The sequence below is a fragment of the Oenanthe melanoleuca genome, chromosome 10 (assembly GCF_029582105.1).
Source record: "Oenanthe melanoleuca isolate GR-GAL-2019-014 chromosome 10, OMel1.0, whole genome shotgun sequence".
In the NCBI taxonomy this organism is placed as follows: domain Eukaryota; kingdom Metazoa; phylum Chordata; class Aves; order Passeriformes; family Muscicapidae; genus Oenanthe; species Oenanthe melanoleuca.
Window position 1 is genome coordinate 19,065,756 of NC_079344.1, and position 128,389 is coordinate 19,194,144.

The window sequence follows — 128,389 nt, forward strand, 5'->3', positions numbered from 1 at the left end:
CACACGAACTAAGGCTAATAAATGCACTTCATGGAACCTCGTGGTGCCTTGTTAGGCCCTAAAAGATCACTCCCCTCCTGACCTCAGAAGTTTAGGGGTCAGTGTGTAACCGTTTTCATGCAGGATCAGCTCTGGCTAGGTGTCATTACAGAGATGTGCATGAGTTCCCTCCATCAGGCAGCACCAAAGGCTGTAGCTAAGTGGGTCACAGATATGAATAGAGCTCAGTGCAGCTGCTTCAGTTCGTTGTTCTCTTTTAGCTGAGCACAGAAAGCACTGACTCCTGGGCACCAAAAAAGCCACGTCATTAGCACTTGTCAAAAATCATATGGTGAACACATTTAGGGGTTCCTCACCCTTAGTACCTCAGAGTCTACCCTCAAGGGCCAAGACGCCCCAGGGAAAATTGCCCTCTCTGTATTTTCAACACGTCAGTTTCTGCAAGCAAACCTTCCCTCTGCAGTTTCCCAACATGGTTTTTGAGAATTTGCAACTCCAGTTTGGAAGGGGCACTCGCATTTCAGACAGCATTCCCAAACCACCAAACCTGAAAAATCAAAAAAGCACAGGGCTCCAGGTGTTATTTAATGAATTAACTCAAATGTCAAAAGTGTCAAAGGAAAGGTTTTCTTGCTACATAAAACACAAAGAACTGAAGATTTCCTGGTATCACAGCATCAAAATTCCAGTATAGGCTTATATGATCTCAGCAACAATCCTCCAGCCACAGCAATTGATCTGAAGTTCACAGAAATCAGGAATTGTTTTTCCTCTCTCTTTTTTTTTTTTTTGGTTCTATGTCTGACTTAAAAAGCTCGAAACCCAGAAGAACTTATACAAAATGTCTCACTTCCTCATGCCACGTTTCTCTAATGTCAGTAACACATCACTAAACATAGGTGGACCAAAGCAGTCAATCACCTCATTACGTCTGAATTTTTTTTCATTATATGAAACACCCATCACTGATACAATGTCAAACATGAATGAAGTACTTCTGATGGAACCTCACAAAAGCGTCCAGCATTTTATATGAGGTATTTATGGAACCGATTCAGTAGAGACTTGAGCATGTGTTCAGTACCCGGTAAAATCCATGGGACATGAACACATGGTCTTGATGCAAAGGAATGGGAAGCTGAATCAGCACAGTGAAATGGGCTTTCACAGCCAGCAATGACACACTGATTTAACCAGCTTGTATGCTTTGAGTAAAGCATCTCATGCAGAGGTAGCTGAACATAATGTTTTATGATGTGCCATACTTGGTCCTCCACTCTCTGGCTTCCATGGGAGCCAGAGCCTGCAGAGCACTGGCATTTATTTATTTTTTTATTTTATTTACTGGCACAGCTCCTCTGTGTAAGGTTAATACCGTCAGTTTGATTCACTGGGGTTGGTGAACCAGCCAGGCAAACTGAGGAAGAAAAAGCCTTTCTCACAAGGAGACAAGGACACCAAAGAGGTTGCCCAGCAAAGTCATCAAAGCAAACAGCATGAATGAGACAGTGTTGATGAAGACAGAAGTGGCATTGAGGGCTGCAATAACAAAGCAGGGCAGTGACATGAAGATAAGTGGCAAAGTAATTGTCTGGTTGAGCCAAGTGTATCCATACAGACCGTCTGCCAGCAGCCCATGCAAACGGACACCAGACACCAGAGATCTAAGTACCTATTTATGTAAATATATTCCAAATGGTGTCACAGAAATACATAGGAACAAATACTTGGTAAACATAGCTACAAGATTTTGAGAGTGTCTGTGCTAATTATTATGAACATCCTTAGCACCTACTGTCAACGAACAAAGGGTTTTCTTCCTGGTTTTTCTTACTAATTATTCTGAAAAGCCAGAGTTATGTCCTCTACATTTGATCCTGTAAAAGTTTATCATACAAAAAAGACTCTTCATATTACAAAGGTGCCACATTGCCAGGCCACTTTTTGGATCCCCACTCCAGCAAAAACATTGTCTAAAAGCCAGTTTTAGCAGCTAAGTGTATTATCAATTTAGAAAGAATCTCTAAGAAGAATAAAGTTGATAACATTTTACAGTGGAGCAAATAACATACCCAGAGACTGGGTCCACAGCGCCTTCACTTCATCCTTAGTGAATTGTAAATAGCTTGGTGAGGCAGAGAATGTCACATAGCAGGTGAAGGAAACCCTTTCCCTCCTCTCTGTCTCCCACTTCAGCAGCCTATTCAAGCCTTTGTCTGTATGGATCAGAAAAAGGAGGGGAAAAAAAAAAGGTGCTTTCTCTTGTCTTCTTTACAAGGTAGGTAGAGCCAGCATTCTGGTTAGAGCAGTGCAGGGCATCCTTCCTCCTCCTGCTTTGTGAGGGCAGCCAGCACTTGGCTGAGGATCTCACAAAAGAGCCTTCCACTGCACATTACCAAAGTAAAAAGGATACAACCCGGCTTAGAAGGGCGCCTTAGATTATGTGGTCAACATAATAGCTCACAACTACATAGCCAGTTATTAATTGACAGCCAAAAGTGTTTTCCTCGAGCTGAAGTGGTGCATTTTTGGTGTATAAGGTCATCAAGTCACCCACAATAGCAAGGGACATACATTAATTTTGGTAAAACATGTGAAATTCATCATCCTGGAGAGAAAAGTTTTATTGCTAGGCTTGATGTATGGGTTGAAACTTTGTGTTCTCTATAAGTCAGACCCAACTACATACAGGATGTTTTAAAGGGCCTTATTTCAATCCTGACAAATGAGCACCAGATGTTTCTTTTATCGTGGTTGCATTCTATATGGTCATTCCACATTTCAGGTTCATGTTAAGGTCTGAGAAACTCTCTCTGATTCACCTCTTGCTCCTTAAAAAAAGAAAGCTGTGAGAGAGAATAAAATACGATAATTCTGATTAAGTAAATAAATGAAGGAAAATCTGAAATATTTTCATGGAAGAAAGAGAAGAAAGGCAGAAAATAATATAATATAATATAATATAATATAATATAATATAATATAATATAATATAATATAATATAATATAATATAATATAATATAATATAATATAATATAATATAATATAATATAATATAATATAATATAATATAATATAATATAATATAATATAATATAATATAATATAATATAATATAATATAATATAATATGTTATAATCATGTTATAATTAATTATCATCAAGCACAGACCATTTTTGCTATAAAGTCTCCCATGAAGAACAATGACTTTTGCTCTTTTTTTGCTTATTTTGTTATTCCTTTCAAAACAACTGTGCTCTGAAAGGTTGTCTCTGACCTGTATATGCCATAAGCAGGAGGTTCAAAGGTCTGTAATTATACCTGATCATTCTGGCTTCTCTTCAGTTGACAGTGGGGATGAGCTTCCTTCCATGGGGAAGCGAGTCTAGTTTCTAGGATTTATTTGTTTAATTAACTGCTTTATTTTCTGCTTTTCTCCCTAAAAGTAGCTGCTCATTCACTCCAGTCTCATGGCCACCTCATCCATTCCAAAGGAACCTGATCCACTCTGAAAGAAAGCCCTTTCCAGGACAAGCTTTCCCCTGACAAGAAGCCCTGCAGGACACCTCAGACTAGAACTGCATAGTGTCAGCCAGAGGAAGATCTTTTTCCTGCAAGTGCTAAGAACTATTTTCATCCCTGTTAGGCCCAATCTCCGGCAGTTCTGATTTTCCTTTCCATTTTCGTCTGTCCCAAGTACTTTTCCTTGTTGAATAAATACATTGAAATATTTCCTTTCTGGTCAGCAAAACAATTTAGTACTTGAATGTAAAGTTAAAGCAGTGTCAGTGTGTAGGCACACACTGAGCTAGAGCACATATCAAGAGGCTGAGAAACAGGTTCCATCCCTCGATCTACCACTGCCTAAATTCATCACCTTGCTTCAAATTTCACCCATCTGTGAAACAGGATAATGATCCTTCCTTAACTCATAGGGCAAGAATGTCATTAATATTTGGACTTGGTTTCAGATTCTTGAAGAAGAGCTTTTCCATTATACAATTTCCCTGTTTGGGCCAGCCCTTGGGCTACAGATGTGACTGTGGTTCCAGCTCTATATCCTGTAAGGTGTGATGGCTGGGTTTGGTGCCACCACTTGCAACATGCAGTGCCTTTACAATGGATGGCTTTGGAAATGAGACAGGAGCTTTTTTTAAGCAAAGGTTTTATTTGAAACTCTTCTAACAGAAAGGTTTATACTTGACTCCAGATCCCCAGTCAGGTGCTTGGGATCATCAAAGAGAAACCTATCAGTGAAAAAGCACATGAAGTTGCAAGAAAAGGGAAGAAAGGGCACAGCAGTTGACAAAAAGATATAACAAAGAAAAAAGCGAGCAGAGGGAAACGAACAAAAGCTGAAAATTCATCAAATCTGCATGCAAGGAACTGGACTTGTTTCAAAAGTGAAACAAGTGGAAGTGGAAGACTCTATTAGAACTCGATTTTGTGTGGCTCTTGTCTTTTGCCTCAACTGCCCCAATGCTAATGCACTAGAGTGCTGACATACGCCATACGTACTGTAAGTGACTTGAGGGAGCAGACAGAGATCTGGAATGAATGAGCAAACAATGCAAATGCCATTCCAACTCACCCCCAGGAACATAGTCCCTTAATGATTTCCCAAAGACACAGCAAGCCACAGAAACAGAGGATTCTTTGCTCCTGCCACAACTGTTCAGAGTGGCTGGACACAGAAGGATGTGAAATGATTAATGTTTCATTGTGAATGCCAACCTCCTGGAAAGAGGACAGATATGCTTTTGCTGCTGCTGCCCCACAACGGGCAGATGGTAGATATATACATATACATATATATATAAATAAAAATCTGCACACAGATTTATATACAAAATCTATGCCACAAGTCACCCTTTGTTTCTGCAGCTCTAAGATGGAAAAACAAACCCCAAACTGATGGATCAGTCCTGAAAGGAGCCTGGAATTGAATCCAGCTCTCTGCACGTACAGTTGTAATACACAGTCTCTTTTCTTAACTGACATGGCCTGACACTAGTAACCACAAAAATACACATTCCTGTATTACTCACTTTGGCAAACACCACCACATAATTTAAATACCATTCTCATCTTCCTCAAACCCACTAGCAAATGAATTTTTTAGTGTGGAGCAAGGAGAGGAGTTGATATGTCTGGTATTTGAACACTGCAGTGTTCATGCACCTGCAGAGCTGGAGCTCCCAGTTCATTATCTAGCCTTCCTGTTTTATGGAAGTTCATGTGTTTTCAGGACCTAAATGAATCAAGGCTTCCTTGGCATTTGTCTTGTGTGTCAGGCTGGTGTGGAACTGTGAATGCTGAAGTGAGCAGGGACAGGCCACAGTGGTGCTCAGCTCGTGTGTTTCAGTTGTCAATTCTCTTGCTCTCAGTGTGCTCCCTGCAACTGAACTTTGGGCTGGGCAGTGCCTTTTGCAATGCTTATGTGGCATCCCAAGTCACTTCTACGTGTAAGCACAATTTGAGGGTTTTTTAACGCATCAGGTTTCTTCCCTGTAACACTGTTTTAAAATTTGAACCCAGATGCACTGCCAAAGCATTGTTGGGCTTAGGGCTAGAATACTCATACTGACATAGTGCTCTAGAACAAGGACAGACATATAGAAATCTGCTCTCAGTCCTTATTCCACAGAGGCCATTTATCTGTAAATCAAACATGTGGCACACTTTGCTTCAGATTATCCTCTTGATGCACCAAAGCAGCATCTAATCAGCTTTCACTCTAACAAATACAGATTTGTGTCATAAGGGATGCAGGAAACAACCCACAATCCGACTCTGCCCTCTCACAGGAACAATCTTTTCCCATGAAGGCCTAAGGTGTTCACTGTACAGAGTAAACACCAGTGCACAGAGAGAACTTTGCATGATATGAAACCTCTGGAGGGATTAGAAACTCTTCATCTGCCAAAGATTATGTTACAGTCCTGCACTACTCTGCACAGAACTGCAGGACCAAGCTTGAGTATTTGAACATAAGGTGAAAGTAGTACATTTCAAGAGCACTTTTAAATGAAGGAACACTTAGAAGAACCCTGGCAAGAAACAGAATAACTTCTTTTACTTTTGGAGAATGTTTACCATTGCATCATTACTAATGAGAAAATGAGGATTTTTGAAATTCAAGACATTAAAGCCGTATGCCTTAAAATCTTCTCAAAGCTCAGCCTAATCAGAGAACTAAGGATTCTGTAATTATATGTAAAAGTCTGTAATTATGTGTAAGAGTTTTACCCAGATTTTCATTCTTGACTGCAGAACTGTGCTAAGACACATTCAGAATTCCTGTTTTGGTTGTTACTCTGCTTACTCAGACAAGTTCTATTGATCTCAAAGAGCTTTGGGTACACATAAAAACTGAATAAGAGCTGTGAAAGACCACTGATCCTTTGTCTTTAATTTTAAGCCTCAGGGAATCTGATTTATTTTCCTGAACTTTAATTCTGACATTTTTTTCCACTGTTAATCAAGCAGAAGCAGCAACCTGAAAAACTTCAGCTTCCAAAACAAAAATCATACCTTTTCTTTTTAGTCTGACAGAGATGATTAGCAGGTAAACTTCCTTTCTGGAGCACCAGGAGTGGCTGAGGGCTCTGTGGGACTCAGCCTGGGGAGGCTCCGGGGGCCTTGCTCTCTGTAACTCCCTGACACGAGGGCGCAGCCAGATGAGGATCAGGCTCTTCTCCCAGGAAACAGGTGACAGCACCAGAGGAAACAGCCTCAAGTTGTGTCAAAGGAGGTTCAGGCTGGACATCAGGAAGAATTTCTTCAGGGAAAGGGCGGTCAGGCGCTGGAACGAGCCACCCAGGGAGGTGCTGGAGTCACCATTCCTGAAGTGTTCAAGAAATGATCGGGTGTGGCACTCTGTGCTCTGGTCTAGTTCGAAAATTGGTCAACCTAGGTTGGACTCGATGGTCTCGCAGGTCCATGATTCAGTGATTCTGTGAAGTTAAAGCCTTCTGTGCTGTGGTGGGAGCCAAGGGCAGTACTGCAGCCCAGGTGCGAGGGGTCAGTCAGTGTGTGCCCAGCCTGCCCCTTGCCTCTCCACACCTCGCACCATGGGTGGCCAGCTCAGCCTTCCCTGCAGGCCGGGTCAGACTGGAACGCACCTCACTATGTCCGTGCCGTGTCCCACACCTCACACCATGGGCTCAGCCTTCCCTCAGGAGCTTCCCACACGGCTGGGGACTGCGACGCACCTCACTCGGTCTGTACCGTGTCCCACACCTCACACCATGGGCTCAGACTTCCCTCAGGAGCTTCCCACACGGCTGGGTACTGGAACGCACCTCACTCGGTCCGTGCCGTGTCCCACAGCTCATAGCACCGCTACCATGGCAGCACCGCAGGCACCGCTGGCACGGTACCACACACCGCAGATCCTGAGAGCTTCTGACGGGCCCGGCCCGGGCTCCGGTGGGTGAGCGGGACGGGAGAAGTGAGAGGCAGCCATGAAGAAGTAAACTGTGGGACACAACTGCGGGACAAGCGGCCGGGGGCTCAGCCCCGCTGTCCCTGAGGGTCAGAACCCGGTCCCGGCTCAGCCCCGCTGTCCCGGAGGGTCAGGGCCCGCTCCCGGCTCAGCCCCGCGGTCCCGGAGGGTTCTGCGGGCGGCACGCGCCGTTCCCGCCGGCGGGAGATGTCTTCCGGGACCTCCCGGCCACAGGAGGGCGGCAAAAGGCGCGGAGCCAGAGGGCACCGAGGAGCGGCGCTCTCGGTGGTACTTTACGTCATCAAGGCGCGCTGGCGGCAGGAGCTGTGAGGGCGGTTTGCCGAGCGCTGCTGTCGGGATTGCTTTCGGAAAGACATGACCACACAGGTAATTAAAAACACAGCGTTACCTAAGCTGACTGCTGGCTTGAGGTGTGTATGTATATATATAGGCTGCTCATGTGTAATATTAATTATTTTTTCTTTTTAGTACGGTATTCTCTTCAAGCAAGAGCAAGGTGAGCAAACGCTAACGGGTATTGAGCAATGTCGGTGTTCTGGGATGATGTAAAGTTTATAATGATATAAAGTTTATAATGGCAGGTATCTGTGTGAGGAGACCTGGTGATGTTTATATTAGGCATGAATCTGTGTAACTCAGAAGCAGCTTTGCTGCTTTTTCAACACTGACGCTGGTAACACAACACATTGCATATTTCGGAACAAAGAAAACAGTGACAAGGCTCTTGGAGCACTCAATAGACATGAGGAACGAGGTGGGGGGGGTCCTATTGCCAACATTGCAGCCAGCAATTTCAGCATTACCAAAACTGGTTGAGGTCTTCTATCAGAAGAAAATACTTAATTTTTCATTCCTCTGCTTATATTCTCTTTTAGCTCACGATGATGCCATTTGGTCAGTTGCCTGGGGAAAAAATAAAAATGATGGTTCTGAAACAGTGATCTCTGGCTCTCTGGATGATCTGGTAAAGGTCTGGAAGTGGTGAGTGCTCCATGTTAACCTGTGTTAGGCCTTGGAAGTAGTCAGTGTGGAGCAGCCTTGAATTCCCAGTCTGCAGGGATGGTAGCAGTTACCTCAGGGAAGGGGTAGCCTGGCACACAGAGCTGCCACTTTGAGCAAGCTTATCTCCACTGGTGTGTGCTTTCTGTTGGAGTAGTAGCATGCTGGTGTGCTTTCATTTCTAAAGAATGAGAATCCTTTTGAAAATGCATGTCAGAGGATACTTCATGCACTTCTTAACCAAAAAATGAGCAATTCATCTTTTGATGAGACAAGGTGTTTGGAGATGAGTATTGTGAAAGCAGTAATGGGAATAGTGGGAAAGAGGAAATTATGTCTTCCTTTTTTATTGAGAAAAAGTCCTGATAATCCTTATGGAAGTGTGCTTTTGCAAATAAGTTATTGTGTATCTTAGGCAGGCAGAGCAGTGTGAGGATGTGCTTCACTTCAGTGGCAGGTTTAGCTTGTGAAAATGTCGGTGATGGCTTGTTGTGCTGAGCTCACAGGTGAACACCAGCTCTGTGAGCACCCCCAGACTGGTGTGTGCTGGATGTCTTTTGATGGGATGGCTTCCAGACTTAGGATGAAGTACCTGCTTTGGAGGAATTTGCTAAATTATTGATCTGTCAGTTCTTTAAGTCCAGAGAGTTTGTGTGTAGCCCTTGGCATTTGTGGGAGGATTGGATTGCCCTGTGTTGGACAAGCAGAGGAATGTGGATTGATTGTTTGGTGTGAGGCTGGGGATCGTTCCAGCTGTTTCCAGCCAGGCTCTCCTTCCCTTGCACTGCAGGAATGATGAGAAGCTGGACCTGCAGTGGACTTTGGAGGGTCACCAGCTGGGGGTGGTGTCAGTGGACATCAGCCACACGGGGGCCATTGCAGCATCCAGCTCCCTGGACGCCCACATCCGCCTCTGGGACCTGGACACTGGCAAACAGATCAAATCCATAGATGCTGGTCCTGGTGAGTCACCAGTGCTGAGCTGGCTCTGCAGAGAGCACTGTCACTCTTCTGGCAAACACTGAGCACTGGGGCATTGGGGTGTACCAGGGGATTGAGGTCTCTGGGGGGGGTTTAATCTTTTCTGTATTTGCAGAAGTCTTAAATGTTTTATGAACTCAACACAAAGCAGCATCAGACAATTTCACATTTATTTTTACACACTACTTGTGCTTTCTCTGGTACGCATACTTGGCTTTTTGCTGCATGCATAAAGCAGAATGGAAAGCAGCTTGCTCTTACATATTGGTAAAGAGGTATTTGGAAGAAAGAATTCAAGTGCTTATTCAGATGGATTTACAAAGGAGCTCTGACCATTCTTCATAACACTGCAGTGAACTTGATCCTTTTTTATCCATCATGTCCAGTCCTGAGAAAGCAAGTCACAACAGTTATCAAAGTCAACAATGCTAATGTTCTCCAAGCTAGAATTCAGGGCCTAAGGTCTTATTCCAAGTGTTCCATGAGTCCACTGGAACTCATGAATTTAAGAACAGTCTTGCAGTGTTTTAGGGAACTAATATTAAGCTTTTAGGTTAAAAAAAGTGAATTACATTGTGCCAGATAAATACATTGCAGTGCTGTGAAAAATGATGGGTTTTGACATTCAGTCACAAGAATGTCATCTGTGTTATGTTTGTATATCTGCATTTCTCCTGCATCTTCTATGCTTTGCTATGTACTAGTGTTTTCAGTAGTTTCAGTCTTTTGCTACCAGGAAAAAATTAAGAATTTAGACTTAACTGATACAGTCTTAAATTCTAAATTTATTGTTACACGAGGGTCTCATAAGATCAGACTTTTACTAGAAATGTCATATTTTACTGAATGTTAGTAAGGGGCTCAAGATAAGCTCCATTAATTACATAGAAGGGGCAACTTGATGAGCTTGTGCAGTCTTAGAAGGTTGACCATCTAAACAGATGCATACAGAGCTGAGACTTTTGAATAAGAACCAGGTACAGGATCCAGCTAACTGGTTTTTATTTTTTAATGCAGTTGATGCTTGGTCCCTGGCTTTTTCACCTGATTCCCAGTACCTTGCAACAGGAAGTCATGTGGGGAAAGTAAATATTTTCGGTGTTGAAACTGGAAAAAAAGAATATTCTCTGGACACCAGAGGGAAGTTCATCCTTAGCATTGCATATGTAAGAAGCACAGTTGATAATTCCTTATGAGAAATTGCTTTTGCTGTAATATGTTGTAAAAAGTTATTTTTATTTCCATCTATGACTTTATCTCTACAATGATACTAAGTGACAGCCATAGTTCCAAATACAAATTGTGTGACATTTGCCCCTACACATCTGGAAAATATATTTGGGTTCTTGCTTATAGTCTTGGGGATTTTTGGAGCCCAGGTATCTTGCATAGATCATTATTTGTGAAAAGTTGCCAAGGGAATGTCAGGGCTTGCACAGCATAAAAGCACACAGATTTTGAATCATACTTTTTGTGTTTTATTGCAGAGTCCAGATGGAAAATACTTGGCCAGTGGAGCAATAGATGGCATTATCAATATTTTTGATATTGCGACTGGAAAACTTCTGCATACGCTAGAAGGTATGGTTTGGTTATTTACAGTGCCCAAATTCTGGCCTCATATCTGACAAAATTAAAGGATATGATGCAAGTCAGAATTCTATCAACAGCCATGGCTAAAGTGAGTTGGCATTTTTTGTCCAGTAGACAGTACTTAGTTATTTAGTGTGCTCTAACCTGAGCCATTTAAAATATTAGAGGCAAACCGTAAACTCAGGCTTGCATCATAAATGCCTTTTTAAAAGGTACAGTCAGTAATGCTTAGCTAAATTCCTAAATTGTAGCACCTTGTATTGCAGAGAAGTGCAAGGGAGTGAAGCCAAGGCAAATGCTGCCATGCATATGCTTTTTCTTTTCCTTAACGTATTTGTTCTGAAGGAATTTTTTGCTGTTCTTAAAAATAAATGAACATTTTATAGTATAGAAGACATGCATTTTTTCTAACAGATAAGTGGGCTTTTAATCTTCATTCAGTTTCTGCCCAAACCCCAAGTGCTTAAATATGCATACTATAAAATATGACATGATTTCTAATACAGACCTAGAGCTGGAAGAACCAAGATGATCTGTGTGGCAGACATGCCTTAACATTCACAGCTGGGAATTGCTGTCCCTTTCTCTTCTCTGGTGTGGGGAGAGCCTCTGGAGCAAGAGAGGCTCCTGCTCTGTGTGTGTGAGAGCAGTGCCAGCCCTGCCCTGTGTGTGTGAGAGCAGTGCCAGCCCTGCCCTGTGTGTGTGAGAGCAGTGCCAGCCCTGCCCTGTATCCCTGTGCCCACAGGCCATGCCATGCCCATCCGCTCGCTGACCTTCTCCCCTGACTCCCAGCTCCTGGTCACTGCCTCCGACGACGGCTACATCAAAATCTATGATGTGTGAGTGGGGACTGCAACTGCTTAGTGAGGCTGATACTGTGAAACACATATCAAACCCTCGGCTCTCCAGAACTCTTTCAGCTTTTGGTGACTTTTTATGTAATAAGTAATCGGTGATCATTATATACTACATTCTTAGATGCTGTTTTTAAAAGTGTAGAGGTAGAAGAAAGTTGGAACTTGAAAACAAATTACTTTCATCATATTTGCCTGTAGGCAATAAGCTAATTCTTCAGTTTATCTGTACTGTGAGCTTGTTCACCCTTCCTAAACACCTGTTCAGTATACAAGAAATTATATTTGTGACCTATATTTATGACCTATTTCTGTTGCATCATGCAATACCTTTGAATACCCTGGGGAGGATAAACCTGCATTGCTTTGGCTTTGGTGAAACTATTTGTCCTCCAGTGTATCTTCCTAGTGACTTTTTTTAGTAACTATTTGAAATGGAAAAACAGAATCTGCTGTAACACCAGTTCAGCTTGGATGAACAAACGTCCAGAAGTCACCTTCCATTCAGCCATTCCTGATTGCACTAGCTAGAGTATATTCCTGTTGCTTTTTCCCTGGAATTCACAAACAAATGTTAACATGTTCTTTCCACAGGCAACATGCAAACCTGGCTGGCACATTAAGTGGTCATGGATCCTGGGTTTTGAATGTAGCATTTTGTCCTGATGATACCCATTTTGTTTCCAGGTATTAAATTTTTATGATTACTGAAAAGAAAAAAAAATATAAGGGGAAATGGATCATAAAAATTAAATTTGTACAACTTGCAGTGGGATCTAATGAAATAACATAAAATTTAAAGACTTGAGCCAGTCTGTGATGTGAGAGCATTTTACAGGGTAAGTCACCACTGCAGTGTAGGTCCTGACAAGTAAAAAACACCTAACCTAAGAGAAGGGTACTTTGATTCTAAATAGCTTAAAAATTGCTGTTTAATCAATAATTGCAACCTAAACTAGTAGTACATTAATCTACTTGAACTTTAGTATTAATTTTGAAAACAGCTGAGGCAGCTTGGGGACCAAGTACATGTAACAGGAATTTCCCTATCCAGAGAACTTGCCTGAAATAATTTTTTGGCCAAAATGAGTCTTCATTTTCACACTGCAGATGTTGAAACAGTAAATTTATTAAAGGTAATGAAACCTGGCAGAAGATGCAGTCCTTTGGTAGCTCATCCCTGTATTTGATGGGTGAAAGAGGGTTTCATATGTCTACCATATTAATGGTACCCTTTAATGTTTGCATTAAACTTTAGGTAATCTATTAATGTAAACATTGATCAGTATTATTTGTCTTTCAGTTCATCTGATAAAAGTGTAAAAGTTTGGGATGCTGGAACAAGGACCTGTGTCCATACTTTCTTTGACCACCAAGATCAGGTATGGCTGCTATTCCTTCAGTTCCCAAGCTCCCAGCAGAGCTTGTTTGGTTGTGCATATTTGTGCTTCACCTTGGTGCTGCAGCTCCAGGATTGCAGTGATGCAACTTCAGCTTGTAAAATTTCATTAAGCAAGTTGTGGTTATATAGCACTTAATATTGAACTAGTACTCCCAAGTAATTAACATTCTTCAGGCCCAAATAAAGGCAATCCTGAGTGGCCAAAGTCTCACCAGACTCTTTAGTTGTTACCTTTGATTCTAGCCTTACTTATTTCTGTGACTTACACAGCATGTGCTGTGGAAGGGTGGAAATAATTTAAAAGGATGGAACTACCTAAACAGATGCCTGAAAGCAGCCTGGAAACTGGGGAGTTTTTCCTTCTCCAGTGTCTGTAATACTGTGGGTTTTAAATTTGCTGCTCAGTGATAGCTACCTGTGAGGGAAGGAGTTAGCTTTCTACCCCTTTCTCTGCGCAAGTGTCAGGTGATAAATGAACAATGTTATGTTTTAATGGATCACTGAGCAAGAAACAAAGAATATTCTGCCAGATTTTGTTACAATGTTTTCAGCGGTTTTAGTTTTGCAGTACCAAGCGGGAGTTGATTCACACTGTTGCTGTAGCTGTTGTGCATAATTTCATTCAGTCTGTGGCCAGCAGAGATATGTCAGGGTTACATCTCAGTTATTGGGAGTGCTGGGTTTGGTATTAATGCAAAGTAGCGTTAGTAGTACAAGAGTGCCCAAACATTCTGTGGTCAGCACACCCACCCTGCATTTCACATTCAGCAGCCTTCCTGATGTCATTCTGATGGAGAGGGGGCACTTGACAGCTTGTGTAACTCTCAAACCATAGGACTGAGATGCATTTTTCTATGTAAGTTTTGCACTGGTAGGGAAATGGTTCTCTGGAAGAGCTCAAGGATAAACCAGATCATTTTTCAGTCTGCCATGACATGTCAGTCTGCATGACAAATACTTCCTCGCTTGCTTTCCTGCACTGTAAAATGCTGTTTTCAGAAAGGGCTGCAGGATGGGCATGAGTGAAAATGCTTGTGCTATTGGTGCAAACTGGGGCAAGCAGTTTGGAGTAGCTGTGGCTGCTGTAACCCCCTGGCCACAGGTGTGGCTCCTGCAGGGCAGTGTCCTGCACCAGTTCTGATCTGGTGACTTCAATAACCCTTCCTCTACTGCTTATAATAAATGTGAGTGCCACAACAATGCTTTTTTGTTGTCCTCTCTTGCTAAATTTGCATATGTCTTTATTTACAGGTTTGGGGAGTGAAATACAATGGAAGTGGGTCCAAAATTGTGTCTGTTGGTGATGACCAAGAAATTCATATTTATGACTGCCCAGTTTAAATGTCTTGACTCAGATGCTTCAGTAAATCTCCTGTAGCAGTTTCAAGGGACTATGTAATTTTATATATGATAAAAGCATTTCATAACAATCTGCAAAATCAGGTATGTTTATATCTAATTTGGATTTTGTTTAGCATGAAAGCTTTACTTTTTTAAAATAAAAGCTACAGCTCCAAGTCCTCATGTCTAATTCTTGGAAAAAAATTCATTTTGGAAAAACATAGTCATAGGTGAAGTACTCAGTTAATCGCCCCTGCCTTTAAACAGAAATAGAGTAGAGCTGGATGGCATGGGCTGAGTGTCACAGCAGCTTATTTTAGCAGAAGGAAAAGGACTGAGGCTGTGTTACAGACATGGGAAATGACAGCCTCAGCTTAAGCTGAACACCTGTTTCAATAATTGTGTGGTAAATGGACATAGATCATTCAGCATGGTTTAATTTCACTTAAGGGGATCGATCACTTGTTTCTAACCGTCACTTACCACAAACACTACCAGTAAATAGATAAAAGGGAAAAAAGCTTTAATGGGATCACTCTACTGTGCTATCATGTATGTTATCAAACAGCAGCACTATACCAAATGCAGCTGGTTTTGGTTTATTCATTTTAGTTAAGGCACAAGTATACAATGCCTATGAAGTAAAAACCCTTTCTAGGAAGGCTGAAATACAAACCTTGAGCTTCTGGAAGGTCAAACTTTTATTTGGAAGTATTTGCTTGTATGTAACACATTAAAGGAGAGCTTGTAACCTCAGGTCACACAGAGAAGCACGGGAAGGAATGCTACTGTAAACCCACAGAACACAGGAAGAGAGGGCTATGAGGCAGAGGAGGGCATGCACAAAATGCTTCTGGAAATACAAAATGAGACAGGTATGAGTGGTGGTACAGCTAATACAAAGTTGAATATTGAGGATAATCTAGACAAGATGACAGGAGTCTGAGCTTAGAAGAACTTGTTTAAATAAAGGTGGTTCTAGAGTGGCTTAGAGAGTACAAGAGAAGCATGAAAAAAAGGTGAAGTACTATTTATTAGAAGTCATTCTGATATGTTTTATTCTATGAAATTAATTTTCCAGTATGAAAGTATTTACATAAGACACTCCACTTAGCCTCTATCAATATTGCCCAAGTCATATAGAAACAGCACAGGTGAAATAATTTGAGAACCTTCACAGCAAGGAAAATGCATTACCAACTCAGTTGGTTCTCAGCTGTATGACATTGGCTTATATAGAAAGACTGCAAGAACACAATATAAATTAGTTAAAAAAAGGTGATACTGACAGCGCAGCAACTCAATTTGCTGAACACAAAAATCACAAGCAGTGGCTATTACAGCCATGCAGTTTTCATTGTGAAAATTTACATCTTAGATGACATCCACTCCACCTTGCTTTAAGATGCCTGACATTGTACTCCTGTTCTTGGACCTTCCTCATCTTCCTCATATGCTTCTCCAGCACTGTTGCGGTAGGTTTGCTCGTTGGGATCAAAATCTTCCAGGTCTACCTGATCCATCTCATCTGTAACCATAACATCTTCTCGCTGAGGAAGCAGAGCCTCCAGCAGAGACAGCTTCTCCCTTGGCAGCCAGTAGTGCTCTGGAAACTGGACCTGCAATTTTACACATTTTTAAAAATGAGTGTTTATTCTCTGTGAACACAAGTATGCTGGCTACAGAAAAGCATGCAGCTTACCAGAAACTGTATGATCAGGCTGCCTTTGTCCATTGGGGATTTGTAGACAGGCATCCCTTCGTTGTAGATGCACTTTAGGTCACCATGTTTTATCACTTCACCTATGAAGCAAGAGGTATAAGTGGGCTGCTGAGATGGGACAGGCATTTTGCAGCCACACCGGGCAGGGCTGTACACAAGCAATGTGTACACAAGTATGGCTCCTCAGGGAGATCATAACCAATTCACAACAGAGAACTCAAGCTGTACAGAACTTAAGGCCATTTAAGTATTTCCCTTGCTGTAATAGAAATCAGCTTTTCTTGGCACAGCCTTCAAGCTGAATAAACTGAAAATTTAGTAGAATTTAAGATTCTTGCCTCTTAAATATTTTCCTGGCTATCCACCAACTGGGGCTGAGGTTTATGAAGAAGTATTTGACAGCTTTAGCTATAACTCTGCATGTTTTAGAAAGAGCCACAACAGAGAGCCAACTAAATTAAGTGACTGCCTCGGGAACCTGCTGCATCATCTGTTTAGAAAAATAAATCCCAAATAGAACAATCTCCAAAAACTCCAGTCCAGGTACAATTAAACAGGCAAGCAGCTGACAGTTGACATAGTATTAGAACTCTTAAAGACCTACCTGGCCTAGTAGATATGACAAGAACTCTGTTGTCCAGAGTTTCAATTGTCTTTCTGAAACCACATAAGGCCTCCGAGAGTTGAATTCTCATTTTTGTGATTAAGTCATGCCCTCGTCTCTGAAAGACACTGTGATCCTTTTGATCAAGCACAATTATAACATCACCAGGCTCCAAATCAGGCTCTTGGTCACCTTCTCCATGAAATACTATCTTCTGACCATCTTTCATACCTGAGGAGAAGAAACCCATTTATTCTCTGCAAAACCACAGACTATTACAGACAATTATTAGGGAACCAGTACAAACACACATTTCTTACCTTTATCAACATGAACTTCTATGATCTTTTTTTCTCTTACAACCTTACAGCCATTGCAGTTGTCACACCTGTCCTTCGGGTTTATTCTTTCACCTTGGCCTTTGCATTCTGGGCACACAGTTTGGATTTGCTGCACCATGCCAGGTCCAATCTGCTGAACTATAACTTGCATCCCTCTTCCTTTACACACAGGACATTTTTCTACTGCCCCTCTCTTTCCGCCATAACCTTTGACAAAAGAGTTAAATTGGATCTCAGTCTCAAAAATTTACAGAAATCAGGCTGGAACTCAGTGACTTCAAGAGCCTACTAGGTAACTTAAGAGTAGTTCAGTAATGGAATTAAGTTGCCATCACAAAACATGCCCCACAAGCTGGAAGATTCTACAATCAAAATGCTTATACAGTTTACTGTATTAGCCTCTGCCCCAGCCCCCAGCAAATCCTGGTGTCCAAGGAACTGTCAGCATACCAAACTCAAGACATAAACATTCCATTAATACTTGGAAAAGAATCTGCTTACTAAATATTTATCAGACTACTAAGATACAAGACCTTATTAAAATTTACCTCAAAGAGCACCAGTCATTAGGGAGTACTTAACTATAAAATTAGTAGCATAACACGAGCTAGACTTCCACCCACAACAATTAATGAAGTTTTACAGAATAGACATTTACATCTAAGATAATTTTAATTTAGTTACCCCTAACTGCCTGCAACTCACAGGAAGTTTTAGTTTGTGATTAGAACAATCACTTAGTAACACTGTGGTTGAGAGACTTATTCTTGGTTAAGTGTAAGTAAGAATTAAATACCCTGGCAGACTTTCAGGGATCAGGCAAAGAAAAAAGAGAGAAAAGTAAGGAAGTCTTCAGACTTTTTTCTCAGCCCCAGACAATCCACACAAACACACACACAAAAAAAACTTGAAGAGGGGTTTGAAACCACTGCTTGGTTGTTTTTTTTTTTTTTTTTTTTTTTACCTTCACACTTTGCACAAATAACGTTCTTTTGCAGTGCCAGCTTCCTTGTAATACCATTATATAGGTCTTCAAGAGATACACCTAACTGGTGCACCACATTTTTGCCTTTAGAAAAACAAAAGGAAAATATTAATACTTGTTCAGCTCCTCTGAAGACAAATGTTCATGCACAGTCTCACTGAGGAAATGCAGAGTTCAGTCCAAACTTTGAACACAACTCAGCCCCCTTAAAAGCATGTGCAGTTCCATCAGCTTCCACTAAGCTCCACCCATTTATGTCCGAACATAAAAGTTGAGCTGTAATTAAGCAAAGCATCATTAAAGCCACCCTATCCCTCCTTCTACTCCTAATTTTGTAAGCTTAACTGAAACAGCAAGATGCAAGGACACTACCAGCTTCAGATCTGCCAACTTAAAAGTTGCTATTAAGCCTGCCTATGAATTTCCATGCCACTTCACAGCATAATCTCAATGATTTTACAGCAAGTTACCACTTGATCCTTTAACAGGCATTGGGCATGGAGGAGACAAAAATCATACTGTGCTTTTGGCAGCATACTGTACTCAGTTTCATGTAATTTCTCCCAAATATTTTCATGAGTTTTAAAATTACTGAAGTTTAAGTTGATGGTGTCCTTTGAAGCAAGTTGCCCAAAAGCATATGAGCAAGTGAGGCACAAATTTGGAAAAAAAGGTAACTTAAACAGCTCGAAGTCAACTGCTGACTTACGAATGTTTCCCCCTCCCCTACAGACTACCCATTCCCCCTTCAACAAAAAATAAACAGAACTTAGCAGAAAGATGGCTATGGCTAAGCCATGTTATCTACTTTATTAGAATCTTAGTGCTAGAGTAACTGGAAAAACCATAGTTTACTTATTCTATTGTTGCAACAAGTAATATCCACACTATGTGCACTCAGCAGAACAGCAGTACCATAGCACAGGTGTTTTATGCTTAAGTGCATGGTTAGAGTTTCTAGAACTTGTTTAGAACTGTGTACCTCTTCTCTCTCTATTCATTCGGCCTCCACCACCAAAGAACATGTCAAAGATGTCCATGGGTGAAGAGAAGCTGCCGCCACTCAGGCCTCCTTCTTTAATAGCCTGCTCCCCACCCTGGTCATAGAGGTCCCTTTTCTTTGGGTCCGACAGAACTTCATATGCCTGGGATATAAGTTTAAACTAAAAAGAAAAAAGAAGCTCTGAACAACTATGACCAAGAGGAAAAGTAGCCCTCTCATACCCAGCTCCATCTACAGATGGAGCCACTACAGCACCCTCTCGGAGCACGTTTCCAAAAGGAAACTCCCTGGGTAACAGACTATAATAGCACGCTTCTGTCCAGGAAAACCACCCCTTTCCTCCCTCTCCCCCCTCCTCCCGTGTTTTAAGTGGGCTCAACTCAGTCCCATCCACCTTACCAAAATATGCCAACTACGTTTTGTTGATTGTGGCAGTTGCAACAACCACAACCTCTAACAGATCCATTTAGAAAGGAATATGGGACTAGCCCTGAAATCCTACAGGTGCCTAGCTCTCGTGGCCACAGCAGTGCCAGTCAGCCTAGAGCTACACGGGGATCCTCCACGCCTGCTGAGCCGGTACATCCAGCTACCTCACAGATTTATGTCACCAGACACTGCTGTTGCTTACTCATCACAAACACAAGGACTTAGATACATATCAAAACACCCACTTTAACAAAACAATTACGGAATTTTCTGAAATAGCCATGAAGAATTTCCTATTACTAAGACTACCATCTAAATCTTTAAATAAAATTTGCTATTACTGGAATGACCATTTTCATTTTAAACTTCATTTACTCATGGCCATGTAAAGTGGTTTAAACACAAAAAGCAGGCCCAAAATAAATGCAGAAAAGGTTACCTTTGACTAGGCTACTGCTTGAGTTCTTTAAATTAATATTCTAGGCATGTAAATATGGACCTTCTATTCCTATATTAAGGTATTAACAGACAGCTTTTAGATAAACAACCCCATAATTTGTGTTTTCCATGGCTCTCCGTTGTAGTGCTCGTTTATCACCCAAGCTAACACGGGCAGCTGAGCGGGTCTGTGCTGATAGCATGTAAAAGAATTCACTTTTAAGCAGTCCACCCATGTGCACCCAGTGATTCTGTGGGGATAGTTACCTTGGACATCTGCATTAGAATTTTTCTCTGAAAAAAACTCATCCTGTTCAGGAACACAAATCCATCCAGCACAACAGTGCTAGCAGCTGGATGCACCTACCAGCCTCTTCAACATCCGAAATCACACTGGCCACTGGCACACCAGAAATCCTTCCAGCTTTGCCGGTTTTAACCGGCTCCTCTAAGGATGATCACCCTAACTATGAGGAAACTGGTACGCGCCACATCCAAAAGCAAGAAATGCCGCATCCCCTTTGCCACAGCTGGGCCGCCAGACCTGCTGCCAGGCCCACAGCTCCGAAAAGAGACCTGGAATAGGGGAGCCCTCACGTTCTGGCACTACGCTGCAGAATTTAATTGAGCTCACACTGGATGTAACAACGGCGTTGTTACTGTGGGAACCCGCGGTAACCGAGCCTCGGGCTCTCCCTGAAGAGCCGCCCACGCCGCGGTGAGCCCGGCCCAGTCCGGCCCGCCGGACGGGGCCTACCCCGCGCAGGGGCCGCAGGCGCCGCCGGAGCGCGGCGCACGGGCCTCAGCCCAGCCCCGGCCTAGCCCTGGCCCCGGCCCCCGGCCCCGCGTACCCGCTCGCCCTCGCTGGGGTTCTTGTCGGGATGGTACTTCAGCGCCAGCTTGCGGTAGGCGCGCTTGATCTCCTCGGAGGAGGCATTAGGCTTCACCTGCAGGATGTCGTAGTATTCCGTCTCCTTCACCATGGTGGGTGCCTGTGGGAGGACGCGCCGCGTTACCCTGGGCTCACCCCACGTTACCCCGCCCGGCACCCCGCCGAGGCCCCACGGGCCGCGCTCACCGCTGCGGCCGCTCCGCTGCACGCAACACAGCTACTACTGCCGCTGCCCAACCCCGGCGGCCCCGCCTCTTCCGCGGCCTTTATACAAGCCCCGGCCGAATCTTCTGGAATGACGCCGCGAGTGACGTCACGGGGCTGGAACGGTCTAGAACGCGTGACTGACGTCACCAGCGGTGCGCGCGGGGGCGGAGCCTCGGGGCGGGGCGGATTGGAGCTCAGTGTTTGACTCGGATCCCGCGGTACAGCGGGGTGGTGGTTCCTGAGCTCCGCGCGCACAAACCCGTGCTCGGGCAGTGGAGTACCGGGGAGCTGTAAATTGTTGTCTGTGCTAATGTGGTAACGCACGTCTATTCTTACCTCTTCTATATTGTTTTTCGATTTATACGTAATACCATTTCTCAGTAAAAGTTCCAAAAGAATATCTTTATTACATGGTTGCGCTTTCCATTAGGGTTAAGATGTGACTATTCTCTGGAGTTAAAAATAGATAAAAGACCACCCCGTATTTTGTATCTTTGAGTGTAACTTAGAAAGCTTCCCCGTGTCAGCTTTAGACGGATCTGGAATGCCGTGCGCCCGGCAGGCGCGAGGATCCTTCCTGGGGGGGGTCCCTCCTGAGGGTCCTTCGTAAGGGGTCTCTCCTGAGGAGTTCCTCCTGAGAGTCCTTCCTGAGGGGCCCCTCATTGTCGCCGCCTCCCGTGGCGTCGGTTTCACTCCCTGGTCTGTGAAATCCATAAATTGCACCGTACGATCTGCCCCACACGGTGTGTTAGATCTTGTTCTGGTTAATTAGCATATGGCTTTTTTGGTGCCTTGTTCCTTGGTATTTTGGGGCCTTTAACGTTGTACCCCTGCTCTGTATCTGTTTGTTACTTGCCCTTTCCTCAAGCCGGGCTGCCTGGAGCAGACTTGGAAGCTGGGCTAGTTTTCACCTTTCTCCAGATAACCGAAGGTCCTCAATTAATTATTTTCTGCTCAGGGGAAAGGAGATAACTGGTACTTGGGTGGACCTGAGCAAAAGCATATTTACATAGAAGATGGCAACTTAACGCTGAAAAATCTCAAGTGAAAAATACATAAAAGCTTCATGAACTGAGAGCAGATTTTGCTCAAATTTGAATAGAAAAGCTTACAAGCTGCATTTCTATTCCAGGGAGCAGTTCCTTATTCCTTGGAATGGTTTTATGGAAGCAGAGCATCTCCTGTGATTATGATAATCCAAAGGTTCCAGCTCCCTGCCCTGCCAAGTGCAGCCCAGGTAAAGAGTCAGGATGACTCTGAAGGACAGGGCCCTGCTGTGTTGTCTGGCAAAAAAGAAAAAGGGGGAGGAAAAACAGTAGTGTGGGATACGAATGAAAATTTGCCATGATTTAGAGCTCTGGTGATACTCTAATGAACTTCCTACTGTATTTCAGGTAAATACTATTAAAAGACTGAATTATTACAATCTGCTTATATTAAGCATGTAAATTTACTGAAGGAGGGGGAGATAATTACAGGAAATCAACAGAAAAGAGCAGTTCAAAACCACAAGAAAGAAATTTGTGTTGGTAACTTATTTTATCTAAGCATAATTATCAGCAGCTGAGCATGTAAATCTGTGTTTTGCAATTGTGAAATTATATTGACAAGTAAATACAGAAACTATTTTCTAAAAATATTTATGGTAAGTTACTCTGTAAATTTGTAGGCCAAGAACTAAATATCTCCTTTTTAGCACAAAAAAAAGGTTTATTCTCATAATGGTCTTCACCTTAAAGATAAATTAGCTAAAATTTGAAGTTCTGAACATAATATTTCCATTTAAGAAGAAACAATAAATCTGTTTATGGCTTTGTAGTAGCTGAATGCTTCAGTAGATGAGAAGCTTTCACAGCACATAATGAATTTTAGAGATCCATTTTTAGTATGTCACAAAAAGAGTGTATAATTTCTGTGAGCAGGAATCCTTATGTAGGTGTGTGTAGATACTGGTAAATATAATAAGAACTGACATTGGTGGATGGTTTCTTGCTGGTAACATTTGTTACTTGTAATAACTGCCAAAAACATGGCTGGTTTGGATCTTTGCTTAAGAGGATTGAGCCTCATTTGCTTAATTTACTTTCATTTTATTAGGGACACCTACCAGGTTATATTTACTTTAATATGCAGCGTTTGTTTCCTCCATCTTTGGTTCCAGCTGGTACAATCAAATCATCATTTATTCAAAGAATTAGTGGGAAAAGTATTCAGGGTTGATGTTTGAGGTGATGAAACCAGGAGAGATACCCCTCCATGAATATTGTTTGCATCACCATGTACATCTCCTGCATCCCTCTGGTGTGAGTGATGCACTCATTCAGATACCTGAGGGGCATGCAGTCCTGCAGCTGTCTGAAGCAAGACATTTCCTATTTATCAGTGCTGTATTTACAGAACAGACTTAGAATCCTCAGCAGCTTCTTTTGTCATGGTTAGTAATAAAGGTGACACAGCCTCTACACATGCAGTGTCATGAGTGTAATTTCTCAGCAGTTACAGTATTGATTCCTGTGTTCATCTAGCCTGGTGATCAAGGGTGTACATGCCCAGCTCTGCTTTGTGCTGCACACCTTGCCTCCCTAAGTCTGTGGTTGCTGCTAACCTGCACTTGCTTACCCATTTTTTAGATTAACTGCTAATTTCTTTTACTGTTCTTTCCCTTTCTTCCCTCTTGCCACAGGTAACATGTATCACCTTGTTCCTTTTTACTTGCACACTTTCCAATTTGTGTGTGAGTGTCAACAGGAAAACCAGCAGAGAATTTCAGTTCTTTTCAAGAAGGCAGGACTGGGCTGGGAATGGGGAGCTTCTTTCATTTAACCAGCAGAGGACTCTGGTTCTGAAACAGGTTAGCACTAATCTAAAAAAAAAAATTGTTAAAACTGATTCCCCCTGATCTTGGGACCATGCAGCATCTTCATATGCTACAAGAGTTGTGCATATATCTTTTAATCCCATTATATAAACCACTGCTAGAATCTGCTTGTTTGCATTTCTTTTATCCAGCTGTATTACTATTTCTCGTTCTTGTTGAAAGCAGTATTCTGGAGACACAGGTAAGAGAACAATCTGCTGACCTGCAGCTTCTTGCAGCACCTTTGATTTTTGTAAAGAAGTGTCAAAAATAACTTTCATTACAAACACTGGGAAAACAAGTCAGGAGTCTGAGGGATTGTGCCTCTCTTCAGTCACACTAAATTTGCATAAAGAGCTTCAGTATTTCTTCTGTAGGGTGAAATTAGAATCCCAGCAGACTTTCCTTTGTGCTGAGCTGGATTCTTTCAAGCATCCAGATCTCAAAAGTTACCACAATTCCTACAAACTTCTGTGGAAAATATATTTTAAATAATATTTTTAAGCTATGATTTTTAGTCTTATTAAAAGTATATGTAAAACAGTAAAATGTGACAATTTCATTTAATGAACCTTTAATGGTCCTGGGCCCATAATTAGTGTATAAAAAGGATATTTTGTGCAAAAACACTCTTAGGAAAATCTTTTAGCTTCGGATGGAAAATAAAATATCTTTATCTGCAAGAAAAATATAATTGATGGCATTTGTTTTGAGCTGTTTTAGGTTAGTATGTAGTGAGTGACTAGCAGTCACGGCTTTCTCTAATCTGAATTCCTCCATTAGAAATGAATTAGTATTAAAAGCATAGGTGAGTTTAAAAAGTCATTGCTTGCCTGGAGCTTTTCCTTCTGGAATCTGCCCTCAGCATCATCTCCTTGGCCCAGGGTAGCATAAATTGGTTGATCCTTGAGGTATGTGTTGAGACTCACTTGTTTAATAAGACTTAATGGAGGCTTTGCCACAGTAATATTTGAATATTTTGAATATCTGAAATTTGATTTAGAATTTTGCATAAACCCCGATACCTACTCTCGTTTAGTAGATCTGTGGAGTTCAGTTACTTTTTTTTATCTTTAGCTAAAATGTTTTAGCCACCAAGTGAAATTTTTAATGTTATGAGAAAGTGGGAAAAGGAGAGAGCTGTATATAATCACAGTAAATGTAGTTAACAGAACATAGCAGGCTGCAATTAGTAGCAAGTTGAAAACGTGACAGACTCTAAAAAAACTGATTTGAAATAATGAAAAAAGATTAGAAGTGGTGCCATTTATGTAAAGAAGTGTAACAGAACTTTTGAAACTGGAAAAATAGAGGTTATTAGATGTTTTGCCAGTGGTTGTTATGAGGTAAGGCTTTTTTTTTATTTGGTTTGAATTCAGTGCTGGAAGATTAGAGTAACAATAGGACTACCAGTTTAATAACATGTTTCCATCAAAAAGTATTGTTTTACATTGTTTGTTACCAGTTACATGACTGAAAAAAGGAGGAAAAAAAAGGGGCACTGTCTTACAGTTGCTTAAACTAACTGGGATGAGTAAAAGGAGCGCGCAGACTTAGTCCAGCCCTCTGTTAATTTTAAGTAAATACAAGTTTTATGGTGAAATATTCACTTTCTTACCTTACAAGTAAATTGATGGGGGAGTACACAGCCCTGGCTGTTTCACGTTTCCATCATCTTACTGTGAATTAAACCTGAAACATCCTGTCTCGTACATGCTCCACCCACACCGAGACAGCTCTACTTTGCTGTGCTCTTGGGCACTGACCTGAGTAACAACATGACTTTGGTTTGGCCTCTCTGACGTTTCTGTTTGGGATCATGTGACAGTGCAAATTTGTAGTGACAGTGTCTTCAGCTCTGAGGTATCAGTTGCAAATTTCTGAAAGAGACCAGTCCTAATTGCTGAGCAAAGGATGTGAACAGTATGTGAGTTTTATTTGGCTTTTATATTCCTTTGCAGCTTAGTGAGCCTGTCAACACCCAGAAATCTTAACCAATAGCTGCAAAAAGCTGCCTATCCCACCACAAAAATTCTGTCTGGTGCAGTCAGTGCAACTTGCAGGCAGGTAGATCTTTTATGCAGGCATAAAAGAAAAGGATCATAGCGTCTTGTGAGGTTGAACTCTGTCTAAGTTGTTGTCCTCGTTAGGATTTATTTCTTGAAACTTGAAGACAATCTGTAAATGTACCAGAACTGCAAAGGCAGGTTCTGTATAGAACTATTACAACTTGATGTTCTTGAGCCTATTGTTCAAGTGGCAAGACTGTGGCTGGCAGCTGCAGGAAACACGGTTTATCACAATCACTTGAGTTTTCTGTTACAGTCACACAATAGAGTCCAAAAGTAACTCTTCTCCCCCAGTTCCTATTGATAAATTCCCCCTCCTTCACAGCCTGGCTTCCCTTCAGCTGCCTTTATTACTGGGGGAGTAATTTAACTCTGGAGAATGCTTGATCGTGTCAAAATAATTTGCTGACCGTCAGCAAGTTTAAGAGAATTATAAGAAAAGCAAAACAAAAAAACTCTTCATAAACACAGTGTGTACAGAAGACACGTGTATTTGAGGTATTCTGTTTATTCACTGGAAGTACAAGCCTTTGAGAGTGAGCAGCCATTTCCGTCCATGAGACCAGCCTCTTGTCCAGCCACTAAACACCCAAGGTGCAACTCCAGCAGTTCTCTAATTGGATTCCTTCATATAGCATCTAAAACATTTTAGATGATCTAAAGAAGAAAAATAAAAATAAGAATTTTCTTGCAGCAGAGTTTTCTGTATTATGTTACTGGAAAGTTGGTTGCAAGGAAGAGACCTTGTAGCTTTGTGCAGAGAATTGTTAGAACAAAGTGTTTGGAGAATTATCCCAAAATGAAGGAACTAAATCAATCCTGACAAATACAGAGTTTGCTGCATATGGTGACACATTTTTATTGTTGAAATATTCCCCATTTTGTGTTCAAATATTTACAAATCAAGTTCCTGATGTTGAGAATCTTGCTTCAAAGTTTTCCTTTATTTCAAATTGCATTGTGTATGATTATATGTTTGGATATGGTACAAGACCACTCTGGAATTAAATCCACACTTTGTATAAAGTTAATTCCTACTCGCCTGTCTTTGTACCATTAAGTAAAACATTTTAGATTATGTTCTCTGGCTTTGAAGGCCATGGCTTGCATCTCTCCTCCTCCTCCAGACAGGGTAGTCATTAATATAATTTCCAGTGGCAGCCTGTGCCCTGCGTTGTCCCAGGGAAGTGCCATCTCATACAGCTCTATACACTGCCAGGGAAGGTGCTCACGGTGGGTGGCTTGAGCCATTCGCTGGATTTTGTTTTGTTTACCAGTACAGAAGTAGCCTAAATAGCTGAATTGTATTCCCTTACATCCTGGGAAGTAATTTGTTCAGTCATGTGTAGAAACTTCCACATTCTACCATAGGTCTGCTCTGGTGAGGTCCAGGAAGTGCTGCTGGAGTTGTGCTGGAGGAGGTGCTTGGCTGTTGCAGTACTGGGTTTCATAGGTAGAATTGACTTGAAGACATTTCCTAATGTAATTAATCTGCATTTTCTTTAAGAAAATAGCTTCATTGAATGTACTTTTTTGAAACTAGACTTGGTAAAATTAGAATTGCTTCAACTTGTGTGAAGGAATTTGGGGAAATCTTGGCAAAAGAAAAGATTTGCATCTTAAAGCATTGTAAACTCATTAAAATTCTTCTCATGGATAATTAAAGAAAAGTGTATTAAAAGGAAAGTTTAACAGTAAGCAGCTCACAGGCACTGTGACATTTCAAGCATGTTAAAATCAGAAAGAAGTAGCTTTTGTAGCAGTAGTCTCCTCCTCTCGTATTACGTGTTGTTTTTTCTAACAAATAACCAGTTACTGTTGGTTTCTTTGGTTCTCCAAGCAGCTCATTTATGCCTGATCTGCACAGTGCTTTGGCATACTTGTGACCAGCTTTGCAGGGTTTGCCAGCATGCCTAACAGTGGAGAGGCTCTCAGGAAACAATTACAGGATGAAAATGCAAGGAATGTTTCAGGAAGCTGTGAAAATGGGTAAAGTAGCTTGAGCATTTATTTAACAAACTGATCTACCAATTTTTCCCAGCTTAAGTTTCTCTTGTACTACTGTGCAGATCCACAAGAATTTTGTCTGGTGTCTCTATTACCTAATGAAGGTGTATCTTTTGAGGCTAGAATGAGAGAAAATTGTTAATGAAGTTTATAAATAGGTTTATTCTCCTGTGCTAAATCCTACTTTGACTTTAAACCTAACAGTATCATTGAGAAGGGACTATGTTGTTTGTATCTTATTGGCATATAGGATACACCTGTATAATGCTAATTTATAGCATGGAGGTGATTTAACCTCTTCTCTTCTGGACTTGGGGGAGTAATCCTCAGGTAATTATTGATCCTTGCGATAGACCATCTTCTTCCTGTCAAAGGCAACAGAACTTAACCAGGTAACCCATTTCTAGAGGTGGGAATGGGGAATGGAATTTTAGAAGAGTGTATTTGAATGTTTATGTTACCTTTCACATGTAAAATAGTCCTGCTGGGTCCTGTCTCCTTTCTGCCCTAGGCAGCACAAAAAGAACACCTTGTTTCTTCTATCTGTTGATCTGTCACTGGAATTGTATCTTCTAAAAGAGAAATCTCCCCATCTCTAGAGTTTTTGCAAGTACTTAAGGTTAGAACAGGACATCTCACAGGAAATATTTTAGCTTCTGATTTTTAGAGGTTTGTCAGTATTTCTAAGTACAAATATCCATTTCCAGAGACTGAAATGGTGTATGATATTTAGTCTACTGTTAAGCTAAATATAACTTCACATTTGTTTAGGGAATAACTTGCATGTTATGTCTCTTGGAAGATTTGTTTGATCATTTCAGGTAAAGGATTGGTTGGGATAATTTCTGCCATAATGGTTTCTGGGCTTTGTAATACTGGATAAGAATCATGAGGAGCAACCCAAAGACTTACGGTTTACACAACAGGAAGAAGTTTAAGAAATCTTTCAAAACTTTTGAATGCATTGTTTTGCTTCTGGAATCCTAATGTAGTTAGTAGTAGAATTGCCTTTTTTTTTTTTTGTTTAATCTGTCCAAAGATCATAAACCACTATTTGACTTGTGATCAGCATAGGTATATGTATACTCTGACTCATGAAAGTTAGGATTTTGCTAAGTTAGTAATAATGCCTCTATTTTAGTCCATGCATTCTTCTATTTGTGACGTGCTTAAGAAAAATACAAGGCAAAAACCCCCCAAAAAGCATGTTTTCTTTATTAAAGAAAAAAGTTAAAGGAGAGTTTAATAGTACATTGCTTTGCATCCACTGCAAACAGGAAGTTAAAACTTGTATTAGAAAGATGTTTAGCATTTGGGCTTTTTTCTGAATTTCTAATGAAAGAATATCAGACCCTAGAATTTGAAATACTTTTCATGCATTCAAAGCCTTTGGCATAAAACTTCTGTGTTTTGTTTGTGTTTGAAGATGCCCAATGCATGTTGCCACATTAAATACTGCTGTTTACCTGGTGTGGTTTGAAGTTAGGTAACAAACTTCTGTCCCTTTTTTAGTATACTGGAAGTAGGATTCCAAGTAGAAAGGACTAGACAAAGAAAATAAAATTGTTTCAAATAGAAATAGGAAAGAAAGACCTTATAAAAGGCTGAAATGTGACCTAAAAAATAAGGCAGAGATGAAATAATGAGTTCTGTGTGACCTAACTTTCTGCATTCCCTGCAAATAGCCATCCAGACACAGCTACGGGAAGATTTCTGCTTCAGGTCTGGGATTTTGCTGTGCATGGGAGAACAGAGCCAGCAAATCTGTACCAAGGTCAGGGCAGGGTTGTAGTACTCTCCCAACTGCTGAATAGAGCCTTTTTGGGGGAGAATAAAAAAGGCTCGTTACATTGTTCATTTCTTCCCATTCAGCCATGAAGTTCTCAGCTAGCTGTAAAACTGGTCTGCTCACCAAAATAAATGACCTGATTTTTGAAGATGCTTATTCTTAAAATGAGAAGAAAATGCTTCAGTTCTGTTTTTGCAAGTAAAGAGAAGGTGTGTGCCAACTGTGTTATATGGTAAAATAGATCTCAGCCGTTAACTTTATCACTAGTACTTTGTTCTTTATTAAGCATTTGTTTAGCTTTTAAGTAGATCTTTGTGAGAGAAGTTGTGTGAGTAATTTGACAAAGACTGGTTTCTTGTGTGCTATGAAAATCAAAGCGGCTGTCAAATCAGCTGAGCCTTTTGCAAGAGTAGGAACATATCTGGGCTGATCTGTGGCCCTGTTTTTAAGTCTCACGAGGGCATGGAAACCAATTAACAGCTAAATCTAACCTGTTCTTCAAGGGCAAAGGGGAACATTTAAATAGAATTAATAAGGAATGTATTATAGTATTGCCCTCATTTGAATAGAGGAGCAATTAGTAAATAAGATGACCAGTCATAATAGACAGCAGTGTGCTGTAAAGGGCCATGGAGACCTCCTCTGACTCTTTACTCATTAGAGGAAAAATATTACATTACAGAAAATGAGGGTTTAGAGAACTAATGTGGTGTGTCATTACTGTGGATTTTTTTTCTTTATGTCATAAAAAAATGGGAAAACATCTTCAGAGCATCTTAGGTAACAGTTGACAGCACCTCAGAGTCTGGAGGTACAGTGTTTGCTTTGCTATTTCTGTGCCCGTCACAGGTTTCTCTGCAGCTGCTGAGTGACCAAAGCTGTGGTGCTATGTTGATTTAAATCAGTGTGACTTTATTGTCTTTGTCTAGAACTCTAGGTCAGATCTGTGATTCTAAATTTATTGGCTTGTGCTCCTTCCTACAATCTGTCCCTAGAGTTCTTTTTTAAAATACTGGATTTGGCTATTGTAGGATATGTAGGGATTTGGGAAAGGATTTCTTATGAATGGGATCCAGATGAAGATATTTAGTTTCTGAAGTCTCTAGGCAAAATGCCAGAATCATTACAGTTTTCAGAGGTTACCCATAGGTAATTTAAGCCATTGCTTTTTGCTGCCAGAAGAGTTGTCAGATGAATATTTAATAATTCCATCTTGAATTCAAATACCCCAATGAGCTGTTGGAAACGCCCAATGAAAAGTTTTTGAGAATGTGCAGATGTAGACCCAAAGCACTCCCCAAAGCATCTCTAATGGAGAGTGAGGCTGGTGGAATGTACATAGCTGGATTGGCATGGAGAACATGCACCAAAAGCTTGAAGGGGGGAATTTCTCAGTGTTGAAGCAGAGATCAATATTTAGGATACTTGTCACCAAGGCTGAAAGAGCGAAAGATGGACACTTGATTGGAAGAAGGATGTTTTAGCATCCACTTTATAATGGATTCCTTAAATAATCAAACCACCAAGCTGTAGGAGTTTAGAGGAGGAATTCACTAAGTTGTCCTCACAAGAAGCAAGCAGTGAAACATAAAAACAAAATTTATGAAGAAGTTCCATCTTGGAAAAATGCATATTTTCCACTTCAGCCTATTTTTTGTGTGTATTAAATAGAATTAATATTTAATAATTAGGAAAGTCAGTTCAACAAGGAAGTGTTTGAGAAAAAAATACTTGTGCAAGTGGGGATCTGCACATACTGCTCCCTAAGATAAACACCTGTGTCTTACAAAATATTTCTTTGAGCAAGGCAAGCAGAGCAAGGAATTTAATTAAAAGGTGGGGACTGTGTTGTAAGAAGTATGAAGTCACATGTCCACTGCGCATGAATGCAGCCTCTGGTGGTGGGTGAGCTTGTAGGGATCTGCTTGGAGGAGCAGGGCAGAGGAAGGAGCTGCACTGCTGGGATCTTCACAGTGAGGGCAGAGAAGCAGAGAGCCTTCCTGAGAGCCCCTGAGGCTGCTGTGGATCATTCATCCAGTGAGGGCAGAACAGCAGAGAGCCTTCCTGAGAGCCCCTGAGGCTGCTGCAGATCTCACAGTGAGGGCAGAACAGCAGAGAGCCTTCCTGAGAGCTCCTGGCTAGGAGCAGAGCCAGGAGAGCACTCCCAGGGGAGGCTGGATGGGATTGCTTTTTGGAAAAAATCATGTAAGGGACAGAGAAACTGCATGCTCTGTGCAGACACTGACTGAGCAGTCCCTACTTTCTGGCTGTGTTCTCTGGTGCAGACAGTCTGCAAGATCTTTTATTTCGAAAGGACAAAAGCAGAAAAATGGTGCAAGTTTTATAATACAAGCTTTGGAAGTTAAATGGACCTGAACTGCAGTAACATGGTTAACCACAGCCAGAGCTTTTTCACCTTGAACATACTGTTCCCCTAAACTTAGGCGTGACGTCGCCTCAGCTTACCCAATCATGTGGTTATGAATGCAGTATCTTCAGCAGTGAATATGTCTCATCCATTAAACTAGAATAAAAATGATCCATTAATAAAAATACTTTGCTGGTTAGTGATCTCACACATGGTAAAGCAGTACCCGGGAGCAGGGTGGGAGTGGAGAAGCTGTGTAATGGAGAAGCCTCTGCAACAGGAATACCCGGAAAGGGAGGAGGAGATGGTATCTTCATTGTGAATCTGACAGCAGGGCTCTGGAAGCTCAGAATATGGCTCTGGATGGATATGTGGTGTGAACTACCCACTGGTTTCATAGTAAAAAAAAAGTGTGTTTGAGTCTTCTTTGTGAGCAGATTTCCAGACCTTGCTGTATGTGTGTAGGGGGTTATAAGTAAATATTCTGAAGCCTAAAGGAATACCTTGTCCTGAATAATATATTAACAATTTATGTATGTAATTATTTGTTAAACAGCTTATTTTTGCAACTTTATAGAAAGGTTGATCTTCTGAAATTTTGATAACCCCTGTGGAGAGCTGACTGGTAAAAACTTAACATTGACAAGGTTACAGGAGTTGAACAACAGGAACAGGAATACCAAAAGAAAGAGATGTCTTTTTATTTGCTCCCATACATAAACTGTTTAATGGATAAGTTCCCCTTAAATTTCAAATTTATTGCAATTTAACAATAAATTGCATAACAGTGTTCTTGTTCTCTTGGTGCAGTTTGTGACGGTAGAAATCACTTTGCAGAAATAAGGCCAAAATGTATCCTAGAACATAATTGTCATAGTTTTTAAATTTGAGAGAAAAGCTACAACCTAATTACACAGGACACTCAGTGTAGCCTGTAAGGCTTATTCAAGGGAGAATTTCTATAAAATGTTTTTCCCAAAGAAAAGAAGAAAATGGTTTTTTATCGTATTAAAGACTGACTTCATAGATTCTGTTTAGTTTTATTGTTTGTATCTTCACTATATTTTACTATGAGGAAACAATTTAGAGGACAGTAAATATCTGACTGTATTTGGCCTAGAACATGAGGTGTAAGCAGAAATCTAATTCCCAGAGCAGGAAACAGAGCCTGTGGAAGGAAAAAAGCTAATTCCAAAGTCCCTTAAAACAACAACAACAAAAAATTATGAAAATTAGTATCACAGTAAGTAGTGCCATTAATCACTAAGCATCATTACGGTAAGAGAACAAACAGTTTTTCTAGTGTGCAATTAGCAAAAGAGCACTGTCATTTTGTAATGATAAAAGTGGGGAGATTGAGCTTTTGGTGGCATTTGATTTCTGCAGTTACCATAAGAAGTGATACTGTATTCAGTGGTGCTATCAAATACACTTAGATAAAACCAGTAATTGCTCTGCCAGCAGATCCAGATTGCTGCTTGTCCTCTGGTGAGTCACGCCCAGCAGGAAGGGCTCTCAGGTACGTCAGTATTTCACCTCACACACACATTGCTTCCACTGGCTTGCAAAGATAATCTCACGCAAGCTCACAGTCATGGAAACACAGAGGGAAAGGAAGCTCTCCCTTTCTTAATCCGGTGTAGAGAACGTTCTTGCTTTTTCTTGCTTTTCAGTTTGGCCTGGTGTGTGAGAATTGCTTCAGTGTGGAATAGCATCCAAGGGGCCCAGAGCAGTGCTGGGAGCTGTGGGTGGCTTGGGCAGTGTTGGGCTTTGCCCCAGACCTCTGGATAAGCCAGCCAGCCTAAGCTGAGCTTTCGTCTCAGGTGAGGGCAGCGTGTTGAATTCAGGCAGCAGATGAGGTCATGTTTGCTAGGGTGGTACCTTGAAATTGAAGCCCAAATTACAGCAGGAAATACTGTCATTCAGAAATTCACCCATGCTAATGGAGTTGTACAGAAATATGGTTTGGTTAGTTCTAGCTGATCAGCGTTTTGGAAGATGATCTCAGTTTGTCCTAATTAACTTGTTCGGGTTACCTCTACTGTTAAATTCTCACTGTGTGTGATTTTTAGAGGTTTTTGCATATTACCTTTGGAACTGTAAACTTGCAGATCAGATGTAGAAAGTCCACCATTAAACTGATAGTTGGATTTTGGGAGATGCTGGCCCTGCACTTATAACACTGAATAATTTATGCAGAACCTCAGTCTTAATAAAAAATTTAAGAGCTAAAATCCAGCTCTCCGAAGCATTTTGGTTTTGCTGGGGCATCTTGGCACCACGCCATGGTTCTGCAGTGCCTTTTCTCCTTGCTGCAGTTTATGGTCAGTAAGCTCTTGGTCAGGCAGCCCCACCAAATTCTGCTCAGTTCAGTCTTGAACTACTCCAGATACCATAACCATTCTTGGATATTTACCTAATTTTTAAAGGAATAGTTCCTAATACAAGGTGAAAGTAAGGTCATCAAAGCTACATTCTTTCAGAAGTGATGGTTCTGAATATACACAGAAATTGTTGTTGGAAGAGAAAATATCTTAATTGTACTTTCAGGTCAAAAAGCCTCATTCTCAACCGAGCTGCCTGATTCATGGGGACAGGTCAGAACTATTTTGCATGGAGTGTCACCAACTCTACCACTCACAAAGGTACTGAACATGTAGGGATCCTCATCAAACTTTTGGACATTGAAGCATGACTAGACAAAGTCCAGAAGTTCAGATGTTAGTTGGCTGTTTTTCTATAAAGAGAATATAATGTAAACTGAACCAGTATCCTGTAACAGATAAGAACAAAGCAAACTACACAGATATTAATCTGTGAAAAGTCATTAATGATGTTTATTAAAGTTTTGAGTATCTTCAAATGAGGCTTTTCTGATACATCACTAATCAGACTTGTTTTATTCAGAAGACTTTTCTGCTCTTTGTTTTCATCAAAAGGGATGTTCAGTTATCATTGGACCAAGATTTCGGTTTATTTTGTAAAATAGTAAAAAACTTTATTATTCTCAAGATACTTAATGGAGAAGTTTCCACTAGATTGCTTAACATCAAATATAGTTTTTCTTTAAAATAGGATAAGAATCAAGAATTATATCAAGTTCTTTGACATGGCAGACAAACATATGTTTTTAAGTTATTTCAGATGCTTTGTTTTGGTTTTATTCCCAAATAAGTTTTCCTGATCTGTCATTCTGTCTTTGAAATCCCATTTCATTAAGTCACCATTTCTTCCACATATCAAACACAGTTACTTTTCAAAATGCAGCATAGTCCCCTTCTGTATTTAAATTACTCAGTTTCTCATCAGCATCCACCTTTGCCAAGCCAGTGACTATTTTCAGAGCCTCACTTTGCTTATCAGACAAGCCCTTTCATGTTTTATGCCATTATGCCATTAACAAGAGAGGAAATATCCTCACAGGCAGGGTTAGTGATGACTACTTGTTTTCCCTTAGCTGCTTTTGTGACCTGTGCACTGCTCTTGTGTGGAGCAGCGAGGCAGGAAGAGAACTGTGGGTGTCACTTCTGAGGGTGAGGAATTACACAGGCTGTTTCATTCTTGGAAAGGGGATACAGCTGGATTAAGGCCTTTTTATAGTTTAATTTCACTGTGACTAGCAAGAATAAATTCTAGGAGTGTCCCACATACAGAAGTATTTTACAAGTGTGGTTGTTAGTATGAAATGGGAAGTAGTGCCTGGTGTAGTGTTTGTTCCTGCTGTTTACTCCCTGGCCCCACTGAGTAAAAACTGCTTTCGAGGTTGTTGTTTATTTGAAAGCTGTGAAGGGCATTGTTGCAACTTTCTTTTTCTACATTTTGAGTTAATTTATTACACTGTGGAAGGGAAGGACTTCCTGAGCTTCACTCCGGACTTCTCTGTTGTACCTATGGGGAAGGAATGAAGGAAATCCTAGCTTCTTCTTAGCCTCTAACAGGTGCTGATTCCCACCACTTGTTCTATGAAATGAAATTAGTTAAATTAAAAATATTTATGCTGCTATTCATGTATAATCTGCAGTGCATTGCTATATTCAGTAATTTCTAAATGCTTATTGTTTAGATATTTTGCTAATGAAATTCTTAGCAATATGTCACCTTACAGACTTTTTGGGTTAGAGTTTGTATTTGTGCTTTAAGCTTGGTATGTTTACTTTTAGGAGAAGTTAGTTTCATCCATGTTTTAATGATAAGTTGTTGTGTTGGTGAAATTTTTGAGAAACTTAATCATTATTATTATTACTATTATTAACCAAATTGCCTTCTCATTCTGGCCTAAAAAACCCCCTGACTTCAGAGCTTCAATAGATATCAACAGTGACAATTTACAAGGTGTAGTGATGTTAGCAGTGCCAGATTCATTAGGGTTAAGATTGGTAACTCGTTCCTCATACTGGTATGGTTCATAACCTCTTTGTAGATCTTCAAAGTTAGTGTCTTTGGTATATTCATGATGTTGAAACCAAAAGCATGAAATAAAGAATGCCATTCTTAGGGTGAAGGCATTTCTTTTTAACTAGGTCGTAGTAGAGTTTACAACAGGGTCAAAATGTATTTGATAGCTCTGAGCTTTCTAATTCCTTCTTGAGTTTCAAAGTGCTTGCAAGCTGTGTTTTTTTTTACCTTTTAATACCTATATTACATATTTGTAAGTTCATTGTAGTAGATCCCACTAGTGCTCCTGGATAACATCTTAATAGTTCAATTTGCTTTTAGAACCTTTACAGATGCACAGACTGTCTGCAGGGATCTGCTGCCTCATTCAGAGGAGACCCAGGGTGAAGGCATAGAGCCAACAGGTAAGCATGTAAAAGATGGTCCTTGGAAATTTGAGCTCTTCTCAGATTTTTTTTTAAATGTAATTTTTATGTCTATTCTAGCAGGTCTTGACTGACAATTTCTCAAGGCTCAGATAATGAAAGACAAAATTAAAATAAAATTGAAGTGAGCCAGGGCAGCTGACAAATTTTCAGGAGTTGTCTGTAAATTTGCATGGATTTAATGGTTTCTGCCAGTGTTTGTCTGTATTTGAGATGATGACTAGATAAAAATGAAAAATAGCTTGATCCCATTGAGAATAATGCAAATTGTTGGGTTCCCTTTGGCATGCCAGCCTACTCACCAGCTGTCACCTGGGGAGGATTTGGTGTGCAGTGTGATGACTGGAGCTGAATGGAATATTGGTCAGTTCTGTGCTGCATCAGAGCATGTGTACACGAGTGGCATTTAATGCAGCTGCAGTGCTGAGTGCCTTGCCTGAGTGTGCTGCCATGTGGCTCAAAGCAGCTTTGCTACCAGAACTTTCTGAGATGCTTTCAAGGTTTGCAGCCCTAGGAGAGCTCCCTGGTACCTTGGTGAGGCTGCTACTGGTATCTAAATGTGCTCATTGAAACAGAGTATTTGTTCTCGGAGAAAAATGAAGCAGTGAGCACATAGCTATCTGATCCATGTAGGAACCCTGCATGCAGACTTTATACATGTGTATAAATACATATCTGTATGAATATGTACTACTTCTCAACAGGCAGCTCTTTGATACACAGTAGGGTTCTTTCCAAGAACTGAACTGCCAGCTGTAGCTTTCAGTGAGGAGGAAATAGATGTGGATGAATAAAGGCAATAGCAAACTCCTGTTTTTAAATGTACAGGGTGTCTTATTGAACTGTTTGAGCCACACGTTCTGTGTACATTGTCACTGGGACTCTGCATAGTGCTTGCTTTTGTGCTCATGAAGGCTCTGACCTATTTTCCTTAGGATTTTTCTGAGACAGTGGTTAATGCTACCAGCTCCCTATCTGCTTCTCTCCCAGAGGCTGCTGCTGGCTGCAGTTAGAGAAGTCAGCTGGGCTGTAAAGCAGGGCTCAGGCAGGAATGCACATGTCATTTAGCCGCTCCTGCAGAGGTGACCACAGCCTCTGCTACAAAGGTGAGGTGAACAGCTAAGGTTAGAAGCCATTCCAGCTGTTCCATCCTAATTTTCTTGCAAACACAAGTCACGCCTCATCCATTTTAATTAACCAGTTCCTTTATTGGTGTTTAGATATGTTTCTAGTTGATGAATCAGGTGCTTACAATTAATGAGACTTTGTCTTCTATTTGACTTTGGGAATCTGTGGCACTACTTGTTATCCATTTAAATGGAAAGCAGAGTTTAACTTGGAAACACCACACTGCTATGCAGATGCTGAGGATGAAGTGAGGGCTGAATTTCAAAAACTCTTCCCAAAAGATCTTTCATGAGAAGGAAGTCCAGTGTCTGGTTACAGAGGGTCTTCTTAGTATGTAAAGAGGAAAGGAGGAGATTCTGGTATTTTCTAGTTTTTTGGAACTGACTTCCTTGCTTTATAATTGATACATTCTGCAACCTCGGGAATAAATTTATCTGATGAGGACCACAGGTTGTTCTGGAATTTTTCCCCATTCCTTTCTTCATTCCTGTGTAAGCAGGCCAGATTTGGGGTTTTCTAATGCATATGTAAATCCAGAGTACCCTTACTATTGGCAGCAGGTACTTTATTGACTTAAAACCTGTCTGAAGTAAGAAGAGAACTCATCCATGCTGGTTTTATGCTGATGGAATCAACATAATTTATGTTGGAAAAGAGCACTGGAGGGCAACTAGGACATCTTTCTGTTCATAGGAAGCCTTGTGTCTTTGTTCAGCTGAGCTTTGAAAACCTCCAGGGGTGGAAATTGTGCAGCTTCTCAGTCCCTCTTCTTAGGCTGAGTCATCTACATTGTGAAGTTCTTGATCCAGCAAGAATTTTCCTTGCTGAAGCTCATGTCTATTGCCTCTTGTCCTTCTGCTGTGTGCCTCTAAGAAGAATCCATTTTCCTTCTAGTACCTGCTTCAGTCTTTAACAAACTGCAGGTAGATTCATTTTTTATCTTCTCCAAACTAAAGAAACAGTTCCTGCAGGGATTGCTGTACATGGTGTGCTCCAGGCCCCTGACTGCCTGGGTGTCTCTCTTTTGGGCTTGTGCCAGTTTGCTTGTCAAGATATCTCTCTTGCACACTGTCTGAGGGGCAGCCTCAAGGAAAAGAATCCCTTTCCTTGGTATGCTGGCTGCGATCTTGCCAGTGTAGCCAGGGCTGTAGTTAGCCTTCATCTCCGTTGGGCACAAAACTGACTGGCAGCCATCCTGTCCACCGGAACCAAGGGGTTCTCCTGTGAGCCAGCTGACATCCAGCCCATGCTGTGCCATGTCCTCCCCAGAGTGCAAGGCTTGGCTTCACCCTGCTGAGCTTTCAGGTTGTGTCAGCCTGTTCTTCCAGTGTGCTGGGGTCCATCCGGGTGGCTGCCCTGCCTTTTGTCCTGTCGGTCACTACTCAAATTTCTGTCACCACTGAAGCTGCTGAGGGTGCACTATTGGCCAGGACACCAGTGCCATCATTGAACAGTTCATTCTCACAAGAATCCCCTGAAGAATGTCACTTGGAATTGACTGCTAACAAGATTTAGAATTGCTGACCACTGTTCTTAAAAACTACTTATCTAGCCAAAATTTGTATCAACCTATTCCTCCAATTGCAGCTAGTTAAAACCTTCCAAGGATGCCGGGCTATGTAGAAGTTGTCAAAGACCTTGTTAAAGGTAGAGTAAGCAGAGTGCCACTGCTCTCCACATGTCAGAGCCAGTCAACTCATCTTGGAAGGCAAGATGTCAAGGGCCAAGTCAAAGGTGGCCGTTCTGGCTGGTGTCAGTCACAATTTTATAGCTCAAAATGATTTCTAGGAGAGTTTGTTCTAGAGCATTTCCATGGACTAAGATGAGGCTGACTGGCCCTCAGTTTTCCGAATCCCCTTTCTTCTGCTTTTTGAAGACAGGTGTGGCATTTGCCTTTTTTCTTGTGCTGGGACCTTCCCACATTGCTGTGCTTTCTCAAAGATGGCAGAGAGCAGCCTTGCCATGGCTTTGGCCTAGTTTCTCAGTGTCCACTCTGAAGGATCCCATCTGGCCCCATCAACTCTTTTGTTGTGTCCAGTTTGTGTGAGTGGTCCCTACTTTGATGTTCTGCTGCTGTAGGTGAAACATCTCACCTCTCACTAGGTATGGAAGCTCAGGAAGCCTGACCTTGCAGTAAATACTGAGGTGAAGAGGACACTGAGAGCATCAGCCCTTTGCATGTCCTGTGTTAGTGAGCTGCCCACAATATCACTGCTTCTCCCTTTGGTTTCCACTGTACCTGTAAAAGCCCTTCTTGGCACTTTTTACATTACTCACCAATTTCAATTCTGAGTTTTGACTTTCCATTGCTGCATGCCTGGGCAATGTTTCTGTGGTGTTGTTTGCTCCTGATTATACCCTACACAAGCTTTAATTTTGGTGCATGGTAATCAGTTTTAGAAGCGTCAGTACTGTCATGAAGCTTATTTTGTACTTGTTCTGGTGCACCACTCCCTCCCCGTCAGCTCATGGAGGCATTCTTTGGAGGATATCTTATTTCTCTGATCCACACTGCAGGGGTTTACTGATGAGAAGAGCAGTATATTTTATTGTAATTAATAATTGTTCCCTTTTCCTCCAGTGGAAAAATTAGAAGTTTCCATTACTTTAAATATTTTTGTCTATTTCTGCTAATTTAAAAATATTTCCTCTATTCATTGTCTTTTCTGTTAGAGAAGGTAAAATAATTTGTTTATTGTGGAAAACTGGTAACATAGCAGAAAACCCTTTTCCTCCCGCAGCCATGGCAAGGCAAATCACAGGAGCTGGTTTGTGTGTTTTATTAGAAGAATCACTATGTGTTTAGGTTGGCTGAGACTTTCAGGTTTACTTGAAATTCCAAAGTTCTGTACCTTTGTTTAATCTGATTATTAAGGAGAAGTTTGACACAGATACAAAGCTCTCAAACTCTAAATTGTGTGTTCTCCACTCCAGCTTTTACTAAAATGAAGTTAGTCTACCAGGGTCACAGACATCTTGAAGTAAAGTAAGAAATAGTGTGTGAGAGGAGGAATGGTGTATTTCTGTTGTCAGCAGAATGTGATGGCATCATAGCTGTGGAATCCTGGATGATGACTGACAAGAATGCCTCCAGTACAGAGCTGAATTCCTTCTCTCGTCATTAGGGCAGAGTGATGTTTTGCACCATCTGGCATATAATCAAGACCCTGTTTTGTGAGTTAAATCTGATTAATTTTCAAGCAGAAGTTAAATTACTGGTTTAGTTCTTGCTTCACAGGGCACATTTATGGAATATCACTTGGAGTTGCTCAGATCATGCAGCAGGGCCATTCCACAATCACCCTGTCTGTTTATCTGTCTGAAAGGTGACCTTGGGTCTTTTGCATTTTATATGACTCTCAGAGCTGTTCTTCCATAAACACCTGAATTCATTTACATTCTCAAATCCTTTCTGGCAGTCACCAGAATGCTTGCAGGTCAGGTAGTGAACAGAGAGAAGGTTTCACTAAAGATATTAGCTTTAAGCTGCAGGATTAGTGTATTTCTCTTGTCTTTGTTTTTTAATTAATGCACAATCTCCTTCATGTATCCCACAGGTCCAGCAATTTCAGCCAGGCTGATTATTCATGCAAAAAAAAGAAAATAAAAGGGAAAAAAACCCACAGATTTGTTATTTGTTTGTCTGTTTAAGGTAATTTTTGATATCTGGGCTTGTGCCATGTCAGAACTTCCCACTGTACATGATGGAAGGAATAAACTGGCTGTTAAAAAATACAAAATGTGTAATGTGTTCTATGTTGTGTATAATTTCAAACTTGGTAGAAAATATTTGAGTAACAAATGTACTTTTATAACACAGTATTCACATGTAAACTGCTCATAAGTTTAGGATTGTATTGTAAAAGATCAGTTGAAAATTGCAAGTGTGTCTTTTAAGTGGTTCTTAACTGCTTTTTTCCTCCTGTTAAGTTGCTTGTTGAAAATTTTCACTTTATTTTCCATCTTAGTGGGAAAACTGCCCACCTAAACCCCCGGGTATTTAGATCAGCTTTTCTTAGAGCAGCTCCCAGGACAGGCTGCAGTACAATATCCTGTTATAACTTATGAGACTGCCCCAAGCCGTCTCTTCCTTAGCAAGGAAGACAGTGAAACATGGAAAATTAATCTGATCATGGAATTCTTGGCCTTGGAGGAGAATGACATAGGGAAAAAAATGTCCTTCCAGAGTGTCAAACAGTGACAGTCCAGATTTTATTGCCTGAATAAAAACTCTGCTGTTTTTGTTTTATCTGACAATATAATCTTCTTTAAGCAGAAATCTTTTTGCAGCACCTCTGACCTTCAGAATTCATATGAAGGACATGAGCCAAGGTCACATAGTGGTGGATGGAAAAGCATTTTGATGTGAAGTATAATGCAGGTAGCAGGGGATAGTGGCAGAAAGAGGAAAGGAACAATTACTCTGCTTGCATACAGAAAACTTTGGGTGGCATCAAGTGCTTTGAGCTGGTTTTTTCCTTGTACTCTGGAGATGCACTTTTATAATGTACCAATGCTAGTAGTGTTCATTGCAGGGTTTTATTCTGATCTCCACTTTGGTTTCAGGAGGTGCTCAACTGATTTCCAGCCTGGACATTGCAGTTTAACTTTCAGAGCTACTGAGGCAGAACACCTGTTTGGCTTCTCCCAGCGTTTGTAATTGATGCATTTAGTGTTTAGCCAGGCATTCCTTCTCAGGCACTTTCTACAAAGAGTGAGCCCTCTGCTCAAAATCCCTCTGCAAACTGACAGAGGAATATATTGCCCATGTTCTGTTGTTTTCACTAACTCCGGGACAGACTAATTTGGTTTTTAGAAGTATTTGGCTTATCGAGATTTCAGAACTGCTTTGAGATTTAATTCTACCTGCAAATACAAATGCAAAAGCAAACATTTAAGGGGCATTCAAGTTTATATTTGTTTGTGCTGTACCTTGAGTATGATTAGGGTGATGCAGAGTCTCTGAAAGTGATTGTATTATTTGTCTTTGATATGAACCAAAGATGCATTTTTAACACCAGAAAAACCTGCATAAGGAAAACAGAAGGAAACGCAGTTTTCAAGTACATTTTTGGTTTCTATGTATAGATATTTCAGGAATTTGATTGATTTTCATCAATCTCTGGGAACTGTGCTGTTATCTGCTGCACATCTGAAGTAAAATGACACTGTTAATGCAACTTTTGTAATGTTATTGTAGGAATGTTGCTAATATGTTCAGTTTCCTTCAAGAGGAGTACTCCTTATTCAGGAATTCAAAAGTATTCATTATTCTGTTTTTAATGCAGAGACCAGAATGTTGTATTTAACTCTGTTTGGTATGGTGCCCTTTCTGCACTGACCTAAGCTCAGCTCCATCTATGTCTTGAAATTCATTATGTGCAATTTGCACATGAGAAAATGAATGTGCATGGAAATGAAGCAGCTTTGTTTGTACTTCTTGTTGTCATTAGCACCTTCTGTTTGTCAAGAGAGCAATGCAAATCTGCCAGCCAGGAGCAGGAATGGAATGAAATGTTTGTGAGCTTACAGCAGTTTGCTGTGCCTCTGGCTCTTGGTGCAGACTGCAAATCTGACTTGAGGAAGGCTGCAGGTGTGTTCTAAAGCAGTGGTGTGGATCCAGCTATGGCTGATTTGTTCCTGTACTGCCACAAGTGCTCAGAGTCCCCAGACCTCTGAACCAACTGGAATAGCATTGGAGAGGGATGTGATGCATGTTGTACTTTCAAACACTCCAAAACTGCTTTTTTTCATCCACTAGGGTGGCAAGAAACAGCATAGATACTAACTGAGCTTGCTTTAGAGTTTACTTTCCATAGGTGTAGTAAAATGCAATTATTCTTCTTAACTTGTGTTAGGAATTAGAAGAAGTACTGTTTTCTGTTGCTCTTTATTTTGACAAACCCAAGCACTTTGGTCTGAAATTTTTTCACCAGCTCACTGTAGAATATGTCCATTTTTTATGCCTATGCTAAAAATATTGCTTTATTTATGAAAGTAAGTCTAAGGAAAAAAATGTTCTTAAAATGTTCTTGTACGGCTTTGTTCATAAGTATGGGAACTGTTTGACAGGGCAGTCGTGGGAGGGTTTGTGCTTTCCTTGTGAGAATTCACCTGAATTTTGCCAATTTACAAGCCCTAGATCCTCTAAGGAGTGTATTAATACTCTTGCAGGGTTTGCAAGAGCCAAGAAGAGTCTAGGCAAACATTCCTTGTGAATGCCAGGGACTGTCCCAGTCCTTGGCACCACTGGTGAGAGCCAAGTGACATTTGCTGGGCTCTGCATCTTTGTCCTTCAAATAAGGGGAGAAAGAAATAGAGGGAAAATAAACTGGATGATATAAAGACAGGGTCAGGAAGATGAGAGCAAAAGATGAAAAATGAAATCATGGAACCAGGGTGGGACAGGAGCGAGTGGAATGGACTCTTAAGAACATGGGGCAGATGACCAAGGGAGAAACTATGGGAAGTACTGAGGAACAGGGACAGGATGAGGGGGAGTAGCTGGAGAAGCAGGAGGGAAGGAAGAGTTTTAACATGCAAAAGGAACTTGGATATTGAACTGTGGCAGAGGTTTAATCTCTTTTGAGGAAGAGTTTTAACATGCAAAAGGAACTTGGATATTGAACTGGGGCAGAGGTTTAATCTCTTTTAAATCTCTGATTCATTGGCACAAGGGGGAGTGCAGAGCTGAGCACAGGCAAACAGATCCTTCTGGAACTGGGGATGTGCCTGCAACACAGATCATCAACATAATTCTGTATGACACTTCTGTTCAAGATAGAACAAAGTATAAGAAATAAAGATTTCTCTTTCTGCATGGTATATTTCATAATAAGAAAATTGGAAAGCCATTCTCTCAAGAGCTGGAAGTGCCAGAGTTGTGCTTAGTCCTGTGGTCTTTATTCAATCCTCTAGTCTTCTGGTACACAGTCACATGGTATTTTTCAATTACAGATTACCTTGACAATGGTGCTTTACCTTCCAGAGTCCCTGTGGACTTCTTTTGCTGATGGCAGAGTCAGATTGAGAATAGATAACTCATGCCCACAGACTCCCATAACAGTTCATCAGATGTTCAAGGAGAGCCTGGAAAAATATGGATCCCTGAATGCTTTGGCCTGCAAAAGGAATGGAAAATGGGAGAAAATAACTTTTTCAGAATATTATTGCCTCTCTAGGAAAGTGGCCAAGAGTTTCTTGAAGGTAGGTACAGGAAACCAAACTAATGCCTTTAATCCTTTTGTCTCCTTTAAAAGCCCAAGAAAACAAATTAAGGAAAAAAACCACAACCTCAGACCCCACAATATATAAGAGGTTTTTTGCATTACTTGAGATCAGTAGTCACATTCTTTATTGAAATGATAATGGTGAAAATGAGTTTTGGTCAGAGGTAACACTGCTATCAGGGAGCCTTGGCTGCAAGAGAGGAGCTGCTGAGTTGCACTGTGTCCATGGGGCATGGCTGCAGGGCTCAGTATGAGGCCTTAAGATCAAAAAAGAGAAACGGGGGGAAACTACTGTCATGAATTTGGTGAAATAAAGACAATCTTTAAAACATTCTAATGATAGGGTAATCGTAGTACTCATTATGCTCTTATTAATTTTGAAATATTATGGGTCTTGGGTCTTTCTGGGCAGGCAAAGTCCAACCAGCCAGGGGAAAGTACTGGAAAATTCACATCCTGTTGATTGCTGATAAAAACCTGGTTTGCTATGGATACCAAATGTACCTTCACATGTCTTATCAATACTGAAAATACAGTAAATTAAAAGTTGTATTTGTGTATATGTTTCTCTCCAGTGGCCTACATTATATAATCTTATGTATATTATTTTTAAGCTTGGTCTTGAACGATTCCATAGTGTAGCAATCCTTGGATTTAATTCTCCAGAATGGTTCATCTCAGCTGTTGGAGCTGTTTTTGCTGGGTAAGATATTTTTGGGGGGTTAATTTTTCAGGGGGATTTGAGGATTTCTGTTTTGCTAAGTCTGGAAATGTATCAAGTCAGTATTTTGTGTCATATCTTGGAAGTTGTATTGCTATTGATTAACATGTTCAGCAGCCTGCTGGAGTCTCATATCCCAGATAGTCCAGACATTCAAAAATGGATCCTGTTTGCCATGGGCTTAACCATGACAGTCACATGGGAGCTTATCAATGGAAGATGTGGGAAACAGAGGAGAGTTTTTTATTAATTATATTAATATAATATTAATAATATCTACAGTAAGATATATTCAAGCAGATGAAGTAACATATGAATATTAACTACTCTGATTACTTCTGTTCTGATATCTGTTAATTTGGATTTTACTTCTTAAGCTGTTCTGTACAAATTAAATCCAAATTGGTATCTTTGCACAGCTTGAACGAAAAGAGGACATAAGTGGAGATTTTTTTACCACTTCCTGAGCTAACTCCTGTGTAACCTTAAGTGGGTTAAAACACTGAGTCTTAGCCTACAGCAACTTCTGCTGAATAGTTCAGAGGTTAGTTTTTGCAATGTGCATAAATGGGAGATTCATGTATATCTGAGTATGTGAAACAAGCATTAGAGCTGTTCTGCTGTTTGCTTCCACATCTTCATCCCCTTCAGGTTTCATCTGATCTTTGATTAATATTCTCTTTGGATACCACATTCATGCATATGTGTGTGTATGCATATAAATGTGTGTTCTTATATATATAAATTTTTTGATGTAGAGGAATTGTCACAGGAATATATGCAACCAATTCTCCAGAGGCCTGTTACTACATGGTTCATGACAGCAAGACTGATATCATGGTTGTGGAAAATCAGAAACAGCTGGACAAAATCATGCAGGTACAAGGCGGCTAAATGATGACTGAAATGACTCAGAAATCTGGTATCTGGTGTTGGAGCTCGTGGGTGGCTCTGACCCTCTGCAGTGTCTGTGGCTCCAGCAGAAAGCTCACTGGATGATTCACTGCAGGCTTACCTGAAAAAACTCACATTTTGGTCCCATGTTTTTACTGTCACCATCTGATTCTGTTTGGAAAAGCACAGCACACTTGAATGGAAGAGATTATGCTGATGGAGGTTTGTCAAGGTCTGCCATTTAAATATGAATGTTGAGAATTTCCTCTTTCCATAGTATCATCTTTTCCTGTTGTAACATCAGCCATTAAGACTCCTGAGTTTACTGCCCTTTGGTAGCACCATGGTTAACATGAGACACACCTTAGTGAGAAAGCAGGAGCCTCCTGAAGTGAGCAGCCTCAATTTGGACAGAATCTTAGGCAGCTGGGCGTGTCTTTCAGCAGCAGTGCCAGATGGAAAGACCAATTTCATGGCAAGGTGACTTAGGTGGGGAGCACAGGCAGCTCCTGGGAAGGGCTTGTCTGTCTGTCAGGTACTGAGGGAGGCCTGTGGTCTCATCAAACTGACACCAAATTGTAGCTGTTTTTGGGGGGCTGGATGCCTTCCAACCCCCGAGGTAGCTACACAAAGTCCAAATAGCTCAGAACTTGGGTAGCAGAACCATTCAGCTACTCGCTAGCTAAGGATGAAGGCTTGAGGCTGTGTTGCAACAGTTCTGAAGATAACTTTATTTCTCCGAAGGGAAATTGCTAACAACGGTCTAATTACATCAGACAACAAAAGGTATTTATAGGTTTCTAAAGGATTGAATTTCTAACCAATACGATTTACACATTACAAAGTAACCAATTATCTTCAAATCCTAAGAAAAGGACCAATTATTGTAACACTTGAAGAACCAATAGAAATCCTAAGAGATAACAGGAGTTTTGATAAGGGAAAGAGGCCCCTGTTCTTCAGGAATTTCTTTGTTTTAAGGGATAAAATCCCAGGGGCCTTTTTTAGGGGAAGTAGAATCTTCTACACCAAATGGCACCATTTGCCGAATTGGTCCCTCCATGATGGAGCCTTCTGCCAAAACATACCTGCAAGAGAGAAGACATGCAGTGGTTATTATATATAAGTTGTTCATTAATTGCTTTGTATTTTGTAGTTGTGTTTTATATGCAGTATGGAGGAAGAGAGGTTCTTGTAAGTATTCTGTAAAAACACACAGTCAGACAAGCTTTCTTGCAGTGTAATTTTTGCATTTGTGGCTATAGGAGAACAGCAAAAAGGATAATGCAACAGTCATTGACACAATACCAGGCTATGCTGCTGTGAACATAGAGAGAAGAATCCTCGTGGAACAGCTCCAGGGGTTTGGTTAATACACATTATGTAAAAATAGAGAGCTATGGCCAGTACTGCTTTATTCAGCAGGGGGTTTTTTGAAACTTTTTTTCTGGAACCCAAGACTGAAATAATAACATCTCAATTGCTGTCCTTCTAATAATGTTTACATACTGGCTACCTTCAAGCCACTGCTTTTGTATTGGCAAAATTCAGTTCAAAATGTGGTTAATTGAAAGGCGTCTGTGAGTCATGGGGTCCCACAGAATTCAGTGAAGTCAGTGTTTCTCTGCAGGCCATGACAGCACACTAAGCTGCTGAAAGCAGCAGCCACTGCTGTCTGCCTGTAAGCCTGCAGCTTTATGTTTTTATTTATCCTTGCAATGTGCATACAGCTTCCTTTGCTTTTTTCTTTAAGGAAATAGAACTTTTATTTAGCATTTGAATGTCAATTTTTGCTGAGGGACTTTATCTCTATTGGCAATCACAGGCCAGGGTCAGGTTCTAGCTTGACCTGCACTGTTCCTTTGTGTCCTCTTTTGTGCATTATGAGAAGGATGCTGAGGAGCCATTTCTGGTGTATTTTTCATTTTTTAAACCTTTTAACTGAAATCAGATTTCCTGGAGCAGACTGTGTAGTCTTTGTAGTTCTATCCTCCTTCCCCCCACCTCTAGTTGAGCTAGTTGGGGATGAGTTTAGGGGAGAACATTTGGAGGTGGAGGGAAATGGGAGGTTTTAGTGCCTGTCAAGCCATTACAGTTTTGGCAGCATTAGAGTGGATAAAAGTCCACACAAGATATGAATAATAAATAATAACTTTTTTTTTTTTACTAAATGCAACAGATCTGGAATCGCTTGCCACACTTGAAGGCTGTGGTGCTGTATAAGGACTCCATTGCAGAGAGACATCCAAATTTGTACACGGTGAGTGAAGGCTAGAACAAAGGCACAACCAAATAATGCATGGGGTTATACCCATGTACCCATGTATTACCAGTTAATACATGAGCTATTATTTATTTGATACATTTCTGCTGTGATTATCTACCATTTAGAATGCATTGCTGTGTTCCAGCAAACACATTCAAAAGCTTTATCAGCTGATCCTGATTAATTTACCTTTGATAATTCACATTTAAGAAAAGAGCTACCTTGCTTTACTGTCTGTCTCATGTCTTCCTGATCTTTAACTACACTGGGTTATTAAAACACCTGCAGGTTTTAGGGGGGAATGTGTACTCTCAAATGGTTAAAAAAAAAAGTTGCTCCCTGGTGCCTGTGAGTTCAGTAATGTTTTAAAAATCCAGTATTTTAACTGCACTACGGATCATAAGATTTTAGGCTGAAAAACTTCAACTGCAGAAAAAATATATTGAAGAGAAATATAATTTATTCAGTATATAAAAATAAGATTAACAGTAAACAGCATGGAAATATTTTCTAAATACTCACAATTTTGATAATCTGATAAGAAAAAAAGCCTTCTGTGCATTTTTTTGTCTTGCATATAACTTTATTATTATTATTATTATTATTATTATTATTATTATTATTATTATTATTATTATTATATTAAAAATAAACTGCTACTGTTCCAATACTGTACATACTGGTAAAGAGCATGCCTTGCATCTTGTACAATAAAAATGTTAATACAAAGATGATCTTACTATTAAAAAATATTAGGTGCTAGCATTTAATTCTTGAACAACTTGCACTTACTGAAATCTAAACGAGTGAGAATTACTGTATTTTTAAACAGTGGTTCAGTGTTTCAGGTGTCATGTTGGACATTTTCTCAGGAGCAGGGTGTCTCTGAGTGTCTGACAGTTCCCATAGCTCCTATCATCTAAAGGAGGAACTAGAGATCAGATCACCAAGGCAGAAATGATTGTTGCTGAGGTGTGAGCAATCAGCAGCCCACGTGGCATTTATGAAAGGGATTTATACCGTTTGCTGAGCATGGCAGGGCAGAGCAGGCTGAGCACTGGTGTTTCCAGAAGGCAAATGCAGAGTCAGGAGTGTGCTGTGACTGTTTGTGTACCTTCCACACTGGCTGGAATGCCAGCACCATCTGCTGCAGGTGCTGTAAACAAAGCCTGGGCTTCCGATTCTCAGTGACCAATGCATTCCACCATGGGAATATGTTAAGGTCAGGAAAGCAGGAGCAGCTGCTTAGTGACATACAAACAATTACATCCTTCACACCACCAGGCTTCCCAGGAGCTTGTGGAGCTGCTGCAGCCAGGTTCTGTGGGAGGGATAGAATATGACAAACCCCTGCCTTGCTGCAGAGCCTGCAGTGCCTCTCTTTTCAGAGATGTGGTTTGTTGGAACAAAGTACAAAACTGATGAATACTCCTTAGGACAGCCTTACCACCCAAGAAAAGAAGGCTAAAGAAAAGAGGCTGACTATTATAATTTTAGTAGCCCAGTGGCAATGCCAGAGATCTGAAAGAATAAATTAGCTACCCTCAAGTAGAGGCTCTCCTTTTTTTCCTCTGTTTTTCCCATCATCCCTGTTACTGCTTTGTGGTCCTAGACACAGCTCCAAGAAATTGCTGAAAAAGGAAGGTGCTGCACCTTGCATTTAAATAACACACTGCTGTAGCACAGTATGAATCACTATTGCAATGGGAAACGAACAGTTTGGTTATCCATTTTCTTAAAAAATACTGTGATACTCTAGTTTCCAATTAGCTTTGCAATCAATGTTACACTAAACAGCACATCGGGATGTACAGCAGAAGTATCAGGGAGCAGCAATATAATACAGAGGAGCAGGCCCAGGAGTCTTCTAGGCAAATTTGTGTGGCACAAAAGCCCAGTGTAATAAAAGTTTTATCTCACTCTAGAATGACCAAATTTGAACGGAAGTTGTGACCAGCATCATATGCTGTTTCCTATAAAAGAGCATAATTTAGGCATTCACTCATCTAGATAATGATGCTTTTGGAAAGGAGCTTTCATTCAATTGCTTTATAGTTATATTTATATAGTGTACAATGAATTATAAATGAGCTGTCACAAGTGTACTCTTAGAAATGATGTATCCAGATTCCTTTAAATAATACTCAAAATCATTCTTACAGTGTGAGAGCGTAACAGAGTTTTAGCCTCTGTGACTTATCCATAGTATCCACGTTGGAGGAGGAGCAGTATCACTATTCCTTCTTAGACACTGAAAAGACTCAGGGCAGCACAAATTTAGATAGTCTGGTTGCAGTTCACACATTAAAGTCTAAGACAGACTCATCATATTTCTTCCATAACCAAGGTCTGGGGAAACTTGCCTTGGACACGTGTTCAGAACAAGGCACTGAAGTGTTCTGACATTTTTGAGACAGGAAAGATGCAGTACTGTGTCAGTTTGTAAAAAGCCATTTGGTATGCTGTATTTTCTGTTCCATGTTGTAGATGGAAGAGTTTCTGGAGCTGGGAGGTGATGTGTCTGACAGCACTTTGGATGACATTATTAACTCCCAAAGACCGAATCAGTGCTGTGTTCTTATATACACCTCCGGGACAACTGGGAAGCCAAAAGGAGCCATGCTGAGTCATGACAATGTAGGTACTTTGGGCTCTTCCTGTAGCAGAGAAACAGCAAAGTGTGAAGATATTTATTCCTGTGGTTTGAAATGGCTGGTACATCCCTGAGCCCTGAAATGCTTCTGCTTTTACAGCATGGATAGTGTATTGCAAAGCAATGTCCAAAATGCAGTGAGCTGCTTCTGGTGAAGTACAAGCAAGGTGAAGAATGAAACTCCGTTCAAAAGCACTTCATAAAGTAGAATAGTTCTTTATGAACTTGAAGTTTTTATTCACTATATTTCTTGTGAGATCTAATGAATGAATTCATAAATACAATTCACAGATTGCCATAAAGCCTCTCAAGCGATGTTGTAGGTCACTGTGAAGTGAACAAACCATACACATCAGCCAGCTGCTATCAAAACAGTCTGATGGTCTATTTTTGCAGATTTTAGCAAAATTGGGGGTGAATGTGTGGGTTTTTTACTTCAGTGTTTTTTGTTCCTGGATTTATGTGCAGGTTTCTGTGTCTGTCACTGGAGGATAATACAGCTCCAGTGCTCAGTGCTGGTGCTGACAGTTGCCCTACCTGCATTGTTGCAAACAGAAATTTCCAGTTATACACAAAAGCAAAGTTGTTTGCTAAAAGAAGTTTCCACAGAGGTTTGCTTGGAAAGATACGTGGTTGGTGGCTGAGCAGGAATAGAAGATGGTAGGGAGCCTTTCTGAATACACAGAGGATCTGTGAAAAGGGATGGTCTAAGCTGAGGCCTCACCCCTTAAAATAAAGCAGAAATTATTGCAGACATGCATAATGTGAAAACAGCAATTCACCCAAATATGGGGAATTAGTGCAGTAGTTCCTGGAAGCAGAACATAATGAACTTGGGAGACAAAAAGACTGATTTGATGTTGCAAATCTATGCTCTTCTATCTCAAAGGAGTCTGGTGTCATTTCCGTGCCAGCTGCCAACTATTCTTGGCTGCTGATCACAAACAGGCTATTTTTATGTTGACAAATAGTGGAAAGCATGCCATGCCTGTAGCTCAGCTGCTGCCTTCTTTAGGCAAAGATGTTTGCCACTGTTCATGTGCAAACCCAGTGCTGAATCAGTCCTGCATGACCCTCACAGATCTGCTGTGAGTGTGCCTGTGTGCTGTGAGGCCGGGAGTAAAAGCAGTGACTACAGACACATCTCAAAGACATCCTGTTCTTCCTACTGTATGAGTCCTCCATAGCTGCTTGTCTAGTGCTGCCACCTAAACTTGGATGGCCTGGCCTGACAGCACTCTGCTCCATAAAGCCCTCTCTGAGAATCTCTATTTCCTCAGGCCAAGCCTATACATGGACCTTCTCATTTATTACAAAGGAGCTGGCAGCAGCATGCTGTGATAACGAATACATTTTGTTGTGGTTTGTATCTGTCCTCTGCCATCTTGAATACTCTCATTCCTGTATCCTGCCTTACCCAGTTTAGATTACAGACTCCTCTGAGAAAGAAAGCTGGTTCTTTTTGTTACTTGGGGTTTTCTGGTTTGCTTAGGTTTATTTGGGGGTTGTTCATTTTGGTTTTTGTTTTTGTGCACATATATCTTCTCCACTGTCTCTCACACGATCACATATCTTTTATGGGTCTTCCATATGCTGTCTGTGTTCTGATGAATATCTGCATATTTAATATCCTTGAACTGCAACTTCTGAGATAAAGTGGGAAATGGGAAGAAGAAGGGGGAAACATCATCCAGGTTCACTAAGAAGTCAAGCAACATAGCTTCAAAACTATTCATGTGTGTGCTACCTCTCATGAGAGGGGTGGGTGTGTATGTGTCACTTGGGAAGCACTGCAGTGAATATGCCAGAGCCTTCCAGAGGAGCAGAATACCGCTGCTATCTTCCTCCTGAGTGCTGAGCCAGGGGATGATCATTACCAGGCAATGAGCTTGTTCCTGATGTAGTAATGCTAGACAAGTTTAAACCACAGTGGACATGTCTGTACAAATCTAAGCCTAGTTCTGTATTGTGTGCACCAGCCAAAAACTATATTTAGTTGCTTTTCTCTATGTTTTGCTGCCTAGCTGTTTTTCTGCATATTTCACTGTTCTTTCACACGCTAGCTGTGTTTTGTGTATTTCTTAGTTTAGACCAGTATTTATAACAAGTGCACAGCGTAAGCCAGTTTTAAGTGTTTTTTGACAACTTGTTGAGACCCCTCAAGGCCGCTGGAACATAAACTCTACTAAATCAAGAGAGAAGAAGTTAAAAACACAAAATGTCAAGATTAAAAAACCCAAGATAACAGGGGGCAGCGAAGCTGCAGACTACTACCAGTCATTGACTTTGGTGGGCTTGGACAAGGCGAGTAAATACCCTGGAATCACCAATCACAAAATGTGTGACCAGGTGGACAGTAGTTCTAAAATGTATAATTCGAGTTAAATTATAAACAGTAAATCGGCTTCTGCCTAATCATATTGATTTACTGTCCAGAAGTCCTGTTTTTCCTGCAGCCTGATACCAAATTGTCCTTTGAGTTCACTGGTCACTGAGTATTTATTGTTCTTTTCCTAACTTGTAGATACAGCACTGGTGGAAGGTGCCAGTTTAATAGAAAGCCTGCAGAGCTGGAGAGTTGCAAAGGAAGGGACAGATCAATTTGTTTTCCATCCATCCAGCCCATGGCTGCCTGGCTCAGTGTGTCACTAGAGCATGGGGAGCTGCTAGTGTTCACAGCCCAGCCAAGCAGCACAAAGGCTGTATTTACTTATCTGCTCGTCTGTATTGCTGCAAAGGTCATCAGGTGTTTGGCAGTGTCCCCAGGGAGCTGGCAGTCTGGTGTGTGGTCAATATTGCAATGTCTTGCTGTGAGCACAGATTTTTCAGTTTCATCAGCATAGCAAGAGGATCCTTAGTTGTCTTAAGAGGAAAAAAGAAAAAAAAAAAACCCAAACTAAAATCCCCACCATACCTAATGTGTTTTACTGTTTATTTAAACAGATAACTTGGACATCAGCCCATTGCAGCAGAGCAGGAGGTATGCAACCTGCAGAGGTCCAGCAGGAGTCTATAGTCAGTTATCTCCCCCTCAGCCATGTAGCTGCACAGATGTATGACCTGTGGACTGGAATCAAATGGGGAGAGCAAGTTTACTTTGCTGAGCCAGATGCTCTGAAGGTATCTTTTCTTGCATTACATCTAAATAAGATTGCACTTCTTTCTCTTAGAAAACATCCCAAAGAGAGAATAAGATGTTTGAAAAGTTGTAGAGGATGAAGACTGAGAGTCCATTATTGTAAGAGTTATAGAAAAATAAAGCTCATTATATTTGTGCTCTAGATTCTAATTAAAATATATAATTCATATCTTTAAGGTTCTTATAAGGCAAAAGAAATACAAGCAGTTTTTGGAGAAAATGGAGGCAGGAGGAACTAATCCCTGTGTGTTTTTCCTCCCTGTGTAGAAACCTCCCCCAGTGTGTCAGACCTGACATGTTAGTGCATATGGCTGACTGAAGTGGGCTCAGCAGCCCTTCTTTATGCCCTACATATTTAGTGATGTTCTACAGAGCTAAACATTCAGGTTTTACTTCATCAAACCTCTTTATCTCTGCTGTGTGACTTTTGTTGAAATTATTTAATAATTATAACAGGGCAGCTTGATCAACACACTAAAAGAAGTGCAGCCAACATCTCACATGGGAGTTCCCCGAGTATGGGAGAAAATCATGGAGAAGTTGCAGGATGCTTCTGCTCAGTCAGGATTTATGAAGAAGAAAATGCTGTCCTGGGCTATGTCACTTAGCTTAGAGAGGCACCTGATGGGCTCAAATAGGTATGTATGTAGTACAATGAGTGAGATTTCTAGAAACCTAGAACCGGCAATTTTTAAACCATGAAGCCTCAGTGAAACTCTTTATAAAAAAGTGGGTAAAATTTGGCTTGGCAGGACAGCAAATATAGTGCAAGGGGTAGGGTGTAGTTATCAATTATTATTGGTGTCAATTATTTCACAATGAAGTGTGAAATTTCTTGTGCAGAATGGTATTTCAAAAGATCATTCCATGATATTCCTTTGCTCGTCTTATCATTCAGCTTCTCAGATACCTTGCAAATTTCAGATTTCAATGGTGTAGGTTCTCAGAGACACATTTAACTGATAAAAAATCAGGAATACAAGAGCTGTGTTGTATATGATATGTTTTTATAGATTCTTTATGTATTTGTTGAACTCAGATACCTCAAGAGTTGGAGGCAGGAAAGCTCCAAGAGTAGGAGAAATTAAGGACACTGAATAAATGAAAGAAGGAAGAATGTGTCACCTTACTTATGTTCTAACTTCTGTCAAAACCCAAAACCAAATGACAGATACATCTCCAAACAAAATCTGTTCCTGATTTTGTTTTGAAAAATTCCTAGGTTGCTCTGACTTGTGTATTTTGTACCCAGCAGTGGTCTCCAGCAGCTCTGGACAAGACTAGCAGACTACTTAGTGCTGGCAAAAATCCGCAATGCCCTGGGGCTCTCTTCCTGTCAGAAACACTTTTGTGGTGCTGCTCCCCTCAACAGAGAAACACTGGATTTCTTCTTGGGTCTGAACATCACTCTGTATGAGGCCTATGGGATGAGTGAGACCACAGGCCCACATTGCCTGTCTGGGCCTTGTGTCTACAGGCAGCACAGGTAATTTTGCTTTTATTACTGTTTTTTTTAAATATGATCTGTTTCATTTTATCTATGAAAGGAGTATTTACTAAAGTCAGCAAAAATATTACAGCTTATTTTCCCTGAGTGCATTGCCACTCTCCTGTGACTTTGGGAGTCAGAATAATTTCCAGGTCAGATTTTGAACATGCTGACTCCATAGCACACTGTGCCAAGAGCACAGAAACTGAGTTACAGCATTATTGCCAAACGCAGTGACTACATCTGACATATACCCTAGCCCTGCCCCAGGGGAGGAATGCAAGACCTCAAAACCAAGCATGGTTTTATGCCTGAAGATACAGGGGGGGAAAGCAGCAAGCACAGGCCAAGACAGACTGTGAGGAAGTGCTCAGCCACCCTGACAAATCTGCCCTAATGAGGGAGTATTCCATGGCTGCCAGACAGTTACAGCACGGTGGTATTTGCAGTCATGAATACTTTGACAGTTTCAGGGATTTGGCACATTGGCCAGCTTATCAATATTGTGTTTGATGTTTCTGTGATGCTTGTGGGGTTTTTCTGCTCTTCTCTGGTAGCTGTGGTAAACCACCACCTGGATGCAGAGTGAAACTGGTGGACAAAGATGCAGAAGGCAATGGAGAAATCTGTTTCTGGGGAAGGACTGTTTTCATGGGTTATTTAAATATGGAAGACAGAACAAAAGAAACCTTTGATGAGGAGGGGTGGCTGCATTCTGGAGATTTAGGAAAGCTAGACAAGGATGGCTTTCTCTATGTCACTGGAAGAATTAAAGGTAATAGGCAAAATCTTGCTCTCTGTTCCTGGTAAATGTTCAGCACTATTCAGTCATCTCTCAGATGTGGTGTATCTAATGAAGTGTCTTTCCTCTAATGCCGGCAGCAGTGCCCTAACAGGAAGGTAAAATAAGCTTTCCTCTGAGAAAACCACAGTGTGCTCTATGTTAGGGGAGGTTTCCCTCTAGTCTCTAGTAGGTGGAGATGATTCAGTTCCTACAACGAGGCTTTTCAACTCCCAGACCTTTACTCAGTATTAATTACAATTAGCAATATAAACTGCTAACACAGGTTTAAGGTGTTGTCTTTGATCTGAATGATACCATTAAGCTGTCCAGTCTCCCTTTGAGTCTTGCCAAAGTGTCTGAACTGCAAAAGAGAACGTTCAGGCAGAAGGAGAGGCACCCTCTGCTATACTGCAGGTGTTGCTGTGGGTCAGAGTTCAGTTCCTCTGGTGCCTTAGGTAAAGTGTTTGCAGAGAGCAACAGCGAAAGCTGAAGTACTTGGGTGTCATTACAGACACTGGCTGAAGGCTCACCAGACACACTGCTCACTGACTGACATGAAGATTTTCTTCACAAGATGTATTCAGGCTGTGGGTCTGGTCACAGGCAAAAGTAACTGAGGAAGATTGAAGAATTCAGTTAGTATCATCTTAGAACATAAGATTAATCACTAGGGGATAACACAGATGAGTGAATTTGTCACAAGTGGCATCATGTCTTGCTAGAAATCAGGTCTGAAGTTGGTATTATTAATAGCCTGCACCAAATGCAGCTGTCTTGATTTTAACTTGTTTTCTTGTCTGATTAATTTTCCTTTAGCACAGCAGTAACAACCCCTTGTCTCAATCCATAACATTTGGGTTTCTCCAATATCTGTCTTGATTGCTGAACTTTTAGCAGTTACTCTAAATTACAGGATAGGTAGACAATCTGGGATAAAATAACCATATGTCCAGTTTCATTGAAGTTTTAAATTCAAGTCCAAATCAGGACAATGAAAAACTAAGGGCCAGAGAGATTGGTAGAGGATCTGAGAAAAGACAGGACTATTGCAAAAGGAGGGTGGAATGAAAGGAAGTTAGACCTAGAAAAGTGTGACTATGTTATTTGTTGAAGCATGTTCTGAACTGCTGCAAAGACAATTCTTTGAGGACAATGAGAAGTCACTAATATAACAAAAGCAAAGAATGGAATTTATTTAGAGAATACTCAAATTTGTAATAATTTCATGGAATATATGTATTTACGCTTCAGAACAAATGTTGCTTTTATCAAGCCTGCCTCCAGTAGTAACTTATTTTTGTCTGACCCCTCTTGGTGGATTCAAGAATTGGTTTTAATCATGATGTTAACAAGAACTTGCTTTTTGGTGAGATAGCAACAATAGAATAGAGGGTGAATTCTATGCTAATTTGGAAGAGATGACCTGTCACAGAAAAATTCCAGTTATGTAATGGTCCCTTGAGAATAAACTGTTACTGGATTATGTAAAAAATATCTAGAGCAAATATACCGAGGGAGATCTGAGCACTTGAGCACGTATTTGAAAAATAGTAGCATTTTTGTTTTGAAGATAATTAATAGGATTGTGGTATTTGGAAAATATTATCTTGCGAAAAAAATCTCTTATTTTTAATGCCAGAATAAGAAAAGCAGGTTGAGCCAGACATTAACCTGATCCTTGGAATTTATTTGAATTCAACTAATTGCCTTTCTTTTTTTGCCTAGATTTAATTATTACAGCTGGAGGTGAAAATGTACCTCCAATTCCAATCGAAGATGCTGTTAAAAAGGAACTCCCAATTGTTAGTAATGCTATGGTGATTGGAGATAAGAAGAAATTTTTGTCAATGTTCCTGACACTAAAGGTAAACCAGTTTTAATATTGCCTTCAGTGAAGTTATACATCTGCACCTAACAAAAGAATAATTTTGAACTATTTGTAAAAATACCTAAAATTAGATAGGAGGATGTTAGCGGGGGAAAAACACGAAGCAACGACAGACAAATCCTGCTGGGTCTAAGCTTAGGGTTACCTGATCTGCTAAACACCCAAATATTAACTGCTGTTTCTCCTACATATACAATAAGAGCTATTTTCTATTTAAATGCAGACTTTTATATAAGAAATGCTGGAAGATTGAGAAGTCTCTGTAACAGAACACAACTATACCTTTTATGCTTACAGATGGGCAAAATCAAGAAATGTTTCTGTTATAGGTAAACACGGAAACTTTCCAACAGAAACATTTCTCTACAATTTGTTAGTTTTATAACACAAGAATGATGGCCATGGAACAAAATAATTAACAGCCTTGCTGTGGTATAAGCTTCAATTGAGAAATCACTGTTTTCCTAAAACATTTGCACTTCAGTTCTGTGGCCATACCTAGTGATTGCCACTTAGGAGTTTTCACGTTGTGTACCTTTGTGACTGATACTATCTTCAGGTACAATAGAAATACTAATTTAAGAAGTCTAGGAACACTTCTAAATCAAGCTGTTTACATTACACCATAGTAATTCCACTGAATGATGAGCTAAATGTTTCCCTGTAACAATGGAGTCATGTGGAAAATGGCAGAAATTCAAGGTCAGAGATGGACTCTATGGCCTAATTCATTCACACGTTTTAAGTCTGTTCAAAGCATCTGCATATAAGCTGAAAATATTTGCATTTGGTAGCCAAGTGGAAAGAAAAGCCCTTTATGATCTGTAGGTGTTTCTGCTTTTTAAGGCTTACAGCATGTTTGTGTGTTTACACTGAGCCTTCTTCCCAAGAGAGACAGCCTGGTCAGAGAAGTTGTTAATGCCTCTGGAGAGTGAACATTTGATGATTCACTTCATTTGATATTTTAGAGTGTGCTGGACCCAGATACATCTGATCCTACTGACATTCTCACAGAGCAAGCCAGAGATTTCTGCCAGAGGAGTGGCAGTAAAGCCACCAGAGTGTCTGAGATTGTAGCCACGAGAGACCAGGCGATCTACAGGGCCATCCAGGAGGGCATCGACAGAGTCAACAGCACTGCTACCAACAGGGTTCATTGCATTCACAAATGGATCGTCCTGCCAAGGGATTTCTCCATTGCTGGCGGGGAACTAGGTAAGACTTACTGATTTATCTTCAGGTACACAAAGTTAGGAGGCTGCTGATCTAAGAATATTCAGTACAGGGAAAGGAAAAATGGTTATGCAGTGTGTGGTAAGAAATACAAAAATTGGAGTTGTTGCTACACATGGATGAATCTGTACTCGTTTGCAAGTAGAGTTCTAAAATTTCAGATTGCTTTGGGTAATTAAGAAATTTTGGTTAACTCCTTGTGCATTAAACTGTTAATAACTTCCAGTAATAATAGTGAAAGTGACGCCTGGAATGGCAACCTAGAACAAAGGCTAGACAGAGTTAAAGGAGAAAGGGCAGGTGTTTATTGAAAGGTGTCACAAGGTGCAACTTGAGCAGGAGTCTCACACACCCTACACCCAAGCAGGATGTCACACCTGTGAAAATAAGGTGACCTTGAGTTTCTGGCCTAGAGAGAAATGGTTTTGTCTGAATAAAATGGGAGAACAGTAGCTGACAGGCTATGGAGTTTGAGTTATGCAAGAAAGCAGTACTTATCTGGAATATATAAAAGCTGAAACTTAAGACATCAGAAGTTTCTCTTTAGAAGAAAACAAAAGCAGCAAGATAGAGAAAGCCTGATAATGGAGCCCAAAGCACACTACCAGGCTTTTTGAAAACTGGGAATTGTTTAAAGCTTTCAAAAAACGTGTTTTTATGGAAAAAGCAGTAGCCAGACACCACCCTCTTACTTGCAGCTCTCTTGGAAGTCCTCATGCTTATGTGGAGGCAATCTCACACATCACACTTGCTTCTCACTTTTAGCATTTACTGTGCTTAGAGGGGGGGCATGTTCTTCCCAACAGGCTCTTCAATAAAAAACTTAGGCACCAAAGCTGAGACTGAGTAGGAATTTCTGTTCCTATCTCTGGAATTGATTCTTCCTCTTTCAAGGTCCCACAATGAAGCTGAAGCGGCTTGCTGTGCTCGAGAAATACCGAAATGAAGTCGACTCCTTCTATAAAGAATAAAAAGTGTTTCCTCCAAGTATTAAGAAAGATTGGTGAGCAAAAGGAGGTATTTTCTCATCAAAAGCATTAACAAAGATTTTTGCTTTGAGTTTGTAGTCTATTGAACCAAACCCCTAGAAAGTTGCTGTGAATTTAGCTGTTCCTGATACTCACCTGATCGTTTGTCCTCTTTTTACAGAAGCATCTACAGTGCATCCATTCTCTAATACTGCTTTTACTTTATGACCTAAATGATTAAAACATCCTACTATGTTGTATAAAGCAGATATAACTAATTCCTCTAGATTGAAACAAAAAGTTTTTTATACAATCTTCCATTTTTGTTCCTTTTCTTTTGTTCTACAGGAAGTTTCCTGTAGCTTATGATACATTTTGCTAGATAGCAGTACTGCTTAATGAAACTGTCATACCACTCCAATGATAATTATTTTTAAAAAAATTTAAAAATCAGAAGGGCTGGGATTTTTTTCCCCTCCCAGAGAACACTTTGTTGTTCACTAACACATTTCAGAACCTGAATACACTCCTGTTTCTGTGAATTCTAGAATTCAGACTTCTGTGAACACAGCAGTTTGCTTCTTAGGTCCACATTCGAATAAGCATTACTATTTCTCACAAAAACAAATAATCAGAAAAAGCAGGGCAATATCTGCCTAAGACTGAAAGACACAAAGTAGTAATTACAGGAGCTTTCACATTAAAATGCTATTCCAGAAACTTCTTTAAAATTGCTTACAGTGCTTTTCTTTGAGCAGTGCTTGTCAGCATGTATCTGCAAGTTTCACATTCACATTGCACTAACTCTGACTAATGTGGGCTGCATTTCTTCTTACCTATATGCAAAATAAATCATGAGAAGGAAATGCTTGACACAAAGTTTTCTAAAGGGTGTGCTGTAAGTGATCTCAGGCAGACAGCTCCAGTAGTTCACACAGGCAGGCAGGCCACAGCCCATTATTGAGACAAATAAATGATGCACAACAGGATAAGGTTTCCATAAAAGTTCCATCACAAGTCTCACACATCTTACAGACGTCAGATTTGTTGCAAGGACAAATAATCAGCTGAATACATAAGACAAAGCAGCAGCCAAGGATTATAAAAACAAAACGAGCAATAGGACTTTGAAAAGTTTATTCTTCCCCATTTTGTGCGCAATGGTAATTCAGAATTTTTTAACAATATTAATCTGAAGAAAACAAGGAAGCAGCAGCTTGTAAAACACAAAGAAATGTTGCCCCATTCACGAAAAGCAGAGTATGGGAGGAATAAAGCTCCTCCAGCACGTTGTTAGACTGTATAAAAAAGCTGGATGCTTTCTTTAGAGAGTGACACGAGAAGTTGTTACTCCAAAAGTTGTTTTACTTCTGAAACAACCAGCGTAAAACAGTGGCATTAGATATTACTGCACTTAGTTACTTTCTAGGAATAGAAGGAGCCTGTAAGCCTGCTTCTGGCAGGAGGGATAATCCTGTGCCACACTAAGGAGTTTGACGATACCGATTTCCTTGTCAGGCACAGGAATGGAAGCAATACCTTGATAGCTCCAGATCAGAAGGACTTGAGTGATGATCTGCACCTGATGGGAAGGGCAACCAGTTGCTTTTGCACTCATTAAGCTTAGTAAGCAAGGAAAAAATAGATTCAGATCCCCTTGAATAGGGATGAAATGTATTTCTGGAATATAGGCACCAGAGCCAAACCGCTGATCTGTCTTAATCCATTTAGTTCTAGATTAGTCTCTTACATTCAGAGTTTCTAGAATAAAATTACTAGTCAATACACAGGAAGACACACTGAGCAGACTGTGCAGAAACTACAACACAAACAGCATTCTAGCCGAAGTCATGAAATACTGAGTGTAAATTTGCAAAGTTAATACTTTCCCCTCACAATATATGGCAGAAGTAATTTTGTATAGTTTGCCCTCATTAGAACTCGAGTGTAAAGTGTATTTCAGAGAGGAAAACTTGTAAGAATTATTTTGGTATATAGATTAAAAAAAAAACAAAACAAAACAAAACAAAAAAACTTTGCTTCAGCATTTATTTTCACCCCTTGTTAATGGCTGTAAGTTTCTTTTTAAAATACAGAAATAGATTAAATCTCTAGAATTTTGTATTTCTTAATTCATGCCTTTGGTGGGCAGGGCTGTATTTCACGAATCACCAGAGTACTAAAGTGGTTTTCTCATTGTTTCTAACACAAAATTGCTATTTTAAGTTATTTTATACCCATTTCTGTGTATGAAGATCATCTTGTGCTACTCTTAGGCTGAAAACCTATCTTTTTAAATTCAACAAGATCAATAAAGTAGGTTTTAAACATTAAGGTGCTTTTATATTTCACTAATTCTGTTACTGGTTTGTTTGTTTGCATAATTTTTCTAAACCCTCTAATTGAAATGGAAAATATTAAACAGTTAGAGTGCCAATAAAAGAATTCACTTACATAAAAATGTTCACCAGATAGAAAAAAATAAATAAGACAAAGCACTTGGAAAAGTCCACCGAAAGCAGGCACAAGCAATGTTTGTAGCCATTTGGACTAGGTTTATTAATGGAGAGGCCTCAGCTAAAAAGTCTGCCCTCAAGAGAGAAGCAAACTCTATGCATGTGGATATCAGGTTACATATATTGTACTCTGTGATGTGTCCTTCCAGTCACAAGCAGCAGCAGCAGGAGGTTTAGTCTTTGTCCCGTACTCGGCGGCAGATCTCCTCTGTGAATTCCGAGCACTTGGCATTGCCTCCCAAGTCCTTTGTCAAGACCTGAAAGAAAGAAAGAGAAAAAATATTACTGAAATGTATTATGGGGCCACTGATGTCTCTGAACAGTTTTGGATGTTCTCATGATCTGTTGTGTATGGATCGTAAATGAGGTGAGCAGGAACATGTCAGGTTTGAGTTCTGCATCCCATAGAGACTTCATCAATAAGGACTGTGCAGGGAGAGAAAACCTGAGCATACATGAAGTACTTATAATGTTATCAGATTTGAACGTGATTTTAATATGATTTTATCCCCACTACAGGAAGAAAGTGTGTGTGGTCAAAGGTCTACAAAGTCCTTTAATTAATGACTAAGTATTTACATCTTCAGTATGAAGTTAGTCCTTTGGAAGTAAAATTCATATATGAAGGCTCAGCACAAAGACAACTAATTGAGAGTAATTCAGAAAGATTGGGTCTTTTTTTAAGGAAACCCATACAGAACAAGCACATGTAACTCTTAATACTGCATGTTAACAATTCTCAAAGTTTTCTTAATTTATTTAAGAGAGAGGAAATGTAGTTAAAATCCTCTTTCATGAAGTACAACTCCTGTCCGGCATCATGAAGACAGTATAATAAAAAAGTGGGCAATATTGCTTGTCCAATCTAGCTAGATTAAAGCACTCTAGGAGATAATTATAATTATTAGGTCCCCCCCCCCTCCATGGCACACACAGACATATCTTAATTAACTGGTTGACGGGAAGGGAGAAATAACAAGCCAGAGAAGCATTCACGGTTACTATTTTAGGATCTTGTAATTTAAATTGCATTATGGGGTATTTAAATTTAAAAGATTCTCTCCATTGTGACATATAATCATAACATTATAAGTAACTAGTGAACAAAAGGCCGTGTCAGGAAACTTGCACTGTTATCTTCCATGGAATTACTAACCTGCAGATGGAGGATTTAATTTCCAGAGCAGTAAGTGGGAACTTTACAGGAGCACCTCTATTCAGTTGTAAGTTTAGATTTTTTTAAAACTGACTCCTACACATAGCAAGATAGATGCAAACTTACAAAATGATGACAACTTTTGGTTTCAGCATTCTTGTTACTTTTGATTACAAAGCAGCTTCTCATGGTCCTGCCTAAGATAAATGAAGCAGCATGACTAGCTGCTAATCCCCTTTAACTGCAATCTTCAAGATATTTCCAACTATGTTTTTAAGAGATGGACATCAATGTAGAGGAGTGAACCAACAATGGTAAGACCACAAATTTGTCGAGTTTCAGAGCATAAGCCCCCTCTCTCCCCAATATCCCATTTGAGTAATGAATCTGAAGACACTCACTTCCAAAGAGAAACATATATAATCCTCAGAAAAAAGAAGTTAACACTGGATAAAAACTGTTCTTTTGTAGTCAAAAATGAGTGAAAGCAGTAAGAATGAAAGAAGAAAATAACTGAAATGAAAACACGAACAGAAGTATTACAGTCAGGACTGAAATGCTATTAACAAAAGTGGATGATGAAGCCTGTGAAAGATCCCTTCAGGATCCAGATTTCAATATATAAGCTTTGTACGTTTCATAAACTTCTTACGTGAAGTGCTAAGAGTTACTTAAAACTCTGATTCCCTTCCTAAAAACCAGACATCCAGTTCCCCATTCTGGAGTTCATAAAGCTGTGGAAATGTAAGATGAGCATTGCTGAGACAAAAGGAATGCTACAGCCTGTCCCCTTGTTGCTGTGCTGGGCAGATTTAGTATAACGTAACGTAACGTAACTATAATATAATATAATATAATATAATATAATATAATATAATATAATATAATATAATATAATATAATATAATATAATATAATATAATATAATATAATATAATATAATATAATATAATATGAGAAGGACAGTGGCACAGCTCATGCAACAGGCCAGTTCAGCAGCCCATCTCCACAGGCCATCCCCACCTCTGGTGTGGATGTTCCATGTTAATTCTTGCTTTGACACGACATGATTTTAATTCACTGCATCAATTTGCACACCCTGGTGTTACCTTTCCATCTTTAATGGTATCGAAGCAGGCTGACTCAATCTTGGAGGCGTGTTTGTGCATTCCCATGTGGCGCAGCATCATCACAGCACTCAGCAGGAGGGCAGTGGGATTGGCCATGTCTTTTCCTGCAATGTCTGGTGCTGTTCCATGAACCTAGAAATGAGAGCAATGCCTGTTACCATGGCATTAGGCTGATTAAAATGTCCTAGGCGATTGTGCGAGCAGCCTGAGCCATAGGCCTTCCTTGCTTTGCTGGGATACAGTCAGTGGAAAGGACATGCCAAGGACCAAAACAATTCCATTCAGAAAGGGAAAACTAAGTCACCTAATATCTTTAAATTGTGCCCATCGAGTTCTATTTCATAAAGGGTATTTATCATATGAAAAAGTGGGAAAAGAAAGTATCAGTCAAAAAACGGATGTGTGAAAAACCTACATGGAATATTAACTTTAACCTCTCAGGGTAAAGTACATTTCCTCTTAAGGTAAAGCTCCAGCATCTTCACAGTAAAAATGAGTTTTAGGAAGAACTTACTTAGATAAGTATCAGCCATGTTGTATGGCATGGAAAAGTTTAGGTTGACAAGTTGAGACAAAGGTATTACTGCTCTGCCATGTGTAAGGAGACTTACGGATTCAAAAATGGCCACGCCATTGGCACCAATGTTTCCACTGGGTGTTACTCCAAGACCCCCGATGAGTCCAGCACACAAGTCACTGAAAAAAACCCAACCACAAAATTAAACAATCCACGAGTTTTTCCACATACACTTGCCTCTCTGCAAGGTATTAAAATATTTTTGTTTATCAATCAACTGCAACTATAACTTAATTTATACACCCGCACAGTCTGAGAATAATGTGGAGAAAGAACAGATGCTGGTAAGCCACATGTACCCCATCACAACATTGGAAAATTCTTAGAACTACTAGCAGAAGACCATGTAATAACGAAAAACTAAAATGAAATTCCAAATACTAGAATAAAGCTGATAAGACACAGGCACAATGAGAAGTACTAGAAGCACAGAATATGTGTAGAAATCTCAAAAACTACTTGTTATGTACAGTTCCCTGTAACTATCCAAAAATCTTCCTCTGAAGGGGCCCAGAACTACTTTTCATATGTAAATTCCTTCTAAAAAATGTGGAAGAATTCTACTCAGGTAGGTGAGTTACTGGTGGTTTTGTAGTGTATTGTGTGCAGCTTAAAGAACATTTTCCAAGTGACACCAGACTAGCTTTCCCTCTCTCTTTACTCAGCAGCCTGCAGGTCTCAAGTCTGACATTAGCAGATCATCAGATATAAGCAATTTGCATTTGGTTTCTACCAAAATTAACATGGCAAAGGACAAACCAGCTGTGCCTATTGTCATCATACCGTACCCTTGAGCTGAACACACTAATGAACAAAGACTTAAAACTGTTCTTTTCACGTCCATACATAATTATTGGCTACAACTTGGCTCATACTAAGCTAAGTTAGTCCTCAGCTTAGGAATCAAAAAGAGAAAAGTTTGGATGACTTTGCAGAACAGTATTTTAAGCTAAAATAAACCACCTATCTTACGCAGCATAGAACCTGGGAAAAACTGAATACAGTCTGCATTTGCCATTCTAAATACTTAATGCTTAAAGAGAAGAGATTGTATTCTGCCTATTCTATTCAGACCTATTCAGTCTAAGGAACCTGCTTAGCATTCAGTTCATACTTTCAGAGCTGCAGGTGAGACCTCACCCAGTGATGACAGTACCCTCTCCAAGAACAGACTCAAATTTATGGAAAAGTTTTAGAATTATGAAATTTTTAATGGAATTTCTATGAGGACTTTAAAGTGGGTGATAGTGAACTCTGTGAACGGTACTGATGATAAGGCTCCTTTGATTTGATCTCTCTTAGTTAACAGTCTAAGAGCTGCTGTGAGTGCCCTGTGCAGGCCTTCACTAATTCTTAAAGGAAGAAGCTTTAGTTCCAATCTGATTTTTCATGTGCACAGCCTTATCACAGAGAGAGTGATAAGAGAAGCTTAAGAACCATTTCTTCTTATACATAAGCTACCTTTACATTTATTATCTGTACACAAAAAGGGGATGGATTCTAAGATGTGAGTAATCAAACATGCAAGTAAAAATTCCATTTCAGGCTCTTTTCTTCAATCTCTCCTTAGAAGTGTGAGAAGAAACTATGTTACATAATACACTTAATAGTTCCAATTCAAACACTTCATTATACAGGTGTTTAATGGAATTTACACTCTACCTAATAATTATACAGAATGGAAAATGTTTTCTGATGGGTTTTGCCTTCAAGACACAAAGAATCTCTGGTATTAATGTTATTCAAGTAAAAAATTTACTTTGAAGGAAAAGTAATAAACCAAGAGCTGGCAGAATATGAAGAGGCCCCACATGTAGTTCTTCAGTGACTGTGCAGACTGATTGAACTGTGATGAGCTCCCTGTGTCCCACAGTCACCCTACACAACATGTTTTAGTGCTGAGAATGAGAAAGTTTTTCTTTAATATCTAACCAGGCATTCATTCTCTATTAAAATGTAAGCCATTATATTCTTCACATATTTAGAGAAACTTCTCTGTCTCATCTGAGCAATATTCATAGCCTCCATAAGCAGAAGGAGATTTTTTTAAATAAAAAGTACATTCTCATCATATAGCCTGCCATCAGCATATGAGTAACTGAAGCAGTGAATGTGTGTTAAGAAGTCTGAGTGCATAAGACAATTCCCCATCAGACTTGCATGTGACCTCAGTGACTGTGGGAAAAGTATCAGTATTTTACATGGTGGGAGTTGAAATTAAAATCTCCATACCTGAGGATGTCACCGTACAAGTTTGGCATAACAAGCACATCAAATTGAGATGGATCTTGAACCATCTAGAAGGAAGTATATTTTCATTAGGGTCAAGAATTTAAACTAAAAAAAAAAATAATCACAACTAAAACATAAATACTCACATTCAGACATACAGTATCCAGGTACATTTCATTGAATTTAATATCTTTACAGTTTTCTGCTGCCTCCCTGCATTTTCTCAAGAAAAGTCCATCAGACATTCTCCTGCAATTAGATAAGCAAGAGAATATTGCAGTTGTTGTAAGGAAGCAGTACTACAGATAAAGAAAACTGCATGCAACAGGGGTGTTTAATTAGAATTCAGAAACTTCATTTGTGACTATTTATTCCTCATAAAATATTTCTGTATCAATAGTTTAATCAGCATACATTCATTCTTAGAATGACTTCTATTAATTTATGAAAGGCTTAGTGAATTTGTGCAGGTGATGCCACATAATATCACACGTGTTACAACTCAGTTCAGAGTAAAGTGGTGTGGAAACTGCAAAAGACACCAGCCACTTTCATCCTCAGATTTTATATTAATTTTCCTTGTTTAAAAGTTTCTAGAATAGGAGCTTTGGAAGGAAGGATTACTACAAACTTGCTAGTAAGAACATTGGTACAAGAACAATTATCTCAGCCTTGTCAATACTGGGTCGGTACTGCCTATTTTACTTAGGAGGCATTTACTTGACATTTTTTCCTATTTTATTGACTCCCAGTGCCATCAACGGAAGTTTTGCACCTGAATAAGACTTAAGCAGTTATTTTTAAGTAAATGAATGGAGATTTTTTTGTTTTGTTTGTCTCAAAAGAAGTGTCAACATACATAATATTTGCCTTGTGCACTGCAGTCACGTGGCTTCTCTGATTGTTTCTGGCATATTCAAAAGCAAACTCTGCAATGCGCTTGCTGGCTTCCTCTGTGATCAGCTTGATGCTCTGCACAACCCCATCAACAATCTGAAAGACAGGAATCATCAGCAGGGCAAGTTCATTCCTCCCACTGGGAACCAAGCAGCAGAATTGAGAGTGAGGCAGAAAGCATTTTACAAGAGAGGAACATTTCATGGGTGCCAGAGGTAAAAGATTCCCTGAACCCCAGTGAGACACAAGGTGAGCAGTGCTGAGCAGAGGGCAGCACTGGCACATTTCATGGGTGCAAAGGTAAAAGACAGCCAGGTGAGCAGTGCAGAGCAGAGGGCAGAGGAGCCCCTCTGGCACCCACCACGTGCTCAATGCCGCTGTACTCGCCCTCGGTGTTCTCACGGATGGTGACGATGTTCACGTCCGTGTAGGGAGTCTTGTAGCCCTCAATGGACACGCACGGACGCACATTGGCATACAGGTCAAAGGTTTTACGCAGCAGCAGATTCATGGACGGGTGCCCTGCAGCAATCGGGGTCTTCAGGGGCCCTGGAGAAAGCCAGATACACAAGGATGAACGAGGAGATAAACCTCTCCATGGATCCAAGAGCTCAAACTCTAGGTAAAGTGGGACTCCTACAGAGGATCTCCAAACTCCTGTCTAATCCTCATGCTGGAATGCTATTGGAATTCTCTGTTCTATCAATTACTGCACAGGCACATTAATCAGCTGGGTAAAGGCCAAATGGAAAGCCTTACATGGAACAGATTTTACAAAATGTGTTCATTAAAACATATAAAGATATTGCTCATTAGTAATGTGGTTATTGAATGCTATTGTGTATCTTAGAAATGCCTTCTGCAGAGAATCCAATGGCTGGTATCAACAACTAGCAAACATATGTCTTGGCAATGAAGGACTGTTCCAAGTACAGACAACTACCCTGTAATTACCCATTTTACTGTGCTACAGAGGAAGACCTTTGGCTTTACATCAAACTCAAGTACTTAATATCTGTGTATTAACCCCTAAAATACCTTTTAATCCCATTTTGTTTTTATCCATGGATTCTTTGGCTTCTGGGGGTATCATCCACTTCCCTCCTGGTCCTTGGATAGCCGAAACATTCCTCTCTTCCCACTGAATAGGTGCCTAAACATACACACGCTGTGTTAACTTTAATGTCATGACTTTGCTTCAAGTTTTAGCTTTCACAAGAAGGTGTGTAAGGAATTTTATCCAGGCTTTCCGAACAGTATTTTCTCTGGTGAGTGAGGATAAGCATGAGATGTTTGAACTACAGTACTTTTTGAAAAATGTAATTAAGTGGAACTGAAATAGTGTGAGCAGCAAATCATCATACACATGAATACCACAACGCTGCCCTATATGTCATGCATGCAAGTGCTATTTCTTTAAAGGTTTTAGAGCTGTTGGGTTCTTTGTATACAAGAGACAATATTTTAAAGCTGAATTCATTGGGAACTCATCATCCCCACTGACTGGAAGACTATGTATGACATAGATGAGTATCTGCTATCTCTACACACTGAAAATCTGCACATGCTCCACAATGCTGTCTGAATTTGCATTCACCACAGGACTGTAATTGGAGACAGCCTGCCACCCATTCATTTCATCAGGATGATTCCACAAAGGAAAAGATACAAGAGAATTAAAGAAACTTCATGTTTTCAAATCCACGTTGGATAGTTGTAATAAAAAGGGAATATGCCTGGGTGCTGTTTCTAATGTGGAACAATTTAACAGGCATCTTGCCTGAAGAGCAGTATTTCCTTTCAAGGGAACTTGACAAGTTCTGGTGAAGTTTCTCAGAGGGGTAAGAGAACAGTTCTTGGACACAGTCAGTTTTCAGATCACTGCAGTTAATGTGTTTGGCAGAACGGCAGGTGGATTGCTGAAATGAGCCAGTCCTTTCACACATGCTTTTGACCTGCACTTGAAGTCATAATAAATGAAAGAACATCCTGTGTCAGTTGCTCAGGATTACTACATCAACAAGGTGATTTCACATGACATTGAGTTTGTATTTCCAAAAATTAAACACAGCATTTGCTCTCAATCTGTCAGCTAACAGTTTCAAGCCATGCCTTGGTATCACATTCCTGTCTTCTATTAGTTGAAGCTTCAAAGTCTTTATACTGGAAAGAACTTTTAATAGCTTAAATATGACTTTATCTCTTAAAAGAGATTTTAAGGTTTTTTTTATATGCCTAATTCATATTTGTTGTTGACTTACTTTGGCAGCATCAAAGATCTTCATAACAGCAGCAGAAATCTCGGGTCCAATGCCATCTCCTGGGATTAAAGTTACTGTTTGTACCTAGGTAAAAAAATATCAGTAGTACAACAAATGAATGTTTGTTTTCTACATAAAAAACATCTTCATGTGTTGTAGGAACCAAATAGCTACTAGAAAACAAAATACATTTTCCTCTACCAAATATTCACTATGAAGAACAGCAGTCCTGGACAGAAGTGAGAAGGACTGGCTTGCTTTATAAGGGAGTGTGCAGATGTTTTGAGAGAATTGTTTAAAAATTCACATACTACCTATTCCTATTTCAAAACAGAGGCTGAATGTGAAAGGCAGATTCCTGCTTAGTACTCCTTGAAATTAATGAATGCAGCACACTTTCCTCTGGAAATGTGGAGAGCAAGTTATATTACCTAGTTATGGCTCTGTTCCACATGTATCTTCAATATTACCAACATGCTGCATAATACTGACATGTGCTAGAAGTGATTATGTGTATGAAAAGCCACATTCACCTTAAAAAAAAGGTCATGCCAAGCTAAACTTCTCAAGTGACCTCCTAAAAGTCTCAGACTCATTTTTAGCAATACCATCTTACTTTTATATCATAATGTCCTCAGTCGTGTTTCTTTTATAATAATCAAACAAGAAAAAAATTGCACAGCCCAGAATCAACAAATAACAGGGGAAGAATATATTCTGCTTTGAAGAAAAAAATTGATTATGGCCACTGTTCTAAGGGTACATGCTCCAGCTCATTTTGTTTTATTTAAAGAGAGCAAACAGCTTTTATAAGCTCATTATTGCCTCCAAAAAAGGCAGCACATGTACATTATTTGAAAAACCCCCAACAGAATCAACTCTCAAGGCAGAACTTCAATATATATTGACTGATTTTTGAAGTTTTGAGCCAAAGAAATTCACCGTGCACAACAAAAAAAAGAGTTTCAGATAAAAGAGCCCTGCTGCTAAGCAAGCTGCTGCTGATGAAATGCCTTGAGAGTACTGTTGTGCTGTCTGACTGCACTGCAGGGCCTGACTGCACCAGAGCCTGAAACTGTTGGGTTTCAATAGAACCAGGGTACCTCACCTCCTGATTTTTATACTCTATAAGTAACCCTTCTATTTCTTTTCTGACTGTTGTACCTGCTGTTCTACAAAACTTCTCATGAAAAGCCACAGTTCCCCTTTAGGATGAAGTCCTGCTTAGGAGTGCTGAGCCCTGCTCCTGCCTTCATTCAAAAGAAGGCCCATGGGCACTTCAAACACATAGACATAAAGAAGGTAAAATATCTACAGAGAAATACACAACGTCTAAGATGGTTTAAAGAGGACCTTGAAAAGGAAGAAATTTAGATGCAAGGAATTCTAAAAGCAGCAGTAAAGTAAATTGAATGCTTAGAGGGAAGTGTGCAGAAGAAAGAAAATGAGAAGCTTCTCAACAATCTTTTTTACTTTGTGCAATATTTATTTGCCCATTCCTAGATCAATTCCAGAAGACTGGCTTATGCCCGTATTTTGTGAAAACTTTCCACGCCACTTCTATTTTTTACTTAGAGCCTTTTGTAGTCTCACATTGATAAGTAATTTCCAATAACAGTGATCAAGTGATGTAAATCCAGGATGGCATTAAGAGCAAGCATGCTCACTTGTCTGGCCCTTATTTTTTTGGAATGTAAGAACAACAAGTGATCTTATACATTTCCAAACCCCCTCATTGAGAAACTTCTTAAAATAAAAGAATGGGACTATTATACTCACAGCATTACCAAAACTTCTGGTCACCTTTTTTTGGCTTTTGAAAGCACCTAGCAACCGAGAAACCTGCAAAAATCCAAAACAAAAATATGCTCTTTTACTGTACAAGTGGGATTTTACAAGTTTAACAATACTCCAGCAAATCTGCTTTTTCAAGTCATATTGCTTTAAATCTCCTATCTCAAACTGGTGTAAAAATCCAAATGAAACCAGAGTAGCCAGTGCTTTGCCAAGCTGCAGCCTACCCCTCGGAGCAGCCTCGCCTCGTGCATATTCTTAGCACAAGGTGAGCCCAGGACACACTCCCGTCTTGCCTGGGGGCCACTGCCCCGCCTGCAGTCCTCACACACACATCTTGCTGGAAGCAAGGCTGCAGGAACTCTACTGAAATACATCATGTGACAAGGATGAAGACGTGTGGAAAGCAAAGTGAAAAATCAACCATTTCATTGGTAGCAGTTGGGTGGACAACATCTTTACACACTTCAGGTGATGTTTCCAAAACTACTTTACATTAGTGCCACTTCTTCCATTCAAAGTGTGATGAATTTTATATCTGTAGGTGTTGTACTGTTGCCTTCTGCAAGCCTGACAGTTTTTTAAAAGTGGAACTGAAATGCAGATTAAAGACAAAATTCACCATAGCAACAAATCTACACATCACAGTCAAAGAATTGCATTTTCTCAGTATTCTGAACTGGCATTAAGCTTCAAAACTGGGATGGTATCTAAGCTTGGACTCTTGGCCAGCTGAGCACTATGGACGAAATCCCTAATATGCAGAAAAATCATGGCCTCCCAGTCTTAACCTCCTCTCTAGGACTATTGATGCCTCTGGGACTTAAGAGCCAGAAGACTTCTAACTGCAGAGACTTACACTTACACTTACTGCTTCAATTCTGCCATACTCACATATGCAGGCTGTCTGCAGCTATCAGGCTAGAAATTACTTTGAGAATTCATATTCCTCTCCTGTCCACTTGTAGTTGTTATTTCTTTACTGACAGAATGATGTATGGTAAAAGGAACAACCTATGTTGGCACCAACAGCAACAATCAGAAACAATATAATTCTCATGTATATTGTTATGAACACTGGGGGAGAAGTAATCTAAGCAAGACCTATTTTTACTTGTAGCCCCACATGAGATATATAAGGCAAGCAGTGTTTACCAAAACAGGCCACATGGTTGAGGATGAAGGCAGAGCAATGAAATGAAAATGTGAAGTTGACTGCGCAGTGTAAGTGTTCTCATGGTACAGATCCTTCATGTAGAATCAGGATTCACATTCCAGAGTAGGCCTGGAAAGGGCACAGTCTGTCTTGGCAGAAATCATGGACCTAGTACATTATACTGAAGTTCAACCTTAGAAACACCAACAAAGAATCTGCCCAAGGAAAACTGATCCATTCTGACCTTAAAGTCACGTGTCATTTGATTAGCTCTTGACAGTTCTTCCTTATTTTAGCAGATAGGTTGAATGGGGCAGCCTCAATGACTTTGCCTCTAGCAGGCTGTTATTCAAAGATACAAAAGAAATTTCATTTACTCAAGGCAAAACCCAGCATCTACGTGACAGCCTCGGGATAAGGCCTGCGTTTCGGAATGGTTCAGAGCTGTAAATCCCAGAGGACTGGTGTGGGGGGGCCAGAAAGCAGCCAGAGCCCGGCAGCCGGAGCCCGGCTACAGCTCTCCGCAGCCAGCTCTGCGGTGCCGGGCACCGCGGGCTCTTTGCGGGCATGGTGCTCCCAGGCTGTGCTGTGTGCCACCCCGCACCTGCAGCTGCCCGCGGCCGCGGTGCTCCCGCCGCTGCCGTGACCTCTACGGCGCGACCTCTCCGCAGGCCGCTCCCAGGGATGGCGCGGCCTCCCCCGGCCCGGCCCCGCCGGCCCCCGCGGCCCCTTCCCGCCGCCGTCCCGGGGAGGAGCAAGGACAAAATCCCCGAGCGCCCGGGGCCGCCATTCGGCCCCGAGCACCGCGACCCTTCGCCCTCAGAGCGCTGCCAGGGTCCGGCGGCACCGCGACCTTGCGGCTAGGCGGCCGCGCCTCAGGCGCCACCACGCTCCGGGGCGCGTTAGGGGCGCCGTGGGGCAGGGCCCGGCCCGTCCCGCTGCCTACCGTGGGCATCCACGCGGTCGCGGCCATGACGCCCCCGGCACCGCGGCTGCCGAGGCCTGAGCTCCGCGCCCGCCGCTAAACCGGAACCGGCGCGCGGAGAGCGGCGGCCCCGCCCCGCCCGCGAGGCTCCGCCCCGGCACCGTCGCTGCGGCAGCTCCCCCGGCGCCTCAGTTCCCGTCCGCCGTTCCCTGAGGCGGACCGAGTCTCCTTCCCCGGCCCTCAGCTGCCGCCCGCGGCTCCCTCAGGCGGTCCGAGCCTCCTTCCCCGGCCCTCAGCTGCTGCCCGCGGCTCCCTCAGGCGGTCCGAGCCTCCTTCCCCGGCCCTCAGCTGCTGCCCGCGGCTCCCTCAGGCGGTCCGAGCATCCTTCCCCGGCGCTCCGCTCCCTGCCCGGTCCAAGCCCCCTCCCCGGTGCTTGGCCCGGCCCGCGGAGGTGCTGCCGGGGCGCTGCCGCTGTCCCTGCCGGCGGGACAGTGCACGGTGCAGCTGGAGGATGCGGAGCCCCAGGTGTGGTATCTAAGTAGGGACTGTTGTGGCATCTCTGTGGAGACGAACAACCGGTTTTCAGTGAGGCCTCAGTTATGAAGCGTTTGATGGCTGTATAAAATACCAGCCTCTAGAATTGGGTCGTTTATGGGAAAAAAAAAAAAAAAGTTGTTAAGAAAGACTCCAGATTTTTGTTGAAGTAGGTAAGAAGTCTCTTAAGCCCATGTACTTTAAAGTGTTAAAAACAAAACTGTTGAAATTGGAACAATCTAAAAGTTCTTTTTGCCCTAATTTCTGAGGTGCTCGTGTCATTATTTTGTCAGTTGGAACGGGACAGCCCCTCTTCTGCAGAGAAACAACCCTGCTGGAACTGAGGCAGTTCTGGGAATGCCTGCCTTTAAAAACTTCTGCCTTCCTTACACTTGGCAACATTAACATTTGGGGTTTGTCTCAGAGTAATTTCGTGCCAGTTTTTGGTGACAGAGTTAGCAGATTACTGGCAGCCTTTCCAGTTACTTACCAAAGTCTGTGCTTGAAAGCTGAGGACTAAGACAATATTTAGTTTCCTCTTCTCTTAAATGTGTGAGTAGAAAGAGAAAATATCACTTAGAAGATATATTGGACAATATACAGCACTAGTAGCCTGCATTTTCTGAGAATCACTTCCTTTTTTTTTTATGACATTTCCTCTGTTGATGTTTTATCTTGGTTTTGATGTTGCTTTGAATTGAGAATTGCCATTCAGATATCTGTAATGGCAGGTGTGAAGAACTCTCTTGATACTGACTTTCTTCTGGTAACTATGTACATAGTTAACAGATATATTTATGTTGCTTTCTTTTGTTTGAGACTGTATCTGCATCTACATTGTTACGTTGCACCTGGATTGTAAATTGGGGGAGGGGAGATGTTGTGGAGAATTATTTTTACACGTTTTCAACACCCATTAGTCTGTGTCTTGTGGGTGTTACTATAATAATGCTTCAGTAATGTGCATTCAGTGGCTGGTTTGGATCTATTCTGAGAGAGGCTGCACAAGGTAGTAGTAAACCCATGAGTAGTTATTTTGCCTAAGAAAATGATGCCTGTGTGTAGACAGCAATACTGTTTTTCCCCTAGTGATCGCTGTATTGAGAATCTCTGTAGGGAAATTAATTATATTACATTTAACCTGCTAAGGCAACCATTTCTCTGTTGTTGTTGTTGTTATTATTATTATTTTGTCCCTAAGGCAAGACATTATCTTTTGTAAAACACCCTTAAAAAAAAAAAAAAAAAAAAAGAAAAAAAGTAAAAAAGTAATTCCTATTTATTATGGATAAATTAGATTTAATAAAATGCACTCAGAAGCCTACCTTTTCTAACATAGTGTGGTTTTTAAGCTAGATAGATAAGTTTTTAAACCCAATACATTTCCATGCAAGGTTTTCCTTTCTGTTTATTTTCTTTAGCATTAAAACTCCCTAGAAAGTTCCTGCTCCTCATATCAAAGCAGGCAGCTTTACCTGGTTTGACAGGCATGAGTCCTGCATGTTTCTCAAGCTGTTTATTCACCCCTCAGGCAGGACTCAGGCCCATGAAGCCTTCTCTCACAGGATATCACTTCCAGACAAATTTAGTGGTGTCTGAGCATCCTCCTATCCACCTTGTGTTGGAGAAACGTTTTAAAGTGCTACAGTAGCAAAACATGATATTTTTCACATATTTTAGGTTTTCAAACTGTGTGTTTACAGTTCATTTTTATTTATAGTTTGTGCAATTGTAATGTTTTGTAGCTCTGTTGCACCTTAAGGATTTTTTTTTTTTTTTAGCTCCACAGCAGCTGTTTTAGGTGAATGTTATTATTTCTTCTTTATCTGTATGCAAACAGAATTTTGAATAGCTTTCCAGTAAATGAAACAAGTCCCAAAATCTTAGGGGGAATTTTTACAGCATCAGTGGAGGATAGAATTATTCCATTTCACACAATTACTCCTGCAGTAGCACTGGGCCCTAAGGACTCGTGCAAGGTTACAAAAGTATAAACGTACAGGCAGTCCCTCTGAAACAGAGCTGGTTTTTTGCTAACAGAATAACTCTTCTTGAACAGTTATTCTGCAAGGAAACATCTGTGTGAGAGGGAAGTTGTTGGAATACGTGGTGTCATGGGCGTGACATTTCTCAGGTTCTTTTTTTCCCTACTAAAAGCTGTAGCAAACCAAATGTGGAAGCGGCAGATGTGTGTTGTGATTGTTGAAGCTCTGTGTGGATCCTCTTGAAGTGGTATGTTCAAAGTGGCTTGATCCTCCTTTGGTGAGGGCGGAGAGTTTGTACATAAATCACCTTTGCATTCATGATTAGGAAAACAGTTTTCAGAAACTGAAATGCAGTGAAATGTGGTGGTAATGGTAGCATTTAAGGTCAGGGCTTGCTGTGTACATTGAAAAGTATCGATTTGTTGCAGCAACATACTAGCAGTAAGTTTGCTTAACACACAATTGGCATATAAGCTAATCTTTGATAAATATGAACAGATAGAAGTGCAGAAGGGTAAACCGGAAGATCAGCTGATCTTTGACATGTACAAATAGGAGTGAAAAAGATTTTGTGCATTATAGTGTCTTTAAATCGTATCCAATTAACAGAGCTCTGGCCTACACTGCAAACCGCAAGTAACCTTACCTGGTTAATGCTTTCCACTGAGCTCTGTTGCTGCTTCACTGCTGTTCTTTGGATCCAAAAGATGGAGACTTCCTTATGTGTGTGTTATCCAGGGTACAGGGCAAGCAGCCAGGGGTACAAAAGCAGGTGGAAAATGAAAAGAGTATGTCAGCTTTTCACTGTAGGAGTGCTGTTAAGCGTACAGAATCACAAGATTAAAAGATAGGGAGCCAAATCCACCCCTGCTGTCAATTAACTCTGTATAATTATGTTAGAGGTAATTTGGCCATTTGTATTTAATCTGATTTGCATAGATGGGCAACTTGAAGTAGGTGGCTGGGAATGGAATGCCATTTCATGCAAATCACCTTCCTAAGTATTAGCCTGGTCTGATTGAGAGCAGTTGTTATCTCTTGCATTTCAGTAGCACCAGATCAGAGATATTAACCATGCTTAATTGTACATATAACCACTAAAGCAAATGATGGAGCTCATTCAGAATTGAGGACAGGTAAGAACTGTCATAACAGTGCAAGTTCTTAGTCTCAAGTGGCCCTTATAGGCTATTGGTTTTTTTTTATTTTAAAAAAATATTTAAATACCATATTTTGCAGATTTAAGAAAAAAATTATTTTTAATGTTCTGACTTACTTGTGGAGAACTTTTTGGAATGTCATAGGAATCCAATGCCACTACACACCAGAGAAAAGGAAAAAAAAAAAAAAAGCACTAGTGACTGGGAAAACAGATTGGTTTGGCCATGTAACAGTTAGTACAGCTGCATGATATTTGAACAGATGCTTGCTGCACTCTTGGTTTGATGGGAAATCATTTTGTTTGTATTTTCCTTACTACTGTAACTTCTTGCCTCTTATTCTGAAACTGTGCTGCAATATGCTGTACTGCTAGAATGCATTTCTTTGATGTTACAATTCTGATGTTTGCTTATTGCTAATAAGCCTTGTTGCCTACATTCTCATCCCAAGGCAATTATTTTGTGTATGGGATATACTTTGTAATTTTTGTAGCTCAGGGAAGTGCTGGTTGCAGCTAATCAAATCTGCATGTCTAAATGTTATAATTTGAATAAGCCATCTCTTACAACACTCTGTGGTTCAGCACTTTGTGGAATGTTTTTACTACATATCCAACACACTTCGCAGGATATTTTTACTATGTCTACACTATATTTGTTTTCACTATTACTTTTAAATGTTTGGTCTTTGTTGTTGCATGCCAAGGTAAAGTGAATTTCTATTAGCCAACCCTGCTATCAGGCCAGGATCATTAGAAGCTATAGGGAAAAGCACAAGATAATTCTCCAAGTGTTTTTATTAAACTTGCTATATTGATGAGGAAATAATTACCATTGGCAGACTGCAAATGAGGAAGTTGGGAATTTTACACTCCTCTGTCGCCATGTGCCTGAATGGAAAGTGAGCTTATAAAAGGTCCTTCTTCCCCTTTGCCGTTCTTTCTCACTCAGACTCCTTCCTACTGTTGTTGTAAGAGCGGACCCTTCTGCAGATGGTGGATAATATGATTTTGTCTGTCTGCTTCTCGTGAATGCTCTTTTGTTTTATTTTCCCATCAGTAGGGCTGTGGTGTGCTAAAGCGCCCCGTGAGCCCTCTACTGACAATTTGTGCTTTTGCTTTGGGCTGCGGAAGTGGCTTTTCCTTCCCAGCTGTGCTTGCTCGAGCCTAAGGAAGCAGGTTAGCGTCTGTCAAACTGCTTTCACCTTGCTGACTTTTGAAAATTGGGTTAATGTGCGAAGGAGTCCTTGCGTTCACTTCTGTACCCGGCAGCTTGGTGGTGAACTGGCACCCTCGCTCGGCACGGTGCGGACACGGTGGAGAAACAAGCTATTCCTGCGGAGCTCCTGGTGCCGGAGCAGCGGCACCAGCGGGGCAGCCCGGGGCAGGACAGGACAGGGCAGAGCAGGGCAGCCCGGGACAGGACCAGACAGGGCAAGGCAGCCTGGGGCAGGAAGGACAGCCCGGGGCCAGAGACGGCAGAGCTCCGTGCTTGGTGCCCGTGCTCTCCCTGCTCGCGGGATGTCTGGAATACGGCTGGGTTTTGTGCTTGGTCCCCCTGCTCTCCCTGCTCTCCCTGCTCCCGGGATGTCTGGAATACGACCGGGCTCTGTTCTTGGTGCCCGTGCTCTCCCTGCTCCCGGGATGTCTGGAATGCGACCGGGCTCTGTGCTTGGTGCCCGTGCTCTCCCTGCTCTCCCTGCTCTCCCTGCTCGCGGGATGTTTGGAATACGGCTGCGCTGCCCAGCGCCGCCGCCTGACGCAGAGCTGCTGCCAAAGCTGCAGGTGCCGTGAGGAGCGCCCTGAGCGAGACCCCGAGGCGAGGGAGAGCTGAGGTGTGCGCGGAGCGCCTGCTCGGGGTTTGGTTCTAAAAGCTCCGCATGCCTCTTAGAAAAGCTTCTGAAAAGAAGGGGCACATTGGTATCTCTGCTTCTGCACAACACCTGCCTGTGATTTTAACACTTTCCTTCCTAGCACACTCCAGTGAAGCCTTTGCAAAGGTTTCCCGGGCTGTGTCTTTCCTCAGTGGGCAGGTGCAATCCAAACCAGTTCGATGCGGGCTTTGGGATTTTTTCAGCACACTCACGGAGTATACGTGCTCTAAATGCCTACAATACAGAGGAATCCAGCTACTTCTAATGGGATGCATTTGCAGAGAGGAAGAATTCCTAATTTAAGATGGGTAATAAGCAAACAATATTTACTGATGAACAGCTAGATGCCTACCAGGTAAGATATGTTGATTTGCATTAGGGAATGGAAGGGATTAATCTACATATGTTTGTGATTTGGATGTTTGTTTGGTTTGGGGAATGGTTTTTTTTCTAATATAATTGAAAACTTTCTTTGTAACCTGCATGTATACATTCTACTGTTCCTTCCAGCAGCTGTAATAATATTCTAAGTCTCGGTTGTTGAATATACTCATTTAATTCCTACTCTGTATAGACGGAGAAGAGTCACATCCTCAGTGTCAGAATAAAGATTGTGACTAGCTTGACAAAACTGTAGCACTTTCTCTCCCTGATGCCTTTGCTGACAATAGAGCAGAAAGGGAAAAAAACAGATCCTGTCTAAATTCACTTCTCCAAGGATAAGTCAGAGAAATATGCTTAATGTAATTCCTGAATAGGTGTCATTATGCTTGCATCCACTCCTGGTGGAAAGCAGTTTCTCACTTCATCAAGAAAGTGTGCATTTTATGTCAGAGAGAACTTGGTATTTCTTTATTTACTTCCCATTGTATCAACTGCTTTTAAATAGGGCAAAAGAAAAAATCCCAGTTTTTAGTCATGTTTCAGCACACTGCAAATCTCACTGAAATGGATGGCAGGAAGCTGTCTGCACAGTGGGCATCTTGAACAAGTTGCTGAAAATACAGTGAGGCAAAGCATTGAGTAGAAGTGTGCTAAAGAGGGAGGCAACTGACTGCTTATTGAGAGGCAGCCAGGGCTGGCTGCATTGCTCTGTTCTCCTACATGAAGTGACAAACATTGAATTGGCAGCATAAGAAATCAAGATTTAGTTTTTGTGATAACCAAGAGACAGATGCAGGCCCTTAAATGTCTGGGTAACTTAATAGAATTTTACCTTTGTGATCTTTGATTAAACCTATTGAAGTAGAAACTGTTGTTTTGGTTACAAATTTTATTTCAAATCACTGCTAACATGGACTTGTTACAGTGTAAATACTGAGCCCCAGAATGGGGCCAGGTGTATATGCTAAAATTATTTCAACTGTTATCACACGCTGAAATAAAGGATAAATTAAATGCTTTTACAAATATCTAGTGGGTTTTTTTGCTATTGTAGGAAATGTGACAATGAACCTTCTTAATTTCTACTTTGTCATACTTCTCACCAGCTGTGTGTAATGTATCAATCTAAGTTAATGATCTTAGACATAGCAGTCCAAGATCCAAAAAAGCTTTTTCACATCCCTGCTGGATAGGTGAAAGAGAAATCAAAGATCTGTAAAGCACCAATGTCTGTCTTCCTACTAACAATAAAAGTGAACACAGAACAGAGCACAACTGCAGCGAAACAAAACAAAATCCAAATGTAATTAATGCTATCTTCTTGACATAACTGGCTAATGCAAGAGCTGAAATGTCATCCCTAATTCAGTGCTCTTCATGCAGAAATGGCCTCTCTCTAATGGCTTTTGCAGCCCCGCCTTTCATAATGCTGGGTAATTGATCTCGAAGCCTGCCAGGGTTGGGCCCAGTGCATTGAGTTGCCTTTGGGATTTCTCATGCAGACTTGCAGTTCATTAGTGCAGAGCTGGACAGTTTTTGACTAGCAGTGCTTATGTTTGCAAGTACCACAAAGTAACAAGTTTCAGGGCAATAACTAGCCTGTAGAATTTGTCAGGAAGGAGCATTAGCCTCGTGCTGTGAAGAATAAGATAAAGTTGCAATTTTGATGGTGATTTGCCTCTTATCCATTAGTTTTGCATCCTCTTGAGTCCTTTAAACACAAAGATCCTGTGCTGTCCCACCCACAAGGAGCTCTTGCCGCTCCACAGCATCCTGGGGGAGAAGGCACTTGGTGTAATACAAGTGGGGCTGTTTGACTTGGAGTTTGCTGTCTTACCTGCCTGCTTCTCTTTTGTGGGATTTCTTCAGAATAGAAAAGAGAAGAATGGGGCAATGTTTCCATAGTTTTTTTAGTGCAGGTTTTTCATGTCTTTAGCCAGCAGCTGAGTTACCAGGGCCTCTAAACCGGAGGCCAAAGTAACACACTATGTATCACAGTCCATTTTGCAATAATATGTTGTGCACATCTGTACCCTAGGAGGGCATCTATATATAAATTGCTTTTATAAATCCATCATTGAGTCTTTTTTTTTTTTCTTCCTAAAGCAGTTCCTTGTGCATTTCTGTGAGTTAGTACTGTACTCCTTACAACAGCAGTCCAGGGTACGGTATGCATAGTATCAGCATTCAGAAGCAAAAGTGTCAATCTATTTTGTAAAATGTATCTTGGTTGTCTTGTTTTTGGTTTTTTTTTACTTCCTCCCAGTTCCTATTCGAAGACTGTTCAAAACCTCACTCACCTCATGGTTAGACTCATCATTTCCTTATTGAAATATATTTCTGGACATTGTATTATCTGGTTGTAACTTTTATTATTTCTGTCTTTTGTACAAATTGCTTTGAGCTTATAGCACCTAATATTGTTTCAGGAGGAATATTTTTATAATTTTTTTAAAATTCATTGTGTTTTACATGCTTGTTGCATAAAAAACAATGTGAGATGAAAAAGTGAGATGATCATCTACTTAAAGTATGGTAAAACCCCTATGCAAGTGGCTTTGGCTTTAGAGAGTGAAGATTAAGCTGCAGAAAAATCACCTGATTGAAGAGCTAGCATTCATAAATCTCAAATCATTAGTGTCACATTAATGAAATAAAATAAATCAAATTGCTTGATTTATCTAAAACTTTCTGGAAAAGCCTATGTATGCACGTTTTTTGCACATAAGTTCATATTGAAGAGCCAGTTTTGAGCAGAACTTTTAACTTTGGTTGAAAGAATTGTAAATGTGGTCACCCATGGGATGACCTCAATGTTTTCAATGGACAGGTATTTAAAATGCATTTCATTAAGACTGGTGATAGATAGCAAGTTGGAACTGTTTGTACAAGAGACCTGTAATATAACTTGATAATACTAAACCATTCAGCTTTTTTTTTTTTTTTTTTTTTTTTTTTTTTAATTTAAGTAGGTACAGGCAAAGTAAAGGAAGGAGATTTACAGTTTTTCAGTCTAACACCTTGTCCTAACACCTGCTGTTAAATCACATCACCTGCTGTTGTGATAGTGTTCTTCTTGGTAGCTTTTCACATTTTCAAAAGGTCAGTGATATGTTTTGCAGATGAGAGTTTTGCTAGCCTGGGTTGCTTGTAGAGATTCACATAACTTAAAATACTGGCCTCATAAGAAAAGGAATTTTACTGGGCATTTATGATTCCTGTGCCCTTAGAGTTCTGGTTGTGGTTTTTAGTTTTGTTTTTTTTGTGAATGGTTGTTTTGGTTGTTGAGGGGTTTTTTGTACAGAGAATGTGAAATCTAACCAAGGTCTGGTGAAGGAAAAGGTAAGTATTGATAGGCAAGAAAGATGACTTTCATTGCAATAACAGAACATTTTAAAATCAAGGTTTTAAAAGCTGCCTATAGATTTTGGAGGTCAAGTCTCATACTGAGAAAAGAAAATGAAGTGAAATTTTAGGGTGTTTTGAGTGATGCTGTGCACAGCAGGTGCTTAAATCAATGGAAAATACTGATATGCAGTAAAGCAACATCAGAGCCATTTATTCACCTCGGTGCACTGCATTTCCAACAATAAAGCAATTGTACTGAGTAGGACATGCAGAGAATCTGCACTTGGGCTGTGGACAAACTCCTGCACTGTTCAGTCAATCTCATTCCCTTTTATGGGACTACTTGAATTAAGAGTTCTGAATTCAATAAAATCGAGTGATTTTTTTTTTTTTCTTTAAAAAATAATACTTCCCTTCTAGAACCTAGAGATTATAGGGCATATTACTGGTTTTACTGAAAGGCATTTGTATGTGTTCATTAATGGTATTATTTACTCTGCATTATTTAATGCAGTCTCAAAACAAACTGATGTTTACCCTGGCAGTCTTACAGGCAATATTGCAATACAATGAAGTATGATAAAGTAATGACTGTTACAGAGCTCACTTTTTTCTTTAATCAAAATTAAAGTCAAAATGCAATTCAACTGTATTTCATGAGAATTATGTGAAACCAGATTAAACAAGTTATGTTATGATCTGTCAAGAAACACCATTTGTAAAGTAAAACAGGTTCATCAAGCTGTCTTTTAAAAAGCCATGCTTGACTTCATCCAGGGTCTTGGAAAATTAACCCTTTGAAGGAACGCAAAAAGTGCATTAATTGCTCCCCAGGATCTTCTTTAAAAAGTACTTTCAATTTGATACAGTATTGCTGTTATTGTGCAAGTAAAAGTAGCATAATAATGAAGCAAGGTTTTAGTGAAAATATCCTTTGGTCAAGTTTCACATTACCATTTGGTGCATCTATAGATTGAGCAAAATTACTTTTGTTGGCAGTTTACTTCTTTTCAGTACTTGCTAATGTTTGACTTGTTTTTAGTCCCCTGTTGCCGTGTGAATACATAAACAGGTTCTTAGAGATACAGATGTTTTCCTTCTGAGACTCAGTGGCTGTTTTAGTTTGTTTGGGTGTAATTGTAAAGTATGTATCATGACAAGTAAGGATGAGGTAAAATTTTCATTGGTATTTTGATGCAAACAGCATTTTTAACTCATTGACTCTGTTAACTCTTTATATACTAACCATGATGAAAATACATTAAGATCTTGCTGACTTGGTCTTGCACAGCTCTATGCTAGAGAGTTGGATGGACTGTAGAAAAGTATTGCATTTGTAAAACATTGCCAGAACAAAATTAATAATAGATCTTATATAAAAGTTCAATTGCTTCTGTCTGGTACCAGATTCTTGATTGCTTCGCAGGATGCTGTTTTGTTGGTATTTGATTAAATGCTTTTACAAATATTTAGTACTTTAGCAAAGTACAAAATGTCATTTGTGATTTTAAAAATGAAGCCTCTGAAGTAATTTGCTTGAAATATTACCTTTTAAAGTGCTGCAGCATCCAATAGTTAGCATTTTTAAGAGCTGCTCTCTCAGATAGCTGTATGGTTCACAGTATCTGCAATATATGTAGTTTGCTAGCTTTTGTTTGAGGCTTTTGTTTTGAGTTTCTTTTTTAATTTGTAGTGATTTTGTAAGACTGATTTATATAATTTTATTTATAAAAGTTTCCAATGAAGCTGTTGTAGAGTCAAAGTAAACTTGATCTTATGAAACTATACATATACAAAGTAGAATATATATGTATTGTCTTAGAAGAGAACTACATGTAATGGCTTTCAGAAATACTGTTTCCCAGCATATGTGAGTATTTCTATTCTTTCATTTTGTTCATTTCTCCAGTTTTGTTCTGTAGAGGAGTCTTGCATGTTGCCATGCAGTTAGCTTTGTTTCAGAGCTGTGCTTTCTGCCCAGTGCTTGTCTCTGGGAGCAGTGGTTGGTGACTCCCATTTACAGGGCTCTGCTGCCATTCATAAAGCTGCGCTGCCTTTGGGAGCTGCCAATCCATCCCAGAGCAGCTGCTGGGGCCACACCTCCTGTGTTGATGTGCTGTGCTGGATGGACACTCACAGACAGCTGGGTACCAGCATTGGCACAACATCTCTCCCTTCTTTTTTGTTTCGTTCAAATCTCTCCAGAACTCAACACAAAGCAGAACCAACCAAGGAGTTTGCAGTCAAATCCTGCAGATGAGTGCACGGGGTGGTGCACCACCATATTTCAGTCTCTTCTCTCCTAAGTCTGCATTCATCTGACATAGGAAATAAGAGTATAAAACTAACAGTGCGTGCATGCTGCTCTGCTACAGAAATAAGCTTTAAGAGCAGGGACTGTTGTCTGTGCTTTACAAGCAATGCTGAGTGACTTGCAGAAAGTCCAATTACCAGCCATGAGCCAAGCTACCTGTGGGACCTAAATGCACCAGTTGTTTGCCTCTTCTCTCTGCAAAGTATTTTAAGAAGCAGTTAAGCCATCTAAATGTTTTGAATTAATTTGAGAATTAAGTTCCATTGTGCAAGGTCTTGATCTCATGGAAATCAATGGGAGATTTATTTTTTGTTTGCTTGATTGTATTCAATTTGTTACAAGATGTTAAGTAGATGATTGCAGATTTTGTTGAGTGGTATTGTGCCTCCAGACAACCATGGGTGTTCCCATGCTGGGCTTCTAATTAACTTGGTTTTTAAGGGCACAAGGACAGACAGTGGGAGAGATGACCCTGGAAAGGTGCATGTTTGTTCTCAGGGCTGGAGTAGGTGACCTGCCAAGGCCAAGCCTCTGTTCTGAAGGTAAAACCCCCAAGGGCCTGTGGTAGTAGGCCATTGTATAGCACTAGAAATAAAGGCAGTAATTCCCAGGATCAATTCTTGCCAGTAATGTTGAACTGATAAGAAATATGAAAACTCTGGTAATGTTTATTTGTTCAGTATTCTGCTTTTCTAGCACGACTCCCAGTTATTTTACTGTCCGGACAGAACAGGTTGCTTTTTATGCTCTTAATAAACTCAAATACAGTCCACAAAATAGCAAATTATTTCCATGATGCCTCTAGCTTGCAGGAAAATCAAAGTTATCATGTGCATAAATGACAAATGCTTTCCAGAGCCCACTTCACCTTTCCTTATGAGAGAATGAATTTAACAAGTTAATTTACTATTTATTATCCTTCATTGTGTATTTTTCTGTATGAACAAAGTAGCCAGAAGAAAATTGGATGATTCACCTCCGTGGTTCTTTGGCCAAAAGTCTTCAATTAAATTGGAATTAAATTGCTGAAGTTCCAGCATCTATAAAATGTAATTATGTTATTCAGACCTTTCTTCCATCATTATTGTAATCTAACTGAAGGCTGTGCTTTCAAAGAAAAAAAAAATTAGGCAAAAGAAATCGATCCTGCACCCCTTTCCTGCTATCAATAGACACTTGTTTCACCTTCATCTCTTGTACCAGCATTGCTAATGCTGTATTCTAAGTCACTAAAAGGAAGTTACCGAAGCTGGAAATGCATCCATTATTGCTAGGTTCATTTACAAACTCAAGTTCCTTCCTTCAGAGTTCTCTGATCTGTTATTCTGCTCATCAAGGCGAAGTCTGCATAGAGGAACAGGCAGAAATAAGGTGGGAGAAGCAAGAGGGATAGCTGGACTTCCCTGTCAGAGGTGATGTGGAGCTGTGGTTTTGCATTTGCCATTTGACAGGATTTTTAATGGTTGTTTCATAAGTGGTACCATCTGGCTGGATCAAAACATAAGCCAGGTCAGAATGACTCTGTGGTGCTTCGACCCTGAGTACTTTTAAGCTCTCTTGGAAGAGTGAGACCATTCTTAATTTTTTTTTTTTTTTTTACACCCTTCATCCCTGACAATTCTGTGCAATTGGCAGGTATAACTGAAATAGAGCTGTCAGTAACAGTGGTCAGGCAGATAGTTGCAACTACTTCTGCCATAGAGGTTTTCAGAGTTAGTGGGGTTTAGATTGCATTAGTAAAAATTTTGTTGATTAAAAAACAGGCAGGCAGCAGTGTTTGTTGTCAATGTCACGAAGCAACTCAGAATAAAATATAAAAAATGTGTGGACTGTAAGCAAAAATGGTTTATTATCTGACCTCCTGATTTGTCTTCCAGTAGCATTTTTGCAGGACTTTCTGCCAGGTAAAGGGTAACTTTTCCTTTTAATCTTTGTCTCCGTTGTTGTATAACTTCCCTGTCAGCTTTGCAGTTTAGTGGCTGCTGTTTTCCCCAGCCTGTATAATCACAGCTGATTGCTGCTGAGGGCATTGCAATTATTTGTGAGATTACACCTGCCCTTTCTTAATAAATGAAGCATCCTTAAGTACCAGTTTGCCTGTGTTGATTGTGTGGGATTAAGGAAGACTTGAGCAGCTGGCTCGGATGTCACTTTGTGCAGTTGCAGACAATGTGACGTCAGTGGCAGCTACACATCAGTGTCAGCAGCTCCCAGGCAATTCCTCTTGGGCCTGGTATTGCACAATCCCCTGAAGGAAGAGCTACTGCTCCAGGCACCTGTGAGAGAAGTGGGTAATCAGGAAGAATTTTGTGTTGGTATTATCCCCTATCTATGCACAATCAGGAGCTGGCTCTAAGATCAAGGTACATATTAAATTGATTAATGAAGTTCTCAACTGATAAGGAAATATTTCATTACCACTAGTGTTCCTAGTCTTGGATGCAGGGCAGAATTCCCATTGAATCCATACTAGGTAGGAGTGGAGATTAGGGGATTGCTTTTGAATGGGATGGGACTGACTATTGTTTCCTCACAGCACTTGAAATTATAACTATTTTTGTGACTGACGTAGAAATGCGTGAAATCCAAACTCTTCCACTGCTCATATTCTGGGTCTTTGCTGAAGTGTTTGAATTCTAGTATAACACAGGTGTTTATGAAGTGAATTAAACCCATGTCAATTCAGTCACATCACAGAGTCATTTAGAGTGCAAGTGAATACTTGTGTGCTCCTCTCTCATGTTCAGCAAGCTCTATTTTTGGATTTCAGTAAGTTATTTCTAGTTCTGTGATAGCACAGGGAGGGCTGGATGGTTTGCTGCTGTTCAGGGCATGGGCTGTCCATTTATCTATGCTCCTAAAATAGAGGAGTTTGCAGCCTTCAGCAAAGTGACCACAATGCAAACTGATTGTTAGCAAAAAGGGTTAATAACTAATAAATAACCACATCATTTAATTATTAAACTAGTTGTCTCCAGCAGGGGTATACTTCAAGTTAGAAGACAGTTTTTGTCATCAGTTTGTTGTTTATGGTTTTCCATACTCATTTATTAAATACTTTTGGCATATACCTTCTTTTTTGGTTTTAATTTTTTTCTGGTCTGGTCATTCCACATTGGAGAAGTATCTCAGCATCCTGTGTTTTTTTCATTCTGAACTGTCCCATTATCAGTATCTTTCTTTTTGCTGATAGGCCAGTCCTTGGAATATTTCTTTATTTTATAGTGTATATTGCTTTCTGAGTCAAAAGTAGATGAACCTAAATGGCAACTGTAATATTTCTCTGTCAGATCTGGGTTTCCTTCCAAAAGGTTGAGAAATAATTCTTTTCAGTAGTTTTCAATAGTGTTTTCTATAGTACAATGACACATGTTGTTTCTTTAACAGGATTGCACATTCTTCACTCGGAAGGAAATTCTCCGGTAAGTAAATTGTTTTGAATTTCTTCTTCATGATCCACGTGGAAGGGGCTAAATCTATTTATCTGACTTGTGAGGGAACCAGATAAAGGTAATTATTCTGCAGTAATTAATAGGACTAGGATTGGATTTAAGATAGACTTAAGATTTTAAGATAGACATATTCACACTATATTATGCACTAATAATTGTCATAAGGTGGTGATTAGCTTAAGGTGAATATTACAAACTATCTTAGGGTTGAGCCAGTGACTTGTATGAAAGGGATTTGCTGCATTTGTGCCCAGTGATACCAGTGAGGGCACATCCTGCAGTCAGTGTAGAATCCATGTCTGAGGTGAAGTTTCAGTGAGCAGGAATGAAATGGGTTCTGACCCCCTGGTTAATTAGCACTTACTTATTTCTCATCTCCCTGTCTCAGTGAAGGGCAGCCAGATACTGCTGGGCACTCATTTACACTGTAGGATGCTCACAGGGGTGCTATGGAGGAAGTGCAGGTCCAGTAAATGAGCTGAACTTCTTGTGCAGTTGCTGGCTTCAGGGAGATGATCCAGCAAGTAACAACCTTACAAAATCAAAAGAAACCCAAAAAAACCCCAAAGCATGCCCCATCTGGCTTCCCATCCATTTGCATGGCTGTTAATGATTGTTGTGTATGTGGGGAGGAAGGAATTAATATGGCAGCTTCAATTTAGATTGTTGTAAAGTGATGTAAACCAGCATGAGATTGCAATTAGGTGAAATGGGCTAAGTGTTTTTATGTGTCCCTGCAGGGAAAGTAGCCCATCAAAATCCCAAACAACAGTAAATCTATTTTCTGCTGGTTTAATAAGCTGAGTCAGCTCTCTGAGGGATCAGATAAGTGCCAAAGCTGGCATAAGAGCCAGAGCAGCAAATGCAGCTGAAAATGAGGAGAGCATTTCCCTACCAGTAAGGTGTTAGATTGACTTACACAGACCTTAGTGGGAATGGCTTTGGTGCCAGCATGAGCTTAAGTCTGGTTTAATGCAGTCTGTGGTCAGAGGGCTTGAAGACACATTTTTCATTGGATAATTTGCAAACTATTAGAACATAGTATATCTTATGAATTTAAAGTGAAGAAAAAATTGACACAAAATGCTGAAAATGGATCCAGGAAAAAAAAAAATAAAGTAAGACAGCAGTAGAGGTAAATGCGCTTGGTGAAAGAGACAAATAGAAACCATGGCTCACTACTGGTGTTTGATAGCTGTTTATCACCAGGCTTTTACATATTCCAGTTTGTGTTAGTCCTTTTCTACTTTTGTAAGGGCACTGAACTCTTGGTCAAAGTACCCCTGAACATAGAAAATTGGTGAGAATGTATCCTGGTTTGAAGGACAGGTGTCTGCCGATAAAGGCAGAAGTTTTCCATTGAAATAGAGACTTCAATTCCACTCCCCCAAGTATTATAAATGTTTGAATCAAGGACTCTGAGGCAGAGATAAGGGGATAGGAATAACAGCTCTTTTACTAATATATCTAACCGTACAAGCAGAAACAACAGCAGTTGTTAAAATTACCAGCAAGACAGAACAGATAACTCTGTTCCAGTCCTTTCTTTAGCTGCAGGCACACTCTCTCTCGGCAGGAGCGGAGGCGGGAGTGGGCGGCTGCGGCCGCGCCGGTCTCGGGTGGGAGCGGCTGGAGCGGGCAGCTCCTCGCTCACCGTTGGTGTCCGGGTGATTCGCTGTGTCCGCAGAGGCAGGAGGCTGTAGCGGGGGCAGGTGATCGCAGAGGGTCTGGCTCTCCTGCCTTTGGCCGTGTGGCTGCAGACGGGGGTCCTCCTCCGAGCTCCCTGGAAACACGAGTAGACCCTCGGAAGCACGGGAGCCTCTCCTGAAGCCCAGCTCCCACCTACCCCTTTGTCTAGAGTCGTCAAAGGTCTTGGGTGTGACCCGGCCAGCTCCACTGGCATGATAATGGAAAAAATTCTTTAAATTGACATAGTAATAGAAAAACACTCAACTCCCAATAGAATGGTAGGAAACATTGAGGTGAAGAGAGCTGCAGATGCTATGAAGCTCAAGATTAGCTTCTTATGTTAGAGAAATTACTAGAACCAAACTGAGCAAAAGGAAATTCACAAACTCAAGTCCTAAGAACTGAGAAAAAATTTGCAAGTGCAGAATGCAGTGTATCAAAAAATGGGCTGGGATGTTACTGATCTGAGCATAATTTTAACAACAGCACACCCATAATGCTCTTGCAAAAAAGAGAAAAGCATTTCTACAATGCATTAGCCTCAGCAGTGTTTATAAAATGGGAGAATTCCAGTCAGCAGTACTGTCAGCTCAGTAGGAATAGACTGTCCAGTTTTGGGCATCACCATTTGAAAAATATTTGTTATCCTAGAAAATGTTCTGTAGAGAGAAACAGGAATGTAAAGAAAAAATTGCGTGAAGAAAAGTTGGAAAACCACTTTAGTTACAACAATGAATCCATTTGTATAACGTGCCTCTCTTGTGATTGGGAACAAATGGTTGAGCTGTCTCTTAGATGGCATTATTTCTCATACTCTGTTTTACAAATCTGATTTTCTGGCAGACAAGCTTTCATTCCAGCAGTAATGCTTATCTGCTCTTGAGCCCATCTGTTCGTGCTTTTCCCTGCAGACTGTACTATTGGGCACCCAAACAAGCACTCAGAGGTGCTCTTGGATGTCTGTTCAAGCCAAAAAGCACAGAGGGTGTAAACTCAAGACTCAAGACTGACTTAACCTAGTCAGACAACTGCAGGGAAATATGGCACTAAATGACCAAGATGGGCACCATTTGGGACTTCAGCAAACATTTGAACCTTTTTGTAGAAGAAAAATAATTTTGCTGTTGCTTGTCTGCTGGTTTCATGGCTTGTTCTTGATGGGTGAAAGGTGAGGTGACAGGAGCCCTTCTAGACAATGGAGCTGAATGTTGGATTTTAAATCTGAAATCTGCCAGAGAATTAAGCAGTGATTTCCTTCAAGTCTCTGGAAAGCTTCCTTATAAGGGAGCAGATCCACAAAGTGCTTGGGAGGCGAGGCAGCTCCCTGTGGAACAAGCTGCTACACAAATAGAGGGAGGAGTTAGAACACAGCTCCTGCTTTTTTTTTTTTTTTTTTTAAGAGTTTGAACCTTTGTATGGAGAAAGGAGAATTGCCCTATTGTCAGCTTTGGGGGGGAAAACACCAGGCAATAGAATGAAATTGAGGGAAACTCTATACTCTTGGGAATGTTCCTGAGTTTTAGGAAGAAACTACAGTATACATATTGAAGCTACTGTTGATCTTCTGATTAATTATGTTACTATTCTTGTTAAAAATGTTCCTGTATCCTCTATGAATGAAAAAGAAAAAGAAGGGTTTTAGGCAGTTCCTGCACTTCTGTACCATTAACTTTTCCTGTGTTGTATTTTAGTCAGGTTGTACCTGTTTTGCTAAGGCTTGTGAGAGGAGGGGATCCCTGGCAGTGTTCATCTGTGTGGAGTCTGGAGTGCTGCTGTGCTGTGTCCAGGAGAGATAAGGAGCTGTTTCAGGCTCTGGCAAAGGGCTGGTGAGATGCACAAGGGACTGAGAACTTTCTGATGTGAGGAAGGGCTGGGAGAGCTGAGATCTGGAGGGTGCAGAGGAGATAGAGGCCCGTGCCAGGAAAAGGGCAGTGGATACAGACAGAAACACAGGGGGTACATGTATTGAAAGTCAGAACTTTGTTATCTATGACTAGATTTAGAATAAAAATTTCTTGCAATTTCTTTTTGATTTCACTGCAGATTATTTGGGAGGATATTTGTCTAGTATTATCTTAGATTAATTTGTGTTGCTTCATTTTGCATTGCAAAGGTGAATAAATACTTTAGATGCTAACTAAAAACTAGCAGAAGAGTCATCTATCTGCCTTTCTTATCTTATTATGCTGCCTTTTTATAAATCAGATTTCTGTGCCCAGTTTTTTTATTTTATTGATACAATGAAAATAATTTCAACTGGAAAGCATAAAAGGGACAAGGCATATCAGTAACAGAATTTCTTCAACTTTCAACTCTTCCTGCTTGTGTTTCTCAGTGTTCTTTGTTCTTTATCTGTTTGTCCAACTGTGGCAATTTAGTGAGTGGTGGTTTCAGTTTCTGGCTGAATTTCCTCGTATCATGTTTCCTGTCCTTTTGGTTTCAGCTTCACGTGGTAGACCCCCTTCTCTAACAGACTGTTCTAACCTCTTGCAATTCTTGGAAGCAGTAATTTAGCAAAGAATCGGTGCAGCACAGAGATTTATGCCTCCCTTTCCATGTGTAACATTTAATATTTATTGTTGCAAAAACAGTTTGTGCAAGTATGGCATAAATCTGAGACCCTGCAAGTACTTTCTTTTTCAGCAAATTTCAGTTGCTGACAGCCCCGAAGGCCCCTCCTTGCTCAGTTTCCCAGCCCCAGATTAAAGAACCTCCTTCTCTTTGAGCTATACAGCCTTTTCTCCGTGTGTGGCAGACTTGCAGATGTTGGTGTGCCTGGCCTTGTTCCCCAGCTGTCCATTAAAGGACTGCAGGAAAAGAGAGCACGTGCAGTTCACTGATTTGCATCAGCGTTTACAGGGCTGCAGCCTCTGTACAAGGGCTGTAAACCAGTTCCCATCAGTGCATTCTGTCCTGCACTCTGCAATCCCATCTTCAATGCTGTTGCGGGTGCTTTTACTACCAGGGTGCTTGGAAGGGCTGATTGTTGAGACCTGGCTCTTTCCAGGGCTTTCTGTGGATTTGTCAGTTCTCCTGCTGGTCTCTGGAGTGGTGAATTCTTTGTGAGTCACACAAAGTCCTTCTCCAGCTATTCAGTTCAGCTCTGGCATCTGGGCAGGAGCCTGTGGCTCTGATTGTGGTGAATAAGCAAAAGTGGAGCTGAACAGCAGCTGTGCACTTCTGTTCCTACTGCTTGCACATGTTTTTCCATCCTGTACAGCCCGTGTGTGGTCAGGTCATGGCACAGCTCCTGTGACCCCCTGCAGGAGCTGTCCCTCAGCTCACACTGCCTGCTTTCAGTGCTCTAGTTAAGCCATTTGCTAACATGCAGAAGAATGCAGAGTAATCTAGAATTTACTCTTTGAGATGGTCTTGAGTGTAATGTGCAAGCCTTTGAATGCATCCCTTTTACTTAGGAATAAATAGGATATATATTGCTGAATAAAAATATTTAAAGCATAAATCAAGTGACTTTTGCTGTGGGACCCATACTGGGGATATGTTTCTTTGTTTCTAAAGACCACTTTAAAGCCATTACTTATTTATAATCAATGAGCCCTTGCAAGCTTTTATCTTTTGTTTTCAGACTCCTTCAGTGCAGAGTTGCTGTTAAAAGGCAGCTCAGGCAGCTGTAATGTGTTGTCACTACATTTAATGGTGGAGATGAATGTAGCCCAGGCCAAGGAAGAGCTGCTCTGTGTTTTAACAGGCCACTGGTGACCTTGGTTACAGTCTGACTGCCTCCCAAATCTCAATAGTGAATTGAAATGGTCACTGCAGGGTGTAAACTTAGAAATCTTTTTTTTTTTTTTCAGATCTATCCAGGTAGAGCTGGAGGCTCTGTTGTAAGTTTGGAGACATCCCAAACTGTGTCCAACAAATATCCACAATGTTACCCTTGCTGACACTGACTCTAGGATTCCTCACCCTTGAGAAGTGGGAACAGACTCTGACCTACTTTTCTGCCATGTAGAATGAAAGTTATCAATCAAAAGTAGGCTGTCAGGACAAAACTATGTTGTGAGGTTTTTTCTGAACATAGCATTTTTGATTTTCACTGGTTGATGGGCAGTTGAGTTGATTTTAAAACTACTGCTGTCTAAGTAAGTCTTGTTCTGCCTTTACTTTATTGATTAATTTAATAGAAAAATTAAACCCCCATTTTCTTCCACTGCTGTTGCAATTGATTCAGTAACCTGAAGGAGCTGACCGTGAAAACTTCTTTTTTTCAGACTTATCAGTCTCTGAACCTCACTGCACATTCTTAAGTGTTAGTGCTTATACAAGGCATATGAGTAGCTGGTGGGCTTCAAATTTCTTCAAGGGCAGATCAGCAATCTGGGTTTAGACTGGATTAAAATGATACAGAATCACAGCCTTAATCCTTGAAGGTTGTACATGAAGCATAAATATATACCAGTACCTGTGGGGACATCATCAATTAATGACATTTGCCATTCAATTTAGCACCACATTCCTTCCCACTCTCACTTGTGGCAGGGAAGAGACTGCCAGTTTTTCATTTCCTACTTTCATGAAAAGTAAATGAGAAATTTACTGCTGACAAAGAGAGCACATCTAGGAATAGGAAAATGCTTCTGCATGCATTCAGAGAATCTTTTCAAGGAAATACAGCTTTAGGATCTGTAGTAGTTACTGCTACAAAGACTGTGAGGTGGTCTTGGGCTTCTGAATATACATGATGGTCTTTGTATGATAATGGCAGCTTTTCCAAATCTCTGTGTGTTCAGACAGCACTGCAAAACCCTGCATTGCCTCCCCGACAAGGCATTAATGTTCCTGTGTCAAGGACAAATAAAGAGACCTTAGGTGTTTTCAGACATGCTTCTTGTGAAGGGCATGCTGAGTAAAAGGACAGAAAGTCTTTCCTCTAAGTCCCAACTGCTCTGATGTGTTCAGGTCACCTGAAGAGTCTTCTGCTTCTCCAAAACGGGAAATATCAGAGCCTTTATCAGAGCTTTGTTTCCTCTCTATTTGCAGTTGGGAATTAATGTTATTGAAAGATGTAAGAGAACACTCAGTAATGGTAGCGACATTTGGGAAGTGATTACTGAGTCTGACTCACAGGATTTATCCTAGTGCACAGCACTACGAGGTGTAGTGAGGAATTGCATGCAGGCAGGAGGATTATAGGAGTGAATAACCCCAAAGCCTGCTGAGCTTTACATCGTGTTACAAAGTGTTCGATCAGACAGCTGTTGATTGTTTCCTTACCAAAAAGGAAGTACTCTCCCACTCTAGCATAAGTTACTCGACTAAATGGGAGTTGTGGTGGAGCTCCTGCAAAAAGGACTATATTCCTTGTGGTGGAACCCGTGCAAAAAGGACTATGTTACTTGTGATAGCTGGTTTTCTTGGCACCCTGTTAAGAGGCTGAAGCAGGCCTGTTATTTTTTTCTACAAAATCCAGCATTTGATACTGGCAATCCAGTGTATTATAAAACAGTACTCAGTATCCCTGAAGAACTTGCCAGCATCAAGATCTTACAGAAGGAAAAGGTGTTACTGTCTCGTGTGGTTGTTCAGTTGGTTGAGGTTTTTGGTTTTTATTTTGAAGGGTAAGGGAGTAAGTGCAAGATACTATATGTTTGGTATAGGGAAATCTTATGGGCCTTTTCATTGTCATAAATGCTTATCATGCCATGTGATAAAGCTATTACAAATAAGAGTTGCTGGATCCTTGCAGATAAAAGCATGTGGAAGATGTATTTTATTGCTGTAATTTAGTTTGGAGGAGTTAGATCAGAGCCACTTCCTCCAGACTCATTTGGACGCTGTAGTGTGAAATGCACTCAGGCAGAAAGCTCTCACCTCCACAGAGCTTGGACCAATTTGAGGAATTAACAGCAGAGTTAGCTGGGAGGAAAACAGGATGTGAGAGCTGCCCTCAAATCTGCAGTTAGTTACCTGCAGGTTTCTGTGTCCAGCACCTGCCTTCCAGGCAGTTTTGGCAGTATAGTCTGGAGTTGGGAGGCACATCCTTCTTTCAGCTGCTGAAGGGCATGGATGACCTTGATTGCAATTTCTGTGGGCAAGAAAATTCTGTCAGCAGGAAGTGGCAGGTTTATCAGTGCACTGATATTGCATGTTATAGAGAGACAAGTCCAATATTAGATAAAGTACAGAAGGAAATCATGGCAGTTAAAAAAAGCCGGGATTGTCAGCTCCTGAATTTTCTGGTGTTGTCCACAGTGGTCAAGCTTTGCCAATAATGAGTGCTTCATTTTCTTGAAGACTAGAACACCATTTCAGTATTCTAGCTTTTTAAAAAGTAGGTAGTCCATAGATGGATACTAGACTTGCAAGTTTTGTTTTCTTTTAAGTTTTCAAGTCCTTTAAGCTGCTTTTTCTGTTGTATTTAGGAACATCTTTTTAACTGCTATTTACAATGGAGAAATCTGTTGCTAGAGAGGGAAATGGCTATGGCATCTTGAATTACACAGTATTTATGAAATGTCAGGGTGAGCTGTGGTGAGCATCTGAAATGTGCTGAGATCAATGGATATCCAGTTTCTGGTATGGCACAGCATATTGCTGGCCAGGATGAAGGCATCAGTTTCCTACAATGCAGAAAAATATGTTTCTGTGTTTCATACCTGTAGATGATTTTGCCCTAGTTTTTGAGTTTATTTAAACACAGGAGTCTGTAGTGGTTCATTTTGGTGTGGGGCTGCTGCAGCTAAAGCTGGGGAAATGAAGGGGCTGCTGTGGAATTGCTTCCTATATTACTGCTTTATGTTCTGCTGTTAAAACATGGCAATGTCTATGTGTAGTTGTTAGTATGCCTAGTGAGTAGGCAGGATTTTTTATTAAAAGGAAAATAAGTCACAAGATAGAGCTTTATAATTTTACAAGTAGTACATGTTCTCTCCTGAGAGATCAGAAGACAGTGTTAGGATATGAAAAAGGGGAACTTTCTGTCCTCAGCAGTTTATGAATCAGGTGTGCGACTGAACTTGCACATATGAGAAGAATTGCATTTTACAGTGCATGCCTTAGTTCAGGCCTTGTGTACACAGACAGTGCCTCAATGTTCCATGCACAGAGTGTGAACCTCGGCTCAGTTATGGACCTTGAGAAACACGTGGCTGCTGGTAGCAGTTGTGCTGGATACTGCATCAAAGCCCTCTTTTTTCAGAAAGATGGCTATTTGATGGGCTCAGACTTGTGGACTAAAACCAATGATTAGAGCTGCAGGACAAATTTGTACCTGATTACTGACTGAATGTAATCGGTTATTTCAAATTGGTTATTGGCTGTTTGTTTCTGCTTGTTTACAGGTTGCACGGCCGATACCATGAAATGGCACCAAACGTTGTGCCCATGGACTATACAAAGGACCCAGATGTTAAACTACCTATGCAGCTTATAATAAACATGCCTGAGCTAAAGGTATCACTTCTGACTGCTTGCAAACTCTCTCTTAACTCTGTAGCTCCTCTGCCAGACTTTTTGCCAAGACTGGTAACCAGAAGCGCTGTGGCATGCTGAGGTTTTCCCCTTCCTGTTATTGTTCAAGGGCAAAACCAGCCCCAGAAACTGGAAAATATTTAGGTGAATGTCTTTCTTGCAGAGATACTTGAGGTAGATGTCAAAGGAAATGAATAGGAAATGAAATGAAATGAAATATAGCAATTTTTGCCCTTTGTGTATATCCCCCACAGGGATCTCTGTGTGAAGAGCTGGTTAGAAATCTGAAGTTCTTCTCTCAGCCTGTTCATAGGAAATTTGCCAGCTGTGTGCAGAATATTGCTAATAAAAAAGTAAAGGTTTTCCCCTTTTTTCTCAGCTACCTGAGCACAATAAGTATTATTTTCTTAATTATCAGGAACTTTAATTTTCATGGGGGCACTGTATGATAGGAAGTGGAGAAATTGTCCATGTAACTGCAAATGAGAGAAGCAGTAGGTATAAGGCAATCAATGCAAAAAAACCTGAGACACCATTTGTTTTTGTTCAACAGTTTAATAGCTTATGGTTTTAACAGGACAAATTAAACAGTTCATTGAATTATGTTGTGTTTTGTCACAGTCTATTTTTTATATATGGTAGCCAATTCATGTCTGTAAATTACTATAATGTGGAAACAATTATGTGTTCAATCTGATAGCTATGTGAAACATTATTAAGCTTTTTAAGAACAATGTTATAAAAAACTTGTAATTGATGGCTTTCCACTTAATTTTAATGATCTAGAAATTCTTCCTTAGTGTTGTTTTTTTTTTTTTTCAAATATCTGATATTTTTCAAGCAGAAGCCATGCTTTAGAAATTCAGTTGTGGAGGATGCAAAGTCAACATGAAATGACAAACATTTGAATTAGATTTTAAGTTGAAGTTCACAGAACTCTTTGTTCCTTAAATTCCCCACTTGCTGTAAGTTTGATTCTGGGATAATATAATTTCTTGAACAAGTGGCATATTTTGTTAAAGTATGTGTGTTAAAAAGTGTTCGACCACCATTTCATGGAAATGGAAATATTAAACGCATCAAGCACTTAGTTCAACAGAAAACCTTGAAAATTTTTATCCTTCAGGTTCTGATTTAGCTTTTGGACATCTTGGGTTTCTGAAGAAGCTGAGAAATAATTTAGAATTCTTTTTTACAGTAAGCATGGGCTTCTTCAGCAAAATCTGTTCATGCTTTTTCTAATGGCATCAGTATTCCTTAGGGTTTGTGTTATTATCTCTGGGATCTTGATAGCACGACATGAAATCATTTAGCACATTTCTTTGACTCCTCAGAGTTTAACTGCCAGACAGCTGAGAGTTGCTTTGTGACAAATCAAGTCTAAGGTTAGAAAGGAAAGTGAGAAATTGTGATCACACAGTCTTTTTGGCTTCAGTGATAGATTGAACCCCTAAAGAACAGCTCATTCCATGAGAACTTGTGAGATGGAAGGCCTAGTACTGAAGCTGAGGTACAAACCAGAAATTTTATACAGGATCATATTTAGATTGAGATACAGGAGCATATCTTGCTAGCTTAGCAAACTTAGGTGGTAATGATAGATTTCCTAAGAGGCTTCCATGTATGAATGGATCATAATCAATTTTCTGGCACCACAAGTCTCTGACCCTGCTTTAGAAGATGTCTCCAGGTCAAGGAACTTGACTTTATGAAAGTAACAGGACAAACTTGGTGTTGAATTTTCTACAAATTCTCTCTTGGGTCTCATAAGTCTGTGGAAGAACGTTAGAAATATTGGTGTCAAACCACTTATTTTATTTCAGGAATTCTAGGACCTCACAGAGAAAAGTGCTTCAATAGCTGCTGAGCTTGTCTCCAGTAAAACCCCAGAATGAGGAGATTAGGTCTTATGCCATAACTCTTTCAGAGCATTGACACTAAAAATGTGAAAACACCTGGGATCTTTGTTATAAATTGGTGTCCATGTTGCTCATGAGGGCACCTGTGCAGACAGGGTGAGGGGACAGAGGCTTTCCTCAAGAGTTTGTTTTTGAAGCAACCTAGGTACTAACTTCAGCTCATACACTAAGAAAAAAAATAAATCTTTAACCTTTGCAACTTGACCAGACTGCCTAACAAATCATTATGGTGTTTTCTTTCTTCAGTGAATTTTCATCAAGGTGAAGATAAAGACAACATTTACATCTTAAAATAGAAATAAATGTCTATTGAATTCTAATAAAATTAGTGCTAATTTCAAAGCACCTGGCTTTTTTCATATACACATTACATTTCTAGTTACTGGCAATGTTGAGCTGAATACCACTGAAGGTTCTGACAAACAGATAGAATCAATAATGCACTTTTCTAAATTAGATTCTGCTAATATAAAGATCTTTACTTCATGCATTAAAGTTCTGAGCTAGGTTTTCTGTGTTTCAAGAAAAAAATAATGGTGATGGTCGTTCACTTCAATTGGTAATGAATTATTCACTAACTCCTGATTCTTAAAAGTTGAAAGTCGGGACAAGAAATAAATAAGTAAAGAAGGGGAAGGTACTTTAAGCTCATTAGGTCTACCATTACACTGAAGTTAACAGAGCTACTTTACTCCATCAGTTTCATTGCAGTTTCTGTTCTCTAATTTTCACAATCTTGTTTACACAGGCACCAGTCTAATAAATTAACTTTGGGGCATCTGGACACCTGTGATACTGAAGTAATTAATATTGCAAAAGTGTAGCCATGATATGGACTGCTCAGTGCGGGAGCAGGGAGAAAGTAAAAGTGTTATTTTTTCAAGTTAAGGCTGATTTCAGCTACTTTATCGCTGTCGTTGCCCCTGAGCTGCAGGTGGGGATGTAAGAGCAGGGTGATCTTCCCAAGCCCCAGCTCTGCTCTGACTGATCTTTGCCTCCAGCTCACCTCAACAGCCTTGCTGCGTTCTGTTAGCTGTTTCTAGTTATGATGGGATGCTTTCCTCACTTCTCTGAAGTCTGTTAATCTGAGTATGACTGCTGTGTGTGCTCCAAGTGCTGTTTTCTCTGCATGGAGCCCAGACCTGCAGCATTGTCTGTGCCCCCTGGCTCAGCTGGGCACCAGTTCTTGTCCCAGTGCCTTACCTCCCCTTGAGGTACTGCTAGGCACTGTGGGTAGGTTCTGGGAATGGTTAAATAGTTCTGTATACAGCCTGAGCCTTTGGGGTTTTGGCTGATGTGGCTTCAGTAAAGAGCCATTGCTGAATGTGTGCTTCTGCTCTCTGACAGAACAAAATCCTCTTTTCTATTAAGACCTAAACTTATCAATCTAGCCTTGGTTTCTGCAGGAATTTCTTAAACAGTACCCTGCAGGCACCACAGAGAAGTTTGATGAAATTAATATAATCATAGACACATAAACCCCAAGTTATTGATTTTGAGGAAGAAGAAGATTAAGAAAAAAATCCCTGCAAAGAAACTCGCTTTTTTTCCGCTCCAGGGACAATTTGCTGTTGCACTCATGCTTCCCTTCTGAGGCACCAGTCTTTTCTATGGAGCTTTGGTAATGAACAATTTAGCCACTTTTATATTAATGTTTATTTGATAGCAATTTTTTTTTTTTTAATAACTCCGGAAATTTGAGGAAGGTTAGTTTTTCCCATTGCTGAAAAAGTCCTGATTAAAGCATCCAAAAGGATTCTGATTTGCAATAGTCTGCAAAACAGCCTGCTTTGTGCTTTTAAATATATTGTCTAAAGTCAGTGGGGACTTATGTTCAAATACAAAAGGGAAAATCATCATTGTGTTTCTGTGGAAGTGAAAGTTAAGTAGCATTTTGTAAAGGCTCTCCAGTATCTCCAAGTTCATTATCTTGACCTGTCTTTGAACTTCACTTGCAACCCCTTATTTCAAAAATGTAGTCAGCTTGTGGAAATATGATTGGATGCTTGAAATTAATTTCTCCAGCTGCAAAACAGATAAGGCAAAAGGCCACCAGAGTGCTTTCCTAGTCTGGCATGGAAACTAGAGGACAGGGGAATATAACAGCAGGTTTGGCTGCAATGCCAGGAATTAACCCTCTAACTGTTGGTTACAGAACTAATGGCTGTGTTTTACTGTAAGGTGTTATAGATCTGTATGTTGAGATGGATGCTGTGTGAGATTTTAAGAAGTGTGGAAACACAATAATCTGAGTAAAAGAAGTGTTCCTTACAAAGATGGATGGCACATTAAGGGTTCTCTCAGGCCACTACAGCAACAACATCGATCTGCAAAACAGCAGAATTGTTTTCCAGTTGTAGCAATTCCTTATTGTTTCTGTCTCCCCTCTTATTTTTATCATGAGAGTACAGAAAAAGCTCTTTAAGACAAGTGTAAGTTTCTACTTTTAAAAGGAATCTTTTTTCAACAACTAGTGCTTATGGGAAAGCAACCTAGGAAAGAATAATATCATTTTCCCCTTTGCTCCCTTCCCCCATGGCTCTTCCTTTAAATATGATGGAACCCTAATCTGTGCTCTTTAGAGTAGAGGTAATGAAATTACAGAAAGGATGTGAAAAGTATCTGTGAAGGTAAGCTAATACTTTCCATTGTGTAAGCCACAGATATACTGCCTGAAGACACATAATATGAGAAAGTTAAAGGAAAGAAATCAATATGAGGAAAGATTTTGTTTTTCATTTTGGTTTTAGAGATCCATTTGGCAAAGAGTTACTTAAGAAGTATGCTTAGGTTCATTTAATTCTTTCTTAATTCATCTGTGTTTTCAAGATTTCTGACATTTCAAATAAATAACTCATCTTATGCAACTGCAATATTCTTATTGGGTCAGTGAGATCCTGCACCAGCCTTTCTAAAGCACAAAGTCCTGGGCTTGATATTCACAGCTGATAGGGATATTTGCATCTGTGTGCTCCTGGTTTGTTACCCAATGCTGCCTCTAAGATGTCAGCTTACTACTGTTACCATGACACTTCTGATCAGGTTTGTTCCAGAGAAAGCTATACAGCATTTTAGAAATGAAAAATAAGTTTCTAGTATGTTCTGATGTCCATTCTGATGTTTGATATCCTCAAACATGAAACATGTAGCACACCATTTTTTGGTGTGCTTTTAGGAAGAAAGTGGGCCTTTTTGTGTATTTCAGCCCAAATGAATCTTACTTTGGCTTATTTATAAACTGGCAGTTTGGAACAATAGAATCAATTGTTCTTCCCTGCCTGCCTGTATGTGCATATCCCATGAACAAGTGTATGTGCAGAACCACAGGTAAACCCACAAACAAATGTGTATTCTACAAACATTTCCAGGCACATTTGCAGGCATTTCAGTGAGATGCTTTACCCTGGGCAGTAGCACAGATGCTCACCTGCTGTACCTGCACATCATTCACAAGACATGAGTAATAACTACCTATCCTTTTACAGTAAGGTTCTCTCAGCCACCTGCTGGCTCTGGGGTGTTGTTTTTCATTCTCAGACTCTGAAGAGATGTGACCCTGCTGCTTTTTGAGGCTGCTTTTTATTTTCAGGAGTTCCTCTTTCCTGCTCTATGTAAATTGGTTTGATCTAGCCTGTTTTTGTCTTCATTGGAACAATGAGCGTGTTAATCTCCTATGCTTTGAAACCTGTAGGCCTGTTCCCTCTTGGGTATTCCTTCAGTCTTCAAACCCTGCAGAAGAGTTTGTATTTAGTATGGACTACTTTAATGGGCTGTCATTTGAGCCTCAGGCTCTGTCGTTCCTACTTCACCTGTCCATTAAAACAGCCTTCTTTCAGGTCTCCACAATTATGCCTAAAATGTATTCTATGGATGCTTTTGTTCTATGTGTGAATTATCAAAAAATAATTCAAGTAAACCGAAAAATAACATTTTCTGGTCACTTATCTCTCAAATATGGCTGGTTTTTGAAATTTCATTTAAAATAATTGGATCATTTATGAATACCTGTTAGGTATTATTAGATTATTAAATTTACAGAAACAAAAAAGAAATTAAACGAATATATGATTGAACTTTTGAGCTTTCACAGTACTGCTTCTTTAAAAGCCAAAAAAAAAGGTTCCTGCATATAAAAAATGTGAATCTGATATGCCACCACCACAAGTATGTTAATCAGTGTCTTGGCTTCAGATAAGATCTGTAGCACAGCTTTAATGAGATGCTGCTCCCAGCCCAAGTGATGTTTGTGTTCTGCTCATATTCAGCTGAATTGAATTGGTTTTCCAAGTTTTATCCATGCTGCTACAAATTAGTGTTGGGGTTTTGTATAGCTCTGAGAAAGATGATTGGTTTTTATAGCAAAACATTTGTTTTGGATTTCATAGTCATAAAGCGGTTTTCTCATGCTTGCTTGTGTGTTTATGCTATATTGTCCTATTCTAAGGTGTTAAAAATTATTTCCTGTGGAGATTAAATTTAATTTAAATCTCTGGAATTTTTAGTCAGTCCAACCACAGGTTGGACATTGACATGCATCAGTGAAAATAAAAGGTCAGAAGTGGTATTTTGCAGTAGCAAGGACTGCTGAAACTTCCTGCTAAATGTACGTTTTTGGATGCATTTTTTTGGGGGGGGGAAAAAAAAAAAACCAAAAAGGAAGAAGACATTTTATTTAAAGAACCAAGCATGCAATTAAATATTCATTATCCGGGAGTCTGCAGGTTGTTTCAAGTCCCAAATACCAATCTGTATGTGTCTTTCACAGGAGAATCCCTTCAAAGAAAGGATTGTGGCATCCTTCTCAGAAGATGGAGAGGGGAGCCTGAGCTTCAATGACTTTGTGGACATGTTCTCCGTGCTCAGTGAAATGGCTCCCCGGGAGCTCAAAGCAATCTATGCCTTTAAGATATATGGTACTGGGGGAGGCTCGATGGGCTTCTTGTGTTTGGAGTCTGTGAGAGGGATACTTGGTGATCTTTGGTTCTTTTGTTGTTTAGATTTTAACACAGATAACTTCATTTGTAAAGCAGACTTGGAAAAAACCCTCAATAAGCTGACCCGGGAAGAGCTGACAGAAGAGGAAATCACTCTGGTTTGTGAGAAAGTCATAGAAGAGGCTGACATGGATGGTGATGGGAAATTAGGATTTGCAGATTTTGAAAACATGATTTCCAAGGCACCGGACTTCCTCAGGTACTATTTTAAGAAAAGGAGAGTCTCTTGCATACTTGCAGGTATTTTGTTAGGATATCACTATGCGGTCTAATACAAGAAGTGTTAGACATAAGTATTTTACTTGAGAACTGACATGGGATGACTTCTTACCTAACTCAGTTTGCTTTTCTAGGGCATATTCTAGTTCTCTCCTAACTTAAGACTAAGAGCTCAATGACTTCTAATTATCACATTTCCTGCCCCTCCACCCCTCTTGGTGCGGTTCAGGAAAATATTTTGATCCACTATCAGCTCAAATTCATGTTTTTCTTAAGCCTACAGCAAGGAACCCAGCTGCCTGCATAGGAATGTGTGTAAATATTGTATGCATGTTACTAATATACACAGAAACACACACATCTCTTTGCTGAGAAAGTGAGGGGTTTTTGAAGAACGAGAAAGTGTCCCACAAAACACAGAATAGGATTTCTTTCACAAATGAACCATCTGATGAAAGACATTAGAGCAATTCAGCAATAAAGCAGGAGCACAGGATTCCTGTGAACCCTGAGAAACATCAGCTTCTGGAGAGAACACACTCAATGTGAATGCCTTTTATACATCTCAGGTATTCCTTGGCTAATCAAGTGTATCAACAGAAACCCTTTTAGAACAAGACATATATTATCATTACGGTGAAGCTCAGCTCAGTAGGTATTCTAATATTTTGCTTACAGCTATTTCCAGCTAAGAAAACATTTTCTTTATACTGCTACCCAGCAGAAGCTGCTGGGGTCAGATAGAGTTTCTTTTAATCAATCAAAAGGCCGTGCTGCTCCTACAAATCTGGTAGAGAACAGTGATCAAATGCAAAGAATTGAAGGTAGATCTGAAGATTCAGCAGAAGCTGCAGTTTCAGAAGTTTCCTGTGTCATGACTGACTTTACTGCTGTGTTGTAGAGGCTTGCAAACTGCTGACTGAGAATTCCAGCTGAGAATGCTGTGCAGTTCAGCCATTTCCTGAGAAATCTGCAGACAAGAATGTTTGCCAGTGTAGCCTTGGAATGACTGTCACAGTTATTTTTCTTTTCCAGTTTGTTGATGTGTTGGGAAGATGAGGAAATGAGTGAAAATCACCAGGTCCTGGTTATTCAGCAGGGCAAGATGATGAGTAAAATGTGGGAAGAAGTGAGATGTGTATTAAAGATTAGGTAAGAGAAAGTGGAGAGCACCAATAAAATCCAAGGACAAGGCTAGCAAGCACTGGAAGACTGAGCATCATCCAGTGGCTCAGGTTAAACACAGATACTTGGATCCCTGTCTGGGACAAGGTATCTCCTTCATGTTTAGGATGGCAGTCTGCATATTTAAGGTAGATGTTTGGCATCCCTGAATTGAAGAGGAATCATGACTTCCCCTCCTTTCAGGTTCAGGAGTTTGGCTGGGTCATGAGATTAATCTCTGAAGTCCTCCAGTCTAAGATGTCTTGATGATACAGAGAAGGGTCTCCTTCCACCTCCTAACCAAAACACCGGGTTAGAGCCTCTGACCAGGCATTTCTATATAACAGCAGCTTCTGTGGGGATAACAGTACAAAGAAAACAATTTATTAGCTGGAAATATATGTAAAGAAAATATTACAATCCTCTGAAGAATCGGATGTTTCTCATGGTTCAGCAACATGTGTCTTTGAAGCTATATTGGAAAATCAGAGTGTAATGGAAAAAAGTCTCCAAGTTGAGAATTGTGTAGGTTCTCTAGTTTGATTTCTGTTTTAATCTGAGTTAACAGCTGCAGGAAAAGAAAGTGACAGGGTCATGAGGCTACTTTTATCCAAACCAATTTTTGCATGAAAGATTTGATACCTCTGCCTTACTGTGGTTTACTGTTCATTTTGTCTGTTTGTTTTTTGCTTTTTTAGGACATTGTTAGCTCTATTTTTCCTGTGTGCACTGCATCACAGACTGACATATTTGTCAGTACTGAATTTCCTCTTCTGAAGAACTCACTCCAGTTTCTAAAATACTGTGTATATGTGCATTCTAAAGAGAGATTTGACTTTTGGAATGAGATTCATTGAAGTTTAATGCTACAATAGGTTCACCAAAGTCTGACTGGGACTGAACCTTAACAAGCACTATAACATGGGGCAGGAATGCAATTCCTGTAGCTGATCTCTCACCACAAAAACCCCGGTTCCTGTTCATTAAGCTCAATTGTGCCATAACAGTCTTGGACACATTACCTATTCATCTACTGAAACAATGCTTTCTTACATCTTTGTGGATTCATCTCCAGCTCTATTCCTAGCCCTTGATTTTCTTCTCTTCTGAGGCTTCAGCTGTAATGGTTGTCTTAAGTGATAGCCTTGGGCTGTGTGCAGCCAAAGGGCAGGCAGGGCTGTGCAGCTTCACTGGGTAATCTAATACAGAGCATGCAAAGCACAGGAAGTGTCTTAATAGCAGATCACCAACCCTCTATGCCAGTGGTGAACTGAACTAGCTTCTGACTATTGCAAAAAGATAGAAAAACATGCTTTCATCTAAGATAAACTGTCCATTTGAAATCTTGAGCGGATGTGGAAGAAATACCAACCCATCAATGTCCACAGACAGTCACAATTTCATTTGTTTTTGCATATCTCCACTTTTTGTGCCCAGTTGAATGCATTCCAGAATTAAATTCAAGGGAGCCCAGGAGTCTAATGATTTACACTTCCAGCTGCTCAGCCACTGTGAAAATGGAACACCCAGGAATCAAAGCAGTAGCCACATTGAAAGTGATTGCCAGTGAGCAACTGAGGATGCTGAATAAATGCAATTTGCAGGGATTTTGCTGTGGAGCCATGGGCAGTCAATATTTATGAATATCTGATCCCAGAATACAATCCTGGCACTTGGTATGAGAGCCTTCTGAAAATGCTGAATAACTTGTAAGGCCCTAGATGATTTTTATCTCTAGTAAAGGATTTTAAACTCTGTTCATTTCCTTTTCTCCCCACCACAGCCACCTGTTCATATGATAAAAGGAGGAAATGTAGGATTCCAGGCAGTTAAGTTTGATCTCTGGCTCTGCCATTGCTTGATCAGGTGATCTGTAGGAAGCCATAGGACACTTTTTTCTCTCTGCTCTCCTGTGTGGGACCAGCTCACCTGACTTGTGGCAAACATTGAGAATTTTCCTGCAGCTGTAAGTTACCATCATCATCAACATGAGGTTTTAAGTTACTGAGGAGGAATATCTTCTTTTCTCTGTGGAAAACCTTTGAAAGCCAGATTCTTACAGCAACATGCACTCAGGTTTTGAAGTTTGTTTTTTACACGTGTTGGGTTTTTTTAAACTGTCACATTATCACACCTACTTAACATGCACAGCCAGCATTAACTTTGGCACCATGATCCAGCTGTGACCTGCTGTAAGCTGAAGTTCATCCACTCTACGTTGTCTGATTTTCCATATCTCATCCCTCCTTTCTCCAGCCTTTACTTAATGACCCTGTAGGTTTAATCTCCTACAGACTTTTGCCAGCTCTGTGCTGCTGTCAGGCAAATGAAGATGCAGTAAACTCTGTTGCTTGATTTGCACTGCTGTCATTGAGGAATTTTTTCCAGACTAGAAGAAAACACTTTTGGTCATTAACCAGGGAAGATCTATACAGTTGGCTGTTACCCCAGAGCTGAACTAAATGGTAAATTATCATGACACTAACTAGTTCAGGAAATTTGATTCCAGTAGTTTTATTTCACTCAAAAATATTATCATTAAGAAGCTGCTTGTAGTTTAATGGGAGCATTGGCAGATTGAGCTGGCACTAGCTAAGTGTTCTGTTCTACAAGACTGGTTACACTTTCCACAGGAAATTGTTTTATAAATCATCCTGGAAGTTTCAGCTTATTTGAATGCCTGAGGGTGAATTATTCTGTAGCAATATGTGATGGGGTTTGAGAGGAATATGGCACTAGTAGTACCTGGGAGCTGCCAGAACCAGGCAGGGAAACAGCACATTAAACACTGGAAATGCAGTATTTCTGAAACCCAGCCACCAGCTGATGTTGTGACCCCAATCCCACCAAATGATGAAATAAAGGAAGCTTCCTTGCAGGGAATGTACATGTCATAAGACTGTCCCAACATGCAGATTAATTAATTCTTAAGGACTAATATTAGAGCTAGTGACTAATTGGCAAGGGATGCTTAGCAAAGAAACAGTGGAAGGAAATAATTTTTGCCAGGTTTTTTTTTTTTTTTTCCGAGTATTTCAGCTGCTTCTTAGTAAAAAGCTGAATCTCCAAAGGCCAAAATGACACTGATAAAAGTAGAACTTTTTTTTCTAATAAACACATTTCCATTGGGTGGATTTTTTGGGGGAATCATGCTTCAGACATTTTCACATACAATGTGGTGGATTTTTAGTGCCTAGATATTACCTGCGTGGGAGTTAAATTTTAAGAACTTAGATTTATATAGTCTCTAGACATTTCTTGAATTGTGAACAAGATATTTATAATTCTTTTATTTAGAAAACCTTAGTGCTATTTGCATCCCTCTCTGCTTTCTCTCCCAGTGCTTAAGCTGCTGTACCAGGGTGCTATACAGCGTATCTTTTACTGTCACCCAGATTGAATAAACTCCTAGAGACAAAGTTCCTAGGGACCATGGTGAATATGAAATTTTATCTTCTCCAAATGCATACCACAAGCCTCCTTCAGTGAATTTCTGATTCAAATCTAATAGCTGTAATTAACTTGGAGAACTCTTTTGGTAGAACAAAATCCGAAGAGTGTGCATCCCTGAAAGTCTGCAGCCTCCCAAATGTTCCAAAAAGGTTTTCTTTCAGTGTAGGCAACAAAAATACAGAATTTACATATAAAAATACATGATAATCTCTTCTCATTTCAGTCAGTCAAGAATCCAACAGTTGATGCTGTCGTGACACTGAGCAGGTTGCTGCCTATAGGCAGTGGGGTGTCAGCACACCTTCTTTAAATTGTCTCTCCCTGTCCTGCTGAGATGCTCAGGAGCTCTCCTAAAGCCTGTGGCATTGTAAGCCCTGCTGCTTGCCTGTATTAAAGAGCAAATAGAGGAGAACAGCCAGCACCTCTTCGGCCCAGCAAGAGAAACAACTTTACCTGCCTGATTTCTCTCAGTTAGGACCCAAATGCTGTGCCAAAGCAAAAGTACCATTGGGAAACACTTAGCTCTGCCCTACATCCCATAAATTCAGCAATTTACACTTGATTTAATCCAGTCTTGAGCTTGGTCCTTGAGCTAACATTTTCAGAAGATGGAATTTTCTCCCATGAGATTTAAATCTTCTCAAAGCATAAAAGAAGAAAGTAAGTTGTTCATGTTTTGTTTTTTTTTTTCCCCCCACACAGCACCTTCCTTTTGGTACTTTAAGGAATTTTTTTGCATAGTGACAAATGTGTTTGTATGTCTTAATCTTTTCCTTTCTTTTGCAGTACTTTCCACATAAGAATCTGAAGATGTTTCTGCCAGCCCAGCCTTTCTGAATCTCAGGCACTCCAGGGGCTTTTGTCCTCTAATGAGGGCTTCTTAGAACTCAGCAGAAAGTACTGAAATAATTCTGGTCCACAAAGAGACAGAAGCATCATGTGATCTGCAGGATATTTGGAACAGACACATTTTTATCTCACTGCTGGCCAAGCACTCAGGCAAAGATGGTTGGTTGTTGGATTGTGGTTTTTCGTTTCTTTCCCCCCTTTTTTAAACAGTCAGAATTAGAATATTATTAAAGGTATTTCCACAGAGTTTTTATATTTATGAATATTTAATACTGCTCTTAAAAGTGCAAAAAAAAAGAGAGAAATATTAGCTTTGGTGTGTTTTCCAAGAGTATTTGAAAGAAAGCATGGGCCTTAAATAATGAGATGCCTCTATCACTGTGTTGTACAGCTGGGATCTTGCATGGAAAATATCTGACGTGAAAGAACTGCAGTCAAGATCAAGCTCCCAGTGTTGAAGACAACCACAGCCCAGGTTTGCCCTTCAGCCACTGAAATGGCAACTGCTGGGTTTGGTGCTTACCTTCAACCAATATTTTATGGATTGTTGTATCCTCATAAAACTTGAAGTATTTGCCTTTTGTATATTATAACTGCGTATATGATGCACTTCTTCCCAAGATAAATGTTAAAACTGTGTCCTTATTCTCCAAGGGGCTCCTGCATTTTACTCATTCTATGGGCTGATAATGCTGAATGGAGGAACATGGTCATCTGTAACACATGAAGAAGTTGAAGAAGCACAGAACTACTGTTAAGGACATGAAAAGATATTTTCTTTCTAAACAAGCTATGCAATCTCTTCCATAAAATGCATGAATGCCGTCCTATGTTTCTCTTTCTCCTCCAGCTGGAAATCAGCTAGATATTCTTGTTGTTTTGGTTTTGTTTTTTTTTTATTCCAGTATTGTTTAGGTACTGGGGCCTGAAGACAATCAGATGTGTATTGATTACTGTTCTAACAGTCAATAGAAGGGCTCTGTCACTTACATGGCTTCTGTATCAAAGTCACCACAATTAAAACTTTTGAAGCATTCTGTCGTGCTTTGAGAATTTTTAGGCCACATACTAATTTCCTTTCTGATCATTATACCAATTACTACAAAGTTAAGTCTTTCAAAGGATGAAATGTGTTGCATAAAACACTGTTAGAGAACCTAACCTGTTTATCGTTTTTGCTGGGATGCTGATGCTTAACTACCTCAGAAACTCTGCTGTGTGGGGAGCTTGCAGAGTAGCTTGCTGTTCAGATTTACACACTTGAATAAAGAAGAAATCTTTCTCTAGCAGTATGTGTGTACATTAAAAGCTTCAGTGGAAATTTTGAATATTCAAGGTACACAGGACAGAGATGTCTAAGATTGTGCAGTGAAAATGACACTGTTAGAAATAACATTTATTTGTAATACATATCTTAGAGCTATCATGTTCAGTGATGTTTATAGCATTTTAATGCTTCCTTCTACTGATTTCTGTTTAGATAAAGGAATTAAAACCTGAATTCCCTTACTTAAGTTAAAATTAACAGAAATCAATCCTCATATTCAGGTCTGACTGAGTAAAAAGAGATTCAAGCTTGTTTTTAATTTTGAGCAGATTAAGTTAGATGCATCAGCTGATTCAAACTATTTGCAATGCACTGGCATTGAGAGAGTATGTTAAAATTACTTCCTATGAAATGAAGTATCAGCCTGTTTTTTTAAAATTTATTTCAAGAGAGACATTGACTCTTAGAAGCCTTGTGAGGTGTGTAGGAGGATATGATTAGGGTGTATTGTAAAATACCAGGATTAGGATGTATATATATCATAAAATACCAGGTGACAAGATTCAGGATCAGATTATCCAGACAAAAAGCATCTAGTGCTGATGACATAGGTCGGTTCCTTTTGGCATCAACATTCTTCTGTGTGTTAAGGTTGTTATTAGCTAAAATTCCTGTTTTCCTGACACTGTGTCATTCCTGGGTTATGTCACACTCCCCTCCCAAAGGAGAATGGCCTTGGCAGTGCTCAGCATGTTGTTTCCCTGGGTCACAAAGCCCTTAGGAGACACTTGAGCTTGCAGCCAGGTGTTTGACCTTGGAGTTATCCAGCTGAGCTGAGAAACAAAGAGGAAAAGGAATTAGGAGCACATTATGGTGAAATATTTCCTAGAGAAAGAGTCCATAGAGATGAGTTCTTGCAAAATACTGCAGATACAAATGTGTGCAGCTGTCCTAACCACCTTTATTTTTGTGTCTTACGTTCATGTCCTGTAACAAAACCGGAGCGACGCTGTGAGTCCCTGGCGTTTGAGAGAGATCCTGCACTCAGCACTGATCCAGCCCTTCGGCAATGCCTAGTGGTGGGTAAGGCTTCCCAGCCCCTGATGGCAAGGGTGAGGGATGGATTCCTGGGGAGCTTTGTGTTTGTGCTTTCACCGTTTTCTGGAGCTGGATGTCTTGGGACTGGCAGTTTTCTCAGAGCAAGACTGTTGAATGAGTAGCTAAGTGTGATGCAAATTTAACTTGTCACAGGGTACCAAACCTGCTGGCCTTTGGCACTTGTATTACTAGCAGAATCTGATAGATTCTCCAGCAAGTGTTTCTTCAACCAGCCTCACTCTAAAAGAACTACCAGGCCATGTGGAAAGAAACTGAAATAGTAAAAGAGGTTTAGATTTAAACCAGTTTTGGATTTGGCCCAAAAGCAAAAGGACATGCATTTTGAATTAAAGAAAAGTGTTAAATATAAACAGGCATTACTATATTCTTTCAAAAATGGACAAAGAAAAATAGAAACCATTACCTAAAGCCTCTATCAAAATAGCTGGACATGTGATCTCTAATTTATATAAATTAAAGCATCTTTGGGACAAAGAAAGAGTCATGAAAGTAAATAAAACAGTATCAAAGAGTAAGAAATAACTTGGTTATATTTAATTGATCATTGTTTTAAGGAAATACTGTTTGCCAAGATTTGCAACAGCCTACAGGCCAAAATCTGATTTCCATTACTTCCACATTAATCTCCAGTAACTGCTGACTTCAGTGGAATTAACTCATGTCTGTAATTGGATCTGTGTTGGGTAAAGTATTTGAGGTTTTGCTGCAGTTCTTTGTGCCCTCTCATGCCCTCTAAATGTAATCTGAAAATGCTGAATGCTCTTTTTTGACACACTGCTCTTTGTCAACAGGCTCACTGTTAGAATCTCTTGCAATTTCTTGCAGTCACAGAGGAACAGTCTCCTTTTCTTTTCTCCCCAGGACTATTTTTTATCTCCTCATGCATGTACGATGAAACCTCACAAGGTGGCACCACACCACCATAGCAAGCCATAACTTAATTTAATAGTTAAATGTTAACAGTTAATTTAACAGTTCAAATGTCCCTGAAACACAGGATTCGCTACAGAATCTGTGATGCTACAAACAAAAATATGAAACTGTAGTTAATTACTGATTTTAAAACTGTACATAATTGCAGATAAAGTTTTGTGTTTCTCAACAGCATATCAATAAAAATGTTTTACTAAGTCCCTGAAAATTGAAATGTACGTTACAAATTAAAAAGGGATTTTCCTGGTGAAACTGTAGAAACTCATATTCTAGACACTTGAATAGGTTAAGATTATATTCAAAAAAAACCGAATATAAAGTAGAGTTTTTTTTGTGGCTGGGAAATATTGCACTTGTCTCAGAATCCCCAGTAAATCAATTTGGGCTGAAATAACAGCAGGACTAAGAAGAGTTTATAATGTTATTGCCCAATACACCTCATCTGGGACAGACAATGGAGTGAAATTTGATGAGGAAGACATTAAAGATAATGAAATTATAATTGTTCATGTCCTTAGGAAAATGTGTGTCTGAGACAGAAGTACAGGACACGTGAACAGATGTTCTCTTTTGTCTGTATAGTTTTGCAGTTTTGGGTGTCTTGTAGAGATGTTAGTGATGCTGAGTAACTATCGCATTCTCTTTGGTGGGGAAAAAGAGGATACGGATTTTGGCAGAATTCAAAGAGCATCAGCATTTCAGATAGCAGTGCTGTTATTTAACTGTAAGTTCTGCCATTCTTGTCTGTAAGGCATTTTCCAGTCTGAAATTCCCCAGTGCCCTTTCCCTCTGAGTGCCTCCCGTTGGCACAAGCAGGGAGAGCCCAGGGGTGGCAGCCCTGGGTGCTCTGCAGCTGCAGTGCAGGTGAGCCCTTCCCTCTGCTCCTTCCCAGCAAGGGCCAGTTCAGAGACAGGCATTCCCATGCACAAAGCCCTGAGTGCCCATTGCTGCTCCCTCTCTGTAGGAACAGCTCCGTGGCTGTGGCTGTGTACTCAGAGCCCTGCAGCACAAGGCACCGTCTGTAGCTGGCTCTCCAATCACTGCTCTCCATCTCCTGCTCTCCATCCCCTGCTCTTCAACTCCTGCTCTCCATCCCCTGCTCTCCATCCCCTGCTCTTCAACTCCTGCTCTCCATCCCCCGCTCTCCATCCCCTGCTCTCCATTTCCTGCTCTCCATCTCCTGCTCTCCATGTCCTGATCACCATCCCCTTTTCACAATCTCCTGCTCTCCATCCCCTGCTCTTCAGCTCCTGCTCTCCAGCCCCTGCTCTCCAGACCCTGCTCTCCATCTCCTGCTCTCCACCTTTTGCTCTCCATCGCCTGCTGACCAGCCCCTACTCTCCCTCTCCTGCTGACCAGCCCCTACTCTCCGTCCTTTGCTCTCCATCCCCTGCTCTCCATCTCCTGCTCTCTAGCCCCTTCTCTCCATCTCCTGCTCACCATCTCCTGCTCTCCATCCCCTGCTCTCCATTCCCTGCTCTCCATCCCCTGCTCTCCAGGCCCTGCTCTCCATCTCCTGGTCTTCATCTCCCTCTCCATCCCCTGCTCTCCATATCCTGCTCTCTTAGCCCCTTCTCTCCATCTCCTGCTCTCCATCTCCTGCTCTCCATCTCCTGGTCTTCATCTCCCTCTCTCCATCCCCTGCTTTCCATCCCCTGCTTTCCATCCCCTGCTCTCCATCTCCTGCTCTCCATCCCCTGCTCTCCATCTCCTGCTCACCATCTCCTAATTTCCAGCCCCTGCTCTCCAACACCTGCTCTCCATCCCCTGCTCTCCAGCTCCTCACAGGCAGCTTGGGGCCAGATGTGCCTTCAAATGAATGGCAGACTTTTTTATCTCTGCTTAAGAGGGTTTGGGCAGCAGGCCAGGCAGCCTTGTCTGACTGTAAATTTTCTCCTCTGAAGCCATAGGATGTGACAACCTGCCGGCAGCAAGGCAACTCCTGGCTGTGGGCTTAATAACAGCTGGGGCAATTCAATAGGGACCAAGCTTGCCCTGTGCTCTGCACACTGGCAAGCTCTGGCAATTGGTAGCTGCTGGTTGAATGGGTGGTAATTGAACACTTTGGTCTGGTCCCTCATGTAGAGCTCTGAGCAAGCAGGTTCAAGGTGGCTCTGTTTACTTGATGAAAATGGTTTATAGTTTGGTCTGGGAAGGTATTCATCTGTCCAGAAGCCAGATCCAGCTTTTTCACAAGCCTCTCATCCCCTAGGTTATGAGTGTTATAGTCATGGGTTGTTCCTCACATCACCCTGGAGGCAGCACTTCACAGGTAGTGAGCTCATGCTGATCATTAGTGACTTTTATTAGCATATTCAGGGTTATTTCAATGGCACTTAGAAATTAATTGATATTCACCAGAGTTCCCCCATCCCAGCTGCAAGGAAATGATCTCTTACTGAGACATCTGCTTATGAAATCAGACAATCACAGAAAATGCTGAGTTGATCCCTCAGGATCACAGAGACCAGCTCTCCACAGGACTCCTCACTTCAGTAGGCAGGCTTCAGGTCCTTGTATAATATTTTAAATAATTAAAATAATATTAAATAATTAAATAAAATTAAATAATTAAATATTACTTTGCTTTATTCGGGCATGGAATGCATAAACAGAAAATCAAAACCTGCAGATAATAAATTATTCTGTTTCTGAAGAAATGCTAATACACAGGCAGAGATGGAAAACAGATTTACTGCAACTAATTTAATGTCTCAATCTTTATGAGAGAGTATGTAAAATGGAAGAAAACATGAAAACTTTGTATGACAGATAAGTGAAGAGGAATTGTAATTATCTCTAGTATGTCCCTTTGATTTTGAAGAGCTTATTAAAACATCAATAGCTAATCTGAGAGTACTGAAAAATGCAAAAAAAAGTCTTCCTTAGCAATTTCATCTGTAACTGACACATTTTGTTTGAAAGTCTATGCCTTACTACACTAAACAAAGAACATTAGAGTTCTCATAAAGAACAGAGGCATCAGAGTTTTTATTTCCTGTAAGACTGTACAGAACTCAGCTAACATTCCCTCTCATTTACTTGCATGAAATGAGGACATTGTGTTCACAGAGAGGCTGCAGACTTCCCACTATTGCCACTGCCCTTGGCATCATGAGCAAGCATTTGACAGAACAAGTTCTGGTAAAGCCAGAGGAAATACAGCATTTTATACTGTATTTTCATATTTTGACTAAACTCATGGGAAGAAACCTGAGATCTGTTATATCCATTTGAAAATATTAGTGTGTCCTTTGAAGGCTCACTCTTACTCATATCTTCAGTAGAAATCGGGTAGAACACCCCGTGTTCTTGCAGGTCCTCTGCTGTACTCTGGAGAATAACAATCCAGGGAAAATTGAGACTGTTATCTGAGAAGAGCTTAGCAAAAACCTTGACTTAGTAAAATGAGGCTGAGGGGGTTATGGATGCTGATGAAATACAGGAAGCTTGATTCAGTGACCTGGATTTGGAACCCTACAAAACCTTCTACCTTTCCTTATCCTATTTATCTAACATATAAAGCAGGTGTAATTATTTAATTTATGTCTGATCCAATAATTTACAAATGTGATTCTTCATGGCCTTTAATTCTTTTTATATTTCACTAAAAAGGGGGGGAAATGAAGGATGTGCCAAGGGAAAGAGAGTCAAGTGCATTTTGCTGATAAATAGAATAAGTCTCATGATTTATTCTGCCCCCAAGCAGGATCTTCAATCACCTCCACAACTGCTGAAGCAGCCAATTTCTAAACTTTTTTGTCTTAGAAGGCCTTTATAGGGGCAGGAGGAAAAGACAATCCCAGCAATAATTTTAAATCAAGATTCATAGGTAATTTCATTTCATAGGTGAAGGGGACTTCCTTTCTATTTCAGACCATCCTTCTTTGATGTTTCTACTAACGGTGACACTGGAGTAGTGTTGCTGGCTGCCTGTATTATCTTTTTCTTTTTCTTTCTTTTTCGAACTCCTGAAACAATTTATATCTTTCTCTAATGATTTTTGTTAGCTCACAATAGAAGTTTGGGGGTTTGTTGTCAGCTGTGATTTCTAATTGTCTGTGGTGCATGCCAGGGATTAATGATTTGTCTGGTTTGCATCTTTTATCTATGAGCATAATGAGCTGCTAAAAAGAATCTGTTTAAACCAAAAAGAATTATATTCAGATGCTAGTACCACTGAGAATGGAATTTTGGACTGATGCTTCTTCAAATGCACATGGTCAGTGAAAGCAAATGATGGGAATGGAAATAGCCCCATGTACTCCTGGAATACTCCCACTACTTTGGGATCTGGACGATAGAAATTCCTCTTCATTGTATTTCTGTCTTCAATTCGGTTGAAATGCAACAGTGCAGAGCACTAGTGACAAAGTTCACAAGAAGATACAAGATATTTTGGTCAAAATTTTAGATAGATTATGGAAGACGAGTCCAAACTGCTCTGTCACCAACTATTTTTTTTCATGGGTGTGTGGTTGCAGAGGTTTTTTTCTGAAGGGTTGTATTTTGTCCATCACTGAACTGGGAACAAGATGTATAATTTGCATCCAGAGTCTGCCTAAAAGCACAGGAGAGTGTGTAGACACTATGAGAAAGGGTCTTTTCTTGGTTAAAAAGTTATTCCACCTTAAGTACCATAATTTTTTCTGCTTTAAGTGTAATTAAGTGCAATTAAGTTCGTCCCAAAAATTGTCTTTTTGAGGGGTTATTTCTGTTCTTCTTTTACTTAAACTTGTTTATTCAGCTGTAACTGCAAATGTCTAACTGTACCTTGAGGATGTCTGAAACAGAGAAATAACAACTATCAAACCATACCTTGGTGTAAAATGCCACCAGAAAGCCTCAGTGCAGCCACAGCAACGCAAACCTGTACTTGGGTGCACAATTACCCTGCCAAAACATTGGCCTGAGCAGGGTCTGCTTCAGTCAGGCTGTACTGTTCAGTGGATACCTTAGTTTTACTCTTAACAATATTTCTTGTCTCTTGATCCATGTGGTGCTAGAGCTCTCCACAAGAACTGCTCATGTCCTACCCTCTTTCCTCAGGTAAATTTGTCGCTTGTTCAGGAATTGTGTCTCACTGGGACTGAAGAGTCTGGACACTCAGTGCACTGACAATTAGCCATCCTAGTTTTCCTCATTACTCCTGACTTTCAGTTCTTCCATCAGCCTTCTCCCAACACCCTCCTGCCAGCCCTCTCTCCTGTCTGCTTCCTTTGCAGAATACAATTCTTGAGATACTCCTTTTCTCACCAAAGGCCTTGCCTTTGTGTGTAGATGTTGCATGCAGGAAATAACTGGGTTATGTCAGTACACAGCAGTCTTGTGACTGGGGAGCTGTTCTGGTAAATGCTGGAGGTTAACTCGGTGAAGCCCTCAGAAAATTCCAAACAAAAGTGATTGCTAGAGCTGTTAATTGCTTTGAGTAGGGCATTTCTTCCCTCTTCTTTGTGAAGGCTTCCTCAGGACCCCAAAAGGCAATAGCATGCAGAGCTGGTGGTGTAAACTGGCACATGGACAGTGTTTTCTGACAAGTACAACTGCAAATGTGGCATATATAATTCTGGTAACATTTGATACAGGAATAAAGTTGTCTAGATATGAGGGGATCATTTTCTCCTCACCTTTTCTTGGGTAACACTACTATTCAGTATCTGCCTCAGTTGGACAGGACTTGGGGTTAGTTTGGCTCCAGATTTAAATATTGTGACTTACTCTTGAATCTGTATTTCCTCAGTTGTCCATGTGCTTCCTGCCTTTCTACAAAGCCAAAACCAGGAGTTCCAAAACAGAAAACCACAGGAAAAGCTGCTCTGGTAATGTTTGTCTTGTGCGGAAACAAATAGCAATAGAGATTTCCTGCAAAATAATTTTCAAGTGACAAATGTAGCTGGATTCTAGACCAAACAGTCTGGCTAAATCTCTCTATTTTTAGTTCAGATTATGCCTGTTATAGCTTTTTCTTTTTTTAAAAATACATAAGTGTCTTTCAATTAACCATCTATAGGGTTTTTTGGCATTCATCTTTGACAAATACAATTACCCTTTACTAGAATACTTGATTCATTTCTTGAAAAGCAATGAATAGACCTGTTATACAGTTAAGAATTCAAAAATTAAAAAGATTTGAAGAAAGCTTATTTGCAAAGAGCTGGTGTGACTTCCTGATGTAACTTTTAGCTAATACCTGTAAGTATGTTAAGCAGTTGAAGAAAAAGTTCCCGCCCAAAGCATTTAGGCTGGAATTCATCCTGCTGAAGTTCAAACACTGCAATAATTTGCTCTCCATAGTTATCAATTTCCCACTGATGCCAGATGGAAGCTGGATGGAATGGATTTCTCACTCATAGCATACCTCCCATCTGTGGATTATACTTAACTTGCCATGCAGCTTTAAGCCTCAGCTAAATATCTAGAGACTGGGGAGAGGAAGGAGCTCTCAGTGAGGTGGACATTCAAAGTGAAATGGTGAGAAATAAGAGGAGCATGTCTGGGTAAGAATTACAGCAGTAGGTGCTGGTGGCACTGGGGGTTGTGTGTAAAATGTAGCTGTAAGTACAGAACCAGCCACACATTGTCTGGGCTTGTTCCTACTGCAATTCCTGGGAAAAACAACTGCAACAAGACAGTGAAAGTTTCTTAATATTCCCATGACTGCAATTATCTGACATCAGCATTCAGGCTGAGCTATGCGCTGTTCTGTCTTTGACGAGGTTTCTATTCCAGTGTAAATGGAGAGGGGGAAGTGGTCCACAACTACTGCACATGGGAAGAAGGAAGTTTGGGAGCTACTGAAGAAATGCAGTTCTCTGGTTGCAGTTAATACAATGGAAAGGTGTAAGCAATGTACCAAGAACTGAGTTAGTCAGGAAAAAGGGCACAGTGTGATTGACAGGTGAGGAAACTGGCTGGGCCTCTGAAATTTTGAAAGTAAGCACAACTTAAGATACTAAAGGGCTGTATAACTGCTATTTAGCAGTTGTAATCAGATGTAAATCTAGGTAATCACAGAATCTTTCTTTTTACTGGACACTTCTGTAAGTCCCTATTGTATGTATATATTCGGCTCTCCAGAGGAATGAAGTATGGCATGGAAGTATATCCATTTATGTATATAAAAATATATAAGTGGAAGTAAGCTACACTGTATGCAGCTGAAATAATTGTGTTTTGTTAATTGTGTCATTTTCTTTGGTTATATCTCTTACCTATTAATCATTTAATCTCTACAACAGTACTCAGAATTCTGCTTTTCCTCTTCAGCAAACCTGCCAAGCCCTGTAGCAGCTCTCCAGCCAGTGGGGATCCACATGAATGCTGTCAGGCCAGGGTTTGTGTGCATATGGATTGCTCAGCTCCTTGCCACTGTTAAGTAATTCCTACTTTTCTATTCACAAGGGGTCTAGTTTTACTCTTCTACATGATTTCGAGCTTGCCTGGATATCTTCACAAGTTAGATTACAGATGTGCAGCTAGAAATCCATGCTGCCATTCATTGAATTGTATAGCTGTTGTTTTTTCATAGTAAAGAGTTCTTGCTAAAATGCAGTGCAATAACAGGAAAAAAAAGTAAACCCATGCATTAATGTAGCCATATTCTCAACCGGTGTTAGATGAGACTGAAGTTAAATAAGATCTTTCCTACTGAATCAGAAACTGCAGCTAAGCTTCCCTGCTTATGCACAGCTTTTATCTTTTTTCCAGTTTGAGAAGGGAACACAAATGGTGAGTGTGCAAGAGGAATGGAGCACCATCTAGTGCTTAAAGAATAATGCTGGAGAATGAAATGTTGGTAGCAGTTAAAACAGCACATGTCATTCTTTGGCTGACTTGTTTGCATAGAAGGAAGGACTATATTCTGGAAATGTAATATTGTGATGTTCTTCATGGACCTTGTGCTGACTGAGAGGCAGGGGGATGTAGAATGACATGTCAGGCTGCATCAGAAACAGTCATTTGGAAAACACTTTCCCTGTTTGTTGGTTAAAGAAAAAGCTTAGGAAAGTTTTTCTCATTCTCCACCTCCAAATAATCTAAATAACAGTAGGCCAAAACCACTCAGCCTTTGAAATAATGTGTGATGTAATATGCAAGTACTGTACATAAGCTATAGCAGGGTGGCAGTACTTACGTTGGCAATGACAGTCATAGATAACATTTTGCAGGAACCTGAAAAATGTTTGTTAAGATGGAGTAAAAGTAGCGGTTTAGCCCACATCTTAGTATGCAGGTTTGGGCTAACACTGTGGAGGAGAAGTGGGGAAGGATAGTTGTACAGTGAGTGCTGCTTAGTGCTGCTGTGTCACTGTAACATCATCACATCCCCGCCAGAAGTAATTTACACAGTATGAGCTCATGGTTATCAGACAGCTCTGTGCTTGCATCTCCCTAATTTGGGGATCTCGGGGGTCTTTGGTGAAGGTCGTCTTCACATTTGAACTTTTCAACTTTGTCTTCAGAGCACGGGCAGTTACAGTATTCCTTGGTCTGTCTGGTCTTAACAGCCTAAATTCTTTGTTTTGTGACTAACTGGCTTTACATTTGCCAATTTCTCATTATTATTACTATCAATTAGTACTTCTCATTAGTACTATCTCATTAGTACTATCAAAGCTGTCCACCTGGTTAGTTTTTACTTCTTTTTCTGTCTATTCAGCATTAAGCAACAAGTTAGCCATATACTAGTCTTTACATTGTATAGAAAGTATATCAGCTTATAGATATAAAAGTTATGATTCAGGTTATATAGGGATCAGGTAATATAGATATACAAAAAGTCATGATTTAGGTTACATCAGGTTATGTAAATATATCAGGTTATATTGGTCTCTTATAACTCAAGCTATATAAGCACCTTGTAACCTTGATCTAAGTTATATCATCTGTTTTGTGAAAAGAAGAAGTGTATGCTCTCAGCCACTTTAATTTTAATTTTTTTATGATCTCACTTTAATCTAAAGCACAGTACAGACGTGGTATCAATGTTTCCTTCACTTCTGTAAACATGACAGCATGAGCCTGGAACAGATACAAACTGTATTCCCTCTGCCTCCATATTGGTGATAGACTTACTTATTCAAGAACCATGAATGCTCATATTAATTATAAGATAAAGCTACTACAATTATAACAAATTAGATCAGTCTCAACTTCTTGAGAGTAAATACGTTTTTATCTTTTGTGTGGAGTTATTTGCCTTGTCAGCCAAAACTGCTATAACTAGAAGACTAGTTAACCTTTCAGAGAGAAAACTACACCAGAATACAAGGGAATTTCAAGTATTTTCATGTTTGACAAGCTTTGTGGTCCTTTCGGGACTGTCTCACTGTAACACTGGCTTTTCTGTTGCATTACGCTTAAGAATTACATGCATACCAAAAGCTTCACTGTGGCCAGGAGGGAAATCTTGTCTTGTGATATCTTATTTTTATTTGTTTTCTAGACATTTGTTAGCAACAGAATGTCATCTGTGCATCCTGGACAAGAAAACGCGAAAAGAAAAAGCAGGTAAAAGTATTGTTTTCATTTATATTCACCACAACAACTTAGAGATAAGTTGCTGTTATTTGCTCGTCCACATCTGGATCTGTTTGTGAAAAAAAGGGCGTACATGAAATAAGGAACTTATTTCCCAACAAGAGGAACTGCATGCTTACATGAATCAGCTGTGAAATTAGGGGATTCTTCTGCTACGAGTATGGTAAGGAAGCTAAACAGAAAATTTAAAAAGGGAAGTACTGACAGCAAAAGTTTTGAGGATTTGGGATCCTGTGATTCTTTGATTTGTTGCAGGACATAATCACTGATAGCCAGCAGGAGTCACGGGTGCTGAGCACACAGAGAACAAGGCCACACTTCACTGCACTGATGAGATAATGTAACAGATCAGAGATAAGTGCTGGGGCACTTCAGCCTGTCCAAATGACTGAGATAAGAAAGTGGAGGATTCTGAAGAGAATCAGTGTTTCCTGTGTAACTTGTGCTCTGGGAAATGACGCTTGCCTACAGAGAGTGATAAGTACTTTGGATTTGGGGAAGAACAGACTGAGCAACATACATGGAAGAGACATTATCGACCTGTTATTAAAGCAGGATCAACCCTTCTTACTGTCCACACTTATTAAGAGAATTCTAAAAGAAAAATATCCAGCCTGAATTTGCAATGTGTAATCTTCTAGTGGATCCCACTCATGTCTTGTGAGTTGACTGGGGAGATAACTTCCATGCCTCGTTTTCTGTAACAAATCAGTCATATTTTCCTGCTAGCAGAACACTGGCTGTCTCCTCACTTGGCACATTTCTTGTCAGGAGGTGACAGCTACAGGAGAGGACTTGAGGAATGCTACAGTTCTTTGTGCCAACATCCGAGTTGAACCCGTGGACAACCATAGCAAATATTCAAATGCTTTATATCCTTTATACTCTTTACCATACAATTAAAATATTTTCTTGCTGATAAGACAGTTACTTTTTAATGAGAAATTCATCAAGGCATTTAGAAATGAGGACAAAGTGAGAAACTGGAGAATTTAGGATTTCTGGGTACTTTAGGATTTCTGGAACTTCCAACCTGTCAAAATTCAGTCAGATGCTGTTTCATAAATAGCATTATACTAACAGAAACACCATAGCACATACTAGCTTCAACAACTATGTTTTCAGCAAACCTTTGCTGTATTGAAGAGTGAGAATGAAAAACTGTATGTCATTAAACATGGAAAAGTCTCCTCCCATTTTTGCATGAACATGCCACATCAGACTGTTTTCTGTATTAGTACCAGAGCATTAGGCATGTTTAAAGGAAACATGCATATACTGTGCTCCAATTTCTCCACATAAAGAAATGAAGTTGTGAGTTGTGTTGGTTTCACGTGCTTGGGGGGAGGGGTGGATTCACCTCCGAGCAGGCTCCTTGAAGCTGGGAAGTGGGAGGGGCTCTCCTGTCTCTGGGAGCTTCCCCTGTGGGCTGCTGCCACCAATCAGAGAGCTGATTTGGTGATGGACAGCTCTGGAAACCAATGAAAAGTTACTTCGCTTTCACAAATCACAGCGGATCAGGTTTGCTTGCTCTCTTTCGGCTTCCGGTCTCCGGGGGTGGTGGTCCCCAGCCGGGGGGCTTCGGCCTGGCTCTGGGCTCGGGGGGGGCCCAGCTCGGCACCCCGGCTCTGCTGGGGGCCCGGCTTGGGACCCCGGCCCCGGCTCTGCTGGGGTTCCGGCTTGGCCGCATGGTCCCGGCCCCCCCTCCCTGACCGCATGGCCCTGCGCGGCCCGGAGCTCCCCTCTCCACGTGGCATGGCCGAGCAGGGGGGATCGGAGAGCCAGCAAAGGCTCTCCCTTCCCCCTTCCCTTCTCGCTCTGAGAGAAGAGGCCTCCAGCTGCCCATGCTGTTTCTTCATGATCTGGATACAATTGTAACTTCTTCATGCCTGGATAAGATCCTCGATTTTTTCTAAGCTCTCCTGAATGGGAAGGAATAAAGCCTGGAGACTTCAGAAGTCAGTGCACTGAAGATAAAGTTCCTGGTGGGAAGAGATTGAAAAGATGCGAACTGATAAGTAGCTGAAAACGTTTTTGTGGGCTAAGGGGATTGTGACTTTACTAAAATTCCTTTACACTGTGAAATATACTTGGGGAGGTTTGGATGCTTGAGAAGAAGACCTTATTTTTGCCTTGGAGAAATATAGCTCTCTGTTCTGGGACTGAAATGTGAACAGAGACATTTAATAGAGAAAGAGATTACTTTTTGTCTTGGGGAATGAAGCTCTCTCTGTCCTGGGACTGGAATAAAGACAGAGACATTTGATAGTGAAGGAGATGAAGAGAATCTTGTTTTTTTCAGCAGCCTGCCTTTAAAAGTAATACCCCATGTGTGTAACATAACCCATTGCACAGCTCTGGAAGGACTGTGAAAGAATGGGAGGAGTCATAATCTGCAATATTTTCCCGGGCGGATGTGGATTATGAAGGTGAAGACGCCCCCTAAGCCATAACCAAAAAGGGACTTTTCTCTCTTAAGTAAACTGAACTGATTATTTGAATGTATCACTGACTGAAGTGCTCTCTGTATGTTTGTTGGTAAGAAATGTTGAA

General features: G+C 40.5%; 5 protein-coding genes across 7 annotated transcripts; 3 read left to right on the plus strand and 2 right to left on the minus strand.

Moving 5' to 3' along the window:
* The first annotated feature begins 7,737 nt into the window (after positions 1 to 7,737).
* Positions 7,738 to 14,817, plus strand: SKIC8 (SKI8 subunit of superkiller complex). The gene is made up of 10 exons (XM_056499640.1): positions 7,738 to 7,837; positions 7,940 to 7,967; positions 8,347 to 8,452; positions 9,261 to 9,433; positions 10,469 to 10,617; positions 10,939 to 11,032; positions 11,790 to 11,883; positions 12,493 to 12,585; positions 13,202 to 13,280; positions 14,552 to 14,817. The coding sequence occupies exons 1-10, from the start codon at positions 7,826 to 7,828 to the stop codon at positions 14,639 to 14,641; spliced, it is 918 nt and encodes a 305-aa protein (XP_056355615.1). The 5' UTR covers positions 7,738 to 7,825; the 3' UTR covers positions 14,642 to 14,817.
* On the minus strand, positions 13,196 to 21,519 carry DNAJA4 (DnaJ heat shock protein family (Hsp40) member A4). 2 transcript variants are annotated; one of them, XM_056499637.1, is made up of 8 exons: positions 21,243 to 21,519; positions 21,016 to 21,156; positions 19,277 to 19,457; positions 18,274 to 18,378; positions 17,289 to 17,516; positions 16,969 to 17,199; positions 16,344 to 16,444; positions 13,196 to 16,260 (listed from the first exon to the last, which is right to left on the minus strand). In XM_056499637.1, exons 2-8 carry the CDS (start codon positions 21,145 to 21,147, stop codon positions 16,042 to 16,044), a joined length of 1,197 nt encoding a protein of 398 aa, XP_056355612.1. In that variant the 5' UTR covers positions 21,148 to 21,156; positions 21,243 to 21,519; the 3' UTR covers positions 13,196 to 16,041. The 2 variants fall into 2 exon arrangements, with proteins under 2 accessions (XP_056355612.1, XP_056355613.1); XM_056499638.1 differs by lacking the exons at positions 19,277 to 19,457; positions 21,243 to 21,519 and having other exon boundaries at positions 21,016 to 21,097.
* Positions 21,491 to 63,599, plus strand: ACSBG1 (acyl-CoA synthetase bubblegum family member 1). Its single transcript, XM_056499636.1, has 17 exons — positions 21,491 to 21,578; positions 22,396 to 22,500; positions 23,947 to 24,114; positions 24,273 to 24,322; positions 37,070 to 37,152; positions 45,290 to 45,507; positions 46,145 to 46,233; positions 47,010 to 47,130; positions 49,325 to 49,405; positions 51,899 to 52,048; positions 55,008 to 55,184; positions 55,660 to 55,841; positions 56,456 to 56,689; positions 57,250 to 57,467; positions 59,202 to 59,341; positions 60,333 to 60,579; positions 61,492 to 63,599. The coding sequence occupies exons 2-17, from the start codon at positions 22,453 to 22,455 to the stop codon at positions 61,566 to 61,568; spliced, it is 2,283 nt and encodes a 760-aa protein (XP_056355611.1). The 5' UTR covers positions 21,491 to 21,578; positions 22,396 to 22,452; the 3' UTR covers positions 61,569 to 63,599.
* IDH3A (isocitrate dehydrogenase (NAD(+)) 3 catalytic subunit alpha) lies at positions 62,686 to 76,388 on the minus strand. The gene is made up of 11 exons (XM_056499639.1): positions 76,231 to 76,388; positions 74,114 to 74,176; positions 72,335 to 72,418; positions 71,112 to 71,226; positions 70,435 to 70,622; positions 70,036 to 70,169; positions 69,323 to 69,425; positions 69,177 to 69,241; positions 66,979 to 67,063; positions 66,347 to 66,499; positions 62,686 to 64,338 (listed from the first exon to the last, which is right to left on the minus strand). Exons 1-11 carry the CDS (start codon positions 76,255 to 76,257, stop codon positions 64,255 to 64,257), a joined length of 1,101 nt encoding a protein of 366 aa, XP_056355614.1. The 5' UTR covers positions 76,258 to 76,388; the 3' UTR covers positions 62,686 to 64,254.
* Positions 76,389 to 76,440: 52 nt separating this feature from the next.
* On the plus strand, positions 76,441 to 114,013 carry CIB2 (calcium and integrin binding family member 2). Of its 2 annotated transcripts, none has more exons than XM_056499645.1 (6): positions 76,441 to 76,734; positions 91,195 to 91,229; positions 100,250 to 100,361; positions 107,064 to 107,211; positions 107,296 to 107,491; positions 112,915 to 114,013. In XM_056499645.1, exons 3-6 carry the CDS (start codon positions 100,272 to 100,274, stop codon positions 112,934 to 112,936), a joined length of 456 nt encoding a protein of 151 aa, XP_056355620.1. In that variant the 5' UTR covers positions 76,441 to 76,734; positions 91,195 to 91,229; positions 100,250 to 100,271; the 3' UTR covers positions 112,937 to 114,013. The 2 variants fall into 2 exon arrangements, with proteins under 2 accessions (XP_056355620.1, XP_056355619.1); XM_056499644.1 differs by lacking the exon at positions 76,441 to 76,734 and adding an exon at positions 81,625 to 82,116.
* The last annotated feature ends 14,376 nt before the right edge of the window (positions 114,014 to 128,389 follow it).

Excerpts from the sequence above, each read along its gene's own strand:
- SKIC8 (XM_056499640.1), top strand. Across the intron at positions 10,618-10,938 it reads TCATCCTTAGCATTGCATAT|AGTCCAGATGGAAAATACTT; the intron begins GTAAGAAGCACA and ends GTTTTATTGCAG. Across the intron at positions 11,884-12,492 it reads TACATCAAAATCTATGATGT|GCAACATGCAAACCTGGCTG; the intron begins GTGAGTGGGGAC and ends TTCTTTCCACAG.
- DNAJA4 (XM_056499637.1), bottom strand. The coding sequence starts at position 21,147 with ATGGTGAAGGAGACGGAATACTACGACATCCTGCAGGTGAAGCCTAAT. Across the intron at positions 18,379-19,276 it reads AATGAATAGAGAGAGAAGAG|GCAAAAATGTGGTGCACCAG; the intron begins GTACACAGTTCT and ends GTTTTTCTAAAG. Across the intron at positions 17,517-18,273 it reads TATTTGTGCAAAGTGTGAAG|GTTATGGCGGAAAGAGAGGG; the intron begins GTAAAAAAAAAA and ends CTTTTGTCAAAG.
- ACSBG1 (XM_056499636.1), top strand. The coding sequence starts at position 22,453 with ATGATAATCCAAAGGTTCCAGCTCCCTGCCCTGCCAAGTGCAGCCCAG. Across the intron at positions 24,323-37,069 it reads GCAGTATTCTGGAGACACAG|AACCTTTACAGATGCACAGA; the intron begins GTAAGAGAACAA and ends ATTTGCTTTTAG. Across the intron at positions 59,342-60,332 it reads CAATGTTCCTGACACTAAAG|AGTGTGCTGGACCCAGATAC; the intron begins GTAAACCAGTTT and ends TTGATATTTTAG.
- IDH3A (XM_056499639.1), bottom strand. The coding sequence starts at position 76,257 with ATGGCCGCGACCGCGTGGATGCCCACG. Across the intron at positions 69,426-70,035 it reads GTGCACAAGGCAAATATTAT|GAGAATGTCTGATGGACTTT; the intron begins GTATGTTGACAC and ends ATCTAATTGCAG. Across the intron at positions 64,339-66,346 it reads ATACCATTAAAGATGGAAAG|GTCTTGACAAAGGACTTGGG; the intron begins GTAACACCAGGG and ends TCTTTCTTTCAG.
- CIB2 (XM_056499644.1), top strand. The coding sequence starts at position 82,066 with ATGGGTAATAAGCAAACAATATTTACTGATGAACAGCTAGATGCCTAC. Across the intron at positions 100,362-107,063 it reads TAAACATGCCTGAGCTAAAG|GAGAATCCCTTCAAAGAAAG; the intron begins GTATCACTTCTG and ends TGTCTTTCACAG. Across the intron at positions 107,492-112,914 it reads AAGGCACCGGACTTCCTCAG|TACTTTCCACATAAGAATCT; the intron begins GTACTATTTTAA and ends TTTCTTTTGCAG.